General features: G+C 49.3%; 5 protein-coding genes across 11 annotated transcripts; 4 read left to right on the forward strand and 1 right to left on the reverse strand.

Annotated features, from left to right (window-relative positions):
* Positions 1–1,459: 1,459 nt before the first annotated feature.
* Positions 1,460–5,678, forward strand: LOC144326046 (uncharacterized). The gene is made up of 6 exons (XM_077921756.1): positions 1,460–1,561; positions 3,833–3,900; positions 4,085–4,146; positions 4,822–5,132; positions 5,237–5,313; positions 5,614–5,678. The coding sequence occupies exons 1-6, from the start codon at positions 1,492–1,494 to the stop codon at positions 5,665–5,667; spliced, it is 642 nt and encodes a 213-aa protein (XP_077777882.1). The 5' UTR covers positions 1,460–1,491; the 3' UTR covers positions 5,668–5,678.
* Positions 5,679–9,976: 4,298 nt separating this feature from the next.
* Positions 9,977–13,532, forward strand: LOC114588663 (elongation factor 2-like). The gene is made up of 4 exons (XM_077922038.1): positions 9,977–10,270; positions 12,179–12,361; positions 12,464–12,596; positions 13,273–13,532. The coding sequence occupies exons 1-4, from the start codon at positions 9,977–9,979 to the stop codon at positions 13,464–13,466; spliced, it is 804 nt and encodes a 267-aa protein (XP_077778164.1). The 3' UTR covers positions 13,467–13,532.
* Positions 13,533–16,695: 3,163 nt separating this feature from the next.
* Positions 16,696–62,356, forward strand: SH3GL1 (SH3 domain containing GRB2 like 1, endophilin A2). Of its 2 annotated transcripts, XM_028713388.2 has the most exons (10): positions 16,696–17,626; positions 42,193–42,261; positions 44,134–44,206; positions 48,555–48,698; positions 49,651–49,784; positions 51,831–51,989; positions 52,778–52,881; positions 54,434–54,558; positions 56,281–56,334; positions 58,005–62,356. In XM_028713388.2, exons 1-10 carry the CDS (start codon positions 17,582–17,584, stop codon positions 58,202–58,204), a joined length of 1,107 nt encoding a protein of 368 aa, XP_028569221.1. In that variant the 5' UTR covers positions 16,696–17,581; the 3' UTR covers positions 58,205–62,356. The 2 variants fall into 2 exon arrangements, with proteins under 2 accessions (XP_028569221.1, XP_028569222.1); XM_028713389.2 differs by lacking the exon at positions 56,281–56,334.
* Positions 62,357–65,775: 3,419 nt separating this feature from the next.
* Positions 65,776–89,467, reverse strand: MPND (MPN domain containing). 4 transcript variants are annotated; one of them, XM_028713885.2, is made up of 13 exons: positions 89,259–89,467; positions 85,040–85,248; positions 82,008–82,238; positions 81,412–81,571; positions 79,230–79,341; positions 76,385–76,481; positions 75,141–75,213; positions 74,400–74,476; positions 73,539–73,707; positions 71,370–71,440; positions 69,391–69,480; positions 67,357–67,449; positions 65,776–66,407 (listed from the first exon to the last, which is right to left on the reverse strand). In XM_028713885.2, the coding sequence occupies exons 1-13, from the start codon at positions 89,269–89,271 to the stop codon at positions 66,321–66,323; spliced, it is 1,482 nt and encodes a 493-aa protein (XP_028569718.2). In that variant the 5' UTR covers positions 89,272–89,467; the 3' UTR covers positions 65,776–66,320. The 4 variants fall into 4 exon arrangements, with proteins under 4 accessions (XP_028569718.2, XP_077777958.1, XP_077777959.1 ...); XM_077921832.1 differs by lacking the exon at positions 89,259–89,467 and adding an exon at positions 88,136–88,284; XM_077921833.1 differs by lacking the exon at positions 89,259–89,467 and adding an exon at positions 88,136–88,279 and having other exon boundaries at positions 79,230–79,305.
* A 6,513-nt stretch (positions 89,468–95,980) lies between these two features.
* On the forward strand, positions 95,981–116,908 carry STAP2 (signal transducing adaptor family member 2). Of its 3 annotated transcripts, none has more exons than XM_028713904.2 (13): positions 95,981–96,174; positions 98,912–98,983; positions 99,825–99,956; positions 101,014–101,070; positions 102,471–102,592; positions 103,270–103,401; positions 104,965–105,034; positions 107,354–107,456; positions 108,923–109,006; positions 110,067–110,216; positions 111,330–111,365; positions 112,510–112,632; positions 115,162–116,908. In XM_028713904.2, exons 1-13 carry the CDS (start codon positions 96,079–96,081, stop codon positions 115,221–115,223), a joined length of 1,239 nt encoding a protein of 412 aa, XP_028569737.2. In that variant the 5' UTR covers positions 95,981–96,078; the 3' UTR covers positions 115,224–116,908. The 3 variants fall into 3 exon arrangements, with proteins under 3 accessions (XP_028569737.2, XP_077777916.1, XP_028569736.2); XM_028713903.2 differs by having other exon boundaries at positions 95,982–96,174; positions 110,064–110,216; XM_077921790.1 differs by lacking the exon at positions 99,825–99,956 and having other exon boundaries at positions 110,064–110,216.
* Positions 116,909–121,192: the final 4,284 nt, after the last annotated feature.

The raw sequence follows: 121,192 nt of genomic DNA on the forward strand, positions 1-121,192 counted from the left end.
CGTAACTAGCGACAGCACATCTGCGCGCACACACGCGTCGCTTTTCGCCTTTCTGCGCATGCGCGTGACATCATTTTGAGAGTTGGCGTATGCACGAGCGTCGAAACCTGGAAGTCACACGCTCTAGTCCAACCCCCTTGCAATGCAGGAATCTCAGCTCAAGAACCCATGGCAGATGGCCGCCCCAAGCTCTGCTGAAAACCTCCAAGGAAGGAGAGTCTACCGCCTTCCGAGGGATTTCCTCCCGCTGTCAAACAGCTCTTGCTGTCAGAAAGTTCTTCCTGGAGTCGGACTCTCCTTTCTGGTCGCTTGAAGCCATGGCTTCAGGTCCTGAGGGCCTCTGGAGCAGGAGAAGACAAGCTTCCTCCCTGGGATGCCCTTGAGATATTGACAGGGCTCTCATATCCATGTCCGGAGGGACAGGGAACAAAACATCTCTCTCTCCCCTTTCCCCACCCCATGCAGAATGGCAAGGGGTCTGTGCATCCGGTTGGTAAGAAGGTGGTGGGAGTGTGGAGCCCAGCCGGGCGCTGGCTGTGGGCAGGATCCTTGCAGTGCCGGGGGTTGAACTAGATGCCCCTTGGCACCCCTTCCAACTCTGCCATGCTATGATTCTTTCGAGCACCAGAAGGAATGGGCGGGGGAACAAGATGCAGAAGAAAGGAAGGCACAACCACACCCCCCAACAGCCCCCTCTGGCCTGACCCACGGGGGCCTCATCCCAGCACACATTGACCCCCCCTAGTTTTATTTTTCTTCATTCAGCTACCAGACAACCCAGCAGCCTGGCCCCTGTTTGCCAGCCTATGTCACAAAGTGCTGCTTTGCAAGCAAGCCTTATAATGCCCTGCAAGGGGGATGCCTGTCAGATGACCGTGAGAGACCTGTAGAGAAGATGGATTCTCAAGGTAGGAGACCTAGAGGAGATGTGTGGCAATAGTATTATGATGCTATTACACTGGACACTGAGATCCAGCACCGAGGGCCTTCTGGCGGTTCCCTCATTGCGAGAAGTGAGGCTACAGGGAACCAGACAGAGGGCCTTCTCGGTAGTGGCGCCCGCCCTGTGGAACGCCCTGCCACCAGATGTCAAAGAGATAAATAATTACCTGACATTCAGAAGGGATCTTAAGGGAAGTTTTTAATATGTAACACTGTACTGTTTTTAACACTGATTGGGAGCCGCCCAGAGTGGCTGGGGAAACTCAGCCAGATGGGCGGGGTATAAATAATAAATTATTATTATTATTATTATTATTATTATTATTATTATTATTATTATTATTATTATTTTACAATTCCAAAGCAGGGAGGGAGGGGGAAGAGAGAGAGAGAGAGGAATTCTGGTGGAGATAGAAGATGGAAGGAGGCTTTGAAAGGGAGTTTGAAGGGGGGGGCAGGTGAGAGTCGGTTTAGACCGGTGGGTTCTAGAAGGTGGCACGAGGGGGGGGGTCTGGAGCCGAGCTGGACACAGCCACCATTTCTTCGAGAATGTGGCCATTTAACGCAGCAAGAAGGGGCTCTCTACAAACCTGGAAGCAGGATGATTCCCTTGCTTCAGGTGAGCCATGGAGCCAGGGCTTGGCTTCTACAGAAACTGTACCTCAGGTTAAGAACTTTGCTTCAGGATGAGGACAGAAATCGTGCTCTGGCGGTGCGGCGGCAGCGGAAGGCCCCATTAGCAAAAGTGGTACCTCAGGTTAAGAACAGTTTCAGGTTAAGAACGGACCTCCAGAACGAATTAAGTTCTTAACCCGAGCCACCACTGTGCTGCTAAAGCCCAGGTGCCTCACACACCCCTCCTCCAAGCTTCACAGAACTGGGCTATGCTTGATTATTGTCTCCCAAAGCAACTTGTTGTTGTTTAGTCGTGTCCAACTCTTTGTGACCCCCTGGACCAGAGCACGCCTGGCACTCCTGTCTTCCACTGCCTCCCACGGTTTGGTCAAACTCATGCTGGTAGCTTCGAGAACAGTGTCCAACCATCTCGTCCTCTGTCGTCCCCTTCTCCTTGTGCCCTCCATCTTTCCCAACATCAGGGTCTTTTCCAGGGAGTCTTCTCTTCTCATGAGGTGGCCAAAGTATTAGAGCCTTAGCTTCAGGATCTGTCCTTCCAGTGACCACTCAGGGCTGATTTCCTTCAGAATGGAGAGGTTTGATCTTCTTGCAGTCCATGGGACTCTCAAGAGTCTCCTCCAGCACCAGAATTCAAAAGCATCCATTCTTCGGCGATCAGCCTTCTTTATGGTCCAGCTCTCACTTCCATACATCACTACTGGGTAAACCAGAGCTTTAACTATACGGAGATTTGTCGGCAAGGTGATGTCTCTGCTTTTTAAGATGCTGTCCAGGTTTGTCATTGCTTTTCTCCCAAGAAGCAGGCGTCTTTTAATTTTGTGGCTGCTGTCACCATCTGCAGTGGTCATGGAGGCCAAGAAAGTAAAATCTCTCACTGCCTCCATTTCTTCCCCTTCTTGTATTTCCTTTTGATTGGGATGGTTTTCGTTCTCGGTCCACATACTGCTTAAGCCTGCCTTTTAGAATTTTAAGCATAACCTTGCTAGCGTGTGAAATGAGTGCAATTGTGCGGTATTTGGAGCATTCTTTGGCACTGCCCTTCTTTGGGATTGGGATGTAGACTGATCTTCTCCAATCCTCTGGCCACTGCTGAGTTTTCCAAACTTGCTGGCATATTGAGTGTAGCACCTTAACAGCATCATCGTTTAAAATTTCAAATAGTTCAGCTGGAATATCATCACTTCCACTGGCCTTGTTATTAGCAGTGCTTTCTAAGGCCCATTTGACTTCACTCTCCAGGATGTCTGGCTCAAGGTCAGCAACCACACTACCTGGGGTATACGAGACATCCATATCTTTCTGGTATAATTCCTCTGTGTATTCTTGCCACCTCTTCTTGATGTCTTCTGCTTCTGTTAGGTCCTTTCCACTTTTGTCTTTTATTATGGTAATCTTTGTACGAAATGTTCCTTTCATATCTCCAATTTTCTTGAACAGATCTCTGGTTTTCCCCATTCTATTGTTTCCCTCTATTTCTTTGCATTGCTCGTTTAAGAAGGCCTTCTTGTCTCTCCTTGCTATTTTTTGGAAATCTGCATTCAATTTCCTGTATCTTTCACTATCTCCCTCGCATTTTGCTTGTCTTCTCTCCCCCGCTATTTGTAAGGCCTTGTTGGACAGCCACTTTGCTTTCTTGCATTTCCTTTTCATTGGGATGGTTTTCGTTGCTGCCTCCTGTATAATGTTACAAGCCTCCATCCATAGTTTTTCAGGCACTCTGTCCACCAAATCTAAATCCTTAAACCTGTTCCTCACTTCCACTGTGTATTCATAAGGGATTTGATTTAGATTGTATCTTACCGGCTCAGTGATTTTTCCTACTTTCTTCAGTTAAAGCTTGAATTTTGCTATAAGAAGCTGATGGTCTGAGCCACAGTCAGCTCCAGGTCTTGTTTTTGCTGACTGTATAGAGCTTCTCCATCTTTGGCTGCAGAGAATATAATCAATCTGATTTCGATGCTGCCCATCTGGTGATGTCCATGTGTAGAGTCGTCTCTTGTGTTGTTGGAAAAGAGTGTTTGTGATGACCAGCTTGTTCTCTCGGCAGAACTCTATTAGCCTTTGCCCTGCTTCGTTTTGAACTCCAGGGCCAAACTTGCCAGTTGTTCCTTTTATCTCTTGACTCCCTACTTTAGCATTCCAATCCCCTATAATGAGAAGAACATCCTTCTTTGGTGTCATTTCTATAAGGTGTTGTAAGTCTTCCCACCTGTAACCTCTTCCTATGTTTTTTATTTTCCTTTCTGTCTCCTAGGACACAAAAAACTCCTGAGGCGCCCGAACATGAAGGAGGCTGTAGGAGCACAACCTCTGGAGATTGTGGTAGGTTAATTCAATGGGGAATCCATTCCCCACATGTGCAGGGAGGTCATGGCGCTGACCTGAGTGAAACAGGGCTGGGTTGGGGGGTTGCAGTCCCGTCTCGCCGCAGCCCCTCGCTCCCCTCCTTCCAAGCCGGGGGTCAGGCGCCCAGGCAGGAGAGTACAATGTCCTTCTCCCTTTGCAGGGCCGTGGTTTCGGGAGGCAGCAGCAGCCCAGCGGTGGAGGAAAAGCCGGGAAAATCCAGAGGTATGTTGTGACCTTGTGTGGCAGGGGAAGTGTTTCCCAGGGATCCTGGGGGTGGAGGAGGAAACCTGATTTAGAGATCCCTATAGTTTTATGGAGAGGGTTTCTCTGCGGTCCAGGCAGGGCCCTAGCCAGGGGGTGGTGAGGTGGGCCCCCGCCAGGGGCGCAGGTGAGGGGTGGGGCACAAAATTGGCTCATAAATATGTCTAAATATATAGATGATAATAAGAAATATTATCATCTATATATTTATCTGGGGACGCGGGTGGCGCTGTGGGTAAAAGCCTCAGCGCCTAGGGCTTGCCGATCGCATGGTGGGCGGTTCGAATCCCCGCAGCGGGGTGCGCTCCCGTTGCTCGGTCCCAGCGCCTGCCAACCTAGCAGTTCAAAAGCACCTCTGGGTGCAAGTAGATAAATAGGGACCGCTTACCCAGCGGGAAGGTAAACGGCGTTTCCGTGTGCGGCTCTGGCTCGCCAGATGCAGCTTGTCACGCTGGCCATGTGACCCGGAAGTGTCTTCGGACAGCGCTGGCTCCCGGCCTATAGAGTGAGATGAGCGCACAACCCTAGAGTCTGGCAAGACTGGCCCGTACGGGCAGGGGTACCTTTACCTTTTACTATATATTTATCTGGAACTCCTCCAAGGAATCAGATTAACAGAGCTTGTTTCTTTCTTAGGCAGGAGGCCTGCAAGAACGAGGCTCCAGCGCCTGCTCCCGGGACGAACATCGACAAACCATCGTGGCGGTTCCCGGCGGTTCCCGATCCTTGCCTGCCTCACCCTCCCGCCGTCCTCCGTGCGGGGATGGCTCCTTCCTGGCCGTACGTGGCACAGAAGCAGCAGCCACGGTTTCCCCCCATTAGGAACACCTCAAGGGTGATTCCGGAGCCGGGGGAGACTTTGGCTGCTGCCTCTGTGCCGCACCGGTCGGGGAGGAGCACAGACTCCCGCATGGAGGAATTCAGGGTGGGGCAGTTAATAAGATCAGGTAGGATGAAATGCCCCCTTCCCAGGTCCCCACCCTCCTGCCCCAGACTGGGGCTCGCGTGGCTGGGAGCCAGGCTCCGGCTGATGTCTCCCTTTCTTTTGCAGCAAGGAGAAGGTTCCGCTTGGCAGCCGCCGCGTCCCAGGAGGGCCTGGAGCCGAGACAACGGCCTCTTGCCTCACAGGTAAGCAGACAGGGGGATTTCATTGCTTTGCCGCTCTATGCTTTGCCGCTCGCGATTTGCGGGTTTGGGGGGCGCGGGCAGGGGGCGCGTCGGAATGTCACCCCCCTTCAGGATAGCACCTGGGGCAGCCCGCCCCCTGCCCCCCATCGGTACGCCCCTCGCCAGAAACAGGATTCGAACCCAAGAGCCCTCTGCTCACCTGGGACGCGACTTCCTGCAACGGCTTCTTGAAGCCCCGTCCCTGGTCGTTTGGTCAGTGACAGACCATTCACACATTCAGGTATTCCTTCTTTCTTGCAGGGTAAGGCTGATGCACCGCTGGGGCTGCTGCCGAAGCCCCCTCCCTGCAAATAATGCAGGTAAGAGGAAGAAGGGAGAATTTGCACAGAGCAGGGAGAAAACCCTGCTCCAGACTTCCAGACGAACTCTCATACTTAAAACCAAGGCGTTCCTATGAGAGCCGGTATCAAAATCACATGGAAGCAGTACAGAAATGGATAAGGCGGAGCTATAGCTGATAAGGAATGCAGTGCTCAAGGTTTGGGCAAGGAGGACAGACCTGGGCTAAAGCGAGTCTTCTTCTCCCACTGGCCACGTCGTGTATGCAACCGCCTGTACATGAAAGCCCGCCCCTTCTCCGACGGCCTGGCCGAGGACATCGACAAAGGCGACGTCTCCGCCCGCCAGGAGCTTTTTTTTTTTTTTTTTTAAATTTTTAAAATTTTTATTAAGAAAAGATACACAGTTTACATTATATTACAAATATATACATACAAACAAAGAATTCCATCAAAAAACAAGAAAAAAGAAAAAAAACAAAGGATTCCATCAATGCAGAAGGAATTCCATCAAACAGTCAAAGAATAAAGAAAGAAGAAAAGAAATAAGGGTAAAAAGAGTAAAAGAAAAGAAGAAAAAGGCAAAGACAAAAGACGCAGATACAGTTAACAGAACTTCCGTCCAGCTCGGTCTTGGAGTTACCAATTCTTATATTATTTCTACAGTTTTAATACAGCAAATATACATCAATGATTTCAGCTATCGTCTACTGATAAATTATTTATTCCCTGGGTATTTTCAAAATAAATTAGAAATTTATTCCATTCGTCTCTAAATTTACTTGAGTTGTTTTGTCTTATTTTTTGTGTTAATCTCGCTAGTTCAATATATTGATATAGCCTCAGTTGCCACTCTCCTATAGCAGGTAAGTCAGAGGTTTTCCATTTTTGTGCTATTTGGATCCTCGCCGCAGCCATGGCATATTGGAAAAAAGTTTGGTCTATTTTCTTTATTTCTTTACCAATCAGCCCTAAGAGAAACAGCTCGGGGGTTTTTGGGATGTTATATTTCAAAATTTTTTTCATTTCGTCATGAATTTGTTTCCAAAATTCTTTTATTACATCACAGGTCCACCAAATGTGGAAAAAGGTCCCGACCTTATCTCTGCATCTCCAGCAAGTGTTGTCAACAGTTTTATACATTTTTCCTAACTTTGCTGGGGTCAGGTACCAACGGTATACCATTTTCTCTAAATTTTCCCGCAGGGCTACACAAGCTGTAAATTTTACACCTTTCGTCCAAAGTGTTTGCCATTTGTTATAGTCTATGTTATGACCAAGGTCTTTCTCCCATTTTACCATAACCCCCTTCACCCGCTCTTCCTTGGTGTCCCATTCCAATAATTGTTTATACATTTTTGAGAGGAGTTTATCATTACTTTCCAGAATTTCAACCTGAAACCTCGATTTTTTTTCATTCATGCCCAGTCTCTTATGCTCACCCCATAAGGCGTTAATCTGGTGAAAGTGGAACCATTCTTTTATTCTGTCTTTCAGTTCCTCATAGGGCTTCACCCTCCATCCTGTTCCTGTCTTTTCCAGAATATCCTCATACGTGCATTTTTCATCTGCCATATTTATTTTTTTTATTTTAATGATGTTGGTTGGGGAGAGCCACCATGGAGTACCTTTCTCGATCAGTTTTTTATACCTCTTCCACACTTCCAATAATGGGCCTCTGATTATATGGTTAGAAAATCCTCTGTGGACCTCCCCTTTCTCTTGCCATAGGTAGGCATGCCACCCGAATCTTATATTGAAGCCCTCCAAATCCAAGAGGTCTGAATTTCTGAGGGTGGCCCATTCCTTTATCCAGCAGATACAGGCTGCTTCATAATATAACCTAATATTTGGGACTGCAAATCCGCACCTTTCTCTCGAGTCTGTTAGATATTTCAACTTTACTCTGGCCCTCTTCCCCTGCCAAATAAACTTGGTCAGGGTTTTTTGCCAGTTCTTAAGGAGGGAGGTGCCTTTAATTATCGGGATATTTTGAAAGAGGAATAATAATTTCGGGAGGATGCACATCTTAATGGCTGACATCCTCCCTGTCCATGAAAGTTTTAATCTGTACCAGGTATCTAAGTCCTTTTTAATGTCCTGCCACACCTTACTATAATTGTCCTCAATCAGGTTTATATTTTTAGGTGAGAGCCAAATTCCCAGATACTTTACTTTATTCACAGCTTTAATGCCAATCTTTTCTTCCAGTTGAATTTTCTCCTGTTCAGTCATGTTCTTTGTTAGGATTTTTGTTTTCTTCCTGTTTAATCTGAAACCGGACAACCTACCAAAATCCTCCAAAAGTTCAACCACTCTGCTTGCACTATCCACTGGGTTCTCCACAGACAGAACCAGATCATCAGCATAGGCTTTAAGCTTGAATTCTTTGCTCCCTATTTTTATCCCCCTCACATTCACTGCCTCCCTTATTCTATTTGCAATTACTTCTAAAACCATTATGAATAACAGGGGGGACAGAGGGCAGCCCTGCCTTGTACCCTTCTTAATCTTAAATGGTTTCGTCAGATTATCATTTATAATCAGCCTGGCCTGTTGTTCTGAGTATATTGCCCTGATACCTTTCAAATAAGGACCTTCAATGCCTGCTTTTCCCAAGCATTGTAATAAGAATTCCCATGAAACATTATCAAAGGCCTTTTCGGCATCTATAAAGATTAGTGCTGCAGGGACATCTATTCTCATATCTAGGTATTCAATGATGTTTAATATGTGGCGGACATTTTCTTTCTGGTGTCTGTTTGGGAGAAAACTTGATCTTTGTGTATATACTTCATTAAGAGCTTCTTAAGTCTACTGGCCATAATGTCCGCAAAGATCTTATAATCGCTGTTAAGCAAAGAGATTGGCCTGTAGTTTTTTATATCTGTTTTTTCTTTCTCTGTTTTTGGGATCAAAGTTATATAAGCCTCCTTCCACGAGGCCGGGATCTTCCCCCCCTGAAAGATGTTATTGATCACGTCTTTTAAAACCGGGGCTAGATATTCTTCTAATGTTTTATAGTATTTTGCGGACAAGCCGTCCGGCCCGGGGGCTTTCCCAGTCTTCATTCTGCTAATGGCTTCCTTGATCTCATTTACTGTGATCTCCTTGTTCAGTTGTATTCTGTCCTCTTCTAGTATGTATTTCTTTTCGTTTTGTTCCAAATAATTCTTAATCTCTACACTGTTTTCCCCTCCTTTTTCGTATAGCTTTTCAAAGAATTGGGTAAACCTATTTTCTATTTCCTCTGGGTCTTCTATGATGTTATCCTCCCATATTATTTTATTTATCATGTTTTGTTTCTTTCTTTTCCTTAACTGCCAGGCAAGTAACTTCCCCATTTTATTTGCCGACTCAAAATACCTTTGCTTTGTAAATTTAATTTTCCATTCTATCTCTTGATTTAGTATTGCTGAGTATTGAGATTGTAACACCTTAGAGGCTCGATTAGCGGCATCATCTGTTGGGTTCTTGGTTAATTTTTCCTCATAATTTCTCAGTTGAGAGAGGATCTCCTCTTTCTTACGCTCCCTTACCTTTCTCCTGTAATTATTTTGTTGTATTAAGAGACCCCTCAGGACCGCCTTACTGGCGTCCCAGACTACATCTATAGGGGTTTCTTTGTTCAGGTTTAAGTTTAAATATTCTTTTAGGGTGCCTTTAATTCTTTCCCTCACCTCTTCACTATCAAATAAATTCTCACACATCCTCCATCTGTATTGTCCCTTCACTTCATTTTTTATTTCCATGTCTAGAGCACAATGATCTGATAATGTCCTAGGATGAATCTCACATTTCTTAACTCTCATAGAGAGTGCTCTTGTCATCCAGATCTGATCTATTCTACCCCAGCTCTGATAGGGTTCGGAGTAATGGGTAAATTGTTTAGAGGTGGGGTTTTGGTGTCTCCAAATGTCAATTAGGTCTAGGTTTTCTTCCATATCACTAAATGATTTCGGCAGTTTTCCCCTATTCAGTTTTCCCTTCTCTGTACCCCTATCCATATCCGGCGCTGGGACACCATTCATATCCCCAAGCAGGATTAATTTACGGTTATCCAATTCTAATAACATACTTTCAAGTTTCTCAAAAAACTCCCCTCTGTTTGTGTTCGGAGCGTATATCGTTACAACATTAATTTTTTCCCCCCGGAAATTTAATTGAATTCCTAAGATTCTTCCTTCCTCATCCTTACAGATCAGAGTCGGATCCCATTTTTCTTTAACATATACTACTACTCCTCTTTTTTTCCTAACATCGGAGTTAATAAAATCTACCCCTAGTTTTTTATTCACCAGGATATGTTTGTGTTTTTTAGCAATATGAGTTTCCTGAAAGCAGATTACATCATACCTCTTATTTTTCAAAACTTTCTCAATTTTATTCCTTTTAACTTTCTCGTTCAACCCGTTTACTCCGCCCGCCAGGAGCTGAAGACACGGGCCCGTTACCTGGCCGAGAAGTACGAGTGGGACGTCGCCGAGGCCCGCAAGATCTGGTGCTTCGGCCCGGACGGCACTGGCCCCAACATCCTGACGGACATCACCAAGGGGGTGCAGTACCTCAACGAGATCAAGGACAGCGTTGTGGCAGGCTTCCAGTGGGCCACGAAGGAGGTAAGCAGGAGTGGGCGCCCCTCATCGCAGGGCGGTGGGCTGTCTGCGTCCTGCCTTCTTGGAATGGAGCAGAGACTTGCTGCAGTTTCCAGATAATAATTTATTACTTGCACCCCGCCCATCTGGCTGGGTTTCCCCAGCCACTCTTTGCGATAATTAAGAGGTATATACACTTCACTGACGCAGGTGGCGCTGTGGGTTAAACCACAGAGCCTAGGACTTGCCGATCAGAAGGTCGGCGGTTCAAATCCCCGCGACAGGGTGAGCTCCCGTTGCTCGGTCCCTGCTCCTGCCCACCTAGCAGTTCGAAAGCACGCCAGCGCAAGTAGATAAATAGGTACCGCTCTGGCGGGAAGGTAAACGGTGTTTCCGTGCGCTGCTCTGGTTTGCCAGAAGCGGCTTAGTCATGCTGGCCACATGACCCGGAAGCTGTCTGTGGACAAACACCGGCTCCCTCGGCCAATAAAGCGCGTTCTATGAGTTGCTCCTCGAAGTCGAGTCGCAACTGTATTAACGGTGTTAAGAAAAAGGAAACAAACTTGCAAGACGTTTCCGTCTTGCGAAGCAAGCCCGTAGGGAAAATCGTCTTGCGAAGCAGCTCAAAAAACAAAAAACCCTTTCGTCTAGCGAGTTTTTTGTCTTGCGAGGTACCACTAGTTGTTTTCCTCTTTGACATCTGGTGGGAGGGCGTTCCACAGGCCCTCTGCCTGGTTCCCTGTAACTTTTGAGTGCTTTGTCACATCAGCCCCTCAAGGCCGTGTTCCAGCTTTAGGAAGTTGAATCAGCCTCGTATGTGATTTACTCTTGCCCCTCCCCCTGAGTTGCGAAGGGGCGTCCTTTTCAGGTGTTCACTTTTCCTCGCTGGGTGTTGCTTGGCCTGCGTTCCTCCTCCTTGATCGAGGGGGGTGGGGGTGTCGTCTCCGAATTCCCCTTCCTCCTGCTAGGTGCTCTGTCCGTTCCCCCTCTGAGGGCATGGGTACACACACACTACCTCTTCCTCAGGAGGAGCTGCCATGGGCAGTGGGGAGATGGTAGAGGATGAGGCTTTCAACCTCAGGGTCATAAGTTCCGGTCCCACATAGGGGGAAAGATTCCTGCATTGCAAGAGGACAAGATGACCTCTGGGATCCCTTCCGATTCCATGGGACGACTGTACTGTGGGGCAGGTATGGAAAGGGAACCAATGGATATTTGCATCTCCCCTGTTTCTAGTCTCCAATTCTCTCTTTTTATATATAATAATCATCATTAGTTTTCAATTACAATCACCCAGTAATAGCCTCATTATAACAATGCCAAATTATATACAATTGCTAATTCCAGTTATTCAGATGCCAAATTAAATAACTTAGGTGGCCTCCCGTGTGCTAGAATTGATGGTTTGATTATTTGCTTTTTTTCTGCGTTCCAAAATCTTACCCATCTCAATTACACTCCAGTTAAAATAACAACCCCTCTTACAACAACTGCAGTACTAACGACATCTATTCGTATTGACATGTTGCCTTAAACCTCCTGTGTGTGACAGTTATTCTCTCCATGATGTTCCTTCCCGTCCTTGTAAAATATTACACCTATCCTTTCTCAGCTGTTGCTGCTCTCCATCATATCTAGACTCCGATTCTCTGCCCCTTAGTAGATCACGCTCTTCCCATCCTCTGGTCCCCCTGGGCGACTCCTCCTCCTCCTCCTGGCTCTGACAGTTTGCAGGAAGAAGGCTGACCATGAGCTGAAGGAGGCATTGGCTCTTCCTTTGCTTCTTGGCTGCTATGGCAGAGTGCTTAATTGCTTTTAAAAAAAAAAACCAACTACGTTGCCTGCTTCAGAGAGGAAGGACAGAAAAGTTGGGTTGAATGCAAACTAGAAAATGATTTTCTCTCCCACCCCCAACCTCTCTCTTTTCTCCAGGGTGCCCTTTGCGAGGAAAACATGCGTGCCGTCCGCTTTGATGTCCACGACGTGACCCTGCACGCGGACGCCATCCACCGCGGAGGTGGCCAAATCATTCCCACGGCCAGAAGGTGCCTCTATGCCTGCGTGTTGACAGCTCAGCCCCGCCTCATGGAGCCCATCTACCTTGTGGAGATCCAGGTGGGTGACTAGAGCTAGGCTGTGTTCTTAAGAGGCAGCGGCAGCCTGCTGGCTTGACTCTGTGCAGCGCTGTAACGTATACCCACTTTCTTCCCCTTCCAGTGCCCAGAACAGGTTGTGGGTGGCATCTATGGCGTGCTGAACAGGAAGCGGGGGCATGTCTTTGAGGAGTCCCAGGTGGCCGGCACCCCCATGTTTGTGGTCAAGGCCTATCTCCCTGTCAACGAGTCCTTTGGTAAGTGTCAGCTTTTATCAGCCTCCCTTGGCACTTGCATCTTCCAGGTAACCTTTGTCAGCAGCTGGAGGTGTGAAGGATCGATCAGAAGTTGTCTCCCAGGCTAATCTGAGATGGCTGCTACAAAGTTGAGCAGGTCTTGCCCTGGTAGCAGACTTCTGTTCCTCTTAAGTACGTTTCTGAGCACAATTCAAAGTTTGGGAATGACCTTTAAAGCCCTAAATGGCCCATTATACCTGAAGGAACATCTCTACCCCCCATCGTTCAGCTTGGACACTGAGGCCCAGCTCTGAGGGCCTTCTCGGTAGTGGCGCCCTCCCCGTGGAACGCCTTCCTATCAGATGTCAAGGAAATACAACAACTATCTGACTTTTAGAAGACATCTGAAGGCAACCCTGTTTAGGGAAGTTTTCAGTGTTTGGTGTTTTCTTGTGCTTTTAATATTTTGTTGAGAGCCGCCTACAGTGGCTAGGGAAACTCAGCCAGATGGGTTGGGTATAAATTAATAAATTATTACCAATATTATTTATTAAGGTAGATGCCTCCAGGATGCTGCTTTTAGCTAAGACAATGAGCTGGTTGTGGGGTTTGTGGGTAAACTTCAACACCTGTATTTCTGTCTTACAGTTTTGTTTGCTTATAGTATAAACTCTTCTCTCTCCCTCTCTCTTCACAGGCTTCACCGCCGACTTGAGATCCAACACAGGTGGCCAGGCTTTTCCCCAGTGTGTGTTTGACCACTGGCAGATCCTGCCCGGAGACCCGTTCGACAACACCAGCCGCCCCTGCCAGGTGGTCGCCGAGACCCGCAAGCGCAAAGGGCTGAAGGAGGGCATTCCCGCACTAGATAACTTCCTGGACAAATTGTAAAAACCAATCAACCAAGCAGAATTAAAAATGCCACACCAGATGTAAAAGAATAAATTTAAAAATGTATGTTGTGGGACTCCAAATTTAACTTGCACAATAACATCAGTGCCGCAGGTGTCTTGCAAAAGGCATTGGGCCACTTCCTTGCTTGATCTTCCGTCTCGGGGCAGATTTTAAAAAGAGCCGTGTCTGCATTCAGCCTTAGAGGTTCCAGGCCGTCTGCACACGAACTAGCGGGGCCGCTCACCCAGTGCCATTATAACTTCCAAAAATACATTTCCATTTGATGCAACTGAAACGTTGCCCGTCTCCATATTTATTTGATGCTCGGAGCCAAGCGAAGGGCGGAAAACCTGGTTTTTCCTCCCTTGGTTTGCAGGTTGGGGGAGGACAGGCAAACTTCTGAAAAGAAAAGGGTGCGTGAAATTTCATTCCATACTCAAATACTGGATTCGATGGGGAGGAGGGGGACAGTCTGGAGGAATTTTCTTTTAGGATTGGGAGAGAAAAAGGGGGGGGGGGAGGCTTTTCTAGTTGGGCGAAAGCTAGAAGGCCCGCAGCCTCTCTGCTAAATGGGTGTCATTGTGCAAATCAATGTATTAGTACCACTGGAATAATAAATTTAATAAGACGAGGCTGCCTGTTGTGTTGGATGTCTTTAACAGCTGTTGAGACCTGAGCCCACACACTTGGAAGCAAGGGGGGAGCTCATCTGTGCCGTACGAAAGCAGTTTTATTTAGAAAACGGTGCGCTTAGTGCAGGGGTTGTATGTGTGCACACAGTCCTTTGCTGGCGCCTGCAGGACTGTTGTAATGAGGCCTGCGGCAAGCATTCAGCTGTAGCTGCAGTGTGTGGTGCCCAAAACAGTTTATCTGGTTCGGCAGATAATGCCCACAGGCCTCAAAAAGATGAGTGGTCCTTGACTTGAAGCTTCACAGCTCCCTGATTTTGGCGTAGGTTACTGTCATACGTCCCAGGGTTGGTCTTTCCAAAAGACAATAGAATTGAAGCCTGTAGAGCATTAGCGGCTGAAGGCCTCTGTGTTTAATTTTTGTGAATAGCTGGTCAAAAACACACACGATGGTTTTCGAAAACTCCCAGCAATCACATCAGGATGAGTGCTCATTAACTTGTAACCACCCCCTCTTCCCTTGCAAACAGCAGGCTCCATGAGGAATAGATATTAATTATTAATTATTGTTTTATCCCGCCGTTTTCCCTGACATGTGCTCAACGCGGCTTAAAGAGAAAATAAGAATAAGTAAAACAATAATTCGACAACAAGGGAGGCTCACATCTCTCAGACTGCCTTGATTTTTATAATTATTTTAAGCCATGTAATGCAAACCAAATGTACACCAAATCTAAATCCTTAAACCTGTTCCTCACTTCCACTGTGTATTCATAAGGGATTTGACTTAGATTGTATCTTACTGGCCCAGTGGTTTTTCCTACTTTCTTCAGTTTAAGCTTGAATTTTGCTATAAGAAGCTGATGATCTGAGCCACAGTCAGCTCCAGGTCTTGTTTTTGCTGACTGTATAGAGCTTCTCCATCTTTGGCTGCAGAGAATATAATCAATCTGATTTCGATGCTGCCCATCTGGTGATGTCCATGTGTAGAGTCGTCTCTTGTGTTGTTGGAAAAGCGTGTTTGTGATGACCAGCTTGTTCTCTTGGCAGAACTCTATTAGCCTTTGCCCTGCTTCATTTTGAACTCCAAGGCCAAACTTGCCAGTTGTTCCTTTTGTCTCTTGACTCCCTACTTTAGCATTCCAATCCCCTATAATGAGAAGAACATCCTTCTTTGGTGTCACTTCTATAAGGTCTTATAAGTCTTCATAGAATTGGTCAATTTCAGTTTCTTCAGCGCCAGTAGTTGGTGCATAAACTTGGATTTCTGTGATGTTAAAAGGTCTGCCTTGGATTCGTATCGAGATCATTCTATCATTTTTGAGATTGCATCCCAGTACAGCTTTCGCCACTCTTTTGTTGACTATGAGGACCACTCCATTTCTTTTACGGGTTTCTTGCCCACAGTAGTAGATATGATAGTCATCCGAACTGAATTCGCCCATTCCCGTCCATTTTAGTTCACTGATGCCCAAGATGTCAATATTTATTATTGCCATCTCATTTTTGACCACATCCAACTTACCCAGGTTCATGGTTCTTACATTCCAGGTTCCTATGCAATATTTTTCTTTACAGCATTGGACTTTCCTTTCGCTTCCAGGCATATCCGCAACTGAGCGTCCTTTCGGCTTTGGCCCAGCCGCTTCATCAGCTCTGGATCTACTTGTACTTGCCCTCCGCCCTTCCCCAGTAGCATGTTGGACGCCTTCCGACCTGAGGGGCTCATCTTCCAGCGTCATAACTTTTATATGCCTGTTGTCTTTGTCCATGGAGTTTTCTTGGCAGGATACTGGAGTGGCTTGCCGGTTCCACCTCCAGGTGGATCACGTTTGGTCAAAACTCTCCACTATGACTTGTTCATCTTGTGTGCCCTGCTCGGCGTAGTTCATAGCTTCTCTGGGTTCTCCAAGCCCCTTCGCCACGGCAAGGCAGTGATCCATGAAGGGGCAGTGATCCATGAAGGGGTAAAAATTGCTATTTTTACTGATGTTAGCCGCTCTGAGCCCGGCTTTGGCTGGGGAGGGCGGGATATAAATAAAATTTTATTTTTATTATTATTAATAATAAATAACTTATAATAATAATAAGTAATAATAATATATATAAATACTGGTAACAAAATAAAATAATTATTATATTATATTATATTATATTATATTATATTATATTATATTATATTATATTATATTATATTATATTATTGTATTGTATTGTATTGTATTGTATCGTATTGTATTGTATTGTATTGTATTGTATTATATTATATTATATTATGGCGCTGTCCACCCGCAAATAAATATAACTCGTATCTAACTGGTGCACGTTCTCGGCAAGGGATGATGGGAGTTGTAGTTCAGAACGGCCAGGCGCGGGAGGCAGCTCCTGTAATACATCCCGATCCGAATCTTCCAGCAAAGGAAGACAGGGGGCGCTCTGGCTCCGCCCTTCGAAGCGCGGGATGGGCGTGGCCGCGGCGTGACGCGCTTTCGTTCCCGGCGCTCTATCCCGCCCGCGTCTATGGTTGGAAGCGTGGAGACCGGATCTCACTCTCTCCTCCTCATTCCCACACTTTTCTTTCCGGCGGAGGAGCGCGTATCCCTCCGCCCGCCTGCGCGCCTGCGCGTTAGGGGTGGCGGCGGAAGTGAAGCGCCGAGGGGAGCCAGAGAGCGAGCTCAGCCCGAGCCTGGATGTTTCCCCGCCACCCCGTGTCCTCCCCCGTTCCTCTTCCCCGGCTGTTCCTCCGACCTGCCTCCTCTCCGCCTTTCGGGGGTGGGCGCGGGGATTACTTTGTGTCTCCGTCCGCGGTCTGAACCTGTCAGTCCTTGTCCTCCTTTCTGTCTCATTCCTCTCACCTCCCTCTCTTGAAGCCTTCTTTTTTTTAAAACAACAAGAACCAAAAAGAAAGAGGAAAAAAAAAACATTCCCCTTCAGCCAAGCCTGGCCTCTCCTCCCTTTCTCTCCCTCTTCCTCAGGGACTACTTTTCCTCCCTCCCTTTGCCTCACTGAGGACTAGCCTCTTGAACCTCCCAAACTGCCCAGGAGCAGCTGTGTCAACTGTCTCTGCCTGTCTCTCTTCCTTTCTGTCTCCTTACACTCATTTGTATCTCAGAAGCAGCGTCTCTTGCTTTTCAATTTTTATTAGGGGGGGATCTCCTTTCATCTGACACTTTTGTCCTTTTCTGGGTCATCTTGGGGGTCTCTTTCTTGGTGTCAGGCACAGATTCTGTGTGTCCCCCCCCTTTTTTTCTGGCAACCTCTCTGCCTCTTGGGACGGGCTTCTCTTCGCCTCCGCCTGCTAACTTAACCAGTGGCCTCTTTTATTTCAGGGGCCGGGGTCTGGCCCCCCACGCTTCCACCAACCTCTGTGCCTCAAATCATATAGCCCCCGGGGACACCTGCCTGCTCCCCTTTTTCCTCTGCCTCTTGTCTGTTTCCCCCTCCGCTGTCAGCTAGTTTTTCAGTAACTACAAGGAGGGCACCATGTCTGTGGCCGGGTTAAAGAAGCAGTTCTACAAAGCCAGCCAGGTGAGAGAAGAGAACATGTCTGTCTTATCTGTTTGGGGAAAAAGAACGGGGAAGGGTTGCACAGATGAGATACCCTTGGGTTCTGATTGCCTCTGATCTAATTTCTTTTAATATAACCTTTTAAATTAATTTTAAACCCAATAACAGCCTCATCATAACAATACCAAATTATAAAACAATTACTAATACCAACCATTCAAATACCGAATTCTATAATTTAGGTGCCCCCCCCCCGCGTGTGCTAGAATTGATGATTTGATGCTTTGCTTTATTTCTGCGTTCCAGAATCTTATTAATGTAATAATACATTAATAAGATGTTTCCTGCTTGGCAGGGGGTTGGACTCGATGGCCCTTGTGGTCTCTTCCAACTCTATGATTCTATGATTCTATAATGTCAATTGCATTCCGGTCAAAATAATAACCCCTTCTACAACAACTGCGGTGTTAATAACATCGTGTTGGCAGGTTAAATGATTTATAGAGCTACAAGTGAGGCACTCAAACTACCGTATTTTTCGCTCTATAACACGCACTCGACCGTAACATGCACGTAGTTTTTAGAGGAGGAAAATCCGTAGGCATGCCACCCGTAGGCATTCCCTCCATAACACGCACAGACATTTCCCCTTACTTTTTAGGCGGAAAAAAGTGAGTGTTATGGTGCAAAAAATACGGTATATCCTTGTCCTTCCTGTGTGTGGCAACCTCCGGGCTAATTCTTGATCCATCTTCCCTTTTAATGTCAGCCTCCCTCACTCTCCCCCCATTATGATTTTTCTTATTATTATTGCTGGTTGAAAACGGTTGGGTGCCGAGTTTTGAGGCCGCTTGGACCAGTGGAACTCTTGACTCACAGGTCTTCTCTGGAGCAGGGCAGGTGGACTGAGGAAGGTGTGTTGGCCCTGGTTGTTGTGAGCAAGCATTGCATCACCATAGCAGCTACACTGGTGCGGTGCCCTCGTAGTGGTTGGAAATGGAGTGGGGCAGCAACTGCCTAATTCCAGGACATCCACTGTTGGGTCAGCACCACTGAGCCAGCATTGGCCGGAAAGCGCATTTGAACAAAATGCCAAAAACCCTGAGCCCAAGGGCAGCGTTTCTGGTTGGCTCGTTGCTTCGTGACAGAAAAAGGTTTTTGTTATTCATGGCTTCGTGAGGTGGAATACCAATTGCTTGGAATCAAAGGTGGGCAGAGTGCTGTTGTGCCCAGGTCTTGCTTGTGGGCTGCCCTATGCCATATCTAGGTGCCCACTCGATGTGTCCTTATTATGTTCTTGTGCGGCACCGGTTTGGGGTTAAGTTGGGTAGATTGCGCAGAGTCCCTCTTTGTAACAGCTTTGCTTGGGTGGCGTGGCGAGGAACCATCACCTGTAGGTGACTAGAAACAGGTTGCGCTTCGCAGATATTTCTCCTTTGCAAGGGCGTGGGGGCAGCTGCTGGCAGCCTGGTAGATTCCAGGTGAAGGAAGACACACCCACCCACCTGCTGCTGCCACCCCCCCTCTTCTGACCACAGGAATAGAGCAGCCCAGAGCTGGATTCCCCCCCCCCCCCACCTGCCCTTGAAGCCAGGTGTCCCTGGCTTCATAGACTGCAATATAGAGTAAGCATAACTTTCATATGCCGTGGGAAACCCAAAAAATGGTGCAATTTGCTTTGTTCAGTTTATTGTGGTTACCTGGAGCAGAACACACAATATCGCCGAGCAATGCCTGTATTTGCCTGCAGTACCTGAAGCACCGCCCCTCCCTATATAAACCAACCCAGACTCTGCATCCGAGGCCCTTCTTTCTGTGCCTCCTCCACATGTGGTCTGGAGGGTGGCAACACGAGAACAGGGCCTCTTCTGCGGTGGCTCCCCATTTGTGGAATGCTCTCCCCGGGGAGGTTCAACTGGCACCTTCATTGTATATTTTAGGCACCAGGTGAAAACGGTCCTCTTCAACCAGGCCTTTGGCTGATTAATATTCTACAGCAGGGTTTCCCTGCAACTTGGGTCCCCAGCTGTTTTGGGAACTACAATTCCCATCATCCCTAGCTAGCAGCACCAGTGGTCAGGGGTAGTGTGAATTGTAGTCCAAAAACAGCTGGAGACCCAAGCTTGGGAAACCTTGCTCTACTTGTAAATGTGTCTGTGGGAAGGCGGTGGTTATTGCTTTGTTTCACTTATTTTCATGCTTTTAAACTGTACAGTGGTACTTGGTTGTCAAACTTAATCCGTTCCGGGAGTCCGTTCGACTCTGGGAACAGTTCGGAAACCAAGGCACGGCTTCTGATTGGCTACAGAAGCTTCCTGCACTCAGTCAGAAGCTGCGGAAGCCACGTCGGATGTTCAGCTTCCGAAAAACGTTCGCAAACCGGAACACTCCCTTCCGGCTTTGCGGCGTATGGGAGCTGATTTGTTCGGGAGTCAAGCCCTTCGACAACCAAGGTACTACTGTAGTTTGCTCTATGAACCGCCCTGAGATCTTATGATGAAGGCTGGTATATAAATCTCAGTAAAGGTAAAGGGACCCCTGACCATTAGGTCCAGTCGTGGACGACTCTGGGGTTGCGGTGCTCATCTCGCTTTACTGGCCAAGGGAGCCGGCGTACAGCTTCCGGGTCATGTGGCCAGCATGACTAAGCCGCTTCTGGCGAACCAGAGCAGCGCACGGAAACGCCGTTTACCTTCCCGCCGGAGCGGTACCTATTTATCTACTTGCACTTTGACGTGCTTTCGAACTGCTAGGTTGGCAGGAGCAGGGTCTGTAAAAATATGTAAATTTACACACAAGGGAGTTAGAGTCCAGCAACATTCGGGGGCTGAAGGTTTTGCTGGATAGCCAATTTGTTAATCAGCCCCAGTCAGCAAGCCCATGTCGGAGTCCAGCAACTTCTTGACACGTTCTGTAAGACAGCTTGGGTTTCTAATTACTTTGAATAAGATGCATAATTAGTATACCGGTGGGATAGGTTCCTATACTTGCAAGGGACGTGGGTGGCGCTGTGGTCTAACCCACGGAGCCTCTTGGGCTTGCCGACTGGAAGGTCGGCGGTTCGAATCCCCGCGACAGGGTGAGCTCCCGTTGCTCCGTCCCAGCTCCCGCCAACCTAGCAGTTTGAAAGCACACCAGTAGAAGTAGATAAATAGGTGCCGCTACGGCGGGAAGGCAAATGGCATTTCTGCGCGTTCTGGCTTCCGTCACAGTGTCCTGTTGCTTCAGAAGTGGTTTAGTTCTGCTGGCCACATGACCCGGAAAGCTGTCTGTGGACAAACGCCGGCTCCCTCGGCCTGAAAGCGAGATAATCGCCGCAACCCCATAGTCGCCTGGACTCAACCATCCAGGGGCCTTTAACTATATTTGCAAAAACTCAGCAAGGTATGTAGAGGTGTGTTTTTTAAAAAATGCAAATTAAAAGTAAAGATCCACACCGAACATCCTTGTCCAATGAAAAGCGAGCATTCTCTGTGCGCTCCTAGTTCCTTCTGGCTCCAGAAGTGTCTTTGTGGGGATGGGGGGGGGGCTGTGGGAAATGGTGGTGGAGATTGGATTGCTTGAGCCCCAGCAGCTTATAGTATTGCTGTGAAGGGGGGTGGGGTGGGGATGTACTGCAACAATTTGTTGCAGTTCCTCCTTGCAATGTATGTGTATTCCCCGCCCCCGCTCATGGGTTCTGGGTAGCTATTGTTATAAGTAACTGAATGGGCCTGTGTGCTACATCTGTGTGCATTTGTGTGGGGCGGAGGGGGGGGGAATAATGTCCATTTGTCTTGTGCTGGCACCATGCGTCCACTTATTAATATAAACTATATTGAAATGTGCAAGGTTGTCATAGTTCAAAATCCATATTTTTTTTTAAGGTGTGGCAGGATCGGGCTCCCCGCTTTCGCTCCAGCCGCAAAGTACAGTCCCTTCTGGCCGTAGAAGAATTGTAAACTTGGATGCATTATCTGTGCTGGGTGGGGTGGGGACGATGATGATACGATAGCACATTTCGAGCGAACCGCTCTGGAATCAAAAGCCCTTTTCAGAGCACGCATCTGTCAAACCCAACTGAGCTGAGAAATGCAGCGCTCTTACAACATGCCAATTTGCAAGTTTGCAGCCCTCCTCCCGAGCTACCGCAGGATGGGGAATGTATTATTCTGTCCAGGGCCTAGAAATTATCCCCAGCCCTCGCGAGACATCGTCTTGAAGTCTCCACCATCTGGAGGTGAATGCTTGGGGGAATCACTGGATCCTGACGGTTTTCATAAGCTAGCAACACATCCTGTAGAATTCTATCCGTCCTGTTTTTATCTGCACAATCAGAACGAATTTCAGGAACCAAAATTCTTTTTCTGAGCAAGAGCAGTGGACAACATTACAGTGGTACCTCAGGTTAAGTACTTAATTCGTTCCGGAGGTCCGTTCTTAACCTGAAACTGTTCTTAACCCGAAGCACCACTTTAGCTAATGGGGCCTCCTGCTGCCGCCGCGCCGCCGGAGCACGATTTCTGTTCTCATCCTGAAGCAAAGTTCTTAACCCAAGGTACTATTTCTGGGTTAGCGGAGTCTGTAACCTGAAGCGTCTGTAACCTGAAGCGTATGTAACCCGAGGTACCACTGTATAGCTAATTCTTGTCGCTTGTCTTCACTTACTCCCCCCTCCCGCCCTGCTCACAGTTGTGAATATTCCTACGTTATGAATGGTCCGAGTCACCATTAAGAAAAAATAGGTCGGAATGGCCCAATATATGTGTGTGGACTGTCCCTGGATCTTCCTTAAGTTCTCAGAGTTCTTAACCTAGCTCAGGTTTCGCCAGCTAGCCAGATGTCTAATTGATAATCAATCACAGTCAGTCCATTGCTTGAAAAATAAAGACTTCAGAACCGCCTTGCCCCAAAATGGCAACTCTGGGCGTTCCATTTTGGTGACTGTAACCTTGGGACGCGGGTGGCGCTGTGGGTTAAACCACATAGCCTAGGACTTGCCGATCAGAAGGTCGGTGGTTCGAATCCCCGCAATGACGGGGTGAGCTCCCGTTGCTCGGTCCCTGCTCCTGCCAACCTAGCAGTTCGAAAGCACATCAAAGTGCAAGTAGATAAATAGGTACCGCTCCGGCGGGAAGGTAAACGGCATTTCCATGAGCTGCTCTGGTTCGCCAGAAGCTGCTTAGTCATGCCGGCCACATGACCCGGATGCTGTACGCCGGCTCCCTTGACCAATAAAGCGAGATGAGCGCCTCAACCCCAGAGTCGTTTGCGATTGGACTTAACAGTCGGGGTCCCTGTACCTTAACCTGGGTTTGACGCCTAGCTTATATACCTGACTTTCTAACACTGCACCGTTGCAATTAGAAGCTTTGTCACATTTGTGCAGTGGCATTCAAGTGTCTCCGGACATAGGAGAAACCTGTTGCTTGATTTGGCTATGGTACCTTAAAGAGGTGTTACAATTCGTAATGACTATATGTATATAAATATACATGCATGCGTGACATATATACCGCACCCTACAGTCGCTGAAAAAAATTAAAATAGACCCGCAACAAATGAAGTCACCAGCTATTTTGGTCTCGGATCTGATTCATAACAAAGTTGATTCATTCTCTCCCACGCCCCCACCATAAATTGAGCACTGTTTTAATTGCAGAGATGGAGTTTGTTTGCGGCTGGCCTCCTCCTCTCACCGACTCTCGAGTCAAAGCCCCAGGAACCATTTGACAATAATTGGTAGCTTTAAACAGTCCTCCTTAGGGATGGATCAGGCCCTTAATATTTGTATAAAGATAAAGGGACCCCTGACCATTAGGTCCAGTCGTGACCGACTCTGGGGTTGAGGCGCTCATCTTGCTTTATTGGCCGAGGGAGCTGGCGTACAGCTTCCGGGTCATGTGGCCAGCATGACTAAGCCACTTCTGGCGAACCAGAGCAGCGCACGGAAACACCGTTTACCTTCCCGCCGGAGTGGTACCTATTTATCTACTTGCATTTTGATGTGCTTTCGAACTGCTAGGTTGGCAGGAGCTGGGACCGAACAACAGGAGCTCACCCTGTTGCGGGGATTCGAACTGCTGACCTTCTGATCGGCAAGTCCTTGGCTCTGTGGTTTAACCCACAGCGCCACCCTGCTCATAAAGGTGGGAAGGTAAACGGCGTTTCCGTGCGCTGCTCTGGTTCGCCAGAAGCGGCTTAGTCATGCTGGCCACATGACCGGCTCCCTCGGCCAATAAATGCCGGCTCCCTCGGCCAATAATGCGAAATGAGCGCTGCACCCCAGAGTTGTCCGTGACTGGACCTAATGGTCAGGGGTCCCTTTACCTTTTTAAGGACCACAGTTGGCGTGCGGCTGGTTTGAGTCCCAGAACTGCAGTTGAGAGGGACCATAAGGTTCATCAATTCCTGTGGGAATCTTTTGCCCGACGACCCTGATATTGGACGTGCTCGATATTGGACTGAACTATTTATACCCATCAATGCATCAAATAGTTGCATCGCATGAGAAAACACAGAGCACGTAGATTTTGGATAACGTCGCGCACGGACAAATTGGAAACGCCGCCAGCGTGCAATAAATGGCCGTTCAAACACAGCCCAGGAGTCTGAAGCGCTTTGTTGACGCCTTGCTGCAAAACCCGCTTCAAGATTCGTTTCGGGGTCTTGTTGTGGCCGCCGGCTGAGAATAAATCAGCTCTCTGTGTTGTTAACCGCATAAGAAGCAGCATGATTCTGAGCCGGAGGATTGGTTACTGACGCTGTACTGACTGGAAGCAGCACCCCAGGGTTTCCTGGCTTGGCCTTGAGGCCTTCTGCATGCAAAGCAGATGTCTTGCCACCCAGCTATTGCTCTCGGACCCCTGCCCTGTCCTGTATCTAGTTCACCTTTCCCTCTGCTCCTCCGTATGGGGTGGAGAGAGCGAACAGATGGCCGCTCATTGTTATCCTGCCATCTTCCTCCTCCGTTGCAATTTGCTGCCGGTTGTGCATATCTTAAAACCATCTGTCCCTTTCTCTCGGCGCCGGGAACGTTTCATCCGTTCCGTTTGTCTCGGTGCATTTATACTGGCAAGCGCTCTGAGAGTATCTGTGTTGCTTGCATCAGGGTATTTTTTGGGGGGTGGGATCATTCTGGAGGCCCAGCTTGCAAGCCTCGTTGCTTCAATGTGAGACTTTCTTGGGCAGTTTCCTGGGGGAAGAACTTGCAGATATTTGCGGCTTGGAAAACAGAGGAAGTGGTGACATCGTTGCGCTGAGAATCATGGTTCAGAAAAGACTCAGGCAAGGCAGGGGCGAAGAGGTGCTTCTCATTTTTAGTCAGCAAGTTGTCCAAATAAAGAGTCGTGTTGCCATAAAAGCACAGGTAAAAACTCAGATATACAGTGGTACCTCGGGTTGAGTACTTAATTCGTTCTGGAGGTTTGTTCTGAACCTGAAACTGTTCTTAACCTGAAGCACCACTTTAGCTAATGGGGCCTCCCGCTGCCACCGCGCCGCCGGAGCACGATTTCTGTTCTCATCCTGAAGCAAAGTTCTTAACCTGAAGCAATGCGGAGTCTGTAACCTGAAGCGTATGTAACCTGAAGCCTCTGTAACCCGAGGTACCACTGTAAAAGCTTCTGTCCAAATGGCACCTTGAACCTAGGGTGCAGCGGCCACAACGAAATGTCTTTGCGCCATTTTTCTCTTATTCCCCTTTTCTTTCTTTCTTTTTTGGCAGTGAAATTTGTCGTCCTCGGTTTTATTACTGATCGTTTCATTTCTTTACATTTCTACACAGGCACAGGCAAGCTCAGCCCTCCAGATGTTTTGGGTCCACAATTCCCCATCATCCCTGACCACTGGTCCTGCTAGCTAGGGATGATGGGAGTTGTAGTCCCAAAACATCTGGAGGGACGAGTGTACCTATGCCTGGCTTTACATTTTAAAGAAAACATCTCAAAGCGGTTTATGAAACCTACAATAAAACCATCCAGAATAAAAGAAATGCCAGCTTCAAGGGGTATATTTCAGATCCTTCTCTAAGGGACATTTAGCTCTCCCCCTATTTATTTACCTACTTAATTTAATAGAGAGTCCCATGGACTGCAAGAAGATCAAACCTCTCCATTCTGAAGGAAATCAGCCCTGAGTGCTCACTGGAAGGACAGATCCTGAAGCTGAGGCTCCAATACTTTGGCCACCTCATGAGAAGAGAAGACTCCCTGGAAAAGACCCTGATGTTGGGAAAGATGGAGGGCACAAGGAGAAGGGGACGACGGAGGACGAGATGGTGGGACAGTGTTCTCGAAGCTACCAGCATGAGTTTGACCAAACTACGGGAGGCAGTGGAAGACAGGAGGGCCTGGCGTGCTCTGGTCCATGGGGTCACAAAGAGGCGGACACGACTAAAGAACAACAACATAATTTATAGAGCTGCCCCATAGCAGGCGGACTCTAGGAAGCCAGTGTGGTGTAGTGGTTAAGAGTGTCGGACCAGGACCGGGGAGATCAGGGTTCAAATCCCCACTCCGCCAGGAAGCTCACTGGGTGACCTTAGAGCTAGTCGCAGCCTCTTAGGCTACCTCGCAGGGGTGTTGCGATTACCTGTGGAGGGGGGGGTGGACCATGTGCTCCTTGCAGAAAAGGGTGGGAGAGAAAATGCAATAAATGAGCTCTTATGCTCACCTGCTTAAGGAAGCTGGAGGGGCCAGCCAGATGGAAATGTCAGTCGCCAACGTAGCATCCAGACATCTCCTCGTGTTTGCAATTGGACCTGCGCCGGTCACAAAACGCGCCTGGCTAATTTCTAACACTGTCTGGTGGTGGGAAGGGGGGATATCTGGGGGGCAAGGCTGGCTGTAAAGGTAAAGGTACCCCTGCCCGTACGGGCCAGTCTTGCCAGACTCTGGGGTTGTGCGCCCATCTCACTCAAGAGGCCGGGGGCCAGCGCTGTCCGCAGACACTTCCGGGTCACGTGGCCAGCGTGACATCGCTGCTCTGGCGAGCCAGCGCAGCACACGGAAACGCCGTTTACCTTCCCGCCAGTAAGCGGTCCCTATTTATCTACTTGCACCTGGGGCTGCTTTTGAACTGCTAGGTTGGCAGGCGCTGGGACCGAGCAGCGGGAGCGCACCCCGCCGCGGGGATTCGAACTGCCGACCTTTCGATCGGCAAGCCCTAGGCGTGAGGCTTTTACCCACAGCGCCACCCGCGTCCCCTAAGGCTGGCTGTACCATTCAGCAAAGGACGGACACAGCAGGGAGATGTCGGCTGATGGGGTCAAGGAGGATAACGCATGGCCTGCACAGAACCACATTTCTGCTTTGGCAACGATTGCGTCGTCTCACCCAACTTGTTAGAGCTCTTTATCGAGTTCACAACTCCTCTCCCTGCTGCTTAAGTCCTAAACAATTAGATGAGGCCCTTGTTGACTTTTGAAGGAGTTACTCAACAGATGCTCTTCCTTCCCTGCTCCACTTCCTGGACTTTGTGTGGAGCGTTGACAAAAAAAAAAAACAACCTCGGGGGGGGGGGGGGAGAAGTCATTTATATTGAACGAAGCCCTCTCAACTCCTTCCACACCTGCAGAACCGGCAGGGAATCAGTGTTAGAAATTAGCCAGGCGCGTTTTGCGATTGGTGCGGGTCCAGTTGCGACCACCTGGAGATCTCTGGGCGCTTAGAGAAGGAGCTGAAACGTTTTCCTTGAAGCTTGAATTTGTTTCATTCTAGATTGTTTGAATGGATGTTTTAATGTGTTGTAAAACGCTTTGAGAAGGGACACGGGTGGTGCTGTGGGTTAAACCACAGAGCCTAGGAATTGCTGATCAGAAGGTCGGTGGTTCGAATCCCCACGACAACGGGGTGAGCTCCCGTTCCTCGGTCCCTGCTCCTGCCAACCTAGCAGTTCAAAAGCACACCAGTGCAAGTAGATAAATAGGTACCGCTCCGGCGGGAAGGTAAACGGCATTTCCATGCGCTGCTCTGGTTCGCCTGAAGCGACTTAGTTCTGCTGGCCACATGATCCGGAAGCTGTACGCCGGGTCCCTTGGTCAATAAAGCGAGATGAGCGCTGCAACCCCAGAGTCGGCCACGACTGGACCTAATGGTCAGGGGTCCCTTTACCTTTTTAAAAGAGTAGGGGGGCAGTTTCTCTCCTATAGACCTTGACTCAGCTCTTCATTACTTTGGGGAAAGAGTTTGACCTGGTCCCCTCTGCCTATCTTTCCATCTCTGACCCTGTCCTTTCTCCTGACCAAACATGCACTTGGTGTCAAGGATGGAATTGAGAAAGAGGGCGAGCTTCCTTTCGCTCGGCCTGTTTCCTGTTCTAAACATGGCATGGGAAATGAACTAGGCTAAAGGCGAACACATCCTCCCAGCTAGGTGTTGGGTGCTACAATTATATTGGCAAGGAGAGATGGAAAAGATGCAAGCAGGCAGGCAGACAGACCTGGCCCCGCCTGGGTGGAGCTTTTCTCTGCAACTTAGGGCTCTCGCCTCCGGTATCGGCTCAACTCGGCATGGAAGCTGCAGGCAGCCGCTCAGGAAATACTCGGTGCGCCAGATTCCTGGAAGTCTTCAGAGGCTGATTCACACCGCCACCTGATCCCCACTGGAACCCCTGGGTTTTTTAATCCGGTGTTTACATTTGCAGGGTGTCGTAAGCTACATGAGGCGTTCTTCTTTGTGGGGCTGCCTCCGAAGGTGGCCTGGAAGCTTCAGCCAGTGCGGAATTCAATGGCCAGGCGGCTAACCAGGACAAAATGGCGTGAGCACATAGCCCCAAGCCTGGCCCGATTGCACTGGCTGTCAGCTAGCTCCCAGGCCCAATTCAACGAGCTGGTTTTGACCTATAAAGCCTTAAATGGCTCAAGACCTCTCCCCGTATGAACCAAGCCAGATCCTGCAATCCTCACCCGAGGCCCTTCTTCGGGTGTCCCTTCCGCAAGAGGTCGGCAACACAAGAACGGGGCCTTCTCTGCAGTGGCTCCCCATTTGCGGACGCTCTCCCCAGGGAGGCTCGCTTGTCCCCTTCGTTGCATATCTTTAGGCAACAGGTGGAAACATCTCTTTTCTCCCAGTAAGCAATCTACCAAATTTTTCGCTCTATAAGACGCACCAGACCACAAGACGCACCTAGTTTTTGGAGCAGGAAAACAAGAAAACAATATTCTGAATCTCAGAAGCCAGAACAGCAAGAGGGATCGCTGCGCAGTGAAAACAGCAATCCCTCTTGCTGTTCTGGCTTCTGGGATAGCTGCGCAGCCTGCATTCGCTCCTTAAGACGCACACACATTTCCCCTTACTTTTTGGGAGGGGAAAAGTGCGTCTTATAGAGCAAAAAATACGGTATGTCCTTGGTACTGATTTTTTTTTCTCAAGCTGCTACCTGTCTTCCAGCTCCCCACCCCAGGGGTGAGCAAACCTTTTAGCAGGGGGCCAGTCCACTGTCCCTTAAATCTTGAGGGAGGGCCGGACTATTTTTTTTTTGGGGGGGGGGGATGAACGAATTCCTATGCCCCACAAATAACCCAGAGATTCATTTTAAATACAGTCATACCTCGGGTTGAATGTGCTTCGGGAAGAGCGCATTCGAGTTGCGCTCTGCGGCAACGTGGGCTCCGGAACGGATCCTGTTCGCATCTAGAGGTACCACTGCAAAAGGACGCATTCTACTCATCTAAAGACACCAGGCAGGCCCCACAAATAACCCAGAGATGCATTTTAAATAAAAGGACACATTCCACTCATGTAAAAACACGCTGATTCCCGGACCGTCCGCGGGCCGGATTGAGAAGGCGATTGGGCCGGATCCGGCCCTCGGGCCTTAAGTTTGCTTACCCATGCCTAACCCCATGTGTGCAGTAAGCCATAGGCTGAGCTCACGTTTCATGAAATGTTTGTGAGCACTGCAGAAGAACACTGAATGACAGAATCTCCACCGAGAGGGAAGGGAGAGGCCAGGAATGTTTTAGCAAGAGGACTGGGTTTCCGGAGCCGGCAGAAAGAAAATTGGCCACGGATGGAGCAGGGGAACTCGAGGAATGAATAGAGAGGGGAGGTCAACAGCTTATGGGAGAGGGGAGTGGACAGGCAGAAGAGACCAGGGTCTGGTGCCGGGAAGCAACAAGGAACTATTCAAACAGGAGGCATATCAAATGTGCTCCAAACAGGCTGAGCTTGATTTGGCCTGAATCGCAATGACCCGGCCGGACCTTGCAGAGCTTGTTCTTTTCCACAAACAGGTGTAGCAAGCATTAAATCTGCTCCCTTTCCAGAGCCTTGCTGGACGCTCCCCTCGATAACCGCAGAGATGGGGGGGGCCCACGCCCCCTCCTTCCTCAAGAGCGCAGTTTCATCCTTCTTGCTGCGAACATCCTCAGCAATTAATGTGCTGCCCGCCGATTGCTTTTGTGTGGTGGTCCTTCAAGTTTCCTGCCCCGAAGTGCCCTCTTTCCATTTTCTACAGAGGGTGTCTGTTTGTCCATCTAGCCCAGAATTCTGACTGGCAGCAGCTCTGTCGGGTCTTGGGCAGAGAGAACTCTTCACCATCGCCTGATATTTACAATTCTGACCGGCAGCATCTCTTCACAGTCCGGGCCAGAGCGACAACTTAGCTCTGCCAGCTTAGATCCTTTAACCAGAGGTTTATTTTTGTCTCATTTCTTTCTTGGCCTTGCCCTCCAGAGAGATCAAGCTGGTACATGATTTCCTCCTGTTCTTCACAAACAAGCGCACACTTTATCCTCTCAGCTGGATGGAAGGTTGCATCGGCTGAAAATGTGTGGCTTAAGATCGCCTGGTGAGCAGCAGTTTGACACAGGGGTAGCCAACATGCCCCCCGACAATGTGGTTTTCGACACACAGGGCTTGGAAATACAGTGGTACCTCGGGTTACGTACGCTTCAGGTTACAGACGCTTCAGGTTACAGACTCCGCTAACCCAGAAATAGTGCTTCAGGTGAAGAACTTTGCTTCAGGATGAGAACAGAAATCGTGCTCCGGCGGCGCGGCGGCAGCAGGAGGCCCCATTAGCTAAAGTGGTGCTTCAGGTTAAGAACAGTTTCAGGTTAAGTACGGACCTCCGGAACGAATTAAGTACTTAACCCGAGGTACCACTGTATTCACTTCTTAATCAAAGTATTTCCAGTTCACGTCCAGCCTGTACCCCAAAGGAATTAATTCCGATTCACGTTTGCCCCTTTGCAAAGTGAACTAATTTGGTTCGCCTTCAGTTCACCTAAGCCAGGGGTCAGCAATTTTTTTCAGCAGGGGGCCAGTCCACTGTCCCTCAGACCTTGTGTGGGGGCTGGACTATATTTTTTGGGGGGAGGGGAATGAACAAATTCCTATGCCCCACACATAACCCAGAGATGCATTTTAAATAAAAGCACACATTCTACTCATGTAAAAACACGCTGGTTCCCGGACCGTCCGCGGGCCGGATTGAGAAGGCGATTGGGCCGGATCCGGCCCCTGGGCCTTAGTTTGCCTACCCATGACCTAAATGATTTTCTCCCCCAGCCTTCAGAACGTTATAGGCTCATGTACTGATGTGTAAAAATACGCTTCGGAAGAAAACATCAAACCCATATGTGCACATAAATGTGAATGATTCAATTTATTTCCCCCAGCATTTAGGATCTTGAAGCTTTGGGGCCCAAAGGGTAAAATAATAATAATAATAATAATAATGATGATGATGATGATGATGCAAAAGAATGGACTTGAAGATCAGCTAGGAATCATTCAGAATTCAACTCCCGAAAACAATCTTTAATTCACATTCAGTTCTACCAGCAGTTAGGAGAACTGCTTTCAACTGCGGTTCGGAGGTTTTTGCACTAATTCAGCGAACGTTAAGCCAAACCAGTTCACTCTGCAAGCATGGGATCGAATGACAGTTCCCAGCATCTTTGACCGTTCCAATCACGTAGGGAACAGCTACACTTCCTCTAGTAATGCAGTTTTTTGTTGTTGCCTCTACTCACCTGGAAACATAATTTGCTCGCCATAGGTGACCATGCAAAGTTGCCTTATGCTAACCAGGCTCCTGTTTAGTTTGAGCGTGGAGGAGAGGGGGGAGTTTGGTGTGTAGCTATTCTGTAGCTGTGTCCCCAGAGCTCTTGCTGTTAATGATTAGTCCCCTTTTGAGGGAGACGAATAACTATGCCTAATTAACCTTACTCCCTCGGTGTTAGATTCTTTTCCTGGCTCTTGCATGCATGCATCAGTAGCCGCCGCCCCCCCCCCCCCCCCCGCATCCCATTTAAATTTCTCACTCTTGAAAAAAAGTGAGTCAGCAGCTTGCAAGGGGCGGGAAGGAGAGAATTGGGCAGGAGATCCCAGCGCTGCAGCGAAATGTGGCTTTATCTGGGCCAGGGTCCAGGCCTGGAAAATGTCATCTAAAGTGGAATACGGACGTGGGCGGCTGCACGTTGCCGCCCTCTTTCCCCCAGAGATCTTTTCTTGCAAGCCATGCAATAACCTTTCTCCAGATGCTGATGCCGTCTCTTCCGTCCTAGGAAATTCTGTCCGCAGAACTACGTTTTCCCTCGCAATTTCTTTGTAAATATATACACTGTGTGGGTTGTTGCTGCTGCTGTTGTTTTGCGCTTTGCAGAATGCACAGTTTGGCACCTCGTACGCAGTCTTTGTCTTTCCTTATGGACCTGTGGTATGTGTGTGTGCTGTATTAATTTAACAACGTTCCCTAGGTGGCTTACCAAGCAGTATTTAATTAGTAAAGGTAAAGGGACCCCTGACCATTAGGTCCAGTCGGGGCCGACTCTGGGGTTGTGGCGCTCATCTCGCTTTATTGGCCAAGGGAGCCGACGTTTGTCCTCAGACAGTTTTTCCGGGTCATGTGGCCAGCAGGACTAAGCCGCTTCTGGCGAACCAGAGCAGCGTCCGGAAACGCCGTTTACCTTCCCGCCGGAGTGGTACCTATTTATCTACTTGCACTGGTGTGTTTTCGAACTGCTAGGTTGGCAGGAGCAGGGACCGAGCAACGGGAGTTCACCCCGTCGCGGGGATTCGAACCGCCGACCTTCTGATCGGCAAGTCCTAGGCAGTGGCGTAGCATGGGTTGCCAGTACCCGGGGCAAGGCAAGTAATTTGCACCCCTGCAGTGAGAGAGAGTGAGTGAGCCAGGTAGGGGCAGAGAGCTGCGAGTGGGAGCGCAGCCCCCCCCCCAGATGTTGCGGCCGGTGCGGCCGGGCCCCCCTGCACCCCCCACGCTATGCCACTGGTCCTAGGCTCTGTGGTTTAACCCACAGCGCCACCCGCGACCCTTCCTTTACCTTTACCTTATATCGTGCGACTTAGTTGCATGGCATAATTTGTTTGCTAAATAAGTATGCTAAATCAGATCTCCCATTTATTTGGGGGTCTTGTACCTTGGGTGCAATGGGACCCTTCAACAGTGGAATGGTTTCACTCGGGAGGTTGTGGACTCTCCTTTCTTGGAGGTTTTTTAGCAGAGGTTGGACGGCCATCGGTCTAGATGAGATTCCTGCATTGCGGGGGGTGGGGTGGACTAGATGACTCTGGGGGTCCCTTCCGACTCTTATATGATACTGTGATTTTATGGGACAGGACAGATGAGGTGCTGCGAAGCTTGAAAACCCCACGACTTACTTAGCAAGATTTGTACCGTAGATGAAACCCACAGGCAGCTTAACTAGAATATAAAAACACTCTAAAATACGACGTCAAGAAACAAGTTTATAAAAAGCAAAATGACTACGGCCGACATTTCAAAGTGTGCATTCTGAACTAAAAGAGGATTCAAGCGCAGATCGACTTCGCATGTCTAGGTAGGCTTGCACAGACAGAAACGTTTTGGGCGTCTGCCAAAGCCCAACGCCTAGCGTCAGTGAGCAGGGAGCCCCAGATTGTAGGAGCTGCCACGTGGAAAGATTGGCTCCTTACATAATACTAGTTCCGCAGATCAAACCGGCCGTGTGGGGTAAAGGCTTTAAGCTGGGTAAACACTTGCTAAGAATCGTCGCTCCGTCACGAGGGCCAGAAACCAGTGAGTTATTTAGGAAAAAGAACAAATTGGCATGCGTGGTGCTAGGAGTACACACAGCACAGAGAGCTCAAGTTTGGAGCAACACAAAGTGGAATTAATTTCCCCTGATTCTGCTGGCAGAGAGTTTGCTGGGGCCAGGCGCAGTTCGTTCAGGGCAACCTCTTAAAAGCCCTGAAATAATAAATCTGCAGCAGGTGTTGTTGTTGTTTAGTCGTTTAGTCGTGTCCGACTCTTCGTGACCCCCTGGACCAGAGCACGACAGGCACTCCTGTCTTCCACTGCCTCCTGCAGTTTGGTCAAACTCATGTTGGTAGCTTCGAGAACACTGTCCCACCACCTCGTCCTCTGTCGTCCCCTTCTCCTTGTGCCCTCCATCTTTCCCAACATCAGGGTCTTTTCCAGGGAGTTTTCTCTTCCCATGAAGTGGCCAAAGTCTTGGAGCCTCAGCTTCAGGATCTGTCCTTCCAGTGAGCACTCAGGGCTCATTTATTTAAGAATGGATAGGTTTGATCTTCTTGCAGTCCATGGGACTCTCAAGAGTCTCCTCCAGCACCAGAATTCAAAAGCATCCATTCTTCGGCGATCAGCCTTCTTTATGGTCCAGCTCTCACTTCCATACATCACTACTGGGAAAACCATAGCTTAAACTATACGGACCTTTGTTGGCTGCTGAGTAATCTCAGCTACTCCCTGAGAAGCAGGCAGCTTGATCAAAAAATCAAATGCCCTGCAAAAAATTCATCGGTCGGTTCCACGTGGCCTGCAAGAGGAAGCTCTTTGAAAATATTTTTGCCTGTTCTCAGCCTTGGCGGAGCTCCTCTTTCAGCACTTTGGTTTATTTTTTCGGGGGGGGGGGGGGTTTGGAAAGTACACCCTCCTTTTCACATGCGGTTTCCTCCGCCGCATCCCATCGAACTGCAAGCCCATCACTTTCTGAGGTTGGCGGCTGTTGACAGGAAGCGGGAGGTCCAGCAGCCCAGGCTGAGTTGGCTGCAGCCGAGATGCCCAGGTTGCAGAAGGAAGAAAGCAAATCTTGTTTCCCTGGGTCCGGAGCAGCGCTTTGGAGAACGGAGAAGGAGGTCTCCTGTTTGGGCATCTGCTGGTAGCCCTGGGGACAAACCCTGCCTCTGAAACCCTGCAGGGGTCTTACATGTAAAACATTTGGGGCCGGATCTGACCCATAGCTGTCAACCTTCCCTTTTTTTTGCGGGAAATTCCCTTATTCCAGCGCCGTTTCCGCTGCTATCCCGGATTGTTAGATATCCCGTAGACTGTCCCCGGCACAAGTGAGGCAGCTGATCCCTTACAGTGGTACATCAGGTTAAGTACTTAATTCGTTCCGGAGGCCCGTTCTTAACCTGAAACTGTTCTTAACCTGAAGCACCACTTTAGCTAATGGGGCCTCCTGCTGCACCACACAATTTCTGTTCTCATCCTGAAGCAAAGTTCTTAACCTGAAGCACTATTTCTGGGTTAGCGGAGTCTGTAACCTGAAGCGTATGTAACCTGAAGCATATGTAACCTGAAGCGTATGTAACCTGAGGTACCACTTCAATCTCCCAGGACATTCTATACAAGATCTCAAAGTAGCTGTTTTACTACAAAGGAATTTCAGAAATAGACTGGAAAGAGAAGCTGCTGAATTGCAACTTATTACCAAACTTAAAACCACGGAGAGACCTGGTTTGAACAAAGACATTGGATTCTTATCTCATTATACATGACAATGCCATTTTTCACCTTCTCACCCCTTGCTTTTTCCTGTAAGACCTATTGCAGTCGTTAAGAGTCGTCAACAGGCTCATCACAGCTATCTGCCAATCACCCATTCCCACCACCCTTCTGAGTAATACCCCTCCCCACCTTCTCACTATATAGAAGGATCTGGCAACTTCTGTTTCAGTGTATCTGAAGAAGTGTGCATGCACACGAAAGCTCATACCAAGAACTAACTTAGTTGGTCTTTAAGGTGCTACTGGAAGGAATTTTTTTTGTTTTGACTATGGCAGACCAACACGGCTACCTATCTGTAACTCGAGGTACCACTGTATTTTCGAGGCTGCTGATCCCTTATTTTCAAATCTGAAAGTTGACAGCTATGGTCTGGCCCCCGGGCCTCAGTTTGCCTACCCATGCTCAGTCTTAAAGCAGGGGTCAGCAAACATTTTCATGCAAAACTTTCGCACGTAAAAAATGCATTGCTCATCGAAGGGAGCGGGTGGGGTTATCCAATTCCATTTAACTCAGGCATAGGCAAACTCAGCCCTCCAGATGTTTTGGGACTACAACTCCCATCATCCCTGACCACCGGGCCTCTTGGGGATCATGGGAGTTGTAGTCCCCAAAACATCTGGAGGGCCGAGTTCGCCTATGCCTGATTTAACTGCTGCTGCAGGCGGAATGCTAAAATTTGGCATGTGAGGCGTTCCAGGAGTCCTGGCTTCGCCCAAAGGAGTTTAGAAACAGCTTGAGAGTTGAGACGTGCAGCACAATTGAGACTGCAGCCAAGCGCTCCGGAGGAGACCGAGCCAAGCGGTTCAACATCCTGGAATGCAGGGGTGGGCGGGGGCGATTCCCCCCCCCCTTGACACACTTGGACTGTACTCTGGTTGCAGGAGTCAGGAAAGAAGGGGGCTAACCAGGCTGGCCAAGGAGGAGTGGAAGCCGTGCCTGTGGAATGCAGTCTGGGTTCTGCCAATGCGCAGCCCAATTGAAAAGCAAAAGCAAAAAAAAGGCAAAAGCAGCCATGCTAGTACGTAATAAACTGTGGTCTAATAACGTAATAAACTGAGCCTCTTTTAGGCTTCCTGATCAGCAGGTCGGCGGTTCGAATCCCCGCGACGGGGTGAGCTCGTGTTCCTCCGTCCCAGCTCCTGCCAAGCTAGCAGTTCGAAAGCACACCAACGCAAGTAGCTAAATAGGTACCACTCCGGCGGGAAGGTAAACGGCTCTGGTTTCCGTCATTGTGTCCTGTTGCGCCAGAAGCGGTTTAGGCCTGCTGGCCACACGACCCGGAAAGCTGTCTGCGGACAAATGCTGGCGTGAAAGTGAGATGAGCGCCACAACCCCATGGTTACCTTTGACTGGACTTAACCGTCCATCGGTCCTTTACCTTTTTAAAAGGTAAAGGTAAAGGTACCCCTGCCCGTACGGGCCAGTCTTGACAGACTCTAGGGTTGTGCGCCCATCTCACTCTAGAGGCCGGGGGCCAGCGCTGTCCGGAGACACTTCCGGGTCATGTGGCCAGCGTGACAAAGCTGCATCTGGCGAGCCAGCGCAGCACACGGAAACGCCGTTTACCTTCCCGCTGGCAAGTGGTCCCTACTTATCTACTTGCACCCGGGGGTGCTTTCGAACTGCTAGGTTGGCAGGCGCTGGGACCGAGCAGCGGGAGCGCACCCCGCCGCGGGGATTCGAACCGCCGACCTTTCGATCGGCAAGCCCTAGGCGCTGAGGCTTTTACCCACAGCGCCACCCGTGTCCCTTTTTACCTTTACCTAAACTCCAACATCCACAGCAGGGTAGCACCTTTCTTAGAGCCCAGCCAAGTTGTCAAAACTTTCTGAAGGCAGCCCTGTTCTGGGAAGCTTTTAATGTTGTTTCATTATACTTTTTATGTTCTGTTGGAAGCCGCCTAGAGTGGCTGGGGCAACACTCTCAAAGGGGCAGGGTACAAGTAATAAATGGTGGTTGTTCTTGTTGTTTTGCCCCAGGCGGCGAAACAGGCTGGGCTGCCAGTGCTCATGTTATAGGTAGCTTTTGCCCATGTTGCTTCACTTGTAAATAGAGATGTGAAAACTTGGAAATCAAGAATTAACCCCCCCCCTCATTTTTCCTCCCTCTTCCCTGAGCCTTCGCACCTCTATTTTCAGTGTGCCATGCACATAGATGCCACTGTGTAAATAAATGATCACAGTGAACAGTGGAAAGGGTTTTTTTCTTTCTTTCCATTCTCAAAGGTGTGGGCGTCTCTTTTGCACATCTCTGGAGAGCAGGCTTGGGGCTAGAAGGACCCGAGGGTTCACAGAAAGCTCTGAGCAGGCCTGGTCCCTATTGCAGCACTGAAAGCAAAACAGCGGTACCTCGGGTTACATACGCTTCAGGTTACATACGCTTTAGGTTACATACGCTTCAGGTTACAGACTCCGCATTGCTTCAGGTTAAGAACTTTGCTTCGGGATAAGAACAGAAATCGTGCTCCGGCGGCGCGGCAGCAGCAGCAGGCCCCATTAGCTGAAGTGGTGCTTCAGGTTAAGAACAGTTTCAGGTTAAGAACGGACCTCCGGAACGAATTAAGTACTTAACCCGAGATACCACTGTATGGTTCCTTGTTCAGCAGCGTCAATTGCTGATGCGCAGCAAAGATTTCAATCTCTGGCCTATTAAGGCTTCTTGGGAGTGCAGAAAGCTGCCTTGACACTAAATCAGTCTATTGGTCCATCTAGGTAAAGGTAAAAAGGTAAAGGACCCCTGGATGGTTAAGTCCAGTCAAAGGCGACTATGGGGTTGTGGCGCTCATCTCGCTTTCAGGCCGAGGGAGCTGGCGTTTGTCCACAGACAGCTTTCCGGGTCAAGGACTAAACCGCTTCTGGTGCAACGGGACACCATGACGGAAACCAGAACACACAGAAATGCTGTTTATCTTCCCGATGGAGTGGCACCTATTTATCTACTTGCACTGGTGTGCTTTCGGACTGCTAGGTTGGCAGGAGCAGGGACAGAGCAACAGGAGCTCACCTCTTGTGCGGATTCGAACCACCGACCTTCTGAACGGCAAGCCCAAGAGGCTCAGTGGTTTAGACCACAGTGTCTAGCTCGGTCCTATCTGTAGTGGGTCTCCAGACTTCCAGGGATCGCACTACACCCTGAGCTCCAGGCTCCGGAAAAATAGCTAGAGCACTTTGCACCGGGCGTAACTAGTTCAAAGTGAAAGTGCCAAAGAGAGAAAGTTGCACACAAACGTGCAGATCAGCCTAATATTTATCTGCAGTCCGCAGCGCACTGTGTGCCCAAGTGAATCATTTGTTGAAACTTCATGATAGCAGGATGTTTGTCTGTGTGGTGGGTTTTTTTAGGTAAGGCATGTGTGCCACAGTTAGGAACTCAGATATATCGGCTAATCACCAAATGCCACCTTGAACCTGGGTCAGAGTCACGCACAACAGAATGTCTGGGAGCCATCTTTTCCCCTTTCATTATTATTTTACTTATAATTATAATTAATTACTTTTCTATAGCACTGTATGTTTTAAAGATAGGGACGCGGGTGGCGCTGTGGGTTAAACCACAGAGCCTAGGACTTGCCGATCAGAAGGTTGGCGGTTCGAATCCCTGCAACAGGGTGAGCTTCCGTTGCTCGGTCCCTGCTCCTGCCAACCTAGCAGTTCAAAAGCACGTCAAAGTGCAAGTAGATAAATAGGTACCACTCTGGCGGGAAGGTAAACGGCATTTCTGTGCGTTGCTCTGGTTCGCCAGAAGCGGCTTAGACGTGCTGGCCACATGACCCGGAAGCTGTATGTCGGCTCCCTCGGCCAGTAAAGCGAGATGAGCGCCGCAACCCAAGAGTCGGTCACGACTGGACCTAATGGTCAGGGGTCCCTTTACCTTTACTAAGATTTATATACCAGCCTTCATCATAAGATCTCAGGGCGGTTCATAGAGCAAACTACAGTGGTACCTTGGTTGTCGAAGGGCTTGACTCCCGAACAAATCAGCTCCCATACGCCGCAAAGCCGGAAGGGAGTGTTCCGGTTTGCGAACGTTTTTCGGAAGCTGAACATCCGACGTGGCTTCCGCAGCTTCTGACAGAGGACGAGATGGTTGGACAGTGTTCTGGAAGCTACCAACATGAGTTTGACCAAACTGCCGGAGGCAGTGGAAGACAGGAGGGCCTGGGGTCACGAAGAGTCGGACACCACTAAACGACAACAACAACAATGACTGTATCGGGGCTGAATGCTTCATCTTAGAAATTGTAGAGTTGGAAAGGGACGGCGAGGGTCACCCCGGCAACGGAGGAATCTTCTGCTCAGTTTGGGGCTTGAACGCATGGCCCTGAGATGAAGAGTCTCGTGCTCCGCAGACTGAGGCTCTGCAGGCCGCCTCCCGCCTCCCCTCCAAGGGCAGTGCTTTTCCTATAGAAGCCGGTGACCCTCCAGAGATGACCTTGCCGGTGGAAGTGGAAGGCAGGAAGGAAGGAGGGGAATTGTCATCCTGGTGGGGGACTATATCCGAAGGAGCACCTGCCCTCCTGTTGACCTGCTTGTTCACTGGAACAAACAGATGTCATCTTGCAGAGAAGAGTTTTAACCGTAGAGAAGGACCTCTACAGTGGTACCGTCCCGTCCATGGAATCACTTCCCCGCGGAGGCTCGCGTTTTCGGCACTTTGCCCAGACCTTTCTTTAACTGAGCTTTAAAACCCCGGCGGCCTTTATCCTCTTGTTTTTATAGGCTCTGCTAGAGCAATGTTTGTTCTGTGTTCGTCGCAACGATGAACGTGTTGTTGCAGGAGCGCGGCAGAGAGGAAGGTGCAGAGACGCAAACAGAAAAGGAGGAGACACCTACCAAGCTACAACATTTTCCTTTTTCGAAATCGTTTTTATTTGATTTTCCAAATACATCCACGTATAGAGATTTCTCTGAATCTTGAGACCCATCCTCTCCGTGGGTCCTGTTGTTAACATTTAAAACTGCATATTATTCCGTAGCCTGTATTCCATATCAATCCATATTGTCCATAACGTTTGTTGCATTGCAAGTGAGATTAAAATCCTGCTCATGTTTTCATCTCCTTGCAGTGGTCCAGTAAAGGTAAAGGGACCCCTGACCAGTAGGCCCAGTCGTGACCAACTCGGGTCGTGGCGCTCATCTCGCTTTATTGGCCGAGGGAGCGGCGTACAGCTTCCGGGTTGTGGCCAGCATGACTAAGCCGCTTCTGGCGAACCAGAGCAGTGCACGGAAACGCCGTTTACCTTCCCGCCGGAGCGGTACCTATTTATCTACTTGCACTTTGATGTGCTTTCAAACTGTTAGGTTGGCAGGAGCAGGGACCGAGCAATGGGAGCTCACCCCGTCGCGGGGATTCGAACTGCCGACCTTCTGATCAGCAAGTCCTAGGCTCAGTGGTTTAACCCACAGCACCACCCGTGTCCCTGTAGTGGTCCCTTAGGTAGATGCTAATTTCCCCCCCATTCTTTGTTGTCCTTACCAAGCTACAACATTCTTCTGATCAGATCCCCACCCCTTTTCGAAGGGAGGAAGGGAGATAAAGAGAAAAGGAAGGAAGGAAGGAAGGAAGGAAGGAAGGAAGGAAGGAAGGAAGGAAGGAGGGAGGGAGGGAGGGAGGGAGGGAGGGAGGGAGGGAGGGAGGGAAGGAAGGAAGGAAGGAAGGAAGGAAGGAAGGAAGGAAGGAAGGAAGGAAGGAAGGAAACTCTAGGTTAGGTTGGCTTCTGTCTTTGAAGACAATGGAGGAATGAGCTTTTTGGAGTGAAGTCGAACTGTAGGATGGTCGCCGCTCCTGCTGTGGCTATAGAAACTGTTGTGGGAGAGAGATATGTTTTCTTGCCGCCGGGTCTTTCCCAACATCAGGATCTTTTCCAGGGAGTCTTCTCTTCTCATGAGGTGGCCAAAGTCTTGGAGCCTCAGCTTCAGGATCTGTCCTTCCAGTGAGCACTCAGGGCTGATTTCCTTCAGAATGGAGAGATTTGATCTCCTTGCAGTCCATGGGACTCTCAAGAGTCTCCTCCAGCACCAGAATTCAAAAGCATCAATTCTTCGGCGATCAGCCTTCTTTATGGTCCAGCTCTCACTTCCATACATCACTACTGGGAAAACCATAGCTTTTACTATACGGACCTTTGTTGGCAAGGTGATGTCTCTACTTTTTAAGATGCTGTCTAGGTTTGTCATTGCTTTTCTCCCAAGAAGCAGGCGTCTTTTAATTTCGTGGCTGCTGTCACCATCTGCAGTGTTCTAGGTATTAAGTTTGTTCCAGGTATAAGCTTTTGTGTGCATGCACACTTCTTCAGATACCATGCACACAAAAGCTTATACCCAGAACAAACTGTCTTGGTCTCTAAGGTGCTACCGGACAATTTTTTAATTTACTGTATTTTTCGCTCTATAAGACGCACCAGACCACAAGAGGCACCTAGTTTTGGGAGGAGGAAAACAAGAAAAAAAATATTCTGAATCTCAGAAGCCAGAACAGCAAGAGGGATCGCTATGCAGTGAAAGCAGCAATCCCTCTTGCTGTTCTGGCTTCTGGGATAGCTGCGCGGCCTGCATTCGCTCCATAAGACGCACAAAGGTTTCCCCTTACTTTTTAGGAGGGAAAAAGTGAGTCTTATAGAGCAAAAAATACGGTATTTCTACTGCGTCAGACCAACACGGCTACCTACCTGTTTTTAGTTGCTGTTATGGAGAAAAAAATCCTCAATAAAAGAGCAAGATAATTGAAAGGTGCCCAATCTATTTCTCCCGCAAAAACAGTAAGAAAAAAAAGTTGACAATTCTGAAATAGTGTGTTAGCTGAGCAGCTGCCAGCTGAAACGTTCTTTATGTTTGTTGTTTTCTTTAAAGATGGTCAGCGAGAAGGTTGGAGGAGCCGAGGGCACCAAGCTAGATGAAGACTTCAAGGAAATGGAAAAGGTGAGTAGAGGAAAAGCAACGTTGCACATGGATGCAGTGAGGGGATGGCACATTCATGTCTATGCTCTGGTAACCTAGGGGTTAGATTACTGCAATGCGTTATACGTAGGGCTGCCCCTGAAGACGTTTTGGAAACTTCAGCCGGTGCAGTATTAAGCAACCAGGTTGCAAGACGGTCCGAGCATCTTACACCGATCCTGGTCCGACTGTGCTGGCCACCAATGAGTTTCCAGGCCCAATTCAAAGTGCTGGTCCTGACCTATAAAGCCTTAAACGGCTCAGGACCTCAATGCCTCCAGGACCGCCTCTTTCCATATGAACCTACCCAGACCCTGAGATCATCTTCTGAGGCCCTCCTTCGTGTGCCTCCTCCTCGAGAGGTGCGGAGGGTGGCAACACGAGAACGGGGCCTTCTCTGCAGTGGCTCCCCGTCCGTGGAATGCTCTCCCCAGGGAAGTTCGCCTGGCGCCTTCATTATACACCTTTAGGCGCCAGGCAAAAACGTTCCTTTTTAATCAGGCCTTTGGTTGACCTGATGGACATCCTATACCCTTTTAAAATGTGGCTCTTTTTTGGGGGGGGGGGTTATTAGGTTATTGCTTTTATTTTTTATTTATTTTATTTATTTATTTATTTATTGTGATCTTATTATGTGCACCGCCCTGAGACCTCCGGGTATAGAGCGGTATATAAATTTGATCATCATCATCACCACCATAATACAGTGGTGCCTCGCAAGACGAAAATAATCCGTTCCGCGAGTCTCTTCGTCTAGCGGTTTTTTCCGTCTTGCGAAGCAACCCTATTAGCGGCTTAGCGCTATTAGCGGTTTAGCGGCTTAGCGGCTATTAAAGGCTTAGCGGCTTAGCGGCTAAAAGGCTATTAGCGGCTTAGAAAAAGGGGGGGGGAAGCAAAAAAAAATCGCAAGACTCGCAAGACGTTTTCGTCTTGCGAAGCAAGCCCATAGGGAAAATCGTCTTGCGAAGCAACTCAAAAATGGAAAACCCTTTCGTCTAGCGGGTTTTTCGTCTTGCGAGGCATTTGTCTTGCGGGGCACCACTGTACATGAAATGACTCCTCTGACAACTGGGCTCAACTTCAGGCTGGCCCACATCAGGGTTGGGGAACTCTCACCATCTCTAGCTAACAGGACCAGTGGTCAGAGATAATAGGAATTGTAGTGTAAGGATATCTGGGGACCCAAGATTGAAAAAGGCTGGTGCAGACCTTCCCCAGACTGATGGAGGGCACCCCTTGGGAAGGCTGTTCTAGGTCCTACATAACATATGCATGTGGCACTGTGGTCTAAACTGCTGAGCCTCTTGGGCTTGCCGATTGGAAAGTCGGCAGTTCAAATCCCCGCGACGGGGTGAGCTCCCATTGCCCTGTCCCTGCTCCTGCCAACCTAGCAGTTCGAAAACACACCAGTGCAAGTAGATAAATAGGTACCACTCCAGCGGGAAGGTAAACGGCATTTCCGTGTGCTCTGGTTTCCATCACGGTGTCCCGTTGCACCGGAAGCGGTTTAATCCTGCTGGCCACATGACCCGGAAAGCTGTCTATGGACAAACGCCGGCTCCCTTGGCCTGAAAGCGAGATGAGCGCCACAACCCCACAGTCGCCTTTGACTGGACTTAACCTTCCACGGGGCCTTTACCTTTACTAGATATATAGGTATATATGTCCCATCTGATCTGACAATACTCTTTATTAAAAGTTTCCAGGGGTCCTTTATACCATTACCTTTTTTAATAACAATGTTCTGGATTTGCATTTCCACTGAAAGTGGTTAATCTTCTCCAGCCATTGGAGTTAACTGTGGCTTGCTGCTGCTGCTTTTGTATTGTCAATACGTTGCTTCCTTTTCTACAGAAAGTGGATCTCACCAGCAAAGCTGTTACAGAAGTCTTGGCTAGGACTACGGAATACCTCCAGCCCAATCCTGGTAAGGCCCTTTGCCATGGCTAAGCGGCAGCTGAGCTTTTTCCCCCATTTTGCGAATTTTGTCTAGAATTGCTTCTTTTTTTGAAAAAAGCATTTGCTTTCTGAAACGAATTCTACTTCCTTCCTTGAGACTTTCTTGGACTCCATCTCCCAGCAGTCAGTGCAGCCAGCAGTAGGGAATGATGGGAGTTGGAGTCTGACAACACCAAGCATAAGCAAACTCGGCCCTCCAGATGTTTTGGGACTACAACTCCCATCATCCCTAGCTGGCAGGACCAGTGGTCAGGGATGATGGGAGTTGTAGTCCCAAAAAACATCTGGAGGGCCGAGTTTGCCTGTGCCTGAACGACATCCACAGCCCCAATTCCCCAGCACCACAGAGTTTTGTCTTGCTAGACAAGAGGCGGTGCTCTTCCAGCAGAAAGCTGTGATTTTGATGTGGAACATCTGCATGGGAATTTTGGCAGTTCGCTCGGGTGGGAAAAAACAGCGCAACCCATTTCTGCAGCCAGAAAGGGACGGGTGGTTTTGTTTCGCTTAACATTCCTCGATGCAGTGTGAAATCTTCTGGCGTAATGAAGTCCCCTGCATCTTATTCTGTAACTGGTGCTATACACACACACACACACACACACACACACACACACACACCATTTCTTCACCGATACCACAGTCTCTGACTCTTGTTTTGTTTTTGCTTAGACCTCTGTGTGTGTTTTTTCTTACTTAGAATCATAGAATCATAGAGTTGGAATAGACCACAAGGGCTATCAAGTCCAACCCCCTGCCAAGCAGGAAACACCATCAGAGCACTCCTGACATATGGTTGTCAAGCCTCTGCTTAAAGACCTCCAAAGAAGGAGACTCCACCACACTCCTTGGCAGCAAATTCCACTGTCAAACAGCTCTTACTGTCAGGAAGTTCTTCCTAATGTTTAGGTGGAATCTTCTTTCTTGTAGTTTGGATCCATTGCTCCGTGTCCGCTTCTCTGGAGCAGCAGAAAACAACCTTTCTCCCTCCTCTATATGACATCCTTTTATATATTTGAACATGGCTATCATATCACCCCTTAACCTCCTCTTCTCCAGGCTAAACATGCCCAGCTCCCTTAGCCGTTCCTCATAAGGCATCGTTTCCAGGCCTTTGACCATTTTGGTTGCCCTCCTCTGGACACGTTCCAGTTTGTCAGTGTCCTTCTTGAACTGTATTTTGTGGTCACGGGGGAAATCGTCTTTTGCTGAGTTTTCGTGGCGACTTCTTTGACTGCTTTTCGGCGATCAGATCCTGGTTTAATCAGCCAGGGTGTGCTTGGGCTGTGTGCGCTCGCACCCTGCCCCTATTTTATTTATTCCTGTCGGTGGCTCTTACATCGCCTTGCATTCCAAAGGAAGTCTCTTAAGCGGCTTGCGACATCCTAAAAATATAGTTAATAAAAAGCCAGATACAAGAACCGCAGTGGGGGGGGGGGGGAATCCACATTTTAGAGTGGCGGAAGGAACACTTAAGACATCCGACAGAGCAGTCTCTTCAGAACAGGCGCTATTTAAACCTTCCCCCCTCTCCCACCTTTTCAGAGTCAGAAGACTCGAGGGGTAGCCCGGTGCCAGATAACTTCATGGCCCATAAATATTGCACAGCGCCTCTCTTCTGCCTCCAGGGAGGACTCAAATCTAAGAAAATGGGGGGGGGGGGGATAGCACAGAGTTGTTGAGTTTTTTTTGCTGTATACCCAGGGTTCTTGAGGGAAGCGGGTGGCGCTGTGGGTTAAACCACAGAGCCTAGGGCTTGCCAATCAGAAGGTCGGCCGTTTGAATCCCCGTGACGGGGTGAGCTTCCGTTGCTCGGTCCCTGCTCCTGCCAACTTAGCAGTTTGAAAGCACGTCAAAGTGCAAGTAGATAAATAGGTACCGCTCTGGCAGGAAGGTGAACGGTGTTTCCATTCGCTGCTCTGGTTCGCCAGAAGCGGCTTAGTCCTGCTGGCCACATGACCCAAAAACTGTACGCCGGCTCCCTCGGCCAGTAAAGCGAGATGAGCGCCGCAACCCCAGAGTCGGTCACGACTGGACCTAATGGTCAGGGGTCCCTTTACCTAGGGTTGTTGAGCTTTTTTTAGGGGGGGTTGTCAAAAATAGCTCGCCTGCAGAAGCTGCCAATCACCCACCAAGCTTTCAGGAAGAGAAGGGGTCTTCCCCACCCCTCGCTTGCTGACCTGTCCCTTTGAGCTGAAGGTGGCTTTCGACGCGCACTGTGTCTTCTGCTGCTGAGCCAGCCGGCAAGGCGGTCCGTGCGTCGTGCTCCCGATTCTTGGCATTTGGGTTGCATTCCAGCAGGCTTCCCGTAACCACTTCTGCAAAGAGGACCCCAGGGATTAATTGGGATCTTTGCCAGAAGATCAGGGAGTCCGTAGCTTTCGCGCACACACACCCCTCTCACTTCTGGCAAGTTCTGGGCTGGACTATTTTCTGCCTGCGATACTGGAAAAACGACCATTACCTGATATTTCTGGGTCGTTCGAAGACAATAGAATTTTCTTTTCTTGGCCAGCAAGGCTGCCAATTATTGGCAATCGCCTTGACTCGTTGGCAAGACGGTCTGATGGAAACTCTCGTGTGGCTGCCGTCCATAGCTGTCAACTGTCCCTTATTTGGCGGGAAAGTCCCTTATCCCAGAGCTGTGCCCCGCTGCTGTCCCTTATTGATGATGTCCCTTAAATTTCCTGGGTTTCAAAGGAAGCAGCTCCTCTCCCTCCCTCCCTGCTGGTCAGGGAGGAGGGAGGCTCCAACTGTGTTGCTTGGCGGCCCCCCCCGCCCCCCCTCCGGCCTCCTCTCACCAGCCTCGGCCCCTGCGAGCCCCTCCACACTGGGACTGGCGGGAGCCTCGGGCCCTTCCGCCACCATCCTCCTCGCGGCCGCCGAACTTAGTGTCTCTGCCTGGGGCCTCCCCTCTGCCCGTCACCGCCGCTTCCGCTAAACCATACTACGGCTGCGCCACCAAAGGACCTGGATGAGATGGGCAGCCTGGCATGGTCTATGAATTGATGAGGAGCCTTGAGAGGAGAGCGAGGGCAACCATAGAGAAAGCAGTTCAGAGAGAGGAGGAAGAGGAGGTGCAGGCAGGTGTTCCAAGGGCTACAAGGGAAGGACCGCAAGCGCTTCCCCCATAGATTTGTAGTGGTAGACTAGCATAGATGGTCTGATCTGCGGGTTTACTTTGGGTGCTATCTCCCCCCCCTCCTCCCGCCCCGCCTGATGGAACTGAGAGCTGCAGATGGAGCACAAGAGAAAAGATACAGAACTGCTGCAGCATCTTCGTAGCTTGGACTTCGTTTTGCGTTAAAAGTAGTTGCTGCTTGTAGTTATTTACTGTCTTTTTTGCTCTATAGGATGCACTTTTTCCCCTCCAAAAGTTAAGGGGAAATGTGTGTGCTTCCTGTGGAGCGCATGCAGGCTCCTTGGCTTCAGCGATAGCAACGCAAAGCGCAGAGGGAGCGCTCCCTCCGCGCTCCGGAGGCTTTGCGTTGCTTTTGCTGAAGCCTGGAGAGCGAGAGGGGTTGGTGCGCACCGCCTGAAGCCTTTGGAGTGCAGCGGGAACTCGCGCTGCGCTCCAGAGGCTTCGGGTTACTTTAGCTAAAGCTGGGAGAGCAAGACTCAGCAGAGAGGGAGAGCTGCACAGCACCCCTTCAGCGAGGCGGGAGGAGAAATGGAAGGGGCTCCGTTTCTTCTGCCGCTTCGCTGAAGGGGCGCTGGGCATAGAGGGGGAGATTATTTTTTTCTTGTTCTCTCCCTCTAAAACAAGGTGCGTCCTATGGTCGGGTGCGTCCTATAGAGCGAAAAATACGGTGATTGCAGTGTTTCATTGGCTGATGTCTTGAGCAGCAACCTCTGCAAACGAAGGGCTAAAAACTTGCGCTGCTCTCCAAAAATATCTGGTCCCTTTTCACTTCGTATTTCAGCTGGTTAACTAAAATCCTTTACAGCGGTGCCTCGGAAGACGAAAATAATCCGTTCCGCGAGTCTCTTCGTCTTGCGGTTTTTTCGTCCTGTGAAGCACGGCTATTAGCGGCTTAGCGGCTATTAACGGCTTTGCGGCTTTAAGAAAAAGGGAACAAACTTGCAAGAACTCGCAAGACGTTTCGTCTTGCGAAGCAAGCCCATAGGGAAATTCGTCTTGCGGAACGACTCAAAAAACGGAAAACCCTTTCGTCTAGCGAGTTTTTCGTCTTGCGAGGCATTCGTCTTGCAGGGCACCACTGTATTTTGGCTGCTGATCCCTTATTTTCGAGGCTGGTGGTCCCTTATTTTCAAATCTGCAAGTTGACAGCTATGCTGCCGTCTCTTTTCTACAACAGCGTCCCGGGCCAAGCTGACCATGCTGAACACAGTGTCCAAAATCCGAGGACAAGTGAAGAACCCAGGCTACCCGCAGTCGGAAGGCCTTCTTGGAGAGACCATGATCCGTTACGGCAAGGAGCTAGGCGAAGACTCCAATTTCGGTGAGGGCGCCCTACCCATATTACTATTATTATTAGGTTGCTTGGTTGGCATCTGTGTTTCAGGTGACAATTGGAGAGTTACAGTGCCTCCTGTGGCCATAGAGACCAATACAGGAGAGATATGTTTTGTTGCAGCTGCGGCAGAAAAAGGCGGCCCCTACCTGGGATCTTCCCCATGCAGAGCAGGCGCTGTGTCGCTGAACGGTGGCCTGTCCGGTCTCGCCCTTGTGGATTTTGCATAGCCTTGCCAAGGCTGCTTTGCTTTCTTGCTTTCCTTTTATTTCTTTTATCTTTAAAAGATATTTTGTTGGGGTTTTTTAGAATAGTTTTTATTTGATTTTACAAATTCATTCGCACTCCTGATCACACACACACACACACACACACACACACACACAAATTGCACAAGATTCTTTTGAATCTCAAAACATCCCTCCTCCCCTCTGTGGGTTCTTTAAGTAACTTTTATAACTGTGTATTATAAGTCCTTATTTACAGGGATGCAAATGAATGAATGGGACGCGGGTGGCGCTGTGGGTTAAACCACAGAGCCTAGGACTTGCTGATCAGAAGGTCGGCGGTTCGAATCCCCGCAACGGGGTGAGCTCCCGTTGCTCGGTCCCTGCTCCTGCCCACTTAGCATTTCGAAAGCACACCAGTGCAAGTATATAAATAGGTACTGCTCCAGCGGGAAGGTAAACAGCGTTTCCGTGCGCTGCTCTGGTTCTCCAGGAACGGCTTAGTCCTGCTGGCCACATGACCCAGAAGCTGCACACTGGCTCCCTCAGCCAATAAAGCGAAATGAGTGCCGCAACCCCAGAGTCGGGAAGTCCTAGGCTCTGTGGTTTAACCCACAGCGCCACCCACATACTTTCCTTTTAACCAGCTATCTTGTCTCTCCCTTCATCCCCGCTCTCCCGGCGCTGTTGTTTCCCTTTCGCCCCGCACGAAGGTGATGCGCTGCTCGACGCTGGCGAGTCCATGAAGCGCTTGGCCGAGGTTAAGGACTCTCTGGACATCGAGGTCAAGCAGAACTTTATCGACCCCCTTCAGAACTTGTGCGACAAGGACTTGAAAGAGATCCAGGTAACAGCGATTGCACTTGATAGGATAAGAACGTAGGCAGCTGCCTTGTCATTGGGGTCCATGCTGAGAAGCAGGAGGACAGTATAGATTTGAAACAGTGGTTTGTAGAGGGGCATAGTTCAGAAGACAGAAGTTGGGAAGAACTGGGGGGTGAACAGATTGGAGGAGAAGAACTTGGGAGAAAGAAAGTTTTTTAAAAAATATATATTTAATCTTTTTTTGATACAGTGGTACCTCGGGTTAAGTACTTAATTCGTTCTGGAGGTCCGTTCTATCCTGAAACTGTTCTTAACCTGAAGCACCACTTTAGCTAATGGGGCCTCCTGCTGCCACCGCTCCACCGGAGCCCGATTTCTGTTCTTATCCTGAAGCAAAGTTCTTAACCTGAAGCACTATTTCTGGGTTAGCGGAGTCTGTAACCTGAAGCGTATGTAACCTGAAGCCTATGTAACCTGAAGCGTATGTAACCTGAGGTACCACTGTAGAAACAACAACCGCAAAAGACACCACAACAAAAATCGTAAGAACACTGACACAATTTGACAATTCAGATTTAAATACACTGATATACCTACGACTGCACCCTTTTAACATTATTTCCCCACTTCTCTCTGTTCCCCCAACTTCCCACCACTGAGTGCTCCTCACTTCCCCCATCCCCTTCCCTGTTTACCCTCACCCCATGAGCTTGGATAGATTGAGAGGCAGTGAGTCATTTCATACTCAAACGGGGATTTTGGACCTTGGGTCTCAAGTCCTAGGGTGGAACTCAACCTCGCGCTGATACGATTGTTCTGTCAGCGAAATAGTTATCATAATAATTTATCACTTGCACCCCGCCCATCTGACTGGGTTGCTCCAGCTGCTCCAACTGAATATAAAAGAGCACACGATAACGTCAGACATCAAAGTTGCCTTCCGATATCTTCTAAAAGTCAGTTGTTTATTTCCTTGACATCTGATGGGAGGGTGTTCCACAGGGCGGGTGCCACCACTGAGAAGGCCCTCTGCCTGGTTCCCTGTAACCTCGCTTCTCGCAGGGAGGGGACCGCCAGAAGGCCCTCGGAGCTGGACCTCCATGTACAGGCTGAACAATGGGGGTGGAGACGCTCCTTCAGGTCTACAGGACCCAGGCCATTTAGGTCTTTAAAGCTCAGCACCAGCAATTTAAATTGTGCTCGGAAACATCCTGGGAGCCAGTGTAGATCTTTTAGGGCCAGTGTTCCTGCTTGCTTGACGGAACAATCTCTCCTCCCCATTGCTGGGAGTTCTCCCAACCCTCCGGGATTTGGGAGAGGCATGGGGGACGCAGGTAAAATGGAGGGGGAGACCCCTGTTGTGGTGTTGGGAGTTTTGCACTGGCTTCTGCTAGCACACTGAATCTGGCCCCTAGTCTCTTGACCACTTCGCTTGACGCCGGAAGTGCCTCTTGGATGAGTTCTTTATTCGTGGTTTGCACACGTCCTGCAAGGTTGCTAACGTGCTTCCGGATCGGGGCGAGGTTCGAGACCCAAAAACTTGCTGTTACAGTCACACCTCGTGTTGCGCTTGCTTCAGGTTGAGCGGTTTCAGGTTGCATCCCGCAGTGACCCGGAAGTACAGTGGTACCTCAGGTTACATACGCTTCAGGTTACATATGCTTCAGGTTACAGACTCCGCTAACCCAGAAATAGTGCTTCAGGTTAAGAACTTTGCTTCAGGATGAGAACAGAAATCGGGCTCCGGCGGCGCGGCAGCAGCAGGAGGCCCCATCAGCTAAAGTGGTGCTTCAGGTTAAGAACAGTTTCAGGTTAAGTACGGACCTCCGGAACGAATTAAGTACTTAACCTGGGGTACCACTGTACCGGAAAGAGTTACTTCCGGGTTTTGCCGCTCGCGCAGACGCTCAAAATGATATAATGCGCAGAAGCGGCGAATCGCGACCCGCGTCTGCTGATGTTGCAAACGGGGCTCTGGAACGGATCCCGTTCGCAACCAGAGGTACCACTGCATTTGTGCTTCTACGGGGAGGAATTCACTTCCCCCCTCGACTTCTCCTCTCTGCAGCACCATCTGAAGAAGCTGGAAGGCCGGCGCTTAGACTTTGACTACAAAAAGAAGCGGCAGGGGAAGATCCCGGACGAGGAGCTGAGGCAAGCGCTGGAGAAGTTCGAGGAGTCGAAGGAAGTGGCAGAGACGAGCATGCACAACCTACTGGAGACGGACGTGAGTATGGTTTGGACCCAGGCTCCCTCCGGACCTCCGGAACCCACGCCCCTCTTCTCTGCAAGTTAGGTTGCATACTGATCCAATTGTGGGCGCCTCTGCCAAAAGCCAGGCTCTCTTTTTTAAGACAACAACAATAATAATTTATTTATATCCCGCGCTCCCCAGCCAAAGCTGGGCTCAGAGCGGCTAACAACAGCAAAATAATACAACATTCTAAAATCATTTCATTATAAAACAAAACATTGAACATTTGAAATACTTTATTGTCACTTGTACAACTTGTATACAGTGAGATTACACCGGCACCCCCCACTCCGCTCTCTTAGTCTTAATTCCCCTCGTTTACTGACGCACGTTTGAATCCCCGCGACGGGGTGAGCTCCCGTTGCTCGGTCCCTGCTCCTGCCAACCTAGCAGTTCGAAAGCACGGCAAAGTGCAAGTAGATAAATAGGTACCGCTCCAGCGGGAAGGTAAAGGGTGTTTCCGTGTGCTGCTCTGGTTCTCCAGAAGCGGCTTAGTCCTGCTGGCCACATGACCCGGAAGCTGTATGCCGGCTCCCTCGGCCAGTAAAGCGAGATGAGGGCCGCAACCCCAGAGTCGGCCACGACTGGACCTAATGGTCAGGGGTCCCTTTACCTTTACCTTACTGACGCATACCCACCAAACCCAAAAGTCAGTTGCCCTGTTGTTACCTTTTCATTCAGCAGCCTAACAGCCCACGGATAGAAGCTGTTCTTTACCCTGTTGGTGCGACTAACCAGCCTCTTCTTCTGTTTTACTGCAGATTGAGCAAGTCAGCCAGCTGTCCGCGCTTGTAGACGCCCAGCTGGATTATCACAGGCAAGCAGTGCAAATCCTCGACGAGCTCGCAGACAAACTGAAACGCAGGTAAACACTACTGTGTGTGGTCCGTTCCCCCGCATAAAAACACACAGACACACACAAATCACTCGTTTTGCTGCAGAATGCACAATTCGGCGTGCCGTCCACCACCACTGTGGACTGTAATAATAATAATAATTATAATTTTATTTATAGTATTTTTCGCTCTATAAGACGCGCCAGACCATAAGACGCACCTAAGTTTTGGAGGAGGAAAACAAGAAAAAAAATACTCTGAATCCCAGAAGCCAGAACAGCAAGAGGGATCGCTGCGCAGTGAAAGCAGCAATCCCTCTTCCTGTTCTGGCTTTTGGGATAGCTGCGCAGCCTGCATTCGCTCCATAAGACGCACACACATTTCCCCTTACTTTTTAGGAGTGAAAAAGTGAGTCTTATAGAGCAAAAAATACGGTATATCCTGCCTTCCCCAGCCAAAGCCGGGCTCATGGCAACTAACAACAATAAAATAATACAACATTCTAAAATCGTTTCATTCTAAAATTAATTCAAATCAAATTATTGGCAGCCATTGGGCTAGAATTCTGTGAAGATTGCCAAAGGAGGGAGTCAGGCTGTGCCCTGACCAAAGGCCTGGTGGAATAGCTCTGTCTTGCAGGCCCTGCGGAAAGATGTCAAGTCCCGCAGGGCCCTGGTCTCTTGTGACAGAGTGTTCCACCAGATCGGAGCCACAGCCGAAAAAGCCCTGGCTCTAGTTGAGGCCAGCCTAACTTCTCTGTGGCCTGGGACCTCCAAGATGTTTTTATTTGAAGACCGTAAGTTTCTCTGTGGGACATACCAGGAGAGGCGGTCCCGTAGGTATGAGGGTCCTAGGCCGTATAGGGCTTTAAAGATCTTGGGCGTCCTCTAATCCCACTTTTCCAACGGGATGTTGCTCAAAGTGGCTAAAGGGAAATTAATTCAGGGACGGCCCAAACACAAGGTGGGCTGAGGAAGTTGCCTCGGGCGGTGCAACGCCAAGAGTCAGTGCCCCTGTGGGTGCTCTGTCACCTCCATTGCCAGTGGAGAAGTGGCTTCCGGCAAGATCTTGCGGAAATCTTGCTGGAACCTGCTGCCACGCAACCCGGGTTTTGCCTTGGGCGGCAAAGCATGACAGGCCTGCCCCTCTGTTGATCAGCTAGCAGGCTATACCTTAAAAATCACACACCAAGCAAATAAACAAAGACTTTGCCTCAAGCAGCAGAAAGGTCTCACGGCCCTGTACTGTGCTTTGAAGCCCCAACCATTGGGACTTCAAAGCACAGCATTGCCTGATGCCACATTGACATCAGGTGAGAGGCCCGAAAAAGTGTCCCACATGCTGCCATACAGATTCCCTCGCTCCCCAGGGAGTCTCGCAGCTGAGTAAGGACTTTTTATTTTACTGAGGCCTCCCGAGTCAGCTTCCTGCAGCCAATCGGAAGCCGCGCTTTGGTTTCTGAATGTTTGGAAGTCAAACGGACTTCTGGAACGGATTCCGTTCGACTTCCAAGGTACGACTGTATGTGAAACTTGCTTCAATCTCGCTCCTCATGGCAAATCTTCTTCTTTCTGAACCCAGAGTGAGGGACACTTCCTCGCGTCCCAAGCGAGAATACAAGCCGAAGCCGAGGGAGTCCTACGAGTTTGGAGAGAGCGACCAATCCAACGGCGGCTTTTCCTGCAACCCCGCCCCCAAAGTCTCAGGTAAGGGCGGGGCCAAAGTAGCCGTCTCTGTTTTTTGCCAAAAAAGCTCAACACCCGGATTTCCACTTTTTGAAATCTGGCAACCCTGTTTAAGTACACAGTGGGTTGTATTCCACTCTAAAGTCTGAGTTTTCTGCTGCGCAAACATCTCACCTGAGGGGCTGAGATTTGAACGGGACACCTGGGGGTGAGATCAATTCTCCAGCGGTGAGTGTCAAGGCGCACTGTAGCATGGAGTGCTTGGATTGTGATTCCTGAATTGCAGAAGGGGGGGTTGGACTGGATGACCTTCTGAGACCCCTTCCAACTCCGTAATGAATGAGCTAGCCCTCCCATCAGCCCCGTCCACTATGGCCCAGCGCAGCCAAGGCTGACGCAAGTCATTGACCAACTGGTGTTTGGAATGAGCTAGTTCCAAAATTTTCGCGGAACCGGTTCAGAAAAACCTCCTACTTGCGCCTAACGAACAGTTCCCAGAATTGCTGGATGGTGTGTGAACTAGCTTCACCTTGTGGGTCGAACTTCGAACAGTTTCTAGTTCACACCTTCAAGTTCATTCTCTTACACGTTGTTGTTGCTTTTTAAGACCCTTTGGGCCTTGGAAGGTTAAAGGTCATCACTGGGGGCAGAGGGAAATAAATTAAACCGTGTGTGTGTATGTTTTAAAAAGTTTTCTTAAGTCTTCTAAAGTGCCGTATTTTCCTGTGTATAAGATGCCCCATGTATAAGATGCCCCCTACTTTTGGGAACCCCAAATTTAGAAAATGGGCATATGCACTATCCATGTAGAAGACACCCCCTCCCCAGATTTTTAACCTCATTTCAAAGTTTAAAAAAACCTAGTCTTATATACAGGAAAGTACAGTATACTTTATATTTCAACACAGCAGCTTGTAACATTCTGAATGCTCGGGGGCGGGGGCGGGGGTTGCGCAGGATTATTTTGATGGCTTAATAATAACAACAATAACAATTTATTATTTATACCCCACCCATCTGGCTGAGCCCCCCCAGCCAATCTGGGTGGCTTCCAATCAAGTGTTAAAAACAATACAACATTAAATATTAAAAGCTTCCCTAAACAGGGCTGCCTTCAGATGTCTTTTAAAGAAAGGGAGGATGGAGGGAGGGTGTTCCACAGGGCAGGCGCCACCACCGAGAAGGCCCTCTGCCTGGTTCCCTGTAACCTCACTTCTTGCAGTGAGGGAACCGCCAGAAGGCCCTCGGAGCTGGACCTCAGTGTCTGGGCTGAACGATGGGGGTGGAGACGCTCCTTCAGGGATACTGGGCCGTTTAGGGCTTTCAAGGTCAGCACCAACACTTTGAATTGTGCTCAGAAATATCCTGGGAGCCAGTGTAGGTCTTTCAAGACCGGTGTTATGTGGTCTCGGCGGCCGCTCCCAGTCCCCTGTCTAGCTGCCGCATTCTGGATTAGTTGTAGTTTCCATATCAGGATGCGTGCAAGGGTTCCCCCTCTCTCTGCATCGTGTCCTCAGCTTTGGGGGGTGGAATAGCAAAATCAGGCCGCACGTCCCCTAACCTCTCGCTTCCATGGCTGCCCGTTGCTGACCCAAGCGCCTCCTCACTAACAGACCTTCCACCGCCCTGCAACATCCTCCCCCCCCCCCAATTTGTTTCCCGCGCCTCACATTTTTGGGTGTTTTGCATTAAACGTTTTGTAAGCATGTCTGTGTTTTTGTTTGTTTCCGTTTCTGGGAGCAGCTTCCTCCTCTTTCCGATCCGAAAAACCATCGCGGACCCCCAGCAGGATTTTTTGTGAGTTCCCTCCCCTGCTTTGACACGGCTCCTCTCCTCTTCCTCCTCTCCTCTTCCTCCTCTCCCCCCCCCCCCCCGCACTCCACATCCCTTGCACGGCCTATTCCCCTTCCATCCTTCCCGCTTCCTTCCTCCATCCTCTCCCTAATCTGTTGCTGGCGTTCCCGTCCCAAGGCTAATATGATTCCCCACCTCTAAAACACGCTCTCTTAACTGGGGCTGTGCACTTTTGAGTCTTCGCAAGTCACTCTCTGCATGCAGGGATTTCGGTGCCCGTTGCAGAACTCGTTTTGCAAACCCAAGTTCGTAGTCCTCATGGTCGTGAAAAAAAACAGAAACCAGGGCGGCGCGGCTAGCCTATGTCTGAGAGCACCTGCTTGCTTTTCCTGCATGCCAAAAGCCCCAGAATTTCAAACTAAAGGGATCAGGTAGCAGGTTCGATGGGGAGGCGTATGAAACCCTGGAGAAGCGGCTGCCCGCCAGAGTAGGCGAGTCAGAAGGGCTATGAGTCAAGCTCAGTGTTTCCCAAAGTTGGCTGTTTTTTGAACTACAATTCCCATCATCCCTGACCACTGGCCCTGCTAGCTAGGGGTGATGGGAGTTGTAGTCTAAAAACAGCTGAAGACCCAACTTTAGGAAACCCTGGTGGAAGGTGGAGACCTCTGTCCCCAAGTTCCTGCCTCATTCTGGAACAGTTAGCAAACCCTGGTTCAGAAGGAGCCAGGGTTACTTTTTAACCATGGTCAAAATCTAGGGTGCAGGCCCGCCCAGTGTTTTTGAACCCAGTGTTTCCCCAGAAGTTACGGGGAAGGGCTGTAACGCCACGGTTAGAGCCTTGTATGCAGAGCGTCGCAGGTTTGATCCCCACCGGCTGCATGCAGAGCTGGGGAAAGACTGAATCTCTTGAGAGAGCGGCTGTCGCTCCTTGCGAGCTCGATGGACCCAGTGGCCTGACTCACTCCCGACGGTCCTGTTCACCAAACTGTGCTGCCTTCCTTTGTTTTGGCTCTCCATCGGCTTCCCCACCCCACCCCAGCACCAGCTATCGCTGGCTCGTTTTACCCAGAAATTGCCTGAAGGGCCGTGGCAATGGTTTTATTTTTATTCCTTTAACACTTAGGCGAACAATAGGAAGCCAAAGAGGAAAACCTTCATAGCCATTTCTGGGAACTAGCTTACCGTATTTTTCGCTTCATGGGATGCACCGGACCACAAGACACACCTAGTTTTTAGCGGGGGAAATCAAGAAAAAAAAATATTATCCCCCCCCCCCCAGCCCCAAAGAGCAGCGGACAGGCTGCTGCGTCAGTCCCTCCTCCCTCCTGGGGAAAAGCCCGCAAGAGGCGTGCGAAGCTTGTGTGCGGCTCTTGGGGGCTTTTCCTGCCTGCCTCCCCCCTGCATTCGCGCCATAGGACGCACAGACATTTCCCCTTAGTTTTTAAGAGGGGGAAAGTGCGTCCTGTGGAGCGAAAAATACGGTAGCTTTGTAGGAGAAGCGCAGGTTGAATCCTGATCTGGACATCCGGAGCAGTAGGATTTCCCGGTTTAGGGAAGGAGGAGGTAGTGGTGGCGCTTGTCTTGCATGGTGCGTTGGGTGGTGGTCAGCGGAGAGGCGATGCCTCCGCCCTAACTGACACCCTCCCCCCCCTGCTCCCCTTTGAATTCTGCAGCCCCCCATTTGGACCAGCCGTGTTGCAAAGCGCTCTACGACTTCGAACCGGAGAACGACGGCGAGCTGGGCTTCAAGGAGGGTGACATCATCACGCTGACCAATCAGATCGACGAGAACTGGTACGAGGGCATGATCAACGGCCAGTCGGGCTTCTTCCCCCTCAACTACGTGGAAGTTCTGGTCCCGCTACCTCAGTGAAGGGGGACACACACACACACACCCCTCCGCTCTCAAGCCGAGCGCTTCCGTTCTTCCTCTTCCTTCCTCTCCCGCCCCTTCTCTCCGCGGCCTCCCTTTGCACACCGACAGGGGGGCGAAAAAGAGAGAGGCTGAGGCCACACTCCTCCTCTCCACCCCTCGAACTTACATTCCATGTGGTATATATACCCAACACTAATCCCCCGTCCAGCAAGCAAGAATGTGTGTGTGTGTGTGTGTGTGTGTGTTTTTTGGGGGGGTAACTGTGCTCCTATCTGTAGCCCGGCCTGGCGGATGTGGTGGGAGCTAAGCTGTTTGAGTGTGGCAATGCACAAACTGACCTCCTGTCTCCTCTCTCTCTCTCTCTCCTCTGCCCACCTGCCCGTTCTTTTCCGGGGCCTGGACCCAAATGGGGGCCCTGTGCTCTCTACACTGTGGCCTTCCCGTTTTGGTTTGCGACCTGGGCTCTCCGTAACGGCCCTGCCTTGGTTGCGGGTTTTTTTGTCTCTCCACCCCGAGCGAAGCACACACTGCCCACAGCCCCATTGTAGGGAGGCAGGCAGCTGCGATTGTCCGAGTCGTCTTCCTTGCGCAATTGCAGAAGTCACCAGGCTGGCCTGGGGATCAGCCCTCTGCAGCAGCATGTGTGTGTGTGTGTTTGTGTGTGTGTGTGTCTTAGAAGCACAAAGCAGCTCCACAAGATGAGAAGTCACAGCCTTTTGCCGCGGGCCTGGCTCGTGTGAAACACTACCAGAGATCTTCTCCTTTCCTCCTCGTACCCGGGGCACTTGCACCATTAGGAACACGTCTGATCCCTTTCAAAATGTAAAACCCCTTTTTAAGTCATCTCAGGGTTTCTCTTCTCCCCCACCCCCCAGGCTTGGTTTGGAGCAAAAATTGGGCACGTAAACCTGTGCACTAACACTGGACGGTGTCGGTTTAAAGGCACATTCCCCCCTTTCGTGGTTTTCTGAAAAGAGTGTGCAAGTCCCAAAGGCATAGCCTTTTCTCCACCTCCCCAAATAACTTGGCCACAGCTGGCCAGCTGAGCGTTGCCGTCTCTGTTCTCCGATTGCCTGACATTGCGCCAGTTTTTCCCCATGTTCGTTGCTGGGGAGGGGGTCACCGTTCCCCCCTGGCAACAAGTTTTTAAGGGACCAGGCTGGCTCAATTTCAAAAATGTGGGAGCAGCCTCCGGGGAAGCCATCAGGTCTTCTGCAAAAAACCTCGCCTTACCGCCGCAACGGACCAGGCCTCCTCTTGCCTCAGAGCCAGTTGCAGGACCTTCTAAGCACATGACCCTCCGTGAGTTTTCTGTCCCCGCTCTATGTGCCTTGTCCCCTGCTTCCTCTCGAACACTGGGTTCCAGTTCGGAAAAAGAGGAGGGGAGCGATTTGTACTCTTCCAGACCCCCCATCTCTTTATTCCAAGCCGATGTCTCCAAAATACGCCTCTCCCTTTTATAGTCCTCTGGCTTCCAGGCTCCGTCGATTCCCTCTAGGCTGGTTTTCAGAAGTCCTCTAGCCTGTCTGGCCAAAGAGTTGTGGGGGCCAGGTGTCCCAGAATGCATTTTCCAATGAGCCTCCTTACCTGCACTGCCTCAGTTTCCGGACTGTAAGGCAAGGGAGGTGCCTTGCAGATGTTGCTGGTCTCCACCTCCCATCAGGCCAGCAGTGATGAGTTGGGAGTTCAGAAACATCTGGGCGGCGCCCCTGTTTAGCTACCACTGCATGAAAGGTGCGGCCGTCTTACGGAATCATTCCTTCGGGGGGAGTCAGAATGGGAGAAAGTGAGGCCCAAACACCAGCCCACCGCCTCAAACAGCCCCCAGTTATCTATAGTGCCAGGGTTTGTGTTCCTGCGAGTCCACGATCCCAAAACTGAGCCGTCACCTTGGCTAAGCCAAAGGGTCTTCCCTGAGAACCACCCATGTCGAAAACAGCGTAGAAGAGAATACAGAGAAGCCCAGGAGGCTTCACTTAGAGGGGAGATATTGGGGGGGGGGGGGAGGGCATCTTTACCAAAGGGCACCCTGGGGCAGAGTTCCCAGATGCATGCCTTTTTTCCCTCCCTGACGCACAAGCTTTCTACATGTGGGGAGATTTTCTCTATACACCGTCCCTCCCGATAAGCAGCCGATAAATCTGCAGTTTGGTGGTGAAAGCCCATTCTGCAAAATATATCAGAGGCACGAGGCCAGGCAACGCTGCTGCAGTTCAATTTTTGTTTTGTTGTGTGAGGTACGGCGTTGGACCACGGCCTTGCGAAGGACGCAGGCGTGTTGCCTGAGCCTCCGTTGGGTGGGTGGGTGCAGGCACTCCCTGCCCCTACACTTCTGGTTACGGGGGAAGGGGCAGGCACACTCAGCCCCCAGGCAAGGCATCCGTCGTAATCGTCTTCCTACACTCCCCTCCCAAATATATAACCTTCCACTTGGCCCCAAACAAGGCATCCGTCGTAATCGTCTTCCTACACTCCCCTCCCAAATATATAACCTTCCACTTGGCGTTCCAGTCCAGCGACAGAGAGGACGTATGGCTTCCGTGCTCCTCAGCCCCCAAACTCCCCTGCCCCCCAGTTCGGTCTTGAGGCTGCGGCGAAAAGCAATAGCTGGGCCAACTTCTCCCAGCTCTGCAAACGGCCTTTCGTAATTCTTCCCTGTCTTCCCAATGTCTTCATGCTCTCCCACTGCGGGGCAGTGGGACTAAACACAGTTTTGAGGGGCGGGGTGCGTTTACGGTTCTGCAATCTGCTCCTTTCCCCCACAACCCTTCGTTTCTTCGCTGGGGGGCAGCTGTGCCCTTCGTCTTTCCAATCCCAACCGCTCAAAGGGCTCTCGGGATTTCACACACACACACACACACACACACACACACACACACACCATGGTGTTTCAGGCAGGTGGGCAGAAGGCCATTGCGCTGGCTTTCCACCTTTTTTGGGGGGGGGGGGAGGCTCTGGGTTTAAGTGCGCAAAAGGACTCTCTCTCTTGGGAACCCACTCTATTTTGCCAGGGGGCCCTGGCAAGGCTTACTTGCACGGCCATCTTGTTTTTCACAGTGCACCAAAACAACATTGCAAATGATTTTTTGGGGGGGTGGGTGGGATGGAGGGAGGTCTCTGCTGGGATTTAAAAGGGGGCTGGACCCAACTCTCTGGCACAGCTACCAGGAAGCACCCAGGACCGTTGCGCCCCGGGGATCCGTGGTGCCGACCCCGGGGGGGGGGGCGGTTGGCAGAGGACCACGACAAGGTGGTGGACGGATCCAGCCTGTACCTATGAATTGTGGGGGTTGGGTTTCCTGACCCTCCACCCACCCTCTCAGAAATAGCCTTTTGTCTTTGTCCGTTTCCCCTTTCCTTCCCCCCGACATTTCTCGTGCACATTCTATTTATATAGGTATATCCCAGCCAACTTATTCATAGTTAATTTCTCTTCCTTGTCCAGCGAGTGTCGGGGTTTGGAGAGGGCTGGCTTTCGTCCGCGATCGCCTCTCCTACAAGCTGCTTTCGGTTTTTATTTCCCCCACCTTCGCTGTCCTAACTTCAATATCCCGTTTAAATATTGTTGTAATATCCACACACACACACCCCTCTACGCATTCATATAGTAAGATAATGTCATACGTTTTACCCCTGACGTGACTCCCAAGGTATCGTCTGGCTGGAGTGAAAAGTTTGGTAGTCCATGTCTTCAGAACCTCTCTTCCTGCCCTTCCCTAAATTCACGAAGAAGCTATTTTGGGGTTCCAGACCCAATTGTGTGATGTGTGTGAGGCTGTTTTGCACCCCCAGACTTCTGTTCTCTCCTCCCCCCCCTTCTTCCTCATCCCAAATATTTACCAGGACCACAGGAAGAACAAGCGAAACAAAAAAAATAAAAATATTGGGGAAGGGGCTTTGTAAATAACTGGCTTTTTAATCTGTAGCATTGTCACGCCAGGGCATAACTCCTGGCGTTTGTTCCGTTGGAGTGAAGCAAGTCTCTCTCTCTCTCTCTTTACTTACTCTGGACAATTTTATGTGGGGGTGGGCATGGGAAACACATCTTATTTTGTTCTTGTTAATGGGTTTATTTCTCCCCTTCTGTTTTGGAATAAAAAAACAACACGAAAAACCTTGTATCCTTGAAATAAAAAAGTATTAAATGTTTGAAGGCAGTGGGTTCTTGTTTTTTTTGTTTCTCCTTTTGATTGCCAATGCAATTCTGGGCTGCATCAATAGGAGTATAGCATCTAGATCAAGGGAAGTAATAGTGCCACTGTATTCTGCTCTGGTCAGACCTCACCTGGAGTACTGTGTCCAGTTCTGGGCACCACAGTTCAAGAAGGACACTGACAAACTGGAACGTGTCCAGAGGAGGGCAACCAAAATGGTCAAAGGCCTGGAAACGATGCCTTATGAGGAACGGCTAAGGGAGCTGGGCATGTTTAGCCTGGAGAAGAGGAGGTTAAGGGGTGATATGATAGCCATGTTCAAATATATAAAAGGATGTCATATAGAGGAGGGAGAAAGGTTGTTTTCTGCTGCTCCAGAGAAGCGGACACGGAGCAATGGATCCAAACTACGAGAAAGAAGATTCCACTTAAACATGAGGAAGAACTTCCTGACAGTAAGAGCTGTTTGACAGTGGAATTTGCTGCCAAGGAGTGTGGTGGAGTCTCCTTCTTTGGAGGTCTTTAAGCAGAGGCTTGACAACCATATGTCAGGAGTGCTCTGGTGGTGTTTCCTGCTTGGCAGGGGGTTGGACTCGATGGCCCTTGTGGTCTATTCCAACTCTATGATTCTACGATTCTATGATTTTGGCGCCATTCCTTTGTACCATTTAGAAGAGGAATGGGGATCCTGCACGCCCCTAGATGTCAATGGACTCCCATCTTCCCCAGCTGGCCAGCAAAGCCATTCATCAGGCATAATGGGATTTGTAGTCCCAACAGGGCCAGGTTCAAGGGGTTGCTCTTGGTACACAAAGCCTCGTTTTGTGGGTTTGTCATTCTCCCCCCCCCCCTTTTTTTTAAATTTCAATTGCATATTTCTGTAGAAATGTGGGTAACTGAATTTGGAAAACTGCAGGTGGCAGATTCATTCAAAACTTTAGGGTTGGTTTTTTTTGTTTTTTGCACCTGGTAGCCAACTTCTCTTTGGGGGTGGGGGTAGAAGGAAACCCCCTCCAAGAATTTATCTAAATCCTCCTTCAAAGTTTGGCAACTTGGTGGCCATCACTAATCTATGTGCTGTCTGAACTACTTTCCTTAGTCTCTCCTGAATCTTCCAATATTCATCTTCATTGTCACCAAGCGCTAGGATTATGAAGGAGGGAGGAGAGAGAGAAATCTCTCCCCCCCCCCCGCATCGACATTCTCTGCAACACACATCATTTTGCAACCCTCTGGCTTGCTTTCCCCCTAAGCTAAAAGGTAAAGGTAAAGGTACCCCTGCCCGTACGGGCCAGTCTTGACAGACTCTAGGGTTGTGCGCTCATCTCACTCTAGAGGCCGGGGGCCAGCGCTGTCCGCAGACACTTCCGGGTCACGTGGCCAGCGTGACAAGCTGCATCTGGCGAGCCAGCACAGCACACGGAACGCCGTTTACCTTCCCGCTAGTAAGCGGTCCCTATTTATCTACTTGCACCCGGGGCTGCTTTCGAACTGCTAGGTTGGCAGGTGCTGGGACCGAACGACGGGAGCGCACCCCGCCGCGGGGATTCGAACCGCCGACCATGCGATCGGCAAGTCCTAGGCACTGAGGTTTTACCCACAGCGCCACCCGCGTCCCTTAAAAGCTAAGCTAAAAAGCCCCAAAAGCCATGGAAGGCCACGATCCAAACCAGCAGCTTCAGATGAAAGAGCTGTAGTCTAGCTTTTCGTGGGTTTGTCATTCTAAAGGATTCAATCACAGGCGACTCCCCGTTTACGCGGGGGTTACGTTCCTGGCTCCCGCATGCGTAAGGGAAATTGCAGGAAATGGGGAGCACCCTGGAGAGTCGTCCTGGCACGGGAGGAGACCCACCCCATCCTGGAGAGGGCCTGCTTATGAGCCGGAGGATCAGCAGAGCTTTGTTGAGCTGCTTCGCCTCCCCGCTTAGCAGCTGACATGCGGGGTAGCACAGCAGCAGCTGCCAAGGAAGCCAAAGCCCAGCTTGTCCGGAGACCCTCTCCAGAGCCCAAAGAGGACGTCCTCTGGGCTCTGGGGAGGGTCTCCTCGTGAGCCAGAGGCTTGTTGAGGCTGTTCGGCAAAGGCCTACCGATGCACGGGGAAGCTGAGCTGGTCAGGCAAGCCCTCGCATGAGCCGGAGGGACAGTGGGGGCCCGGTTGACCAAGTGCTCCTCATTTCTGGGTACCACTTGGCAAACAGAACACGTGTGAGCAGGGAGTTGCCTGTACATTCAACAACAAAAAAAACCGGGACGGAACAGCCCCATCCCCAGCAGAGGCTGACTAGAGGGAGTCCAGGGCAGGACTGTACATCAGAAAGAGATGCGACAGGCAAATCACTTCCTGGGGCAGCTTGTTCTACAGAGCCGTCAGAACCAGTTTGCTGGGATTCCCAGCTCTGGTCGTTCCTGCCAGGAGTCCAAAAACATCTGGAGTATCACAGCTTCCCTACCCGAGAGCCACAGGAACAGATAGATGCACAGCTGCTTTTAAGGAACACAGAAAGGACAAAGCACAGGATGCGGGTGGCGCTGTGGGTTAAACCACAGAGCCTAGGACTTGCCGATCAAAAGGTCGGCGGTTCGAATCCTTGTGACGGGGTGAGCTCCCGTTGCTCGGTCCCTGCTCCTGCCAAACTAGCAGTTCGAAAGCACGTCAAAGTGCAAGTAGATAAATAGGTACCACTCCGGCGGGAAGGTAAACGGCATTTCCGTGCTCTGCTCTGGTTCGCCAGAAGCGGCTTAGTCCTGCTGGCCACATGACCCGGAAGCTGTACGCCGGCTCCCTCGGCCAATAAAGCAAGATGAGCGCCGCAACCCCAGAATCGGCCACGACTGGACCTAATGGTCAGGGGTCCCTTTACCCTTTACCTTTAAGGACAAAGCAAGATTTTCACCAACCTGCCGCAACCCTGCTTTTACGCAAAGTAAGCTTCCGTCCTTTTTAGTTGCCTTTTTACTCGGTTTTTGCTGCTTCTACAGATCCGTGAAATTTTTTAGAAAGGCAACACTGCATTGCCCCTTTTTAAAAATCTGCCCTCTTACCAGCTCAGACTCACACACCCCAAACATAGGAGGCCGCAGGCGAGTTTCCCCCCACCCTTCACAGCACGAAACATAAGACGAAACTGGAGAGTTGCGGGCTTCCGTTCCGTCTCGGAAAACCTCAAGAGGAGATCAGCGGTGTCGACCAGCGCACAACACTGTGCTGGATTGAATTTGAGATCCACCTGTTGGGATACTGCCAGGGAGACATCATCCATCAAGACTCCACGTCGCCTCCGGACGTCCATTGATCTCCCGTAGACACGCAGTATCGGCAATTAGCGACACGAGCTCCAGAAATAGCTTGCCACATTCCAGAGCTGATGCACGCTCTTATCAGCAGATAATGCACAGCGAAAGATGCACTAAGGAGAGCATTATTTACAATTTTATTCAGCGTTGGTCAGAACAAAGAGAAAACATGACTGCCTGCTTCAGTGTTCAGGCACAGAGAGAGAAACGAACGCATAGACACAACAGAAACATCCTGTGAACAGGAAATATGCAGGCTGTGACACAAACATCCTGCTCCCTTTTAAGGTGGAACGGAAATATCCGAACACTACCAAGGGGTCCTTTTGAGGCCTCGCAAGCCAGGTTGCTTCAGTTGACGCATCTATGAAATGGGTGTGTTCTGCCCCGTGACGCCAAGCCGAGTACAGGGGAACAGATAGCTTCTCTAGATTCCGCATAGGCAAATCAAAGCGTGTTCTTGGCTGGTCCGGTGTTTCCTCTTAAACTCGTGAAAAACCTTCCTTAAACACACACACACAAACACAAAGGGTCTCCATTTCTGTCTCCACCCGCCAAGCAAGATGGGGTAGAAATGGGTTTCAAAGTGGGAAGCTTCTCACCCAAACGTCTTTCCCTAACCCCTGACCGACAGCTTCTTGAAGACATGGTTCCTCCTCCTGGTTTCAGCTGTATTGCTTGAGGATGCTGTAGACTTGTTCCAGGATGTGTCCGAAACCTTGGTCCTTGGGTGTCCTGAAAGCCAATGAGCCCTGGAAGAAAAGGATAGCTGCATTCGTCATTCGAACAGGCAGGGAACTCAGACCAAAAGTGAGCATCGGCAGCTTGCTAAATGCAAGTAGGCAAGAAAAATTGCTTCTCCCTTGCATGGCCCACACACAAATCACCGTGTGATACTTTCTCTGCCTCTCTAATTATTTTTTTTTTAATGTTTTACAATTAATAATAATAATAATTTATTATTTATACCCCGCCCATCTGGCTGGGCTTCCCCAGCCACTCTGGGCGGCTTCCAACGAAATATTAAAATACAGCAATCCATCAAACATTAAAAGCTTCCCTAAAGAGGGCTGCCTTCAGATGTCTTCTAAAAGTGGTAGTTGTTGTTCTCTTTGACATCTGGTGGGAGGGCGTTCCACAGGGCGGGCGCCACTACCGAGAAGGCCCTCTGCCTGGTTCCCTGTAACCTCACTTCTCACAGGGAGGGAACCGCCAGAAGGCCCTCGGTGCTGGACCTCAGTGTCCGGGCAGAAGGATGGAGGTGGAGATGCTCCTTCAGAGATACTGGACTGAGGCCGTTTAGGGCTTTCAAGGTCAGCACCAACACTTTGAATTGTGCTTGGAAACGTCCTGGGAGCCAATGCAGGTCTTTCAAGACCGGTGTTATGTGGTCTCAGCGGCTGCTCCCAGTCCCCAGTATAGCTGCCACATTCTGGATTAGCTGCAGTTTCCGGGTCACCTTCAAAGGTAGCCCCATGGAGAGCGCATTGCAGTAGTCCAGATCACCAGAGCATGCATAACTAGAGACTTGTGGAGTCGGAAAGGACCCCTGAGGGTCATCCAGTCCAACCCCTTGCAACAGAGGAATCCCAGTTTAACGAATCCCCACCCAACCCCTGCCTGAAAACCTCCAAGGAAGGAGAATCTACCACCTTCACTGTAGGTCCGCTCCACTGCCGGGCAACTCTTCCTCAAGATTACCTTTAGTTTATCCAGATAGGTCTGCTCCTGACTCCACATCTCTTGAAACTTCACTACGTCGGGTGCCGCTTTGTAAAACTCCACCAGCAGCATCTTTGAGGAAGAAAGAACAGGAATCACATTCGGCCTACACCACAGGGCTTTTTCCCCAGCCAGGACTCTGCTTTGGCAGCTCTCAGGTGGCTGCCACTGCCATTCTAAGAGAACAAGGGAAGGCGTTCATGGCGAGTTCTGCCACCTCTTTTTCTAGAAAAGATCTCCCTTGCTTTCCTTCTACTGTCGTACCACGGGTTACAAACTTAATTCGTTCCGGAGGTCCGTTCTTAACCCGAAACCGTTCTTAACGTGAGGCACACTTTCTCTAATGGGGCCTCCCGCTGCCACCGCGTGATTTCCGTTCTCATCCTGGGGCAAAGTTCTCAACCTGAGGTACTACTTCCGAGGTAGTGGAGTTTGTAACCCAAAGTGTTTGTAACCCGAAGCGTTTGTAACCCGAGGTACCACTGTACTGGTTTTCCTGCAGATAAAAAACCCTGCGAGTGGCGCTGTGGTCTAAACCACTGAGCCTCTTGGGCTTGCCGATCAGGTGGTCGGCGGTTCGAATCCCCACGACGGGGTGAGCTCCCGTTGCTCTATCCCAGCTCCTGCCAACCTAGCAGTTCGAAAGCACACCAGCGCTAGTAGATAAATAGGTACTGCTCCATCAGCAAGGTAAACGGCGTTTCTGTGCGCTCTGGTTTCCATCATGGTATCCCGTTGCGCCAGAAGCGGTTTAGTCCTGCTGGCCACATGACCCAGAAAGCTGTCTGTGGACAAACACCAGTTCCCTCGGCCTGAAAGCGAGATGAGCGCCACAACCCCATAGTCGCCTTTGACTGGACTTAACCGTCCAGGTGTCCTTTACCTTTTCCTGCATTGCAGGGCGTTGCAATAGACTACTCTTGACATCCCTTCCAATTCTACGGCTCATTTTTCTCCAACCGATAAACAGACTTAGGGGACACGGAGAGTTGGGCTCTAAAAGGCAACCCCAAATTTCCCTACAACACTGCCATCAGGGGCTTCTTAAGGGAACCTGACTGGCAATAATTCGAAGGAGCCTTGGGACTAAGACAGGCATAGGCAAACCCTGGCCCTCCAGATGTTTGGGACTACAACTCCCATCACCCCTAGCTAACAGGACCAGTGGTCAGGGATGATGGGAATTGTAGTCCCAAACATCTGGAGGGCCGGAGTTTGCCTATGCCTGGTCTAAAAGGACTCTGAAGATTGACTTTCAAGCTCACGCACAACGCTTGCATTGTGAATGCCCGCAGGGCTCTCTGAATGTAAGGATTGTTCTGCCATCAGTTACAAATTTTGTTTTTCAAGAGGCCTGGCTTTAGATCATCACAGCCCTGTGTGTCTGGAACAAAAGGCGCTTTGGTGACGCAACACGACATTCTTCCCCTGAGCAGATGTGAAATTCAGATGGACCAAAGTTACCATCTCGTGAATGTTAGAATGATGAATGTTAGAATAATTTCTGAATGTTAGAATGATGCAAGATATAAAGATAATACGGCATTAGTGACATAGCTGAAAGGAGTAAGCAAAAAGAATAAGAACAGAAGCCAGAATAAGGTTATGTCTAACTTAAATAACTGATAATAAAGGGAAAAACTTGGAGACATAATAGTTGAAATGTATAATATAAAATAAGATTTGAAAGAGGGTGAAGTATTGCTGAACAAAACTTTGTAAAGGGGAATACAGAAAAGGGAGATGTGAGGAAGTCTGGAAGGAGGGTTATGAAAACTATATTTTAAGAAACTGGTTTTCTATGCTTTTTTTCCCTTTTTTTTCATTTTTGCATGTCTTTTTTCTTCTATTTTGTATGGGGTTTTTTTTAATGTACTCTTTTCCCCCCGTTTTTGGTTCTATTTTGATTGATTGTGATGGTGTTATTTTTGTTTGGTTGTGAATGTGAAGTCTGTTTTATTGTTTAAAAACTTTAATAAATACCTTTTAAAAAAAACAAAAAAACAAAGTTACCATCTCGTGGAGAACGTCGTTGGTCAGGAAGCCGTCTTGGACGTAGGTGACCTCAACTTCCATGGGGATGCCGTAATCATAAGGCCTTTGCTGGTGGAAGAGAATATTTGGCCGGGGAAGGGGGTGAAGAGAGAGACACAGAGAAGTGAATCATATCAAATTGTGTGGTTTTTTCCTCTCACTCTCTTGACTTGCTCAGGAGAACCAAAGTTGTAAAGCGCCCCCTGGTGGCTTAGAGGTGCAGCTCCTCAGAATGAACCGCCTTTAATTGAGCCAACATACTTCTGAGCAGAGGGACGCGGGTGGCGCTGTGGGTAAAAGCCTCAGCGCCTAGGGCTTGCCGATCGAAAGGTTGGCGGTTCGCATCCCCGCGGTGGGGTGCGCTCCCGTTGCTCGGTCCCTGCTCCTGCCAACCTAGCAGTTCAAAAGCACCCCCGGGTGCAAGTAGATAAATAGGGACCGCTTACTAGCGGGAAGGTAAACGGCGTTCCGTGTGCTGCGCTGGCTTGCCAGATGCAGCTTTGTCACACTGGCCACGTGACCCGGAAGTGTCTGCGGACAGCGCTGGCCCCCGGCCTCTTAAGTGAGATGGGCGCACAACCCTAGAGTCTGTCAAGACTGGACCGTACGGGCAGGGGTACCTTTACCTTTTACTTCTGAGCAACAAGTGATTTTACCCTTTTATTGATTGATTATAATATTTGTACAGCACCAACTGACGAACACATATGCACACATATTAACAGCAGCAAGCAATTGACAGAGTACCAAACATCCCCTTGGGAAACAACATGGCTTAGGTTCGGAAAAATATCCTGCAGTCTTTCCCCCTCTGCTGCTGCATATAATAATAATAATAATAATAATAATAATAATAATAATAATAATAATTGTAGTAGTAGTAGTAATTTATATCTCGCCTGTTTGGCTGGGTTTCCCCAGCCACTCTGGGAGGCTCTCAAAGGGTGTTCCACAAGGAGGGTGCCACCACCGAGAAGGCCCTCTGCCTGGTTCCCTGTAACCTCACTTCTCGCAGGGAGGGAACCGCCAGAAGGCCCTTGGAGCTGGACCTCAGTGTCCGGGCTGGACGATGGGGGTGGAGACGCTCCTTCAGGTATACAGGACCGAGGCAGTTTAGGGCTTGAAAGGTGAGCACCAACACTTTGAATTGTGCTTGGAAACATACTGGGAGCCAATGTAGGTCTTTCAGGACCAGTGTTATGTGGTCCTGGTGGCCGCTCCCAGTCACCAATCCAGGAGCTGCATTCTGGGCCCCCAGGCCTTAGTTTGCCTATCCATGGTTTAAGGCTTTCTAGGTCAGAACCTAGTATGTATGGAAGTGAGAGCTGGACCATAAAGAAGGCTGATCACCAAAGAATGGATGCTTTTGAATTATGGTGCTGGAGGAGACTCTGGAGAGTCCCATGGACTGCAAGAAGATCAAACCTCTCCATTCTGAAGGAAATCAGCACTGAGTGCTCACTGGAAGGACAGATCCTGAAGCTGAGGCTCCAATACTTTGTCCACCTCATGAGAAGAGAAGACTCCCTGGAAAAGACCCTGATGTTGGGAAAGATGGAGGGCGCAAGGAGAAGGGGACGACAGAGGACGAGATGGTGGGACAGTGTTTTCGAAGCTACCAGCATGAGTTTGACCAAACTGCGGGAGGCAGTGGAAGACAGGAGTGCCTGGCGTGCTCTGGTCCAGGGGGTCACGAAGAGGTGGACACGACTAAACGACTAAACAACAACAAGGTCAGAACCAGCACTTTGAATTGGGCCCGGAAACTAATTGATAGCCAGTGCAGTCGGACCAGATGTGTAAAATATGCTCAGACCGTCTTCCTTCGGTGAGCAAGCTGGGTGCTGAATTCTGCACCGGCTGAATTTTCCAAACCAATGGTCTGATTTGGTGTGAGGTACTTTCTTGCGCCCCCCGCTCTCCCAAAGGGCACCTTACTCAGGCGCTGCAGTACTCACCTCCGGAGGGGGCATAACCCAGAAGGGCGCAATCTTCGACTCCATGCCTTGGTTGGCATGGCAGTATGGACCTGAGGGGACAATAAGACAGAAGAAGCGTTTGGATTTGATATCCCGCTTTATCACTACCCGAAGGGGTCTCAAAGTGGCTAACATTCTCCTTTCCCTTCCTCCCCCACAACAAACACTCTGTGAGGTGAGTGGGGCTGAGAGACTTCAGAGAAGTGTGACTGGCCCAAGGTCACCCAGCAGCTGCATGTGGAGGAGCGGGGAAGCGAACCCGGTTCACCATATTACGAGTCCACCGCTCTTAACCGCTACACCACACTGGCTCTCCAGATCATTTGGGCACCTAGCATGGGAACAGTATAAGCTAAACAAATTTACGTATAAGCTAAACAATCTATAGCTTAGGGCCCTGCTCTCTTTGGGGCCTCCCCAAAAAATAAAGGAAAAGAAAACTGGACGTACATTTCCAAAATATAAGATAAAAAATAAAAACCTACATACAGCAACAGTGTTTTGTGTTGTGCAGGCTCCTATGATGTAAGTCAGGCATAAGCAAACTCTGCTTCCAGATGTTTTGGGGCTACAATTCCCATTATCCCCGACCACTGGTCCTGCTAGCTAGGGATGATGGGAGTTGTAGTCCCAAAACATCTGTAGGGCCGAGTTTGCCTATGCCTGGTGTAAGTCATGGGCCCCGCCTGCTAGCCTGCTCCCTAAAATATCACTGGTTTGCTCATTTCTATATATAGGGTGGGATGCGGGTGGCGCTGTGGGACATACCAGGAGAGGCGGTCTCGTAGGTACGAGTGTCCTCGGCCTTATAGGGCTTTAAAGGTTAAAACCAGCACCTTAAACCTGACCATGTATTCCACTGGGAGCCAGTGCAGCTGGTATAAAAGGTAAAGGGACCCCTGACCATTAGCTCCAGTCATGGCCGACTCTGGGGTTGTGGCGCTCATCTCGCTTTACTGGCCGAGGGCGCCGGCGTACAGCTTCCGGGTCATGTGGCCAGCAGGACTAAGCCGCTTCTGGTGAACCAGAGCAGCACACGGAAACACCGTTTACCTTCCCGCCGGAGTGGTACCTATTTATCTACTTGCACTTTGACGTGCTTTCTGTAGGGATCAGATAGGATTACCATGAGGAATTATAAAATGGCTTGATGTATATGTTATAATTCCTCGTGGTAATCCCATCTGATCCCTACACTTTCGAACTGCTAGGTTGGCAGGAGCAGGGACCGAACAATGGGAGCTCACACTGTCGCAGGGATTCGAACCGCCGACCTTCTCCGGGTGAATGTGATCCCACGGCGAGGACCCCGTAAGGAGTCTTGCTGTGGCATTCTGCACCCACTGGAGTTTCTGGGTCAGTCTCAAGGGCAGCCCCACGTAGAGTGAGTTACAGATGGGATTAGACACAGGAGAATTCCGTAAAGGAGATACACTGGGAGAGGCACATTGCTGCCCGTTTCTGCACCTAACGTTTGCAGAGTGCTGCGAGACGGTGGGCTGCGCGATGGCCTGGGATTCGGACTCAGAGGCTGAACCTGAGGAATCCCAGCCTGCACAGGAGTCCCCGCCTCCAGAACCAGCTGAGCCGGGGCTGGGGCCTGAGCCTGAAGGGTCCTCACCTGTGCCGGGTCCTTAGGTGCAGGCATCAGCTGAGTCTGCTCTGGCTCCTGAGGTGATGGAAGGACCCATTGCCTGCAGGTGCTCCACTCTCAGCCCCGTCAGGGGAAGGTGAGGTTGCCTCTGGGTCTGGGAACCCTCCAGCCTCTCCTGAGCTGCAGAGGCTCAGGGCAGAGAGGCGGAGGGAACTAAGTTCTCACAGGAGGAGTGCTCGCCTCCAGGCCAGGAGAGCCGAGTCACCTGTGGACCGGGGCCGCCCTATGCCTCGGGGCAGATAAAAGCCAGCCAGCCCCAGTCCCAAGTTGCAGGAGCAACATTGTTGGTAGCCAGTTCCTGCCTGCACCCTGTCCTGCCGGAGCTCCTGACCTCACCCGACTCCCTGCCTTGGACCCAGCTACAGCTTTGACGGACTGCCTCCATACTGCACCCTCGGCCACGGACTGGACTTGGACCTCGCCTCATGGTTAACCCACGGGACCAGCACAGGCTGTTTTGGGTTGAGACTGACGCGCAGCCTTCTGCCACTTACCACAGATGAGTGCCAAGCAAGGCTGGAAGCTGTTGCTGGTTCCCTGGAGCTTCAGCTGGTAGTCCATTTGAGTATCGATGTCCTGGAGGGATGGCAGGGCATGGCTGAACGGGTGGCTGTGATACCAGCCCACCAGGGAAAGCCCACGCATAAAAAGGTTCTGGCATATCTGAAGACAAGAGGAAAAGGATGTTGCTTTTCAGCAGTCTTAAGCATATCCAGAAGAACTGATGCTTTTGAATTCTGGTGCTGGAGGAGACCCTTGAGAGTCCCATGGACTGCAAGAAGATCAAACCTCTCCATTCTGAAGGAAATCAGCCCTGAGTGCTCACTGGAAGGACAGATCCTGAAGCTGAGGCTCCAAGACTTTGGCTACCTCATGAGAAGAGAAGACTCCCTGGAAAAGACCCTGATGTTGGGAAAGATGGAGGGCACAAGGAGAAGGGGACGACAGAGGACGAGATAGTGGGACAGTGTTCTTGAAGCTACTAACACGAGACTGACCAAACTGTGGGAGGCAGTGGAAGACAGGAAGGCCTGGCATGCTCTGGTCCATGGGGTCACGAAGAGTCGGACACGACTAAACGACTAAACAACAAATGTATGCTGCTACTGCAGCCCATGTTCTGTTAGCCCCAAAATGGAAAACAAGTGAGTTCCCAACCAAAGAAGAACACCCTCGAACGGGGAGCAACTTGTCTTCCCATCATCCTCATCCAAGCTGTTTGCCTGAGAGTTATACTTCCAAGACAGCTGGAGGGCAAAGGAAGAATTGAACAAACAATCCATGGGGCAGCCGGGGTGCCCGCTACCCCATGTTGGACTCCAGCACCACCATTACTAATGATATGAGCTCCTTACCTCTTCTTCCACAGCAGCTGCTAAGTCCCCGTCCGCAAGGCGTGATCGGCAAGGGAATGCCCTCAGCACTGTTAACACTGAAAGATTTAAAAAAGAAAAGATGTGTGAGAGCTTGAAAATCAATCTTGAGAGTCCTCTTAGACCAGGCATAGGTAAAGGTAAAGGGACCCCTGACCATTAGGTCCATTCATGAACGACCCTGGGGTTGCAGCGCTCATCTCACTTTATTGGCCGAGGGAGCCGGCGTACAGCTTCCAGGTCATGTGGCCAGCAGGACTAAGCCGCTTCTGGCGAACCAGAGCAGCGCACGGAAACGCCGTTGACCTTCCCGCCGGAGCGGTACCTATTTACCTACTTGCACTTTGGCGTGCTTTCGAACTGCTAGGTTGGCAGGAGCAGGGACTGAGCAACGGGAGCTCACCCCGTCGCAGGGATTCGAACTGCTGACCTTCTGATCGGCAAGTCCTAGGCTCTGTGGTTTAACTCACAGCGCCACCTGTGTCCCAGACCAGGCATAGGCATAGATAAAAAATAAAAACCTACATACAGCAACAGTGTTTTGTGTTGTGCAGGCTCCTACGATGTAAGTCAGGCATAAGCAAACTCCGGCCCTCCAGATGTTTAGGACTACAATTCCCATCATCCCTGACCACTGGTCCTGTTATTTAATTAAATACATTTTAAAGGAAATTTGAAACATTTCAGCTCCACTCCCTTGCTAGTTACCCCAGGGGAACTTACGCTGGCTGTTGGTGTCCCAACGACCTCCGAGATAGCCAGTCACTTCACTCTTCGTCAGGTGACTATGGAAGTCCTAAGAGGAAGGGGGGAAAGAGAACAGGTTTAGAGGTTTGGTCACCCTTGGGTGCCATGGGTGCTGCTGGACTCCAGCTCCCATAATCCCTGCATTGCACGGGGTCAGACTAGATGACTCTTAGTGTCCCTTCCGACTCTACAATGCTATATTCCTCATGTCAGAGTCCAAGCTATCAGATTTGTGGATTCCTCCCTCCACCCCCAAAAGCTCTTTTAAATCAGAACCAGTGAAGGCCTTTGTGAGTGTCTGGAGTGTTGGAGGATGGATGGCAGCTAACAGATTGAGGTTGAATCCTGGCAAGACAGAAGGACTGTTTCTGGGGGACAGGAGGCGGGTGGGTGTGGAGGACTCCCTGGTCCTGAATGGGGTAGCTGTGCCCCTGAAGGACCAGGTGCGCAGCCTGGGAGTCATTTTGGACTCACAGCGGTCCATGAAGGCACAGGTTAATTCTGTGTCCAGGGCAGCTGTCTACCAGCTCCATTTGGTACGCAGAATGAGACCCTCCCTGCCCACACTGTCTCGCCAGAGTGGTGCATGCTCTGGTTATCTCCCGCTTGGACTACTGCAATGCGCTCTACGTGGGGCTACCTTTGAAGGTGACCCAGAAACTACAACTAATCCAGAATGTGGCAGCTAGACTGGGGACTGGGAGCAGCCGCTGAGACCACATAACACCGGTCTTGAAATACCTACACTGGCTCCCAGGATATTTCTGAGCACAATTCAAAGTGTTGGTGCGGACCTTGAAAGCCCTAAACGGCCTCGGTCCTGTATACCTGAAGGAGCATCTCCACCCCCATCATTCAGCCCGGACACTGAGGTCCAGCTCCGAGGGCCTTCTGGCAGTTCCCTCTCTGCGAAAAGTGAGGTTACAGGGAACCAGGCAGAGGGCCTTCTCGGTAGTGGCGCCCGCCCTGTGGAACGCCCTCCCATCAAATGTCAAGGAAATAAACAACTATCTGACTTTTAGAAGACATCTGAAGGCAGCCCTGTTTAGGGAAGTTTTTTATGTTTGATGTTTTATTGTGCTTTTAATTTTGTTGGGAGTCGCCCAGAGTGGCTGGGGAAACCCAGCCAGATGGGTAGGGTATAAAGAATAATTTATTATTATATTATTACTGAGGCCTCTTGGTGGGGCCGGCCAGGGCCCTGCCAAATGTCCACGTACCACTAACAAAAGGACGTTGCTGGAGATGGCAACGTTGAAAGGCTGGAACTTGTTAAGGGCTGCGAAAGACGTCACTTCCACCAAGGTGTGGGGATTCCTAAAGGCAGACAAAGAAACGGCCATTATGAGGACTAGTTGCATTAAAAATATATATCTTAATGAGCAGAATGCAAAGGCTTTTAAATGGATGGCATGTTTTGTTTGTGAAAAATTCTTTCCCAAACAAAGCCCGTTAGTGGTTTACATCATCAAATATCCTTTATTAGGCATAAGGTAAAGGTAAAGGGACCCCTGACCGTTAGGTCCAGTCGCAGACAACTCTGGGGTTGCGGCGCTCATCTCGCTTTACTGGCCGAGGGAGCTGGCGTACAGCTTCCGGGTCATGTGGCCAGCATGACTGAGCCGCTTCTGGTGAACCAGAGCAGCGCACGGAAACGCCGTTTACCTTCCCGCCAGAGCGGTACCTATCTATCTACTTGCACTTTGGCGTGCTTTTGAACTGCTAGGTTGGCAGGAGCAGGGACCGAGCAACGGGAGCTCACCCTGTCGCGGGGATTTGAACTGCCGACCTTCTGATCGGCAAGTCCTAGGCTCTGTGGTTTAACCCACAGCGCCACCTGCTATTAGGCATAGCAAACCACATATTAACAGACACTGTATACAAATTGTGCAAGATACGAGCTCAGCATAACAAGGTTTGTCCCAGTCAGATTTTTAACTCCAGAGGAAATCAATTTGCATAAATAATACAACACAACACTACCACATCACCAATCAATTAAGAACCACTAATTCTCTTTATAGTGGCCCAGGCTTTCTACATGGACAGCACTCAAAAATTCAGCCACTATTAAAGTAATTTGATCATTCCTGTCCGAGAGCAGGTCCTGAACTTTCGGTATCATAGAATTCAGCCTATTGAGTTGTAAGGCCTCTAATAATTGTCTTCTGGCATAAATGCCAAAATAACGAGAAAAGAAAATATGCTCCAAAGTATCAGGTTCCTTGTTAGAGTGGTTAAAAAACAACAACATTTTCATCAGAATTGGTTTACGCAATTGTGTTCTAAATCCATCTTGCATTCAGCAAGTCGTTATTTTGCTTTCATACTATTTTGCCGAAAACCGCACACACGCTGCGCTGTATCGCAATGTGCTGTTGTAAGGTGAGGGGAAACTGTTTCAGCCCGGGGGCCACACTCCCTTCCAGGGGCCAGAGCCAAAAGTGGGGGGAGCAATACATGTAAATTTCACGAGTCTTCCCCTCTCTGCCCTCCCCAGCTAGCAAGAGGCCTCGTTGAAGGTTCCCTCGCTGCGAGAAGCCAAGTTACAGGGAAGCAGGCAGAGGGCCTTTTTGGTGGTGGCACCTGCCCTGTGGAACACCCTCCCACCAGATGTCAAAGAGAAAAACAACTGCCAGATTTTTAGAAGACATCTGAAGGCAGCCCTGTTTAGGGAAGCTTTTAATGTCTGACGGACTACAGTGGTACCTCGGGTTAAGTACTTAATTCATTCTGGAGGTCTGTACTTAACCTGAAACTGTTCTTAACCTGAAGCACCACTTTAGCTAATGGGGCCTCCTGTTGCTGTTTCTGTTCTCATCCTGAAGCAAAGTTCTTAACCTGAAGCAATATTTCTGGGTTAGCGGAGTCTGTAACCTGAAGCGTATGTAACCTGAAGCATATGTAACCCAAGGTACCACTGTATTGTATTTTAATCTTTTGGTGGAAGCCGCCCAGAGTGGCTGGGGAAACTCAGGCAGATGGGTGGGGTATAAGTAATACATTATTATTATTATTATTATTATTATTATTATTATTATTATTATTATTATTATTCAGCCCAAGGGCATGTTCCGGCTCGGGGAAACACTGTAGGAGAGTGCAAGAATTGTGGTCGCTTTCCAGGGGCCGGTGAGAGAAGTCTAGAGGGCCACGTTGTGAATCCCAGCCAGAGTTTTCTCTTTTACATCGTCGGCCGCATTTCAGCAAACTAGCTTCTCCAGCCGTGGCTGAAATCCTCCCTCCCCACCCACCAACTCAAAACAGAGGCATCCATTCTCAAGTCTGCCTTTGTCTTGAGGACCAGAGCCTTTCCCCCTGCTTTTTAAATTAGACCTTGAGGTTGTCAGCATGCTGCACTCGGTTGCCAGATTTCACCCCCTGAGCACAGCTGCACACAAGCATAGCTGTCAAGTGTCCCTTATTTGAAGGGACAGTCCCTTATTCCAGCGCTATGTCCCGCTGCTGTCCCTTATTGATGGATGTCCCTTAAATGTCCCTTAAATGATGTCCCTTAAATTTCAAAGGAAGCAGCTCCTCTCCCTCCCTCGCTGCTGGCCAGGGAGGAGGGAGGCTCCAACTGTGTTGCTTGGCTGTGTTGCTCACCCAATAAGAAGTCTAAGAACGACTGGGGGGTGGAGCTTGCATGCCTTGTGTGTGGCTAGTTAATGCAAGCTGAGGGGGTTTTTGAACGCTGGACGCCATTTTGTTGCAGGTGCTGCAGCAAACTTTGCAGTGCAAAGCCAGGCCGGGGAGCCATCTTAAGCTGAGGCTGCATAGGCCTTGTGGTGCATGTGATACAGATTCTATTCAGTTGAACCTCTGGTTACAAAGTTGGTTGGACAGTGTTCTCGAAGCTACCAGCATGAGTTTGACCAGACTGCAGGAGGACAGGAAGACTGGAGTGCCTGGAACAGGCGAGGCTGCAGGCCCCTTATTGTGGCTGCTGGTCCCTTATTTTCAAGGCTGCTGGTCCCTTATTTTCAAATCTGTAAGCTGACAGCTATGCACACAAGACATCTGCCTCTAGCTACAGAAAGGATTTCATGCACACGATGGACGTACCTGGCAGAGTCCCGACTCCCCAGGCTGCAATAACGGACAGGGATTCGATTCCTGCAGTCCAGCCTTTTGCTGTTATCTGCGGTTAAAAACGAAGAAACTGGCCAGCACTGAGCTAAATTGATCCATGAAATGCAAAATTAAACATCTCCACCCTCCGTTTCAACACCTTTCATTGTTGCACCGGTTTATTTTATTCTGCATTTTAATTGCGGGCGTTTGTGCTTAAGTTTTGTTTACAAAATGTATTTTAGTGATTTTTTTGTACATAGCAAAACCATTGTGACCTTTATCAAAGAGTAGCGCTAGCTACTGGTTTTCCCAATAGTGATGTTTGGAATTGAGAGCTGGACCATAAAGAAGGCTGATCGCCGAAGAATTGATGCTTTTGGATTCTGGTGCTGGAGGAGACTCTGGAGAGTCCCATGGACTGCAAGAAGATCAAACCTCTCCATTCTGAAGGAAATCAGCCCTGAGTGCTCACTGGAAGGACAGATCCTGAAGCTGAGGCTCCAAGACTTTGGCCACCTCATGAGAAGAGAAGACTCCCTGGAAAAGACCCTGATGTTGGGAAAGATGGAGGGCCCAAGGAGAAGGGGACAACAGAGGACGAGATGGTGGGACAGTGCTCTCGAAGCTACCAGCATGAGTTTGACCCAACTGCGGGAGGCAGTGGAAGACAGGAGGGCCTGGCGTGCTCTGGTCCAGGGGGGCACGAAGAGTCGGACACGACTGAAAGACTCAACAACAATGCTAGCCAAAATTCCTTCCTGCGGCGGGGGGAAGTCTGTTTTCCAAGAATCTGTGAGGACATCAGTTCTGACAAATTTCTTTTATTTCAGAGCATCCTGCTGTATAAAGATCTGTTTGTGGAGTCAGACTGTCGCATATGTAATAAAACTATACAGTCGTACCTTGGTTGTTGAACACCTTGTGACTCAAACGTTTTGGCTCCCGAACACTGCAAACCCGGAAGTGAGTGTTCCAGTTTGCGAACTTTTTTTGGAAGCCGAACATCCGACGCAGCTTCTGCGACTTCCGATTGGCTGCAGGAAGCTCCTGCAGCCAATCGGACACCGTGCCTTGGTTTTTGAACGTTTTCGGAAGTTGAACGGACTTCCAGAATGGATTCCGTTTGAGAACCAAAGTATGACTGTACAGTGGTACCTCGGATTAAGTACTTAATTCGTTCTGGAGGTCCGTTCTTAACCTGAAACTGTTCTTAACCTGAAGCACCACTTTAGCTAATGGGGCCTCCTACTGCCGCTGCACCGCCAAAGCACAATTTCTGTTCTCATCCTGAAGCAAAGTTCTTAACCCGAGGTAATATTTCTGGGTTAGCAGAGTCTGTAACCTGAAGCGTATGTAACCTGAAGCATATATAAGTTTATGGGTGTTTTTAAAGGATGAGTGAAATTGTTTCATTGTGTATTTACCGTATTTTTCGTTCTATAACACGCACCCGACCATAACACGCACGTAGTTTTTAGAGGAGGAAAACAAGAAGAAAAAAAATTCTAAACGAAACAGTGGGTGTATGATTTTTGTGGTTCATGCTGTGGCCACAGACATGTGGTCTGACAGTGAGTTTGGAGTAGCCCAATGCAAAAATCCTGAGGATCCATGTGGATCCGTGCTTTGTAACCACGTTTTAAGTGGGGAGAGAAGGAAAAGCACTCAAGGGACAAGGAGAAGGATGCTGCTAATAATGCAGGAGAGGGGTTTAAGGGGAGAAGAAGCACGCATGGGGTGGGTGGAGAAGGATGCTGCTAATAATGAAGAAGAGGGGTATAAGGGGAGAAGGCTCCTCTCCTCTCCCGTTTTGCTCCTTTAAAGCAAGCAGGCTCTCTGTCCCTCTCTCCTCCCCACTCAGCAGCTCTTCTCCCGCTTTGCTGTTTCAAAGCGAGCCACGGAGGAGGGGAGGAAGGGGGACCATGGATCCTCTGCTCGCGACTGCAGCAGATCCGTCCACCATCCGTAGGCATTCGCTCCATAAGACGCACAGACATTTCCCCTTACTTTCTAGGAGGGAAAAAGTGAGTGTTATGGTGCAAAAAATACGGTAAATCACAAGTAATAGGTTTTTTTAAAAAAATATATATATAATTGGTTTTACATTTGTAAACTGCTTAGAAGCCCAATTTGGCAAGTCAGCGGCATATAAATCAATACTACATTGACATACCTGAGCTGTGCAATTCTGCAAGACTTTTGGTCTGTTGCTTCCGGGTCTTGTCCTCCAATTTCTTAGCCAGCATGGACTCTGAGAGGACTGACTTAACCCCCTTGGCTTCTTCTTCCTCCTCCTCGGCAAGCTCATCCTCTTCCCCTTCGCTCACTAAACTCTGGGGGAGAAAAATAGATGCAAAAGCCGTCAGAGAAGACAGTCTCCCCACTGCTGCTCAGCCTACAAGAGCTGTCATGTGAGGAAGGCAGAACAGCCATGCCCTCAGTTGCTCCTGAACGTCCAGAGTTGTTTGACAGTGGGCCAGAATGCAGAAGACAGAGGCAGTTTCTGCAATATACAGTTGCCGACTCAAACTTGCATGCATGCAGCGGCGTAGCGTGGGTTGTATTATTACTTTACATAAATGCAGCGCTCTAACAAGTGAAAGAGAAAACAAAAAAATTCCTTCCGGAAGCACCTTAAAGACCAACTAAGTTAGTTCTTGGTATGAGCTTTCGTGTGCATGCACACTTCTTCAGATACACTGAAACAGAAGTTGCCAGATCCTTCTATATAGTGAGAAGGTGGGGAGGGGTATTAGGGTATTCATTCACCTCCTCGGCAGGGGGTGTGTTGGGCTGGTACTTCTTCAGCCAAACAGCTTTATACTGGTCTAATTTCTGGCCCTTATACTTGACCGACGCCCAGCCACAACCAGACTTCTTGGCTGGGTTGACAAGCTTTTTGCAGTAGGTTGCCCAGGCGCTAGGCGAGTTGAACACTTGACCCGTCTCCTGCCAAACGATCTTGCCATCCGTCAAGAGGTCGCCCAAGAACTTCTTGCCCTGGGACAGGTGAGACAGAAGAGACAAAGGGAATGTAAAAAAGTGGAAAACTTCTGGGAAATGATATATAAAGAGACTAAAAAGATGTTGAAATATACATTTACAGTGGTACCTCGGGTTACATACGCTTCAGGTTACAGACTCCACTAACCCAGAAATCGTGCTTCAGGTTAAGAACTTTGCTTCAGGATGAGAACAGAAATCGTGCTCCGGCGGCACGGCAACAGCGGGAGGCCCCATTAGCTAAAGTGGTGCTTCAGGTTAAGAACAGTTTCAGGTTAAGTACGGACCTCCGGAACGAATTACCCGAGGTACCACTGTATTAAAAAAACCAGAAGCATTTTTAATTAGAATTGTAGGAGATGATATTAATAGACAGGACTGTAAGTTGTTTTTGTATGCAATGACGGCAGCAAGAGTATTATTGGCACAAAAATGGAAGCAAGAAGAATTACCCACAAAAGAAGAATGGCAAATGAAATTAATGGACTATGCAGAATTAGACAACAGGAAGGATTCGAAATCTGCGGGATCAGAGATTCTTAGAAGACTGGAGTAAATATTTGAACTATTTGAAAAGCAATTGCAATAAACAGATTACGCTGGTAGGACTGCAAGAAGTTCTGTAAGGAGGACTATTTGAAATATTGCAAGGAAGACTATGATGAGAACTATTGGTTAAGGATAATCAAAAGTAATAGAGAAATTAAGAAATGCAGAACAAATGATAAAGAGCGGAAAATCTTCAGAAGTGGTTGACGGAAGTCTAAAATATTGTATAAGATAAGAAGTTATGTTAAACGACTGTTGGAAAGGATATGTTAAAAAAACCAATAAAAATGAAGAGAGAGAGAGAGAGAGAGAGAGAGAGAGAGAGAGAGAGAGAGAGGAGACAAAACAAAGGCATGGGTGGGTTTGCAGGAGAGAAATAGATGATTCTGGTCTTTTTCTAAGTTCATTTATGTCGTAACCAGTGCTTTTTTCCCCAGCCGGAGCTCAGTTCCAGCTCCTCTCAAGTGAGTGCCATTTGTGGGAATGTTCAGGGAGGCAGGAGAGGATATATTGTTTATTAATATCCTTCCTAACTTGCATTAGCAAGTTCCTTTACTTACCAGAGTTTCACATTCCCCTTTTAAACACACAGCGGATAGCAGGTTGCAGGCTTGTGTAAGCCTCTCACTATCAGCTTCCTGGTAAGTTCCCTTATACCCCTCTTAAAATAATAAACACACCACAATCTTGTGTAAAGTATATATAAGCATAGCTGTCAACATTTCCCTTTTTTAAAGGGAAATTCCCTTATTCCGAATAGGATTCCTCGCAAGAAAGGGGAAACGTTGACAGCTATGTGTATAAGTAGTTTACTCACATTCAGTTCACAGATGGATCTCTGAAGGCAGACGTAGTTACAAAGTATATACGTGGATCTATCCCATAAGGAGATAATCCCAGTGTCCTCTGTTGGCTGGAGGCTAATCTCTAGCTAAAAGCTGATCCAACGATGGAGGAAGTCAAAAAGAGAGAGAACTCCATGCCCTGTCCCTTTTGTTCCAGGTAAGGTCATGCCCACCTCTAGGTAAAGGTAAAGGGACCCCTGACCATTTAAGTCCAGTCGTGGCCGACTCTGGGGTTGTGGTGCTCATCTCGCTTTGTTGGCCGAGGGAGCCGGCGTACAGCTTCTGGGTCATGTGGCCAGCAGGACTAAGCCACTTCTGGCGAACCAGAGCAGCGCACGGAAATGCTGTTTACCTTCCCCCGGAGCAATACCTATTTATCTACTTGCACTGGTGTGCTTTCGAACTGCTAGGTTGGCAGGAGCAGGGACTGAGCAACGGGAGCTCACCCCGTCGCGGGGATTTGAACCGCCGACCTTCTGATTGGCAAGTCCTAGGCTCTGTGGTTTAACCCACAGCGCCACCCGCGTCCCATATGCCCACCTCTAGTCATATGCAAAAGGAAGTATGTCCCAGCCAGGAGGAAACAGGAACACCCCCCCTGCATGGCCACTCTAGGAAAACAAGGAATGATGTGCTTGACTGCTACTTAACGTATCACATCCCACACCATTGAGGGCCAGCACTCCCCTTGTCCGCTTCTTGGAAGGAGACGCGACGGAACGACGAGAGCGTCTTACCGTTCTGCCCAGATGCTGAGTTCCAGCGCCGAGGGCCTTCTAGAGGTTCCCTCATTGCGAGAAGCAAAGCTACAGGGAACCAGGCAGAGGGCCTTCTCGGTGGTGGCGCCCGCCCTGTGGAACACCCTCCCACCAGATGTCAAAGAGATAAACAACTACCTGACATTCAGAAGACATCTGAAGGCAGCCCTGTTCAGGGAAGTTTTTAATGTGCGACATTTGAATGTCAGCCAGATGGGCGGGGTACAAATAATAAATTATTATTATTATTATTATTATTATTATTATTATTATTATTATTATTATTAAAGGTAAAGGGACCCCTGACCGTTAGGTCCAGTCGTGACCGACTCTGGGGTTGCAACGCTCATCTCGCTTTACTGGCCGAGGGAGCCGGCGTACAGCTTCCGGGTATGTGGCCAGCAGAACTAAGTCGCTTCAGGTGAACCAGAGCAGCGCACGGAAACGCCGTTCACCTTCCCGCCGGAGCGGTACCTATTTATCTACTTGCACTGGTGTGCTTTCGAACTGCTAGGTTGGCAAGAGCAGGGACCGAGCAATGGGAGCTCACCCCGTCGCGGGGATTCGAACCGCCGACCTTCTGATTGGCAAGTCCTAGACTCAGTGCTTTAACTCACAGTGCCACCCGTGTCATTATTATTATTACCAGGTAGTAAATGGAGAGGACGCCCTCTCCGGGCTCAATCAGCCCATCCTTGAGAAGAACGCGCAGAGTGATTCCGCGACGGGTCAGAATGCAGCAGCTACGCCTGCCGGGAACCAGTAATTTCCCCACGTTCTCGTGGTCTTCCAAGCTCGCCTCCAGCTCCTCCTCGTCCTCTTCCAGGCAATCGTCTCCTCCGAGGGATTCTGCATCTAGGGTTTGGGACATAGCTGTCAACTTACAGATTTGAAAATAAGGGACCAGCAGCCTCGAAAATAAGGGGTCAGCAGCCAAAATAAGGGATTTTCCAGGCACAGGTATGGTTCAACTTCTGAGCCCCTCCGAGCCAAAGGCAGAAAGCCCAGCCAGCAGCCAAACGAAGCCTCAAGCGGTGGTTCCCACAGCGCAGCAACCCGGCAAAGGGGATGCAGCAAGGAAAACCACAATCATCTCTCCGCTGGGAAGCGCTGAGCAAAGGCGAGTCCCCAGGCAACAAGGCCGATTTGATTGGCACAAGGCATGCAAGCTCCACCCCCCCAGTCGTTCTCAGACTCCTTATTGGGTGAGCAATGCAGCCAAGCAACACAGTTGGAGCCTCCCTCCTCCCTGGCCGGCAGGGAGGGAGGGAGAGGAGCTGCTTCCTTTGAAACCCAGGAAATTTAAGGGACATCATCAATAAGGGACAGTAGCGGGACACGGCACTGGGATAAGGGACTTTCCCACCAAATAAGGGACAGTTGACAGCTATGGTTTGGGAAGAGTAAGCGCAGAAGGAATGATCAGGGAGCCGGGAGGGATCAGGCTGGGAAATTTAGGTTCGATCCCTGGCAAATCAAGGCGGGGTTGGGAATATTCCTCTACCCACCCCCAAGAGCTAGTAGACATCAAACTGGGAAGGGTAGCTGATGCCGCAGAAGGCAAAATCAGAATTTGAAATGACCTTAACAGATTGCGGAGAACTGGGTCCAAGCTAACAAAAGGAATTCTAATAGGGACAAATGTCTGGTTCTGTACTTAGGCAGGAGGAACCAGATGCATATATATATAGGATGGGGGACACCCGAGTTACTAGCAGCATGTGTGAATAGGATCTAAGGGGTCTTGGTGGACCACACGTTTAACGTGAGTCCACAGTGTGATGCAGCAGCAAAAAAAGGCTAAGGCTATTCTAGGCTGCGGGACGCAGGTGGTGCTGTGGGTTAAACCACAGAGCCTAGGACTTGCCGATCAGAAGGTCGGCGGTTCGAATCCCCGTGATGGGGTGAGCTCCCGTTGCTCGGTCCCTGCTCCTGCCAACCTAGCAGTTCGAAAGCACGTCAAAGTGCAAGTAGATAAATAGGTACCACTCCGGCGGGAAGGTAAACGGCGTTTCTGTGCACTGCTCTGGTTCGCCAGAAGCGGCTTAGTCCTGCTGGCCACATGACCCGGAAGCTGCACGCCGACTCCCTCGGCCAGTAAAGCGAGATGAGCGCCGCAACCCCAGAGTCGGTCACGACTGGACCTAATGGTCAGGGGTCCCTTTACCTTTTTATTCTAGGCTGCATCAGCAAAAGTCTAGGGATAGACAAACTCGGCCCTCCAGATGTTCTGGGATTACAACTCCCGTCATCCCTGGCTAACAGGACCAGTGGTCAGGGATGATGGGAATTGTAGTCTCAAAACATCTGGAGGGCCGAGTTTGCCTATGCCTGGTCCAGACCAAGGTTGGCTGGCCATCTGTCATGGATGCTTTAGCTGAGATTCCTGCATTTAAGGGACTCTGGAGGTCCCTTCCAACTCTGCAATAAGATGATCCGCTACCTGCCATTGCAAGCTATACTGAGCTAGTCAGATGGGCTTCCTCAGGAGAAAGCAGCTCCTTGTACCTCCCAATTGTTTGGAAGTTGCTTTCCGTACAGAGAGATTTGTGAATCAGAGAGCTGGGAAATCTGATGCAAAATCCAGCATCTAGGATTCGGTGCCTTCTGTAAAAGTTAAAAAGGAAGGTCCTAGTCCTTATGAAGGTGAAGATCGGGGGGACAGTTCTTGGTGGACACGACTTTGGTGTTATCACTTGTGATCGTCTCCTGACCCCTTGTATTGAGAAGGGGCGTATGTTTGATTTGGCTAAGATTAGATGAGTCTGGGGTTGCAGCTGGAGGGCTGCATAGGCCCTTTGATCTCCCCACTCCCCTAATTAGAGTGGTACAGTGGTACCTTGGTTCCCAAATGTCTTGGTTCTCAAACACAAAAGACCCAGGAGTAACTGTTCTGATGCGGCTGTCGGCTATTGTTTCCGGGGCGCCTGCACCAATCAGAAGCTGCGCCTTGGATTGAACATTTTGGAAGTCAAACGGACTTCCAGAACAGATTAAGTTTGACGCTTTTGTTTTTGTTATTTATTTTGTGTTTTTGTTTTCGAGGCTTTTTCCGTTTGTTTTTGTGACTGTGTGGAACCCAGTTCAGCTGCTGATGGATTGTGTGACTGCAGAAATGGATAAAAGCCCCCCCCTCTAAACAAAGACTATCATCAGTGAACGTAAGAAAAAAAAAATTAAATTTTTATCACCTACAATACTGTCTTATTTATTTTATAGTGCAGTACATTGATTATTGCTTTCATTTTATGGATCAACAGTATCTTTAGATAGTAAAATTCATGCTAAATTGCTGCTTTGGGGGTTGTTTTTAAAAGTCTGGAACGGATTAATCCGTTCTGCATTGCTTTCTATGGGAAAGCACGCCTTGGTTTTGGAACGCTTTGGTTTTGGAACGGACTTCCGGAACGGATTAAGTTTGAGAACCAAGTTACCACTGTATTTGAAACTTTGTTTAACCTGGCAACTGGCCTCCCTCCTCATGGCAAATCTTCCTCCTCCCGTCCCCCCAGAGTGAGGGATACTTCCTTGCGCCCCAAGTGAGAATACAAGCCAAAACCGAGGGAGTCCTACGAGTTTGGAGAGAGCAAATGAGAGAAGGGGAAGGAAAGAGGTTCTGGGTCTTACAGCCTGCATAGACCCAACATGGGAAGCAGAAGAGACTACAGTGGTACCTCGGGTTACAGACACTTCAGGTTACATACGCTTCAGGTTACAGACTCCGCTAACCCAGAAATAGTACCTCGGTTTAAGAACTTTGCTTCAGGATGAGAACAGAAATCGTGCTCCGGCGGCACGGCAGCAGCAGGAGGCCCCATGAGCTAAAGTGGTGCTTCAGGTTAAGAACAGTTTCAGGTTAAGAACGGACCTCCGGAACGAATTAAGTACTTAACCCGAGGTACCACTGTATTGGTTTATTTTCTTTCTTTTTTCCTCACCCCTTTCCTATAAATTAAACTTTCTTAATAAACTATTAATATAAAAAACCCCGGCATGAATAAACGAATAGATGTTTAGGATAGGTGTGCTCTGCCTTTCACTGGATATATTATTGAATTACTTGTCTCTGTTGTTTCTTTCTGCAAACCGCCTTGAGGTTTGGGGGGTTTTTTGTCTTACAATCGTGGTGTCTAAATGTTGTGAAAACATATTAGCATGGATGGATGGTTGTAGGGGTTTTTTTTTTACAATTATGCGGCGTATAAATTTTGTAAAATTAATAATAAATAAAATATTTTTTTTTATTTATACCCCGCCCTTCCCGGTCCAGAAAACCGGGCTCAGGGTGGCTAACAACAACTTTAAAACGCTTAACTGATGCAACAAAAAACAGCATAAAATACAGTATAAAACGTGGATGACAATAAATTCAGAATTCAAAAATTAATATAATAGTACGGATGGATGGAAGAATGGATGGATGGACAAAGAGAGACCGACAGATGATGCATACAAATCTTGACTCGGCAACAGAACCACTGTTAGTCACGCCCATTGCTTCCAATGGGTCTACTCTGAGCAGGGCTAACACCTGCCTGCAACCCCTCGAGGCAGGGAGATAAATGAACAGGAGCTGCGGGTGCGCAGCCCCAACATCAGCACCATTCTCCATCCTTTAAGCTTGGGCTTTGCAGCCATCTGTGTGCGCTCAGAGGACCAGCGCTCTCCATCCCGGCTGGAGTCCGCCTGGGAGACGCGCGCCCCGGGCGCACAGCTGCAAAAACAGGTTCTGGGGCCGAGAGCCCATCCTTTGAGCTGGGCTGGTTGCGGGGAGAAAGAGGGTCTGGATCCGAGCCGGGCCGGGAGCGCGCCTCCCTCCCTCCCTGCTGCCTACGGGCCCCGATCCCCGCCTCCCTCCCGGGTACCTGCTGCAGCCATGGCTCCGCTTCCCCCTCGCCGCTTCCTCTGCGCGTCACAGCGCGGAGGCTCCCGGCTGTCCCCGCCTCTCCCCGGGAGGAAAGGAGAACGGGAGAGAAAGGAAGACAAAGGAGAGAGGGGGAAGGAGGGAGGGAGGGAGAGCAGAAGAAGAAGGGAATGAGAAAGGGAAGACAAAGGAGAGGAAGCGCAGGAGCAGGACCTGCCCGGGAAGGTCTTCAAATGATAGAATCCTAGAATTGCAAAGGACGCCCCAGGGTTATGTAGCCTCTGCAGCGCAGGAATTATAGAAGGCTAGCTTGCCGGAAGAAATATCAACCTCAGATATGCAGACGACACAACCTTGATGGCAGAAAGTGAGGAGGAATTAAAGAACCTTTTAATGAGGGTGAAAGAGGAGAGCGCAAAATATGGTCTGAAGCTCAAGATAAAAAAAACGAAGATCATGGCCACTGGTCCCATCACCTCCTGGCAAATAGACGGGGAAGAAATGGAGGCAGTGAGAGATTTTACTTTCTTGGGCTCCATGATCACTGCAGATGGTGACAGCAGTCACGAAATTAAAAGACGCCTGCTCCTTGGGAGAAAAGCAATGACAAACCTAGACAGCATCTTAAAAAGCAGAGACATCGCCTTGCCAGCAAAGGTCCGTATAGTTAAAGCTATGGTTTTCCCAGTAGTGATGTATGGAAGTGAGAGCTGGACCATAAAGAAGGCTGATGGCCAAAGAATGGATGCTTTTGAATTCTGGTGCGGGAGGAGACTCTTGAGAGTCCCATGGACTGCAAGAAGATCAAACCTCTCCATTCTTAAGGAAACCAGCCCTGAGGGCTCACTGGAAGGACAGATCCTGAAGCTGAGGCTTCAAGACTTTGGCCACCTCATGAGAAGAGAAGACTCCCTGGAAAAGACCCTGATGTTGGGAAAGATGGAGGGCACAAGGAGAAGGGGACGACGGAGGACGAGATGGTGGGACAGTGTTCTCGAAGCTCCCAGCATGAGTTTGACCAAACTGCGGGAGGCAGTGGAAGACAGGAGGGCCTGGCGTGCTCTGGTCCAGGGGGTCACAAAGAGGCGGACACGACTAAACGACTCAACAACAACAACAAGAATTGTGAAGCTGGAAGGGGGGTCCCAAGGGGTCATGTAGCCCAACCAGCTGCAGTGACTCTGACGGAGGAACCTAGCATCTTTCTGCGAAGTGCCACAGGGAAAGGGTTCCTGGCCCCAAGCAACCCCCCCCCAAAAAAATCTGGCATCACAGCATTGTAAAGTTGGAAATCATCATCATCATCATTGCTTCTTTTCTTTAAAAATGTTTAGGGGTACCCTCATTTTGACACAAGAAAATCAACATTTTATCGGTGATACAGTGGTACCTTGGGTTACATACGCTTCAGGTTACAGACGCATCAGGTTACAGACTCTGCTAACCCAGAAATAGTACCTCGGGTTAAGAACTTTGCTTCAGGGTGAGAACAGAAATCGTGCTCTTGTGGCAGCAGGAGGCCCCATTAGGTAAAGTGGTGCTTCAGGTTAAGAACAGTTTCAGGTTAAGAACGGACCTCCGGAACGAATTAAGTACTTAACCCGAGGTACCACTGTAGATTCTTTATTATTGAGTTTCACTATTTATACAGTTAATCCATACATTTTCCAAGACATAATAAGCAACACACCGTGATTTGTTGTTGTTTAGTCGTGTCCGCCTCTTCGTGACCCCCTGGACCAGAGCACGCCAGGCACTCCTCTCTTCCACTGCTTCCCGCAGTTGGGTCAAACTCATGTTAGTAGCTTGGAGAACACTGTCCCACCATCTCGTCCTCTGTCGTCCCCTTCTCCTTGCGCCCTCCATCTTTCCCAACATCAGGGTCTTTTCCAGGGAGACTTCTCTTCTCATGAGGTGGCCAAAGTCTTGGAGCCTCAGCTTCAGGATCTGTCCTTCCAGTGAGCACTCAGGGCTGTTTTCCTTCAGAATGGAGAGGTTGGATCTTCTTGCAGTCCATGGGACTCTCAAGAGTCTCCTCCAGCACCAGAATTCAAAAGCATCCATTCTTGGGCGACCAGCCTTCTTTATGGTCCAGCTCTCACTTCCATACATCACTAGTGTTTTCTTTAGTCTCTCCTGAATATTCAGGCAAAAGGCTTTAGGGGGCACGATATATAATGAAATCAAGAAGATTTGTGTAATGGCTTTCCCCAAGAGGCCACAAATCCTTCCTGCTCTCTCAGTGGTCCGGTGGCCTTACTTCTGCATTCCTATGCAGCAGGTCTACTGGAAATGCAGCTAGCGGGAAGTGCAGCTAACCGCTCTCCGACTCTAGAGGAAATCCACCTTAAGCCTCTTTGGCTAGGCGCCAAATTCCATCTACTAACTGTGCCAGATTTGTGCAGGAGCTTGTGAGTTTAATGCCCTTATACTTTATAACCGGAGTCAGTAAACTCTTGTGCCAAGTTCCTCATTCTGCTGGGTCGCAGGCCATACATTCAAAGTGCACAGCTTCGTCCAGAGAATCGCCGGAAACTGTAGTTTGCTCCCAGCATCCCTGATAAATGACAGCCCACAGGATTCTTGGTGGGTGGGTGCAGGGCCTGATTCACGTTCAATGAGGCCCTAAGCTCCTGAAGGTAATGGGGCCCTTTATATGTCCAGCTGTCCCTTGTCCACAACAATTTGTCGCTGTTTTGTGTGTTGAATATATGCTAGATAGGGACGCGGGTGGCGCTGTGGGTTAACCCACAGAGCCTAGGGCTTGCCGATCAGAAGGTCGGCATTTCGAATCCCCATGATGGGGTGAGCTCCCGTTGCTTGGTCCCTGCTCCTGCCAACCTAGCAGTTTGAAAGCACCTTCTCTGGTCTTGGAGCCTCAGCTTCAGGATCTGTCCTTCCAGTGAGCACTCAGGGCTGATTTCCTTCAGAATGGAGAGGTTTGATATTCTCGCAATCCATGGAACTCTCAAGAGTCTCCTCCAGCACCATAATCCAAAAGCATCAAGGAATTCGTTCATTTTTTTATCCAAAATATAGTCCGCCCGCCCCCCAAGGTCTGAGGGACATTGGATCGGCCCTCTGCTGAAAAAGTTTGCTGACCCCGGGTCTAAATGATGAGGTCATTGCAAAAGGCTTTTGATACTCTGAAAGGCGACGTCAGAGCCAATTATGAAGTGTGTGTGTGTGGGGGGGGGGAATTCCTTCCCCTTCTAACCACAACACCCTGGGCCTCATCCAGACTCTACCCATCATCTTCAAATAAATATTTGTTCAGGTATAAAGGCCGAGTCGCCGCATGCGGGAAGGAAGAAACTGCAAGGAAAAAACAAAAAAGCTCTTTTGTAAGAATCTAACATGCCCAGACAAGTTGTTTGGAGGGCTGTGGGGTTGCCAACTGCTCAGGAAATGCCAGCTTTGGTGCGTGCCTCTGCCTTTGGCAGAGATTTGACGCGCAAACATCGGGAAGTGGAGTTTTGTTTTTTTCTCCTGGCGCAGAGTCAAGTCTGATTACCTGCCAGGTCCAATTCCTCTTTCAAGGACAAAGGAGGCTGGTTTCAAAGTTTGGATGGTGGGGCAGGAGTGCGGATTCTGCCAAGGGGCAAAAACAGAGGCACCGCCACCAATATTGTTGAGGAAAATGGGTTTGAAACAGGCAGAGGTGTCCCTTTCCACTCAGGATCTGAGAACCATCCTGATGTTTCCTGAGCCCGTCCTGAAAATGTGTGCATGGGAAATACACTCTGTACATGCTCAGATGCCTTCTGGTTGCTCGGCTAACCCCCTTCTAGTCCCATTTCCATTTCCAAAATGAGAGGCGCTGCCCGGAGGCCAAACCGTCCTCACGTCCTCAGATGGACTTGGGCCGTGAAAGCACTCTGCACGCACTCTGAGAGCCTCCTTCGCTGCAGGAACGGTTGAAGGATCTGGGTATGTTTAGCCTGGAAAAGAAGAGGTTGAGAGGAGATATGAGAACCATCTTGAAAAGTCTCAAGGGTTTTCCTACAGAAGAGGGAGCGACCTTGTTTTCTCCTCCTCCGGAGGGTAGGATTCGAACTCGAACCAATGGGTTCAAGTGATAATGAAGGAGATTTGTAAGAGCCGTTTGGCAGTGGAACGGTCAGGAGGCGGTGGGCTTTCCTTCCTTGGAGGTTTTTAAGCAGAGGCTTTCGGCCTTCCCTAACCATGATTCTGTGATCCTCTCCTTTTCATACGCTTGCATGCTTGAAGACTGTATGCTAGTTCATGTACGCAACAACAGCCTAACGGACATTAAAGGTAAAGGCCCCTCTGTTCATGACTGGTATACTTATGGATGGCAAAGTATTAGGGGCAATACTTTGAAGTCTGCACAGTTTCTGAGAACCAACCTAGACTTGACTAGGGAAATACATATTTGCATTTAAAGTAAGTGTGTGTGTGTGTGTGTGTGTGTGTGTGTGTGTGTGTGTGTGAATGCAGATTGTTGTTTGATTCTGATGGGGCTGCAGCCGGCCTGTAATGGAATCATAGACTAATTATTATTATTATTATTATTATTATTATTATTATTATTATTTATACCCTGCCCTCCCCAGCCAGAGCCGGGTTCAGGGTGGCTAACACCAATGAAATCACAGTAAAAAACATGATAAAGGTAAAGGGACCCCTGACCATTAGGTCCAGTCGTGACCGACTCTGGGGTTGCGGCGCTCATCTCGCTTTACTGGCCAAGGGAGCCGGCGTACAGCTTCCAGGTCAAGTGGCCAGCATGACTAAGCCGCTTCTGGCGAACCAGAGCAGCGCACGGAAACGCCGTTTACCTTCCCGCTGGAGAGGTACCTATTTATCTACTTGCGTTAGCGTGCTTTCGAACTGCTAGGTTGGCAGGAGCAGGGACCGAACAACCGGAGCTCACCCCGTCGCGGGGATTCAAACTGCGACCATTCGATTGGCAAGCCCAAGCAGCACAGTGGTTTAACCCACAGCGCCACCCGCGTGCCTGTCTTCCAACTTCCCTTTGAGATCCTGCATCGGCAAAGACTTAGGCAGGCATAGGCATACAATCTACCCTGGCCTTAGGGCTAGATAGGTAAAGGTAAAGGGACCCCTGACCATTAGGTCCAGTCATGGCCGACTCTGCGGTTGCGGCGCTCATCTCGCTTTACTGGCCGAGGGAGCCGGCATACAGCTTTTGGGTCATGTGGCCAGCATGACTAAGCCGCTTCTGGCGAACCAGAGCAGCGCACGGAAACGCCGTTTACCTTCCCGCCGGAGCGGTACCTATTTATCTACTTGCACTGGTGTGCTTTCGAACTGCTAGGTTGGCAGGAGCAGGGACCGAGCAACGGGAGCTCACCCTGTTGCGGGGATTCGAACTGCCAACCTTCTGATCAGCAAGTCCTGGGCTCTGTGGTTTAACCCACAGCGCCACCCGCCAGCCCAGAAATGAAGGAAGAGACTTGCTTGAAGATCCCGGGCCCCAGGGAAATTAGACTGGCCTCGACTAGAGCCAGGGCCTTTTCAGCCGTGGCCCCGGCCTGGTGGAACGCTCTCCCACAAGAGACCAGGGCCCTGCGGGATTGGACATCTTTCCGCAGGGCCTGCAAGACTGAGCTGTTCCGCCGGGCCTTTGGGCAGGATGCAGTTTGACTTCCTTTCCTTTGTATAAAACAAGCCCGAATTAGGCCCCCAACCTGCTCACAGGTCCTTGTATGTCTGTTTTCATGCTTATTGTGTTGTTTTTATGTTGTTAGCCGCTCTGAGCCCAGTCTCGGCCGGGGAGGGCGGAATACAAATAAAATCTTATTATTATTATTAAAGAAGAATGGCAAACCAAGCTGACAGACTATGCCAAAATGGCAAAATTAACCAGGAAGCTTGGGAACGAAGACAAGAATTTTAAAAAAGAACGGGGAAAGTTTATAATATATACACAACAAGATCATTGTAAGCAGGTTGGAAGATTGGCAGGATTTTAAACAAACTTGTCATGTAACATAATGTATAGATAACCTAGAAAGATAAATCCATTGGTTTTGAATCCATTGGTTTGGGTTTTGAATGCTACTCTCGGTAGTGGCACCTGCCCTGTGGAACTCCCTCGCTGCGAGAAGCCAAGTTACAGGGAACCAGGCAGAGGGCCTTCTCGGTAGTGGCACCCGCCCTGTGGAACTCCCCCCCACCAGATGTCAAAGAGAAAAACAACTACCAGACTTTTAGAAGACATCTGAAGGCAGCCCTGTTCAGGGAAGCTTTTAATGTTTGATGCATTACTGTATTTTAATATTTTGTTGGAAGCCGCCCAGAGTGGCTGGAGAAGCCCAGCCAGATGGGCGGGGTATAAGTAATATTATTATAATAATTGTTATTTTAAAAATATTGGAGAAGTATCGATATGCCGTTGAAAATAGGACCCCTGGAAGGGATGGGGAGAATTCAGAGTAATCTCGGTAACTGGATTCGGAATTGGGTTTTGTTGTATGTTTATATTTTGGAAAATCAAGTAGGAATTTATTTCCGAAGAAGAAGAAGAAGACTGTATGCTAGCTAAGTGTGGGGAGTGAGAGCGCTGAAAAACTCCAGTGTGTAGCCGAGCCAAATTTGCAGTTTCTCCTTTCAGAATCGATTCACCTGCCAATCTAGCTGTCCAATCGCACCTGCGGAGGGAAGGGCCTAGGGGAAATTTCAGGGGAAAAGGGAGGGGGGGGGAAGAGAAAGAAGTAAACAGTCTCGTTTAATTTATTGCATTTTGCTTCCTGGTGTCGGACTCTGAACTCTGGGCAAAAGACTCTGCGAGGCTGGACGGTGGAGGGACGTTTCAGGGGCGCACGGGGACCACGATGGCAGCGCCACACAGCTGGGCCACCAAACCGAAGGCCACCGTGCCGCCCCATTATTATTCGGGGTTCCTGGAGAAGAGGAACGCCTGGGAAAAGGTAGGAGAGACTTCAGAGTCTCTTAGGAGAAGGATCAGAAAGCTGAACTGCAAGTTTTGTCGCTGTTAGCAAGGAAGGAAGGTGACGGGGCTTTGGCCCAGGATCCCCACACAGCAGGATTTTTTTTTGGGGGGGGCAGGCAGGATGATGAACCCCAAATCCCAAAATTTCGGATCCCCTCCAAAGTTTTGCAGTTGTTTTGCAGGGAAAACACTGCCCCAACAAATGAGTGATTGGTGCAATAGACATGGGGTTTCAAGATACATTGAGTGAGATAGATAAGCAACCCAAGACTTATTAAGTTCAGATAATTGTGTGCTTTTGGTTTGCCTCGAATTTGGGGAACTTACCGTTTTCGCTGCTGTGTCTCCAAAACGACTGGGTAAAGGTTGTGGGAAAGTAAACTCAAAGGATTGGGGCTCCAGGAAACCTTTCGCTATGACAGCTTTTGCTATTTTCCTTTCTTTTTAAAAAAGTTTAAGGAAGGGAGTGATTGAGGTTGTGTTCTGTGTGTGGGGGAAAGAAATAGAAGGACTTTTGTTCCCCGTCCACCTGCTCAGTACTCTTCTCCTGATGCCAGAAATTGGGGAAGGAGACAGCCAACGGAGCAGGTTGGCAGTTGAGGCAACAGAAACAGGCCTGGGGAACTCTCTGCCACAAGGTGTGACGGAAGGCTTGGTAGATGGCTCTGAAAAGAGGTGGGAGGAATTTGGGGAGGACAAGATGGTCTAGTAGCCCCTCTGTTCATGACTGGTATACTTATGGATGGCAAAGTATTAGGGGCAATACTTTGAAGTCTGCACAGTTTCTGAGAACCAACCTAGACTTGACTAGGGAAATACATATTTGCATTTAAAGTAAGTGTGTGTGTGTGTGTGTGTGTGTGTGTGTGTGTGTGTGAATGCAGATTGTTGTTTGATTCTGATGGGGCTGCAGCCGGCCTGTAATGGAATCATAGACTAATTATTATTATTATTATTATTATTATTATTATTATTATTATTATTTATACCCTGCCCTCCCCAGCCAGAGCCGGGTTCAGGGTGGCTAACACCAATGAAATCACAGTAAAAAACATGATAAAGGTAAAGGGACCCCTGACCATTAGGTCCAGTCGTGACCGACTCTGGGGTTGTGGCGCTCATCTCGCTTTACTGGCCAAGGGAGCCGGCGTACAGCTTCCAGGTCAAGTGGCCAGCATGACTAAGCCGCTTCTGGCGAACCAGAGCAGCGCACGGAAACGCCGTTTACCTTCCCGCTGGAGAGGTACCTATTTATCTACTTGCGTTAGCGTGCTTTCGAACTGCTAGGTTGGCAGGAGCAGGGACCGAACAACCGGAGCTCACCCCGTCGCGGGGATTCAAACTGCGACCATTCGATTGGCAAGCCCAAGCAGCACAGTGGTTTAACCCACAGCGCCACCTGTGTGCCTGTCTTCCAACTTCCCTTTGAGATCCTGCATCGGCAAAGACTTAGGCAGGCATAGGCATACAATCTACCCTGGCCTTAGGGCTAGATAGGTAAAGGTAAAGGGACCCCTGACCATTAGGTCCAGTCGTGACCGACTCTGGGGTTGCGGCGCTCATCTCGCTTTACTGGCCAAGGGAGCTGGCGTACAGCTTCCGGGTCATGTGGCCAGCAGGACTAAGCCGCTTCTGGCGAACCAGAGCAGCGCACGGAAATGCTGTTTACCTTCCCGCTGGAGCGGTACCTATTTATCTACTTGCACTTTGACGTGCTTTCAAACTGCTAGGTTGGCAGGAGCAGGGACCGAGCAACGGGAGCTCACCCCGTCGCAGGGATTTGAACCACCGACCTTCCGATCGGCAAGTCCTAGGGCTCAGTGGTTGAACCTACAGTGCCACCCGCGCCCCCCCCAAAAAAAACATGATAGGAAAAAAATAAAAGAAAACCCAATTTAAAATACAGGTTAAAATGCAATTTAAAATGCAGCCTCATTTTAAAAGTAGCCGATAAATCAAGACTATAAGGGGGAGGGAAACATAAGGGTCAGACTGAGTCCAAACCAAAGGCCAAGCAGAACAGCTCTGTCTTGCAGGCCCTGCGGAAAGATGTCAAGTCCCGCATAGAGCTGGAAGGGACCCGAGGGTCATCTAGTCCAACCCCTTGTAGCTCAGGAATCTTTCGCCCAATGTGGGACTTGAACCCATGGCCAACTGAGCTATCCCTCATGCCGTGTGTGTGTGTGTGTGCGCGCGTGCGCATGCATGTAATTAACTCTTTCTTCCCCTGCTGCTGTCCTGATGAGAAATCTTAGTATCAAAGGAGTCGCAGCGGTTCTCAACCTGCGAGTCCGCAGATGTTGTTGGACTACAACTCCCATCATCCCTGAGCTCTGGCCTTGCTAGCTAGGGGGTGATGGGAGTTGTAGTTCAACAACATCTGGGGACCCACAGGTTGAGAAAGGCTGTGTCGGGGGATCTCCCTGCAGAATGAAATGCCAATTTTCTTCAAAACCACAGCAGAGGAGGAAATTGCTTGCTTGTTTGTTTGTTTGTGATATAAGTAAAAAAAAACCTGCTCCTTTTCCCTTATGGGGTAGCCAAGAGCCCATATAGAGTCCCTTTGTATGTTCTCTATCGGTAGGAGAAAATAACAGAGGCCAACCAGAGAATATTGAGAAGCAAAGCACCTCGTAAGCCTGATTTTATTAAAACTGCTGCAACAAGAAAGTTTCTTTACAACTGCTCTGATTTTTCTCTTCCCCCTCCCCCAGGAGTACAAAAAATATTGGGCAGGTCTCCGAGAACTGAGTCTCTATTTCTACAACACCAGCAGAGATGCCCAGGTAATGGCGAGGAATTATATTCACACATATATCTTGGCTTTTTGGGGGATGGGGATATGGGGGAGACTGCCCTAAACTCTAGAAATTCATAAATGGTACAATTTTGGTTATTTGGGATATGGAGGGAATATCTCGACTGCAGAGGAATTTCTAGGCAAAACAACCTGGCCAAGCTAGGACCATTAGGAAAAAAATTCAGGGCAAATGGCCAAATTTCAGAGGCAATTCAGCAACAAAACAATGTTTTGAAAATTTACTCCATCGGCGTTCGGGGAGATGACTAGCTTGTGTCTCTAAATTTCAAGGGGTCTACTCTTGAGTAGGGACGTCGGGTGGCGCTGTGGGTTAAACCACTGAGCCTAGGACTTGCCGATCAGAAGGTCGGAGGTTCGAATCCCCGCAATGACGGGGTGAGCTCCCGTTGTTCGGTCCCTGCTCCTGCCAACCTAGAAGTTCAAAGGCACGTCAAAGTGCAAGTAGATAAATAGGTACCGCTCCGGCGGGAAGATAAATGGCGTTTCCGTGCGCTGCTCTGGTTTGCCAGAAGCGGCTCAGTCATGCTGGCCACATGACCTGGAAGCTGGACGCCGGCTCCCTCGGCCAATAAAGCGAGATGAGCGCCGCAACCCCAGAGTTGGCCATGACTGGACCTAATGGTCAGGGGTCCCTTTACCTTTACCTTTATATATATATTTTTAAAAAGAAGGTGGACAGCTGCAAAGTGAGCAGGAAGGAGGCGCAACAGAAGTTAGCTCTCTGCGGAGAGACGGAGCACTTTTTTAAAAAAATCATGAGGACTAAAAACTTGGGTGTTGACTCTACTTGCACTTCCTCCCCGCAGCACGTTGAGAAAATTGACCTGGCTGATTTCCTGTCCGTTGCTGATGACAACCCCCCACGAACTGCGGCGGCCTGGCCCGCGGACGGAGTGGGACTGAACCTAAAAACGCGAAGCCAGGAAGTGAAACTGAAGGTAAGAGATCCTTTGTGCCAAGTCCAAAGATATCTCCTTGCTTGCAGAGACGAGAGATGAGGCTTGTTCCATTGATCGTCAAAAACTCCAAGTGATTTATGCATAAGGTAAAGGGACCCCTGACCATTAGGTCCAGTCGTGAATGACTCTGGGGTTGCGGCGCTCATCTCGCTTTATTGGCCGAGGGAGCCGGCGTACAGCTTCCGGGTCATGTGGCCAGCAGGACTAAGCTGCTTCTGACGAACCAGAGCAGCGCATGGAAATGCCGTTTACCTTCCTGCCAGAGTGGTACCTATTTATTAAGAAGAAGAGGGGGATGGAAGTCAAGTTCTGAAATGTCAAAATGAATGTAAAATTAGTGAAATGCATAGAACTAGTGAAATGTATAAACTTGAAAATTATAAATAATTCTTTTTTTAAAAAAAAGGAAGCAGAGAAGCTTCTGGAAGAAAAACTTTCCTTGTCTGTGTTGAACAGAATTCCCTTCATCAATATTTTCATTGTATGTGAAACCAAAACCGGTGCCCATGTTCACTGAGTGCCCTGTAGAATTTTTTTATTTTTATTTATTAAAAAGATGTTTACAACAGGGTCGGTTTAGCTAAAACCGTTTGTTCTCGGATCATAGATATCTGTTCTGCTTTTGTTTCCAGTACGCTTGGGGTACTATACCGTTATCTGTAGATCTTTAGGTTACAAAGACCTAGTTCTGTCCAGCTAATATGTAACAGGGAACAACGCAGGTGTTTGTATATCTTTAGGTTGCAAAGATCTACATCGCAGCCATCTTTCCTTGTACAAACAGTACCAGCACAGATATTTGTAGGTCTTTAAGTTGATTATGTTGGAGGGAGAGGTTTGGAAGAGCGATTCAGCAATGGCTATCAGAGTCTCACTTTCCCAGACAGAACGAGCAATGAAACATAGCCCGTTCCTTCGAAATCTGCACTTAATAGTCAAAGATGACGGGCACCATGTTGTCTAACCCTGGTATACAATATTGAATTGGTTAACATTGACAAAGTTAAGTTTTTAAAACTGGGATTGTTCTTTTCAGATGGAAAGCCTTGAGTCGCGAGAGCTATGGAAAGGTTTTATTCTCACGGTTGTGGAGGTGAGTTTATTCCCTCCTCCTCCTCTTCTTCCTCTTCTTCCTCTTCCTCCTCCTCCTCCTCTTCTTCTTCCTCCTCCTCCTCTTCTTCTTCCTCCTCCTCCTTCTTCCTCCTCCTCCTCCTCCTCCTCTTCTTCTTCCTCCTCCTCCTCTTCTTCTTCCTCCTCCTCCTTCTTCCTCCTCCTCCTCTTCCTCCTCCTCCTCCCCCCCTCCTCCTCCTCCTCCTCCTCCTCCTCCTCCTTCTTCTTCTTCTTCTTCTTCTTCTTCTTCTTCTTCTTCTTCTTCTTCTTCTTCTTCTTCTGTTTTAGTGATTTTTTGTCATGTTTTTTAAAAGGAAGCAAAGATCTATGGAGAGCAATTGATAGTCTAAGCACCCGACCACCACCATGTGGGAAGAGAAACTGACGTCGGGGCAATTCAGAGAGGCTATTTAAGGGATAAATCAGGAAGTTTTGGCTCGCAAAAGTTTACATCCCGTGTTAGTCTTACTCAGAATAAGGACATGAATGCGCCTGACAGACTTAGGGCTATGCATTTCAGTGAGTCTACTCTGAGTACAAGATAGTTGAATACAACCCGAAATCTCTAGCTTGGACAATGGGAAGTAATCATATAGAAGCTTAGTCCTGCAAAAGGGGAGGTTTTCAATTGTAAATAGGTCCAGTGTGAAATTTTTGGATTTAACATGTAGGGTTTTGAACATGTAAATAACGTCAGAAGATTATCTCATTCGTTGTGGGGTGATTTAACCCTTCTCCCTAGCTGCAGTCCTAGATGAAATGACTATTTAATATGTCTGAAGTGCAACAGCAGAGATCATTAACTAAATGGTTCATTCTACTTGTGTTTCAGTCAAACAGCCAAGAGAGGGGCGGGGCGGGGGTGTTGCCGAGCGACCAAGCTGAGTGACATCACGTTTGCTGAGGTAGCAAGCACTCTGATTAGCAGAGTAGCTCTGAGAGAATTTTTCCTCTGAACGTTTGGTTGAATGTCTCCCTACTGTAAATCTCTCTGCTACAAGGCTGGTTTACTTCTCAAATTATACACACTGCTTTTGTTCAGTACAGTGGTACCTCGGGTTAAGTACTTAATTCGTTCCGGAGGTCCGTTCTTAACCTGAAACTGTTCTTAACCTGAAGCACCACTTTAGCTAATGGGGCCTCCCGCTGCCGCGGCGCCGCCGGAGCACGATTTCTGTTCTCATCCTGAAGCAAAGTTCTTCACCTGAAGCACTATTTCTGGGTTAGCAGAGTCTGTAACCTGAAGCGTCTGTAACCTGAAGCGTATGTAAGCCGAGGTACCACTGTAAAGTGCTGTCAGGATTTCTTTTATCTCCGGGCTCCATCTGCATTGTTGAAGTCACTTAAGCGACACCTCTAACCCCAAACTCTGTTCTCCCGTAGATGAAAGTCCCAACCACCCTAAGTTTGCTCCCTGGGCACTTCTGCATGTTGTCTGAAGCACTCGAGAAGGAAAAGCAACGTCGATCCAAAGCTGACATGAGAGTCGAGAAGCCGCTTCCAGAGTGAGTGGACTGTAAACCCCTGGAGGCAAAGATGTGTTTATATTTTGCCAGGGGAAATAATATGCACTCGGTGTTACTGGTGACTTTTAAACTTAGTAGGGCTACAATTTTCCACCCTGCAGTTTTCCTTTTACAGTGGACCCACGGGTTACGTTACCTTCGGGTAATGTAACTTTTGGGTTGCAAATGCGGCAACCCAGAAGTGTACGCGCGCCGCGCACATGGGCAGAAGTGCTTAATTGTGCCGCACGCGTGCGCAGAAGGGTGCCTCTGGTTACCAAGATTTCGGGATACGACCAGGCCTCTGGAACGGATCCCATTCGTAACCGGAGGTACCACTGTACAGCACTTATCGAGGAGAGCGTACCTTGACACGTGTTGGAAGTGCAACAGCAGGGATCATTCAGTTTGCAACTTAGGGGTTAATTCTGCAAGTGCTACAGTTTGTTGGCCAAGAGGGGGACCGGTGGAGCTGTTGCTTAGCAACCAGGAACAATGGCATGATGCTTGCTGAGGCTGCACTTGCTCTCATTTGGATCCCACCAAGCAGGGCAAACGTTTTTTAAGTCCCGCCAACACTCCTTGCAATGCAGCAGAAGATTATTCACACACAATGCCGTCTGGGCCAAGGCTGTAGTTTTTGCAAAAGATCTCTGCTTTATTTATTTCCGCCCCAGCTGTTTCTTTAAGGTCTCCAGGACGGAGGCCGAAGTCCTTCTGGAGAAGAACGAAAACTGTGGGAATATGTTGCTACGGCCAGGAGGGGATGGCAAGAGCGTCTCTGTGACCACCCGGCTGAAGGCGAATGGGTGAGTTTGGCAAGGCAAAGCCATTGCAGAAAATTCCTTTTCCTCCTTTAGTCCACCATCGCCTCCCTTGTCATCCACACACACACATACTGTATTTTTCGCCCCATAGGACGCACTTTCCCCCCTCCAAAAATGAAGGGGAAATGTGTGTGCGTCCTATGGGGCAAATGCAGGCTTTCGCTGAAGCCTGGAGAGTGAGAGGGGTCGGTGCGCACGGACTCCTCTCGCTCTCCAGGCTTCAGGAAGCTATCCGCAAGCCTTGGGAGCTCCATGGGAGTTCCCGTCGGGCTCCCAAGGCTTGCGGATAGCAGCCTGCATCCCGAAGCCTGGGGCGCGCTACACAGTGCGCCCCGGGCTTCGGGCAGATATCGGGCAGCCCCACAAGCTCGGGGGACAACGGGGAGGCGGAGCACCACCATCCTGCTGTTCCCCAACCTGGTTTGCGGAGTTGCCTGCATCCCGAAGAGAGATGCCTTCATCCCGAAGCCTTCGGGCAGATATCTGCAAGCCTGGGGAGACCGAAGCGACTTCCCGCGGGTTCCTTAGGCATGCGGATAGCAGCCTGTTCTGGGGGCTGGGGTCGGGGGAAGCCCCGTGCCTGGAGGGGAAATATATTTTTTTTCTTTATTTCCCCCCCAAAAAAACTAGGTGCGCCCTATGGGCCGGTGCGCCCTATGGGGCGAAAAATACGGTACATCATGATTTGTGTTACACTGACAGCTCAAAAATCATGAAACAGAAATCATATGGACTTCAAACCAGTTTTGGACGATATATCGATATATATTTTGCCCTTCCTTAATGTCCTTCATATGACCTGATGGTGATTTTGTTGGGGAAAACATCCTTTGAAGCCAAGACGCAAGCTTAAAATTGAACACAGCCAAACATGCAACAAAGAAAAGCGTTGAAATATAGGCTGCAAAACTTTAAAATGTGCCCTTTCCAGCGAACTCCATAAATATTCTCTTTAAGAGCTTCTTCTAAAGTTTTCCGCTTCCCCTAGAATAGAAGCAGGCCACAAGTTTGAAAGTTATAAAAAGGTTTACTTACCAATGCTCCAAAGGTCGGAGTCATGTGCTTTTCCATGCAGCAGTTCGAAGAAGATGCACAGGCAGAAAAAAAAGTTATTGGTTACAAAATGGTAAGAGCTAAACTATAGTGTATAGGGAAAAGCTAGTTTCAGGCTCCATTCTTGTCTGAAACAGAAGAGGCTTGTTAAAGCCATGCGGTTGGAGGGAGCAATTCAGAGAAGGAAAGCTTGGTTACCTCTTTCCTCCCAAGGTAAGGGGAAATGACATAGGCAAAGCCTGTCAGGACAGCTTACTCTATGGCATTAACCCTTCATGCATTTATTAGACTGAAGCATGCTGGTTATATAAGGCGGGTTTAGCCTACAAATTTTACATAATCTCTTTTTCTTTCCTTTAACCCCCCCCATTCTTTTGCTTTTGTTTTCTTCCTTGTTAAATTTGCGAATAAAAAACCCTTTAAAAAACAAACACCTCAATTCTTACAAAAAGACATTGCTCAATTTCCCTCTTTCCCCCGTATCTGGTGCAGGATCGTGTCTATAAAGCACTATAAGATCAACCTGACCGATGGAGAATACATCATTGATGTCGAAGAGCCGGTGAGTTGTGCTGGGGCCGTCACTAGGTGGCAGGGCAAATGTTTTGTAAGGACAAGGTTCCAGACTACCGTATTTTTTGCTCTATAAGACTCACTTTTTCCCTCCTAAAAAGTAAGGGGAAATGTGTGTGTGTGTGCATCTTATGGAGCAAATGCAGGCTGTGCAGCTATCCCAGAAGCCAGAACACCAAGAGGGGTTGCTGCTTTCGCTGCACAGCGATCCTTCTTGCTGTTCTGGCTTCTGAGATTCAGAATATTTTTTTCTTGTTTTCCTCCTCCAAAAACTAGGTGCGTCTTGTGGTCTGGTGCGTCTTATAGAGTGAAAAATACGGTAAATCCTACATATCGTGAGTTGAAAGGACCTGTTAGCAGATGGCGGGCCAAGACCTTTCTTCACCTGAGACCCCAGAGAGCAACTGGTCTCTCTTAAAAGAATACAGACACAAGAGTCTTTCCTTATTTAAAAAAAGGAAAGGCTCCAGTACCAGATGGATTTACGGCAAGCTATTATAAAGAAATGAGACACATCCTGCTTGTACCAATGAAAGAAGTTATGAACAATATTATGAAGAATAGAGAAATCCCAGAAACATGGAAAGAAGCTTTTATTACACTTATTCCAAAACAAGACTCTGACCTAACACAAGTTAAAAATTACAGGCCTATTTCACTGTTAAACACAGATTATAAAATTTTTGCTAGTATACTAGCAAAGAGAATGAAAACGTTATTACAAGAGATTATACATAAGGTTAAGCGGGTTTCCTTCCTGGCAGACAGATGAAAGACAATATAAGAAATATAATCAATATTTTAGAATATTTGAATGCCAGGAATGAGAAACAATGTTAATATTTGTGGACGCTGAAAAGGCCTTTGACAATATATCATGGGACTTTGTGTTAAAGAATCAAGAGTATTTCCTTAAAAGTAACAAGAAGTTTCTCACATTTCAATTCACGATTTGATCCCTGAAAGGCAGGCTTGACTTAGTAGTTGCATAACAATCTGTGAGAGCCAGAAGACAGCAAGATTAGGGACACAGGATCAGGCCCAAATGTCTGTGTGGACAAGGGGGCACAAGGTATCAAGGCGAGCAAGCAAGAACAGGCAGGCTCATGCAATGGAAGAATTTGTCAGTTTTGTTTCTCTCCATTTCTCATTTTCTCCATCTTAAAGTTCAGCTCCCCATATTTCTGGAGCAATTTGCATATTTGCTTATAAAAAGAATAATCTGGAAAACGAGCGAGGTCCCAGCTAAAGAAGAATGGCAGCTTAAACTGATGGACCTAACATACAGAATAAGAGAACAAGAAAAGCATATGTTTAGGGAAGATTGGAAAACGTTTGTTGAATATATGTGGGGAAATTGTGCACACCTGAAAATGTTGGCAGCATTGAGATAAATTAAACAGCGTAAATAAGTTTTGATGGATGTAATGGTGGCATACTGAACGGTTTACTTTTTGTAAAATAACCACGGATTTCTGATATGCAAAATGAACCAGAGAAGGAGAAGGGAAGTTGCTGATATTTTAAGGATGTTTAAATGGATATTCTAAATTGTAAAACAGAAAATTTAATACAAATCATAGGGGAAAAAATAAATAACAATGAATCCTCCAAACAAATCAAAAACCATACATACTTCACAAAAATTCTTCCGATTTTTGGTTGGAACCCCTGAACACATTTTTGTACGCCATTTGGAGTAATGTACATACAGTGGTACCTCAGGTTACATACGCTTCAGGTACACAGACTCCGCTAACCCAGAAATAGTGCTTCAGGTTAAGAACTTTGCTTCAGGATGAGAACAGAAATCGCACGGCAGCGGCAGTGGGAGGCCCCATAGGCTTCAGTGGTGCTTCAGGTTAAGAACAGTTTCAGGTTAAGAACGGACCTCCGGAACGAATTAAGTACTTAACCCGAGGTACCACTGTAGATATTCAAACAGATCCATATATCTGTGGAAATAACTTACATGATCTTAGGGGAAATTTATATATTTATGAAAAGGTTTGCTTAGGGGAAACTGCATGCAAAAACGTTGCATATTAGACAAATTTGCTGGCGAGTTTATCTTGAGGACTTTTTAAAAAAGCAATTCACAGACTGATGTGGAAAGGCAGGGAGCTGAACTTAAGACGGGAAAAACGAGAAAACGAGAGAAACAAAAACGGACAGATTCACACACAGCCATTTTCCCTGCAGGGCTGTTCTTGGGGTTACTGCAATGCTGAAAACAGAGAATTTCCAACTCTTCGCCAAGCCCTGGTAAATGTTAGTGAATCGTGTCCCCCTCTTTCTCTTTCCTCAGTTTCGCTGCTCATCGCTTGCCAAGGTGGTGGAATTTTTTGTAAACAGCAGCAAGCGCATCCTGGTGCCCCTATCTCTCGACGAGAGCTACGCCATGACTCTAGGTAGGTTCGTGGCTCAAGCCCTCCTCTACGTTGTCGGAACGCGTTACAAATTTCCCCATAGGAATCAAAGGAAATTGTTGACTTGTTATGTGAACCCTCGCCTAAGGAGAGATACCGGAGAAGGCAACATTCTCAGGTAGCAGGGCCTGCATGTACTTTGACTCGCTGCCCGGTATTTAACTTAATCTATGTTGCCATTGGTGGCGCTGTGGGTTAAACCACAGAGACTAGGACTTGCCAATCAGAAGGTCAGCGGTTCGAATCCCCGCAATGACGGGGTGAGCTCCCGTTGCTCGGTCCCTGCTCCTGCCAACCTAGCAGTTCGAAAGCACATCAAGTGCAAGTAGATAAATAGGTACCACTCCGGCGGGAAGGTAAACGGCATTTCCGTGCGCTGCTCTGGTTCGCCAGAAGCGACTTAGTCATGCTGGCCACATGACCCGGAAGCTGTACGCCGGCTCCCTCGGCCAATAAGGCGAGATGAGCGCCGCAACCCCAAAGTCGGCCACGACTGGACCTAGTGGTCAGGGGTCCCTTTACTTTTTTATGTTGCCGTTGGTTTTACAAAGCTCAACGTAACTTGCAAATTTAATCAGTCAAATGTGTAATTATTTCTGCGCTTCCATGCAAAGGAAATGCAATTTTAACAGGGCCAAAAAATAAATGTCACCAACTGCATATCATTTGTGCCCTGAAAATCATCTTCTTCATCATCTTCATCATCATCTTCATCATCTTCTTCTTCATCATCTTCATCTTCATCTTCTTCTACTATCCCTCATAGCTGAGTGAGATTGTCTTCTATAAACATGGTCTTAACCGTGAGTCCGTAAGTGACTGTGGAGGCCAATTCTGGATCCACACGTCCTTCCACAGTGGGGACATAAGTTTCCGGGCAGGAGTTCATCACGGTGTGGATTTGCCAAGTGTGCCTTCCACTTAGCACGTTTCTCCCTTTTGTCCTGAGTTTGAGTGTCTTCAAAGCCCACGACACCTTTGGTAAAGGCTGTTCTCCAACTGGAGCACTCGCAGGCCAGTGTTTCCCAGTTGTCAGTGTTTATACCACATTTTTAAAGATTTGCCTTGAGACAGTCTTTAAACCTCTTTTGTTGACCACCAGCATTACGCTTTCCATTTTTAAGTTCGGAATAAAGTAGTTGCTTTGGAAGACGATCATCAGGCATCCACACAACATGACCAGTCCAACGAAGTTGATGTTGAAGAATCATCGCTTTGACACTGGTGATCTTTGCTTCTTCCAGTACACTGGCATTCATTTGCCTGTCTTCCCAAGGGATGTGTAAAAATTTTCTATGGCAACAACAGCAGCAGAGGAGAACAACTGGTCTTTCGCTGGGTTTGTTTCCGTTGCGGACATGGGACAAATATACAGACTTAGTGAGAGCTTCTACTTTTGTTTCTGTGTTTGCCAAGATCTGTAATTGCAGTTTCTTCTCGTTTTGCAGAGATCATGGAGACGGATAAAGAAAGTGGAGAGACTGCCCTGGTGGCCCCGCGCATGCCCGGTATCCTGCCGCGACCCCCAAGAGGTGTGACAGTTCGCTTGCACTAATCCTGAGGCTAAACTCATGTTAACCTCCCTGTTCCTCTTCCCCGGGGGCCAGAAGTTTGGGATGCCGCACCCAACCTTTCTATGGTCTTTATAGGGACGTGGGTGGCGCTGTGGTCTAAACCACTGAGCCTCTTGGACTTGCCAATCAGAAGGTCAGGGGTTTGAATCCCCGCGACAGGGTGAGCTCCCCTTGCTCCGTCCCAGCTCCTGCCAACCTAGCAGTTTGAAAGCGCACCAGTGCAAGTAGATAAATAGGTACCACTCTGGCGGGAAGGTAAACGGCGTTTCCATGCTCTTTGGCTTCCATCACGGTGTCCCGTTGCACCAGAAGTGGTTTGGTCCTGCTGGCTACATGACCCAGAAAGCTGTCTGCGGACAAACGGCGTCTCCCTTGGCCTGAAAGTGAGATGAGCGCCGCAACCCCATAGTCACCTTTGACTGGACTTAACCATCCAGGGGTCCTTTACCTTTACCTATGGTCTTTAGCATCTGGTCCTATGTTTGGAGGCCAAGGAAAGTCGAAGACGGCTGTGTCTCTGGGTAGCTCTCTCCTCCATGATTTTTTAAAAGTAGGAGTCTATCACTGCCCCCCACCCCCATGGAAGTTCCTGTCACGGGAGTGTGCTGGTCAGTAAGGTAAAGGTAAAGGGACCCCTGACCATTAGGTCCAGTCGTGACCGACTCTGGGGTAGCGGGGCTCATCTCACTTTATTGGCTGAGGAAGCCGGCATACAGCTTTCAGGTCATGTGGCCAGCATGCCTAAGCCTCTTCTGGCGAACCAGAGCAGCGCACAGAAACGCCGTTTACCTTCCCGCCAGAGTGGTACCTATTTATCTACTTGCACTTTGATGTGCTTTCGAACTGCTAGGTGGGTAGGAGCAGGGACCGAGCAACGGGAGCTCACCCTGTCGCGGGGATTTGAACCGCCGACCTTCCGAACAGCAAGCTCTAGGCTCTGTGGTTTAACCCACAGCACCACCCGTGTCCCTTCTCCATCCTAGCATGTCCAAATTGCATCCATCTGTCCACACAGCAGGTGCAGCCAGAGAAGGAAAGAATTCCCAGTCTCCGAAAAGCTTGCTTCCCCCTCCGCCGTTCCAGCCCCCAATTCCCGCACGGACTTCCAAGCCTGAGCATGTCTATGAGGCCGAAGATGCCCCAGACCAGACGTACGTGAACGACGAAGGTAATTCTTTGCCGACGGGTCTTTAGATAGGATCTGAACAGGCTTTGTGGTTATTTCACGGGCCTCCGTGTTGCTTTCACAACAAGCCTGCAAGGGAGGCCAGGATGAAAGGGAGAGTCGGGAACTGAAATATGTACAGCCGGTGGGAAACGAAGAAGGGGGGAAAATAAGAATGCTAAAATGTTTTAACTATTGAAATGGAATTAGGAAATGAGCAGAGAGGGAGGGAGGGAAGGGAGGCATCATGGAAGCAGGGCGGTAAGTCAACCCTTAAATTGTTATAAATTTGATGTTAATTGGCTAAAATTCCTGAAATGCAATAAAAATTGCACCCCCCAAAATGCGAGAGTCACTGACCCAGACTCAACCAGCGAGGTTTGTGACCGCATAAAGGTTTGAATGTCAAAGTCCTGTGCTCTAACCACTACGTTGCGCTGCCTTGTAGCTGGTTCCTTGCAATATAGGTAAAGGTAAAGGTACCCCTGCCCGTACGGGCCAGTCGTGACTGACTCTGGGGTTGTGCGCTCATCTCGCTTAAGAGGCCGGGAGCCAGCGCTGTCCAGAGACACTTCCGGGTCATGTGGCCAGCGTGACGAAGCTGCTCTGGCAAGCCAGCACAGCACACGGAAAGGCCGTTTACCTTCCCGCTATAAAGCGGTACCTATTTATCTACTTGCACTTAATTGTGCTTTCGAACTGCTAGGTGGGCAGGAGCTGGGACCGAACGACGGGAGCTCACCCTGCCGCGGGGATTCGAACCGCCGACCTTCCGATCGGCAAGTCCTAGGCTCTGTGGTTTAACCCACAGCGCCACCCATGTCCCTTTCCTTGCAATATGCAGGACCCTAAAACAGCGATGCAGAACTGGCAACCTGGACTCTTAACTCCCATCAGCCCCAGCCGATGGTCAGGTGGTTTATTGTGGTGTAGTGGTTAGGGTGTTGGACTAGGACTTGGGAGACACGAGTTCGAATCCCTCTGCTTGGCCATAGAATCGTGGAATTCTAGAGCTGGGTCATCTAGTATAAGCCCTTTGAAGTAATCCAGAGGAGGTTATTCTTATCTTCTTAAGCCACTTCTTTTGGATTTTATCTCTTTTTCCCTTTTTCCCAGATGTTGCTGAGATGAGACAGACCAAGCCATTCAAAGGTAAGCGAACATACTTTGTGGCACTTTTAGGAATAAAGGTGTCCAGGGCAGCTGTTTACCAGCTCCATCTGGTATGCAGGATGAGACGCTCCCTGCCCGCAGACTGTCTCGCCAGAGTGGTGCATGTCCTGGTTATCTCCCGCTTGGACTACTGCAATGCGCTCTACATGGGGCTACCTTGGAAGGTGACCCGGAAACTGCAACTAATCCAGAATGCGGCAGCCAGACTGGTGCCTGGGAGCGGCCACTGAGACCACGTAACACCGGTCCTGAAAGACCTACATTTTCTCCCAGGACGTTTCTGAGCACAATTCAAAGTGTTGGTGCTGAGCTTTAAAGCCCTAAATGGCCTCAGCCCAGTAGACCTGAAGGAGCATCTCCATCCCATCATTCAGCCCTGACATGGAGGTCCAGCGCTGAGGGCCTTCTGGCAGTTCCCCCCCTGCGAGAAGCAAGGTTACAGGGAACCAGGAAGAGGGCCTTCTCAGTGGTGGCACCCGCCCTGTGGAACGCCCTCCCATCAGATTTCAAGGAGATAAACAACTATCTGACTTTTAGAAGACATCTGAAAGCAGCCCTGTTTAGGGAAGTTTATAATGTTTGGTGTTTTAGCGTGTTTTTAATATTCTGCAGGGAGCCGCCCAGAATGGCTGGGGCATGTACCGTATTTTTCGATCTATAAGATGCACTTTTCCCCTCCTAAAAAGTACAGGGAAATGTGTGTGCATCTTATGGAGCGAGTGCAGGTTGCGCAGCTTTCGCTGAAGCCAGGAGAGCAACAGGGATCAGCGCGCACCGATCCCTCTTGCTCTCCTGGCTTCGCTTCGCTGGAGAGCCTCTGCGCAGCTTTCCCTCTCTGCACAGCGCCCCTTCAGCGAAGCGGGAGGAGAAACGGAGTCACTTCCGTTTCTTCTCCCGCTTTGCTGGTGAGGTGCTGAGCAGAGAGGGAGAGAACATTTTCTTCTTGTTCTCCTCCTCTAAAACAAGGTGCGTCTTATGGTCTGGTGCGTCTTATAGAGCGAAAAATACGGTGTGTATAAAAAAATTGTGCCCTCCGCTTGGGTTGTAGACAGAAGGAGCCTGTCAGCCTCTAGTGCTAAGGTTGTTTTTTCCCCTGTCCCCTTTGTTATTTCCCACCTCACAGAGTTTAAAGCTGTCCCTGTACTCCCGACTCCCGGCAAATCTCCCTGTGGACCCAGCCCCAGGAAAACTGGACAGGCGCTCCCTTCTCGCCTAGCAATGTCATTACCTAGAAGTTTTTCTACTGGTGAGTCTTGTGCATTTATCCATCTGCTTAGTGCAAAGTTTTTAGCGGGGGCAATTAGAATAAGATCCATTATTTGATTATTACTATAATCCCCCCTCCCAAATGTATTTTCTATAGTTAAGTTTTAACCTCTGTCTTCAGTACATTTTATAGTTGTACTTCAAAAGTCGAACGGAATCTGTTCTGGAAGTCCGTTCAACTTCCAAAATGTTTGGAAACCAAGGCACGGCTTCTGATTGGCTGCAGGAAGCTCCTGCAGCCAATCGGAAGCTGCATCGGATGTTCAGCTTCCGCAAATTGTTCGCAAACTGGAACACTCACTTCCAGGTTTCGATCGTTTGGGAGCCAATATGTTCGAGAGCCAAGGCGTTTGAGATCCAAGGTATGACTGTATTTCATTTTATTGCTATGGCTAGTGGCTGATGCAAGTAAAGATTATTCTGTTTGACTGTAGTGCCATATGAGCAAACTTTGCGGCCATCGCCTTGCTGTGGTTAATTCAGAGTCACTGTGCCTCTGTTCCAGATGTGAAATCGACCAATCAATCTTTATTATGGTCCAGAGACCCAACAAATTGTTACAAAGCAATGCACAATTCAGACAACCTCCAGGTTGGGGACGCGGGTGGCACTGTGGGTTAAAACACAGAGCCTAGGACTTGCCAATCAGAAGGTCGGCGGTTCGAATCCCCACGACGGGGTGAGCTCCCGTTGCTCGGTCCCTGCTCCTGCCAACCTAGCAGTTCGAAGGGAAGTAGATAAATAGGTGCCGCTGTGGCGGGAAGGTAAACGGCGTTTCCGTGTGCTGCTCTGGTTTGCCAGAAGCGGCTTAGTCCTGCTGGCCACATGACCCGGAAGCTGTATACTGGCTCCCTCGGCCAGTAAAGCGAGATAAGCGCCGCAACCCCAGTGTCGGCCACGTCTGGACCTAATGGTCAGGGGTCCCTTTGCCTTTACCTCCAGGTTAAACAAGCATTTTGTTCAGACTTAAAGCTAGGGATCATTGGTTCTTGCAACCACCGATAAAAACTTCGCCACTGCTAATGTTCTAGCGTTTGTCCGGTCTTCCAATCTGACATAGTGAGCTGATGTGAAATCAGTAAGCAAGGAAAGCCCGCGGTATAGTAAATGCTCATTCTACTCAAGAGTAGACCCATGGAAATTAATGAGCATGACTGACTTAGGCACAGTAATCGCAATGGGTTTGCTCTTTGGGTTAAAAATTGAGGGGGCTACTTTGTTGAACGACAGCGCCCCTGTTTCTAAAAATCACCGTTGAATTCTGAAATTCCACCAAACTCACTTGAAATTTCACATGGGCTCCCTGCCATGTTTCCCCTAAGCCCCAGAGCTCTGCTGCGCATACACACACACACACAGAGAGACACAAACACTGTTAACAGAAAAATCCGAGGGCTCCCTTGGACAAAAAACAAAGACACCAACCAGGATAACTTGGAGCAAAACAGCAGCCTGTAGGCTTGGCCTTTATTGATCTGTTGCAACAGGGTGCTCCCCTCACCTGCAGGAGAGAGGAGGGACCCAGAAAAATGGTGTGCAAGGCCTTATAAAGACTTTTGAAATTGCCACCCTGTAGATCAAGACCACCCCCAGAAACATCAAACATACATCACAGAAGGGGTGTAACCTAAGACCACTCCTCAGATACATCACACCTACATCACAGAATAGGCGGTCTAAAACAGAAATTTGAGTGTTGTTTTTCTCCTGTCCTTGTTTATCTCCTGTCTGGCAGGTTACTTGACTGGATTGCCTGGGGAGCCTGGCCAGTGTTTTGTAGTGATAAATACTTAGTTCCTGGGCCAGGTCACAGGCTCACACCCTAGTCATATCTTAAATGTGCCCTTAAGAAGGATTTGTGAAGGAAAAGACAATGGGGAGGCTTTTCCATTTTGACCTTGCAGAGAAAAGATTTGGTCGGTTTAGGAATCAAAATGGTTCCAGGTTGGCCTTCCTGTGCTGATCTATGTACGTGCTTGGTTGGTACACTTATGAACATTAAAGGTAAAGGTAAAGGTACCCCTGCCCGTACGGGCCAGTCTTGACAGACTCTAGGGTTGTGCGCCCATATCACTCAAGAGGCCGGGGGCCAGCGCTGTCCGGAGACACTTCCGGGTCACGTGGCCAGCATGACATCGCTGCTCTGGCGAGCCAGCGCAGCACACGGAACGCCGTTTACCTTCCCGCTGGTAAGCGGTCCCTATTTATCTACTTGCACCCGGGGGTGCTTTTGAACTGCTAGGTTGGCAGGCGCTGGGACCGAACAATGGGAGCGCACCCCGCCGCGGGGATTCGAACTGCCGACCTTTCGATCGGCAAGCCCTAGGCGCTGAGGCTTTTACCCACAGCGCCACCCGCATCCCTTGAACATTAAAGGTAAAGGTAAAGGTAAAGGTACCCCTGCCCGTACGGGCCAGTCTCGACAGACTCTGCACTATGAACATTACCATATATCTAAGACCATAAAATTCCTATCACACTCACACAATGCTTATGTTTTTCTGGTTAGGGATGACCGAGGAACTGGAACGCAAACTTCAGGAACGGAGGGCGACGCTTCAGGAAGACTGAGCTGTCTGCACCTCTCACCAACGGGCCAAGCAAAGGACAGGGCGGCCGGTGATCCACTCTGGAAGGCTGCCGGCCAGAGATTTCATGGTTTTCCTGCACAAGTCTTCCTCTGCTCCGTGTCACAGCGTGATCTCGCAGCCGTCCGTCCTTCCCAGAACTGTCCTCTTGCTTCAATAGAGGCGGCTGTTTTACCCATCGCCGGGAACCAAGTTGAAAATATCCACCTCCCTGACACCCAGCACTGTTTGAAAAAGGGCAAAGGGTACTCTTAAGAGGCTAAAAACTTGCACGTCTTCCAGCTCTCCCTGAGCTGTTGCAATGCTCCCGTCGGAATTGCAAAGAGAGGGCCGGCTTTCTGAAAGGGCGGTTGCAAAGGATAGAATAGGCCAGTTTGTTGGCGGCTGCGAAGGGGAGCATGTTATAGGAGGAGCTAGGAGCCATTTCTTTGCTACATTCCATTTTGCACAACTATGCAGGGAGTCACCTGCCACGGGTAGGCAGAGGTAAACGAGAACGCAGCAATGAACGGATGGAAATTTTACCTTTGTGCGGTCGTCTCCCCCCCCCCCCCATGCATATTCAACTCACTGGAGGTCCTCTAAATAATATAAATGGGTGATCTCTTGCAGCATGAGGTGCCTTGTTGTTGTTTAGTCGCTTAGTCGTGTCCGCCTCTTCGTGACACCCTGGACCAGAGCACGCCAGGCACTCCTGTCTTCCACTGCCTCCCGCAGTTGGGTCAAACTCATGCTGGTAGCTTCGAGAACACTTTCCCACCATCTCGTCCTCTGTCGTCCCCTTCTCCTTGTGCCCTCCATCTTTCCCAACATCAGGGTCTTTTCCGGGGAGTCTGCTCTTCTCATGAGGTGGCCAAAGTACTGGAGCCTCAGCTTCAGGATCTGTCCTTCCAGTGAGCACTCAGGGCTGATTTCCTTCAGAATGGAGAGGTTTGATCTCCTTGCAGTCCATGGGACTCTCAAGAGTCTCCTCCAGCACCGGAATTCAAAAGCATCCATTCTTCGGCGACCAGCCTTCTTGATGGTCCAGCTCTCACTTCCATACATCACTACAGTGGTACCTCGGGTTACATATACTTCAGGTTATAGACTCCGCTAACCCAGAAATAGTGCTTCAGGTTAAGAACTTTGCTTCAGGATGAGAACAGAAATTCTGCTCCGGCGGCGAGGTGGCAGCAGGAGGCCCCATTAGCTAAAGTGGTGCTTCAGGTTAAGAACAGTTTCAGGTTAAGAACGGACGTCCAGAACAAATTAAGTTCTTAACCTGAGGTACCACTGCACTGGGAAAACCATAGCTTTAATTATACAGACCTTTGTGGGCAAGGTGCCTAAAGGTAAAGGTAAATCCTCACCATGCAAAAGGAAGCGGGGCTGACTTCTGTGTGGATGTGCTCAGGACGGCAACCTCCATTTCACTCCAACGGAAAATGGAAAGACTCTGGCCTGGGGAGTGGCGGGGAGAAGCGCGGTGCTTCACACCGGGAAGTTGTCGCTTGATGTCGCCACCGCTTGAGCAGGGAGGAGCTGGAGTTCTTGCTTTCTGTGCAAAAGGTCCAAACGCTGCCATCATATGGCTTAAATAATTTCATTTTTGGAAACTGGACTGGTATCACAAAGCCGACGCCAAATAAAGATATCTGATATCCCTTTTTTTTTAAAAAAAAGAAATATTTTTTTGTCTCTAATATGTTTCTATACACACGTGTTCAGTTTGGTTGTTTGTTGCGTCTAATGTCTCACTCTCCCCATAGGGAGCTCATAGTTAATTATCCTCGCAGCAATTCCAGCGAGGCAGGCAAGACCGAGAGGCAGTCGCTGGCTCCAAGCCTGCCCATCAAGCTTCATGGCTGAGGAGGAATTCGAACCCAGACCTCCCAGATCCTAGTCCAGGGGTCAGCAAACTTTTCCAGCAGGGGGCCGGTCCACTGTCCCTCAGACCTTGTGGGGGGCTGGACTAGATAGATAATTTATTACGGTGGGAGACCAGCTTATAAAACACACTTGGGGGTCCAATCCCAGAAGGAAAACAAAACAACGTACAACAATAAATTTAAAATTTATAAATGCGATAAGCGTATAGACACTTAAAACTTTAAGATAAGCTACTGCAGAGAGATGACCCGGAGTCACCCACGGAACCGAGTTTGGGGGTTTTCTTAACGAACTGGTTTGGGTCGGGGGATGGTCTGCGCCTACAGATCCGTACACAGAATCTGGCGACCATCCGGGTCGTCTTATGATCTTTGCCTAACAGGAAAAGGTCACATTTTTGCTTTTCCGGGAGGTCAGTGAGCCTCACCTCAATGGTCTCGCTACGTGCCTCTTCCTAAAAGGGACATCTAAAGAACAAGTGCTCTGGGCTTCCTATCTCCCCCAGTGAAGAGGCGCAAAGTCTCTGAGCATAGGGGACTTTTTAAAAAGGATCCTTCCAGGACCGGCGAGGGCAGAGCCCAGCTTCTGGCGGGGGGCCTGACTATATTTGGGGGGGACCTTTAGACGGCCTGAAGAGGCTTCGCTTTACCTGGCCCAGTTGCCATCCCAATAGCCGCAGTTGGGCTTCTCCAAACTTTTAGAAGACATCTGAAGGCAGCCCTGTTTAGGGAAGTGTTTAATGTTTGATGTACTACAGTATTTTAATATTTTTTGGAAGTGGCGATTCAAAACAAAAAGACAATGTTGTAGAGAAGTCCCTTGAATTCGCTCTAAGAACCCCACAAAGAAGCAGCTGAGTTGTGCAGAAATCTGAAATTTATTGTTAAGGCTGGAAGCTGGTTGTGTGGTATGAAAGAGTCGTTTTCTAAAAAAACAAACCAAGAACTCTACAAGCTTGTGGATTAAGGAGGTACTCTGTTCTGCAATGGTTCCCCCCATTATGCCACCATATGACTGCTGTCCAGGTAGGGCAACAAAATGGGGGGGGGGACACAAAAATAAATCAGAACGTTTGTGGTGTAAAAGAGGTCATGAGATTGCAGCAGGGAGTTGCAGGATCATTACTGTCAAGTGTCCCTTATTTGAAGGGACAGTCCCTTATTCCAGCGCCATGTCCCGCTGCTGTCCCTTATTGATAGATGTCCCTTAAATGATGTCCCTTAAATTTCAAAGGAAGCAGCTCCTCTCCCTCCCTTCCTGCCGGCCAGGGAGGAGGGAGGCTCCAACTGTGTTGCTTGGCTGTGTTGCTCACCCAATAAAAAGTCTAAGAACGACTGGGGGGTGGAGCTTGCATGCCTTGTGTGTGGCTAGTTAATGCAAGCTGAGGGGGTTTTTGAATGCTGGACGCCATTTTGTTGCACATGCTGCTGCAAACTTTGCAGTGCAAAGCCAGGCCGGGGAGCCATCTTAAGTTGAGGCTGCATAGGCCTTGTGGTGCATGTGATTCAGATTCTATTCAGTTGAACCTCTGGTTACAAAGTTGGTTGGACAGTGTTCTCGAAGCTACCCAGCATGAGTCTGACCAGACTGCAGGAGGACAGGAAGACTGGAGTGCCTGGAACAGGGGAGGCTGCAGGTCCCTTATTTTGGCTGCTGGTCCCTTATTTTCAAATCTGTAAGTTGACAGCTATGTGCAGGATATGCACCAATTGCTGACCAAACTTTGGCAGGGAGAAACAGTGCTGAAAGCGGGAGCACGTCTGACCTCCCCAATAGCATATCGAGCACAAACCGTAATAAATGCATGATCAAAAACCAGAGGGAGCTTTTGAGCAGGCAGTCAGGGATGTTGTCATTTTAAAGGGTCTCAGGGCCACTGACCACGTTCCAAACAGCAATGTTTCTGATCAGCTTGCTACATTTTTTAGTGATAGCTGATCCAAGGCCATTTGATGTACCATTAAAGGTAAAGGTACCCCTGCCCGTAAGGGCCAGTCGTGTCCGACTCTAGGGTTGTGCGCCCATCTCACTCAAGAGGCCGGGGGCCAGCACTGTCCGGAGACACTTCTGGGTCACGTGGCCAGCATAACGAAGCTGCTCTGGCGAACCAGCACCAGTGCAGCACACGGAAACGCCGTTTACCTTCCCGCCAGAGCGGTACCTATTTATCTACTTGCACTTGATGTGCTTTCGAACTGCTAGGTTGGCAGGAGCAGGGACCGAGCAACGGGAGCTCACCCCGCCGGGGGATTCGAACCGCCGACCATACGATCGGCAAGTCCTAGGCACTGAGGTTTTACCCACAGCGCCACCCGCGTCCCTGATGTACCTTTGGGGGGCTATTAATTCACTGGTGAAGATTTATCATTGAAACAGTTCATTATCCTGGAAGAACTGTCCTGTCTGCTGCTGTGCTCGGAGTACCCTATTGCGACGTTTGGAGCACCCATAATCTCACATCTGTAGGATATTGACTGTGGAAAGGCATTCTAGACTAAACACATTCTATACAAGGCAGCTAGACTGGTGACTGGGAGCAGGGACGCGGACTTATAAAAAATATTGGGGGGGCCGGGAAAGCTCATGAATAATAAATAAGCTCATGAATATGCAAATAAAGTGGCGCCGCCTCCTCGTGAGCGAATAGGGGAGGGGAGAGCGTGCTGCGCCTATTAATCAGCTCCAAAGGAAATTGGGTGGAGCTTTTGCTTGGGAGGGAGGGCAGGAGGCATGCAGCCCGCCCCTCCCTGTGCATTTTGGGCTGGGGGAGGGGCGGCGATGGCGCTCTGCTGGAGGGGCGCCGGAGATTATTGGGGGGGCGGAGCCCCCCCAAACGAATTTTTGAGGGGGCTCGGGCCCCCTCAAGCCCCATGGAGTCGGCGCCTATGACTGGGAGCGGCCACCAAGACCATATAACACCGGTCTTGAAATACTTACATTGGCTCCCAGTACGTTTCCGAGCACAATTCAAAGTGTTGGTACTGACCTTTAAAGCCCTAAACGGCTTCGGCCCAGTAGACCTGAAGGAGCGTCTCCACCCCCATCGTTCTGCCCGGACACTGAGGTCCAGCTCTGAGGGCCTTCTGGCGGTTCCCTCCCTGCGAGAAGCCAAGTTACAGGGAACCAGGCAGAGGGCCTTCTCGGTGGTGGCGCCCACCCTGTGGAACGCCCTCCCACCAGATGTCAAAGAGAACAACAACTACCAGACTTTTAGAAGACATCTGAAGGCAGCCCTGTTTAGGGAAGCTTTTAATGTTTGATGTATTACAGTATTTTAATATTTTTTGGGAAGCCACCCAGAGTGGCTGGGGAAGCCCAGCCAGCCAGATGTGCGGGGTATAAATAAATTATTATTATTATTATTATTATTATTATTATTATTATTATGCCTCCATTTCAGTGATCTTTGACAGTTACTTACCACCCCTTCCATTCCTGTTCACGGAACATTTATTTGATTCTTTTTAGTTTGTGATTCTATGCACATATTTTATGTCTTCTGCTTATGAATTTTGAAACGGTATAGTGTTATAAAAACATTGTCAGTATATTATTAGCCGACGTGTTGCTTCTTGTTGTTCAGTCTGCTTTAAAATGAGCTGTTGTTCCTTAAAAGAGAGGGAGGGCAGCTAGATTCATGGCCCCAGATTCAAATCCAGCCTCGTTGCAAGGTTGGACTGTGAAATACTCCATGCAGAGGACAAGTAATACAACTTGGAACAAATTGGTTCGTGCTGGAGGAGGCCAGACACCGGCTTTGCATTGCAAAAGGTTCCCGGTTCAGTTCCCAACAGCTCCCCTTTAAAAAAAGATTTCTGCCAATCAGAGGAGACCTTACTATGTGATACGGGCATAGGGTCTGATGTGGCCCAATATTAAAGGTAAAGGTAAAGGGACCCCTGACCATTAGGTCCAGTCGTGGCCAACTCTGGGGTTGCGGCGCTCATCTCGCTTTATTGGCCGAGGGAGCCGGCGTACAGCTTCCGGGTCATGTGGCCAGCATGACTAAGCCGCTTCTGGCGAACCAGAGCAGCACACGGAAATGCCGTTTACGTTCCCGCCGGAGTGGTACCTATTTAT

This window comes from Podarcis muralis, chromosome 18 (genome assembly GCF_964188315.1).
Source record: "Podarcis muralis chromosome 18, rPodMur119.hap1.1, whole genome shotgun sequence".
Lineage (NCBI taxonomy): Eukaryota > Metazoa > Chordata > Lepidosauria > Squamata > Lacertidae > Podarcis > Podarcis muralis.

Bases quoted from the DNA above. Each gene is read 5' to 3' on its own strand.
- LOC114588663 (XM_077922038.1), top strand. From the start codon at position 9,977: ATGAGTTTCCTGAAAGCAGATTACATCATACCTCTTATTTTTCAAAAC. The intron at 12,362-12,463 runs GTGGGTGACTAG...TTCCCCTTCCAG, and splicing joins TCTACCTTGTGGAGATCCAG to TGCCCAGAACAGGTTGTGGG. The intron at 12,597-13,272 runs GTAAGTGTCAGC...CTCTCTTCACAG, and splicing joins CCCTGTCAACGAGTCCTTTG to GCTTCACCGCCGACTTGAGA.
- STAP2 (XM_028713903.2), top strand. From the start codon at position 96,079: ATGGCAGCGCCACACAGCTGGGCCACCAAACCGAAGGCCACCGTGCCG. The intron at 96,175-98,911 runs GTAGGAGAGACT...CCCCTCCCCCAG, and splicing joins AGAGGAACGCCTGGGAAAAG to GAGTACAAAAAATATTGGGC. The intron at 112,633-115,161 runs GTGAGTCTTGTG...TTTTCTGGTTAG, and splicing joins ACCTAGAAGTTTTTCTACTG to GGATGACCGAGGAACTGGAA.
- SH3GL1 (XM_028713388.2), top strand. From the start codon at position 17,582: ATGTCTGTGGCCGGGTTAAAGAAGCAGTTCTACAAAGCCAGCCAG. The intron at 48,699-49,650 runs GTGAGGGCGCCC...CCCCGCACGAAG, and splicing joins AGGCGAAGACTCCAATTTCG to GTGATGCGCTGCTCGACGCT. The intron at 51,990-52,777 runs GTGAGTATGGTT...GTTTTACTGCAG, and splicing joins ACAACCTACTGGAGACGGAC to ATTGAGCAAGTCAGCCAGCT.
- LOC144326046 (XM_077921756.1), top strand. From the start codon at position 1,492: ATGTGGCCATTTAACGCAGCAAGAAGGGGCTCTCTACAAACCTGGAAG. The intron at 3,901-4,084 runs GTAGGTTAATTC...CTCCCTTTGCAG, and splicing joins CACAACCTCTGGAGATTGTG to GGCCGTGGTTTCGGGAGGCA. The intron at 5,133-5,236 runs GTAGGATGAAAT...TTTCTTTTGCAG, and splicing joins GGGGCAGTTAATAAGATCAG to CAAGGAGAAGGTTCCGCTTG.
- MPND (XM_077921832.1), bottom strand. From the start codon at position 88,211: ATGGGGCCTCCTGCTGCTGCCGTGCCGCCGGAGCACGATTTCTGTTCT. The intron at 75,214-76,384 runs GTACGTGGACAT...CCTTCCTCTTAG, and splicing joins GCAACGTCCTTTTGTTAGTG to GACTTCCATAGTCACCTGAC. The intron at 69,481-71,369 runs GTGAGTACTGCA...CTCTTCCACCAG, and splicing joins GGGTTATGCCCCCTCCGGAG to CAAAGGCCTTATGATTACGG.